The 144,179-nt window shown below is 40.8% G+C and overlaps 1 protein-coding gene across 2 annotated transcripts; it reads right to left on the reverse strand.

The window, feature by feature from the left end:
* Positions 1-35,507: 35,507 nt before the first annotated feature.
* Positions 35,508-96,721, reverse strand: GALR2 (galanin receptor 2). 2 transcript variants are annotated; one of them, XM_053696722.1, is made up of 2 exons: positions 96,378-96,721; positions 35,508-36,398 (listed from the first exon to the last, which is right to left on the reverse strand). In XM_053696722.1, exons 1-2 carry the CDS (start codon positions 96,719-96,721, stop codon positions 35,621-35,623), a joined length of 1,122 nt encoding a protein of 373 aa, XP_053552697.1. In that variant the 3' UTR covers positions 35,508-35,620. The 2 variants fall into 2 exon arrangements, 1 of the variants encoding a protein (XP_053552697.1); XR_008399900.1 differs by lacking the exon at positions 96,378-96,721 and adding an exon at positions 85,396-85,494 and having other exon boundaries at positions 36,348-36,398.
* Between the last annotated feature and the right edge of the window lie 47,458 nt (positions 96,722-144,179).

Consider the following 144,179-nt stretch of genomic DNA (forward strand, 5'->3'; position numbering starts at 1 on the left):
CATATCTGACACCACGCGGGACTCGTGGCAGACGGTCCCTAAGGTGGAGGGGGCTGTTTCTTCACTTGCTAAACGCACAACCATACCTATTGAGGATAGTTGTGCTTTTAAAGACCCTATGGATAAAAAATTAGAGGGTTTACTTAAGAAAATCTTTGTTCATCAAGGTTTTCTTCTCCAACCTATAGTGTGCATTGTTCCTGTAACTACTGCAGCTGCTTTCTGGTTCGAGGCGCTGGAAGATGCGCTCCAGACGGAGACCTCATATGAGGACATTATGGACAGAATTAAGGCTCTTAAGCTGGCTAATTCTTTTATCACAGATGGCGCTTTCCAACTAGCTAAGTTAGTGGCAAAGAATTCAGGTTTCACCATTCTGGCGCGCAGGGCGCTATGGCTTAAGTCCTGGTCGGCCGATGTGTCGTCAAAATCCAAACTACTGAACATTCCTTTCAAAGGAAAGACCCTTTTCGGGCCTGAATTGAAAGAGATTATCTCAGAAATCACTGGGGGAAAAGGCCATGCTCTCCCTCAGGACAAGTCCTTTAAGACTAAGAACAAACAAAATATTTTTCGTTCCTTTCGAAATTTCAGGAGCGGTCTCGCTTCATCCTCCCCTGCTGCAAAGCAAGAGGGTAACACTTCACAACCCAGGGCAGCCTGGAAACCTTACCAGGGCTGGAACAAGGGTAAACAGGCCAAGAAGCCTGAAGCTGCCTCCAAGACAGCATGAAGGGGTAGCCCCCGATCCGGGACCGGATCTCGTGGGGGGCAGACTCTCTCTCTTCGCTCAGGCCTGGGCAAGAGACGTACACGATCCTTGGGCCTTAGAGATTGTATCCCAGGGATATCTTCTAGAATTAAAGGACTCCCCTCCAAGGGGAAGGTTCCACATTTCTCGTCTGTCTACAGACCAGACAAAGAAAGAGGGGTTCTTACGCTGCCTAGAAGACCTACATACAATGGGAGTGATCCACCCAGTTCCAATTGTGGAACAAGGGCTGGGTTTTTACTCAAACCTGTTTGGGGTTCCCAAAAAAGAAGGAACTTTCAGACCAATCCTGGATCTCAAAATTCTAAACAAATTCCTCAGAGTCCCATCATTCAGGATGGAGACTATTCGGACAATATTACGAATGATCCAGGAGGGTCACTTTATGACTACCGTGGATCTAAAGGATGCGTATCTACATGTTCCTATCCACAAAGATCATCACCAGTTCCTCAGGTTCGCCTTGCTGGACAAGCATTATCAGTTCGTGGCTCTTCCTTTTGGGTTGGCCACTGCTCCCAGAATTTTCACAAAGGTGCTAGGGTCCCTTCTGGCGGTTCTAAGACCGCGGGGCATAGCAGTAGCGCCTTACCTAGATGACATCTTAATTCAGGTGTCGACTTTCCAAAGAGCCAAGTCTCACACAGAAATTGTATTGGCCTTTCTGAGGTCTCACGGGTGGAAGATGAACATCAAAAAGAGTTCTCTCTCCCCCCTCACTAGAGTTCCATTCCTAGGAACCCTAATAGACTTGGTAGAAATGAAAATATTTCTGACGGAGGTCATCAGAAAGTTAAAACTCTTAACTACTTGCCGAGCTCTTCATTCCATTCCTTGGCCGTCTGTATGGAGACAATTGAACTAATGGTAGCGGCAATGGACATAGTCCCTTTTGCACGGATACACCTCAGACCACTGCAACTATGCATGCTCAAACAGTGGAATGTGAATTATGCAGATTTGTCTCCTCAAATACAGTTGGACCAGGGGACCAGAGATTCTCTTCTCTGGTGGTTGTCTCAGGATCACCTGTCTCAGGGAATGTATTTCCGCAGACCAGAGTGGATCATCGTAATGACCAATACCAGTCTGTTAGGCTGGGGTGCAGTCTGGGACTCCCTGAAAGCTCAGGGCTTATGGTCGCGGAAAGAAGCTCTTCTCCCGATAAACATTCTGGAACTGAGGGCGATATTCAACGCTCTTCAGGCATGGCCTCAGCTAGCTGCGGCCAAATTCATCAGATTTCAGTCGGACAACATCACGACTGTAGCTTACATCAACCATCAAGGGGGAACAAGTCCCCTAGCAACGATGGAAGTAACCAAAATAATCAGGTGGGCGGAGGATCACTCTTGCCACCTCTCAGCAATTCACATCCCAGGAGTAGACAACTGGGAATCAGATTTTCTAAGTCGTCAGATTTTTCATCCGGGGGAGTGGGAACTCCACCCGGAGGTATTTGCCCATCTGACTCAGCTATGGGGCACTCCAGAATTGGATCTGATGGCGTCCCATCAGAATGCCAAACTTCCTCTTTATGGGTCCAGGTCCCGGGTCCCCAGGCGGTGTTGATAGATGCTCTAGCAGCGCCTTGGTCCTTCAATCTGGCCTATGTTTTTTTCCACCGTTTCCTCTCCTTCCTCGTCTGGTTGCCAGAATCAAGCAGGAGAGGGCGTCGGTGATTCTAATAGCACCTGCGTTGCCAAGCAGGACTTGGTATGCAGACCTAGTGGACATGTCATCCTATCCACCACGGACTCTGCCAATGAGGCAGGACCTTCTACTTCAAGGTCCTTTCAAGCATCCAAATTAAGATTTGGCGAAAATTTATTTGATGGTGCGAATCCAAGGGTTACTCATGGAGTAAGATTAGGATTCCCAGGATATTGTCCTTTCTCCAAGAAGGATTGGAGAAAGGATTATCAGCTAGTTCCTTAAAAGGACAGATATCTGCTTTGTCTATTCCTTTACACAAACGTCCGGCAGAGGTACCAGACGTTCAAGCATTTAGTCAGGCTTTAGTCAGAATCAAGCCTGTTTATAGACCTGTGGCTCCGCCATGGAGTCTGAATTTAGTTCTTTCAGTTCTGCAAGGGGTTCCGTTTGAACCTTTACATTCCATAGCTATTAAACTTTTATCTTGGAAAGTTTTGTTTTTGGTAGCTATCTCTTCTGCTCGAAGAGTTTCAGAGTTATCTGCCTTACAGTGTGACTCACCTTACTTGGTGTTCCACGCAGATAAGGTAGTTTTGCGTACCAAACCCGGTTTTCTTCCTAGGGTTGTGTCTAATAAGAATATTAATCAGGAAATTGTTGTTCCTTCTCTGTGTCCTAATCCTTGATGTGGTTCGTGCTTTAAAGTTCTATTTACAAGCAACTAAGGATTTCAGACAAACAGCTTCATTGTTTGTCATCTATTCTGGTAAGAGGAGAGGTCAGAAGGCGACTGCTACCTCTCTTTCCTTTTGGCTGAAAAGCATCATCCGTCTGGCCTATGAGACTGCTGGCCAGCAGCCTCCTGAAACAATTACTGCTCTTTCTACCAGAGCAGTGGCTTCCGCATGGGCTTTTAAAATGAGGCTTCTGTTGAACAGAGTTGTAAGGCAGCGACTTGGTCTTCTCTGCATACTTTTTCCAAATTTTCCAAATTCGATACTTTTGCTTCTTCGGAGGCTATTTTTGGGAGAAAGGTTTTACAAGCAGTGGTGCCTTCCGTTTAAGGTACCTGTCTTGTTCCCTCCCTTCATCCGTGTCCTAAAGCTTTGGTATTGGTATCCCACAAGTAAAGGATGAATCTGTGGACTGGATACACCTTACAAGAGAAAACAGAATTTATGCTTACCTGATAAATTACTTTCTCTTGTGGTGTATCCAGTCCATGGCCCGCCCTGGCTCTTAGTCAGGTAGATTTTTTTGGTCTAAACTACAGTCACCACTGCACCCTATGGTTTCTCCTTTTTCTTCTTAACCTCCGGTCGAATGACTGGGGGGTGGAGCTAGAGGGGGAGCTATATGGACAGCTCTGCTGTGTGCTCTCTTTGCCACTTCCTGTTAGGAAGGAGAATATCCAACAAGTAAAGGATGAATCCGTGGACTGGATACACCACAAGAGAAAGTAATTTATCAGGTAAGCATAAATTCTGTTTTACCTCACTAACACTACCACAAGCTCTTGGTATACCTGAGGAAAATCTTCTGTTAAAAATAGGGTGGGTAATATAAGATCTAAACCGGAGGATGCAGGGTATAACACAACACTCATATTTAGAGTCTTGAATTATCAAGACAAGATAACAGAATTTATGTTTACCTGATAAATTACTTTCTCAAACGGTGTGTCCGGTCCACGGCGTCATCCTTACTTGTGGGATATTCTCTTCCCCAACAGGAAATGGCAAAGAGCCCAGCAAAGCTGGTCACATGATCCCTCCTAGGCTCCGCCTACCCCAGTCATTCGACCGACGTTAAGGAGGAATATTTGCATAGGAGAAACCATATGATACCGTGGTGACTGTAGTTAAAGAAAATAAATTATCAGACCTGATTAAAAAACCAGGGCGGGCCGTGGACCGGACACACCGTTGGAGAAAGTAATTTATCAGGTAAACATAAATTCTGTTTTCTCCAACATAGGTGTGTCCGGTCCACGGCGTCATCCTTACTTGTGGGAACCAATACCAAAGCTTTAGGACACGGATGAAGGGAGGGAGCAAATCAGGTCACCTAAATGGAAGGCACCACGGCTTGCAAAACCTTTCTCCCAAAAAATAGCCTCAGAAGAAGCAAAAGTATCAAACTTGTAAAATTTGGTAAAAGTGTGCAGTGAAGACCAAGTCGCTGCCCTACATATCTGATCAACAGAAGCCTCGTTCTTGAAGGCCCATGTGGAAGCCACAGCCCTAGTGGAATGAGCTGTGATTCTTTCAGGAGGCTGCCGTCCGGCAGTCTCGTAAGCCAATCTGATGATGCTTTTAATCCAAAAAGAGAGAGAGGTAGAAGTTGCTTTTTGACCTCTCCTGTTACCAGAATAAACAACAAACAAGGAAGATGTTTGTCTAAAATCCTTTGTAGCATCTAAATAGAATTTTAGAGCGCGAACAACATCCAAATTGTGCAACAAACGTTCCTTCTTCGAAACTGGTTTCGGACACAAAGAAGGCACGACTATCTCCTGGTTAATGTTTTTGTTAGAAACAACTTTTGGAAGAAAACCAGGTTTAGTACGTAAAACCACCTTATCTGCATGGAACACCAGATAAGGAGGAGAACACTGCAGAGCAGATAATTCTGAAACTCTTCTAGCGGAAGAAATTGCAGCCAAAAACAAAACTTTCCAAGATAATAACTTAATATCAACGGAATGTAAGGGTTCAAACGGAACCCCCTGAAGAACTGAAAGAACTAAGTTGAGACTCCAAGGAGGAGTCAAAGGTTTGTAAACAGGCTTGATTCTAATCAGAGCCTGAACAAAGGCTTGAACATCTGGCACAGCTGCCAGCTCTTTGTGAAGTAACACAGACAAGGCAGAAATCTGTCCCTTCAAGGAACTTGCAGATAATCCTTACTCCAATCCTTCTTGAAGAAAGGATAGAATCCTAGGAATCTTTACCTTGTCCCAAGGGAATCCTTTAGATTCACACCAACAGATATATTTTTTCCATATTTTGTGGTAAATTTTTCTAGTTACAGGCTTTCTGGCCTGAACAAGAGTATCAATAACAGAATCTGAGAACCCTCGCTTTGATAAGATCAAGCGTTCAATCTCCAAGCAGTCAGCTGGAGTAGGACCAGATTCGGATGTTCGAACGGACCTTGAACAAGAAGGTCTCGTCTCAAAGGTAGCTTCCATGGTGGAGCCGATGACATATTCACCAGATCTGCCTACCAAGTCCTGCGTGGTTACGCAGGAGCTATCAAGATCACCTACGCCCTCTCCTGATTGATCCTGGCTACCAGCCTGGGGATGAGAGGAAACGGCGGGAATACATAAGCTAGGTTGAAGGTCCAAGGTGCTACTAGTGCATCTACTAGAGTCGCCTTGGGATCCCTGGATCTGGACCCGTAGCAAGGAACCTTGAAGTTCTGACGCGAGGCCATCAGATCCATGTCTGGAATGCCCCACAGTTGAGTGATTTGGGCAAAGATTTCCGGATGGAGTTTCCACACCCCCGGATGCAATGTCTGACGAATCAGAATATCCGCTTCCCAAGTTTCCACTCCTGGGATGTGGATTGCAGACAGGTGGCAGGAGCGAGTCTCCGCCCATTGAATGATTTTGGTCACTTCTTCCATCGCCAGGGAACTCCTTGTTCCCCCCTGATGGTTGATGTACGCAACAGTCGTCATGTTGTCTGATTGAAACCGTATGAACTTGGCCCTCGCTAGCTGAGGCCAAGCCTTGAGAGCATTGAATATCGCTCTCAGTTCCAGAATATTTATCGGTAGAAGAGATTCTTCCCGAGATCAAAGACCCTGAGCTTTCAGGGATCCCCAGACCGCGCCCCAGCCCATCAGACTGGCGTCGGTCGTGACAATGACCCACTCTGGTCTGCGGGAGGTCACCCCTTGCGACAGGTTGTCCAGGGACAGCCACCAACGGAGTGAGTCTCTGGTCCTCTGATTTACTTGTATCTTCGGAGACAAGTCTGTATAGTCCCCATTCCACTGACTGAGCATACACAATTGAAATGGTCTTAGATGAATGCGCGCAAAAGGAACTTATGTCCATTGCCGCTACCATCAAACCTATCACTTCCATGCACTGCGCTATGGAAGGAAGAGGAACGGAAGGAAGTATCCGACAAGAGTTTAGAAGTTTTGTTTTTCTGGTCTCTGTCAGAAAAATCCTCATTTCTAAGGAGTCTATTATTGTTCCCAAGAAGGGAACTCTTGTCGACGGAGATAGAGAACTCTTTTCCACGTTCACTTACCATCCGTGAGATCCGAGAAAGGCCAGGACTATGTCCGTGTGAGCCTTTGCTTGAGGAAGGGACGACGCTTGAATCAGAATGTCGTCCAAGTAAGGTACTACAGCAATGCCCCTTGGTCTTAGCACCGCCAGAAGGGACCCTAGTACCTTTGTGAAAATCCTTGGAACAGTGGCTAATCCGAAAGGAAGCGCCACGAACTGGTAATGCTTGTCCAGGAATGCGAACCTTAGGAACCGATGATGTTCCTTGTGGACAGGAATATGTAGATACGCATCCTTTAAATCCACTGTGGTCAAGAATTGACCTTCCTGGATGGAAGGATTGTTCGAATGGTTTCCATTTTGGACGATGGAACCTTGAGAAACTTGTTTAGGATCTTGAGATCTAAGATTGGTCTGAACGTTCCCTCTTTTTTTGGGAACTACAAACAGATTGGAGTAGAACCCCATCCCTCGTTCTTTTAATGGAACAGGATGAATCACTTCCAGAAGATAACCTTGGAAGACTATTTCTAGCGCCCAAGGATGCAGAACATCTCTTGCCCAAGCCTGAGTGAAGAGAGAGAGTCTGCCCCCCACCAAATCCGGTCCCGGATCGGGGGCCCGCATCTCATGCTGTCTTGGGAGCAGTGGCAGGTTTCTTGGCCTGCTTTCCTTTGTTCCAGCCTTGCCTTGGTCTCCAGGCTGGATTGGCTTGAGAAGTATTACCCTCCTGCTTAGAGGACGTAGCACTTGGGGCTGGTCCGTTTCTGCGAAAGGGACGAAAATTAGATTTATTTTTGGCCTTGAAAGACCTATTCTGAGGAAGGGCGTGGCCCTTGCCCCCAGTGATATCAGAGATAAACTCTTTCAAGTCAGGGCCAAACAGTGTTTTCCCCTTGAAAGGAATGTCAAACAATTTGTTCTTGGAAGACGCATCCGCTGACCAAGATTTTAACCAAAGCGCTCTGCGCGCCACAATAGCAAACCCAGAATTTTTCGCCGCTAACCTAGCCAATTGCAAGGTGGCGTCTAGGGTGAAAGAATTAGCCAATTTAAGAGCACGAATTCTGTCCATAATCTCCTCATAAGAAGAAGAATTACTAATAATCGCCTTTTCTAGCTCATCGCACCAGAAACACGCGGCTGTAGTGACAGGGACAATGCATGCAATTGGTTGTAGAAGGTAACCTTGCTGAACAAACATCTTTTTTAGCAAACCTTCTAATTTTTTATCCATAGGATCTTGGAAAGCACAACTATTTTCTATGGGTATAGTGGTGCGCTTGTTTAGAGTAGAAACCGCCCCCCGACCTTGGGGACTGTCTGCCATAAGTCCTTTCTGGGGTCGACTATAGGAAACAATTTTTTAAATATGGGGGGAGGTACGAAAGGTACACCGGGCCTGTCCCATTCTTTATTAACAATGTACGCCACCCGCTTGAGTATAGGAAAAGCTTCGGGGGGCCCCGGGGCCTCTAGGAACTTGTCCATTTTACATAGTGTTTCTGGAATGACCAGATAATCACAATCATCCAAATTGGATAACACCTCCTTAAGCAGAGCGCGGAGATGTTCCAACTTAAATTTAAAAGTAATCACATCAGGTTCAGCTTGTTGAGAAATTTTTCCTGAATCTGAAATTTCTCCCTCAGACAAAACCTCCCTGGCCCCCTCAGACTGGTGTAGGGGCCCTTCAGAAACAATATCATCAGCGTCCTCATGCTCCTCAGTATTTTCTAAACAGAGCAGTCGCGCTTTCGCTGATAAGTGGGCATATTGGCTAAAATGTTTTTGATAGAATTATCCATTACAGCCATTAATTGTTGCATAGTAAGGAGTATTGGCGCGCTAGATGTACTAGGGGCCTCCTGTATGGGCAAAACTGGTGTAGACGAAGGAGGGGATGATGCAGTACCATGCTTACTCCCCTCACTTGAGGAATCATCTTGGGCATCATTTTTACTAAATTTTTTATGACATAAATCACATCTATTTAAATGAGAAGGAACCTTGGCTTCCCCACAGTCAGAACACAATCTATCTGGTAGTTCAGACATGTTAAACAGGCATAAACTTGATAACAAAGCACAAAAAACGTTTTAAAATAAAACCGTTACTGTCACTTTAAATTTTAAACTGAACACACTTTATTACTGCAATTGCGAAAAAGTATGAAGGAATTGTTCAAAATTCACCAAAATTTCACCACAGTGTCTTAAAGCCTTAAAAGTATTGCACACCAAATTTGGAAGCTTTAACCCTTAAAATAACGGAACCGGAGCCGTTTTTATATTTAACCCCTTTACAGTCCCTGGAATCTGCTTTGCTGAGACCCAACCAAGCCCAAAGGGGAATACGATACCAAATAATGCCTTCAGAAAGACTTTTCTATGTATCAGAGCTCCACACACATGCAGCTGCATGCCATGCTGTTCTCAAAAACAAGTGCGCCATACCGGCGCGAAAATGAGGCTCTGACTATGATTAGGGAAAGCCCCAATAGAATAAAGTATCTAAAACAGTGCCTGCCGATATTATTTTACAAAAAATACCCAGATTAAATGATTCCTCAAGGCTAAATATGTGTAAATATGATCGATTTAGCCCAGAAAATGTCTACAGTCTTAATAAGCCCTTGTGAAGCCCTTATTTACTGTGTGAATAAAAATGGCTTACCGGATCCCATAGGGAAAATGACAGCTTCCAGCATTACATCGTCTTGTTAGAATGTGTCATACCTCAAGCAGCAAAAGACTGCTCACTGTTCCCCCAACTGAAGTTAATTCCTCTCAACAGTCCTGTGTGGGACAGCCATGGATTTTAGTAACGGTTGCTAAAATCATTTTCCTCATACAAACAGAAATCTTCATCTCTTTTCTGTTTCAGAGTAAATAGTACATACCAGCACTATTTTAAAATAACAAACTCTTGATTGAATAATAAAAACTACAGTTAAACACTAAAAAACTCTAAGCCATCTCCGTGGAGATGTTGCCTGTACAACGGCAAAGAGAATGACTGGGGTAGGCGGAGCCTAGGAGGGATCATGTGACCAGCTTTGCTGGGCTCTTTGCCATTTCCTGTTGGGGAAGAGAATATCCCACAAGTAAGGATGACGCCGTGGACCGGACACACCTATGTTGGAGAAAGAACTGTTTAAACACTATAGGGAACACTAACTGTAAATAATCATAAAATACTGATGTTCCAAGATTTCTCTAACGAAACTCGAATAAAAAGGAAAAATATGTTCCCCTATTTCTCTAAATTTACTGAAAAAGGCTGTAAAGTTAGAATGTTATATCCAGCCAAACTATGGGTAGATGTTAAGGGAAAAATTAACATATTAAATAATGTCCAAGAAGCGCAGGAATTGTTGGCCGTTATTTAATTTTTTTAAAGGAACCAAGGTTCGTCCTTATGGAATATAGGGTCAATAAAATTTGTACTTTTTTGTTACCTGAGTGACCAAAGGTCAGTTAACATAGGATATTTGCTCGATAGGGCAGAGTAACTTTAAATGGGTACACAGCTGAATATCCTGTCATGGAATGTCGGGGGAATTTCTTCCCCAATAAAACGCAAGCAAATAATAGCTCAGCTGGGTAGACATGCCCCCGACATCGCCATGATTGAGGAAACGCACCTTAAGGAGAGTGAATTAAGCAAGTTAAATACTCGATGGGTGGGGGAAGTATTGGCCACATCTTCAACTAAAAGGAGCTGTGGTGTTGTAATTTTAATACACAAAAAATTAGAATATCAAGTTTTAAAAGTGGAGCAGGATCCGAATAGTAGATACATATTTGTTCACTTAATAATTGGTGGTACACAATATATGATAGGTAATATATATGGGCCAAATGCGTTTTCCCCGCAGTTTTGGGACACAATTAAAAAGTAAGTTATACTCAGCTGCTAGTGAAAAACTAACACCTAGATTTAGATTTTTGCGTTAGCCGTCCAAACCAGCGTTAAGGGCTCCTAACGCTGGTTTTGGCCGCCCGCTGGTATTTAGAGTCAGTCAGGAAAGGGTCTAACGCTCACTTTCCAGCCGTGACTTTTCCATACCGCAGATCCCCTTACGCCAATTGCGTATCCTATCTTTTCAATGGGATCTTCCTAACACCTTTATTTAGAGTCTTGGCTGAAGTGAGACTCCAGCCGCAGAAAAAAGTCAGGAGTTAAGAGCTTTCTGGGCTAATGCCGGTTCATAAAGCTCTTAACTACTGTGCTCTAAAGTACACTAACACCCATAAACTACCTATGCACCCCTAAACCGAGGTGCCCCCACATCGCCGCCACTATAATTAAATTTTTTAATCCCTAATCTGCCGACCGCACACCGCCGCAACCTACATTATCCCTATGTACCCCTAATCTGCTGCCCCTAACCTCGCCGACACCTACATAATATTTATTAACCCCTAATCTGCCCCCCCAACGTCGCCGCTACCTACCTACACTTATTAACCCCTAATCTGCCGACCGGACCTCGCCGCTACTCTAATAAATGTATTAACCCCTAAAGCTAAGTCTAACCCTAACACCTCCCTAAGTTAAATATAATTTAAATCTAACAAAATAAAATAAATCTTATTAAATAAATTAATTCTATTTAAAGCTAAATACTTACCTGTAAAATAAACCCTAATATAGCTACAATATAACGAATAATTATATTGTAGCTATTTTAGGATTTATATTTATTTTACAGGCAACTTTGTATTTATTTTAACCAGGTACAATAGCTATTAAATAGTTAAGAACTATTTAATAGCTACCTAGTTAAAATAATTACAAAATTACCTGTAAAATAAATCCTAACCTAAGTTACAATTAAACCTAACACTAAACTATCAATAAATTACTTAAATAAACTGCCTACAATTATCTACAATTAAATCAACTAAACTAAATTACAAAAAAAAAAAAAACACTAAATTTTAAAAAATAAAAAAAGATTACAAGAATTTTAAACTAATTACACCTACTCTAAGCCACCTAAAAAAATAACAAAGCCCCCCAAAATAAAAAAATGCCCTACCCTATTCTAAAATAAAAAGTTAACAGCTCTTTTACCTTACCAGCCCTTAAAAGGGCCTTTTGCGGGGCATGCCCCAAAGTAAACAGCTCTTTTGCATTTTAAAAAAACATACAATACCCCCCCCTACATAACAACCCACCACCCACATACCCCTAATCTAACCCAAACCCCCCTTAAAAAACCTAACACTAAGCCCCTGAAGATCTCCCTACCTTATCTTCACCACGCCGGGTATCACCGATCCGTCCAGAAGAGGGTCCGAAGTCTTCATCCTATCCGGCAATAAGAGGTCCAGAAGAGGGTCCGAAGTCTTCATCCTATCCGGCAAGAAGAGGACATCCGGACCAGTAGACATGTTCATCCAGGCGGCGTCTTCTATCTTCATCCATCCGGCGTAGAGCGGGACCATCTTGAAGCAGCCAACGTGGATCCATCCTCTTCTTTCGGCGAATGAAGGTTCCTTTAAGTGGCGTCATACAAGATGGCGTCCCTCGAATTCCGATTGGCTGATAGAATTCTATCAGCCAATCGGAATTAAGGTAGGAAAAATCTGATTGGCTGATTGGATCAGCCAATCGGATTGAACTTGAATCTGATTGGCTAATTCAATCAGCCAATCAGATTTTTCCTACCTTAATTCCGATTGGCTGATATAATCCTATCAGCCAATCGGAATTCGAGGGATGCCATCTTGTATGACGTCACTTAAAGGAACCTTCATTCGTCGGGAGTCGCCGGAAGAAGAGGATGGATCCGCGTCGGCTGCTTCAAGATGGTCCCGCTCCGCGCCGGATGGATGAAGATAGAAGACGCCGCCTGGATGAACATGTCTACCGGTCCGGATGTCCTCTTCTTGCCGGATAGGATGAAGACTTCGGACCCTCTTCTGGACCTCTTATTGCCGGATAGGATGAAGACTTCGGACCCTCTTCTGGACGGATCGGTGATACCCGGCGTGGTGAAGATAAGGTAGGGAGATCTTCAGGGGCTTAGTGTTAGGTTTTTTAAGGGGGGTTTGGGTTAGATTAGGGGTATGTGGGTTGTTATGTAGGGGGGGGTATTGTATGTTTTTTTTAAATGCAAAAGAGCTGTTTACTTTGGGGCATGCCCTTTTAAGGGCTGGTAAGGTAAAAGAGCTGTTAACTTTTTATTTTAGAATAGGGTAGGGCATTTTTTTATTTTGGGGGGCTTTGTTATTTTTTTAGGGGGCTTACAGAAGGTGTAATTAGTTTAAAATTCTTGTAATCTTTTTATATTTTTTGTAATTTAGTGTTTGGTTTTTTTTGTAATTTAGTTTAGTTGATTTAATTGTAGATAATTGTAGGTAGTTTTATTTAATTAATGTATTGCTAGTGTAGTGTTAGGTTTAATTGTAACTTAGGTTAGGATTTATTTTACAGGTAATTTTGTAATTATTTTAACTAGGTAGCTATTAAATAGTTCTTAACTATTTAATAGCTATTGTACCTGGTTAAAATAAATACAAAGTTGCCTGTAAAATAAATATAAATCCTAAAATAGCTACAATATAATTATTCGTTATATTGTAGCTATATTAGGGTTTATTTTACAGGTAAGTATTTAGCTTTAAATAGGATTAATTTATTTAATAAGATTTATTTTATTTCGTTAGATTTAAATTATATTTAACTTAGGGGGGTGTTAGGGTTAGACTTAGCTTTAGGGGTTAATACATTTATTAGAGTAGCGGCGAGGTCCGGTCGGCAGATTAGGGGTTAATAAGTGTAGGTAGGTAGCGGCGACGTTGGGGGGGGGGGCAGATTAGGGGTTAATAAATATAATATAGGGGTCGGCAATGTTAGGGGCAGCAGATTAGGGGTACATAGCTATAATGTAGGTTGCGGCGGTGTACGGAGCGGCAGATTAGGGGTTAATAATAAAATGCAGGGGTCAGCGATAGCGGGGGCGGCAGATTAGGGGTTAATAAGTGTAAGGTTAGGGGTGTTTAGACTCGGGGTACATGTTAGGGTGTTAGGTGCAGACTTAGGAAGTGTTTCCCCATAGGAAACAATGGGTCTGTGTTAGGAGCTGAACGCTGCTTTTTTGCAGGTGTTAGGTTTTTTTCCAGCTCAAACTGCCCCATTGTTTCCTATGGGGGAATCGTGCACGAGCAAGTTTTTGAAGCTGGCCGCGTCCGTAAGCAACGCTGGTATTGAGAGTTGAAGTGGCGGTAAATTATGCTCTACGCTCCCATTTTGGAGCCTAACGCAGCCCTTCAGATAACTCTAAATACCAGCGTTGTTTAAAATGTGCGGGTGAAAAAAAACATGCGTAGCTAACGCACCCCTTTGGCCGCAAAACTCTAAATCTAGCCGTAATTCTTGCTGGAGATTTCACCATGACACTATGTCCTAAGTTAGACAGATCCTCAACTAAAGAGAAGGTTAAGAATGAAAAAATTGCCCGATGTTTTAAAAAATTCTGTACGGCCCTAAAACTTAATGTTATCTGGAGAATTAAAAACACAGATAGTTATGAATATTCATGTGTGTCAAAGACCCATCGTTCATTTTCCAGAATTGATTATATTCTTGTTTCAGAGCAGCTTATCTTATTAGATTCAGAACCCAAAATTCATGATATATTGGTCTCGGATCATTCAATAATTTCCATCAAATTTCAATTGATAAAAGCTGAAAAATTATTTTTTTTTACTTTTCTACGTTTTATGTTAGAGAACACTAAATTTAATGCTTGGTTGTCCGGTCAATGGAAAGATTTCCATCACAATAACAGAGGGTATTATGATAAAATTTAAGTATATTGGGAAACGGCAAAAGCGGTTCTGAGGGGAAAAATAAAAGCATATATGTGTAACTGGAAAATAAAACGGCAAGCTAGGGAACTACAGCTATCTAATCAGCTCAGGAATGCATTATCACGATATAGGTCGGAGAACTATAGAGAAGTTTAACTGGGATAAATACTGCTACGCTAGAACGAAAGGGAGTTATTTTTAAAGCAAAAGTGTTTAGAAGAAGATAAGAAAATTAATAATCGATATAAGGGGTATATTGGTTGCTCAGCTAAATATTTAGCAAAAATAACTAAGAATAGGAAGAGAAAAAACTATATAGCAGCAATTAAGGAAGGGGGCCATAGATATACTGATAACGAAAATATTAGGGAGGTATTCTTTAAATTTTATCAAAATTTGTATAAAAAAGTCAATAAAGATCTATCTAGCAGAATAAACTTCTGGTCCAAAATTTCACCTCCCAAGGTTACAGAAAATGATCTTGAATTGATCAATAAACCATTCTCAGTAGATGAGATATGTGAGGCTATCGGTGAATCCAAACTGAATAAGGCGGCGGGCCCAGATTGGCTCCCGGCAGAGTTTTATAAAATCTTAGTAGAAGATATTAAATATACACTCACTAAACTCTTTATTGCGTATTATATTACTAATATGCCAATATCAAGCTATTTTTCCGCAGCTAATTTACTCTTATTCATAAAATGGCAAGGATGCCGAAAAGCCAGCATCCTATAGGCCGATCTCTGTTTTAAACGCTGATTATAAAATCCTCACGTCTATCTTAGCGAACAGGTTAAACAAATTTCTGTATAAAATAATACATCCTGATCAAACTGGCTTTATACAGGGAGGAATATGTCTTTAAACTTGCATAAGGTGCAAGTCATTTTGGATTATTTTTGGAATACAATCCCCCAACAAATACCTAAAAAAATCCAATAAAAAGAAGTTGTTTCACACAGATCTGGCTCTGCTGTCATTAGATGCAGAGAAAGCTTTTGATTCCATTTCTTGGAATCATCTGCTAGATTCATTATTTCAGTTTGGATTCATTGTTAATTTTGTAGGTTTTATTCGGAAACTATATACAAATCCCTATTCCTATCTATTGATTAATGGTAACCCCTCAGCTAGAATTGTATTAGGTCGTGGGACTCATCAAGGATGCCCCTCTCCCCGTTATTGTTCAATATATCTATAGAATCCCTCACTATATGGCTTCAATCTGAATTGATAGGGCTGAAATTTTGTACTGAGAAGATTAAAATATTATTGTATACTGATGACTTGCTAGTTTTCTTGGAAAATTCAAAAAAATCTATACCTTTATTATTAGATATGCTCACTATCTTTAGTTCGATCTCAGGCTATAAGATCAACCTGGGAAAAAGCAAATGAATGTGGATCATGAAGAAGTCAGATAGCTATATACATCATCCTTTTAAAACAACAGATTATATAAAATATTTGGGGATGCAACTCCATAAAAATCCGAAATTAAGGTATGAGATGAATTTTCCGCAGGTTTTTAGTAAATCTATTTCATATCTTAAAAACTGGATGGATCTTCCAATTTCTCTGTCAGCCAGAATCACCTTGATCAAAACAATTATATTTCCATGAATTCTGTATTTGTTACATTTACCACTTCTTATTTTCAAACAGCAAATAAATAAATTCTGTTCAATATGCTCACAATTTTTATGGAAAAAGCAAAAAGCCTGTATATCAATAGCAAAACTTAAGGGCCACTAAACCCAAAATCTTTCTTTCATAATTCAGATAGAGAATACAAATTTAAACAAGATTACAATTTACTTCTATTATTTATTTTGCTTCATTTTTTAGATATCCTTAGTTGAAGAAAAAGCAATGCACATGGTGAGCCAATCACACGAGGCTTCTATGTGCAGCAACCAATCAGCAGCTACTGAGAATATCTAGATATGCTTTTCAGCAAAGAATATCAAGAAAATAAAACAAATTAGATAATAGAAGTAAATTGGAAATATGTTTAGAATTGCATTCTCTTTCTAAATCATGAAAGAAAAAATGTGGGTTTCATGTCCCTTTACTAAAAAAAAAAAAAGAGAATGCTGGGCTGGCGTTTCCAGATATTAAACTGTACAATTTTGTAACGTTAGCCAGGACCGCAATGGACTGGCTAGCGAATCTAAGTAAATTCACCTGTATTGAACTTGAAACAGAAATAACCTCACCATTCTCTCTTAAGGCGATTCTGCATTGTCCAATAGGGAATCTCCCTAGTATTCTAACAAATTTAATAACCTTTAAGAATGTTATCATTGCATGGCAAAATATTTGTTTCAATTTGGTAATAGATTTTAAATGTTCTTCGCTTTTTCCAATATGTGGGAATCCAGAATTTATACCAGTTATTCAACAAGCAGTTTTTAAATCATGGTCTCAAAACGGGTTGATATATCTGTATCAATTGTTCTCTCCTACCGGACATTTACTATCCTTTAATAACCTTATTCGCATGTTTCAAATACCCAGGAATGATCTGTTTGCATATTTTCAGATACGTAATTTTATTAATTCTAAAAGATGGAAAATTGAGCTACTGTGTCGATGGTCCGACATCAATCTATCAATCAGGAAATTTTCTGTAGGCAAATGTTCTATATCGTTACTATATGATATTTTGCTTTCCAAACAGGGTCAGCTATATTTAAATAAAATTCAAGCTGTTTGGGCATTGCACTTTCCAGCAGTAGACTCTATAAATATTAGACACAGTTTTATGTTAATACAAAAGCTTACAATTCCCATTGGTTGGAAAAAAGGATATTCTACATATATTTTGGAAATGTCCAAAAATATCACAATTATGGTCCAAATTAAATTTTTGGTACAACAAACTTTTTTCTGATCATTTTAAGATTGATGGTAGATATATTTTTTTCTTGTCGGACTCGGCAATCATTAGACCAAATTACTATCATAGCTACTGTACGCTGATAATGATAATGCGATACATGATATTGAAGAAGTGGAAGGATACATCTCCACCTAGGTTTTCTAGCTTTATAAGCACCCTGCTACAACATATTACGTTTGAGATACAGAACATTCATTTATTAAATAATAATAAAATCCAGGAATTCTTGGACAAATGGCTACCACTGATCAAAGCACAAACATTGGTGATTCAAAAACATTATCTCCATTATTCAACACCAAACCATTCATATCAGCTGCTAAATCGGGGCTGTTTCCTCTTTCATGAATACCAGCTTCATCAGTAGCACAGTAATTTGAAGACTGTGCTAAACAAGTAATGTTATAGAGGGATGGAGTGATTTATTTATGGTGATAATTTTTTTGTTTTGTTTGTTGTGTGTTTTTGGGGGGATAAAAGAAAAATGTGTACGGTTCATAGGCATTGATAGTTTGGGTAATGTCTGTGAATTTCATTATGGCCAAATTCTCGAAAGACATGGTCTACACTTATTTTTCTGTGGTTTATGTATTTATCTAAACATGTCATAATTTGTCACCTGATTTATGGGCATGAAGTGGATGTAATTTTCTCTCTTATATTCTGTGAACTGGCTCAATAAAAGAATTAAAAAAAAAACACTTAGAGGCCCATTTATCAAGCCCCGTATGGAGCTTGTGGGCCCGTGTTTCTGGCGAGTCTTCAGATTCGCCAGAAACAGCAGTTATGAAGCAGCGGTCAAAAGACCACTGCTCCATAACCCTGTCCGTCTGCTCGGAGCAGGCGGACAGGAATCGCCACAATTTAACCCGATCGAGTACAATCAGGTGGCTTGACACCTCCCTGCTGGCGGCCAATTGGCCCCGAGTCTGCAGGGGGCGGTGTTGCACCACCAGCTCTTGTGAGCTGCTGGTGCAATGCTGAATACGGAGAGCGTATTGCTCTCCGCATCCAGCGAGGTCTTGCGGACCTGATCCGCACTGTCGGATCAGGTCCGCAAGACTTTTATACATAGGCCTCTGTGTCTGAACTTAAAATAAATAGTAGATTTTTTTCTGAAAATTTTAAAAGTTATTTCTATTTCCACTTACCCTGTACCGTGTGACAGCCATCAGCCAATCACAAATGCATACACGTACCATGTGACAGCCATCAGCCAATCACAAATGCATATACGCTTATTCTGTGAATTCTTGCACATGCTCAGTAGGAGCTGGTGACTCAAAAAGTTTAAATATAACGGAAGTAAATTGGAAAAGTGTAAACTTAAAAGACTGCACTTTTTTTTTTAATGGAAGTAAATTGGAAAGTTGTTTAAAATTACATGCTGTATCTGAATAATGAATGTTTAATTTTGACTTGAGTGTCCCTTTAACCTGAATCTGTGCTTGTATGCTCTGTGGTCATCACTAAAGGTAACAAGTCTAAGGTTAAAGGGACATGAAAGCCAAACTTTTTCTTTCGTTATTTAGGTAGAACATACAATTTTAAACAACTTTCCAGTTTGCTTCTATTATCAAATGTATTTTATTCTCTTGGTATCATTTGTTGAAGTAGCAGCAATGCACTACTGGTTTCTAACTGAACACATGGGTGAGCCAATGACAATCGGTGTATATGCAGCCACCAATCAGCAGCTAGAACCTAGGTTCTTTGCTGCTCCTGAGCTTACCTAGATAAAATTTTCAGCAAAGGATAACAAGGGAAGGAAGCAAATTAAATAATAGAAGTAAATTGGAAAGTTGTTTAAAATTGTATGTTCTACATAAACCATGAAAGAAAAAGTTGGGGTTTCATGTCCCTTTAAGGAGACCGTAGCCCCTTCTGGGATTCCAGTCCTTTAGCCATTGACACCACCACATCGGAACTTCACCACCTGAAAACAGGGACACCATGCCTGACCCGACCCTTATACAGAGCAGGGTAGTTGATGTGGAGCCACAACTTCATAATAACTTGTATGGGGAGAAGCAGAAGTTAGGAAGGCCCTCTAGGAGTAGGCGGCAGTAGTCAGTGCTTGCATATGTAAGGTGAAGTAGAGGTCAGTGTGAAAATCTTTCAATACCTTAATGTCAGCATTTTAAAGGGACATTCCGGTGAAAATGTAAATGCACATAGATGAATTACATCTTTTAAAAGAAACATATTTCCAATATACATGTGTTAGCAAAAATGTTTCTAGTAAAAGTTATCACTATTTTAGTGCTAGCATTTTTCTCTGCACGTGCATGTGAAGCATAGCTAGATATTCTCAGTGCACCAGCATTTTAAGCACTGCAGCTGATCAGTGCACCAGTGGGGCTTGTGTCATGTCAGCAATTAACAAATTGAGTCATCACTAAATGGTGCAAGCACCTTAGGCTCTCTGAGCAAGTGCTGTGTTTAAATTGCTGGTGCACGGTGCATACTTAAATACACTTTTGAAACAGCTATAGCTTTTATTAGAAGCATTTTTGCTATTACATCTATATTACAAAAATTATTCTATTCAAAACAGAAATGCATCCATTTGGTTTCCAAATTTGGCTGGAATGTCCCTTTAAATGCTGCTGTTTTTGCAATGGCAATTTATTTGAAAAACAGGGAAATGTTATTTGCAGATATTTTTAAAAATAACTTATCATATAATAACCACACGAGGAGTCTGTGAAATTCCCGGTGATTAACTGGTACCACAACTCAAAGTTCTATTCACAATTAGAAAAATTGCAATTACTTTTCATTTGTCAAAAGAAGCTTAAAGACTTACACAGGCACAACATGGCACAGATATATAGACATCACACAAGCATTTTATTCACAAAAGTTATACAATAAAATGATATTACAGTCATGTGACCCATATTAAATTGTGCAAGCATATTCACTCTTACATTAACCCAGTGTCTTGTACTTTTTTCATGTAACGCTATTTGAAAACCGACTGTAACTTCTGCTTTATCTTACTGCCAATTCCGCTGCAGTTGTTGCAGCCATTAACTTTTTGCTGGTATGTCAGAAGTTAAGAGGTTAACATTTGGAGCTGGTATCATTTATATCTATTGATAACACTTTTCCTCTGTGCAATGTATTGCTCTCTCAATGAGGACACTGAGTTCTTCTTTTTTTCTTTTTTTCTCCAACATTGGTGTGTCCGGTCCACGGCGTCATCCTTACTTGTGGGAATATCTCTTCCCCAACAGGAAATGGCAAAGAGTCCCAGCAAAGCTGGCCATATAGTCCCTCCTAGGCTCCGCCCACCCCAGTCATTCTCTTTGCTGTTGCACAGGCAACATCTCCACGGAGATGGTTAAGAGTATGTGGTGTTTAGTTGTAGTTTTTTATTCTACTATCAAGAGTTTGTTATTTTAAAATAGTGCTGGTATGTACTATTTACTCTGAAACAGAAAAAGATGAAGAATTCTGTTTGTGAGAGGAAGATGATTTTAGCAGACAGTAACAAAAATCCTTTGCTGTTTCCACATAGGACTGTTGAGATGAAGTAACTTTAGTTGGGGGAAACAGTTAGTAGACTTTTCTGCTTAAGGTATGAGTAGCCATATTTCTAACAAGACTGTGTAATGCTGGAAGGCTGTCATTTCCCCTCATGGGGACCGGTAAGCCATTTTCTTAGTCTCAAGCAGAATAAAGGGCTTAATATGGGCTATAAAACTGGTAGACACTTTTATGGGCAAAATCGATTGCTTTATTTGGGCATTTTATACATGTTTATGCTGGTTTTTCACATTTATAAACTTGGGGAACGTTTTTTAACGTCAGGTACTATGTTAGACACCTTTTCTCCAACATTGGTGTGTCCGGTCCACGGCGTCATCCTTACTTGTGGGATATTCTCTTCCCCAACAGGAAATGGCAAAGAGTCCCAGCAAAGCTGGCCATATAGTCCCTCCTAGGCTCCGCCCACCCCAGTCATTCTCTTTGCCGTTGCACAGGCAACATCTCCACGGAGATGGTTAAGAGTTTTTTTTGGTGTTTTAATGTAGTTTTTATTCTTCTATCAAGTGTTTGTTATTTTAAAATAGTGCTGGTATGTACTATTTACTCTGAAACAGAAAAGGATGAAGATTTCTGTTTGTGAAAGGAAGATGATTTTAGCAGACAATAACTAAAATCGATTGCTGTTTCCACATAGGACTGTTGAGATGAAGTAACTTCAGTTGGGGGAAGCAGTTAGCATACTTTTCTGCTTAAGGTATGACTAGCCATATTTCTAACAAGACTGTGTAATGCTGGAAGGCTGTCATTTCCCCTCATGGGGACCGGTAAGCCATTTTCTTAGTCTCAAACAGAATAAAGGGCTTAATATGGGCTATAAAACTGGTAGACACTTTTATGGGCAAAATCGATTGCTTTATTTGGGCATTTTATACATGTTTATGCTGGTTTTTCACATTTATAAACTTGGGGAACGTTTTTTAACGTCAGGTACTATGTTAGACACCTTTTCCAGTCAGGAAGGGCCTTCCCAGTTGTAGGCTGAGCCTCATTTTCGTGCCATTACTGCGCAGTTGTTTTTGAGAGCAAGACATGCAGATGCATGTGTGAGGACCTGAAAATAGTTGGAAAAGTTCCTAGAAGGCGTCATTTGGTATCGTATTCCCCTCTGGGCTTGGTAGAGTCGCAGCAAAGGCTGTAGCTGGGACTGTAGAGGGGTTAAAACTGTAACCGGCTCCGGTTTCGTTATTTTAAGGGTTAAAGCTCTGAAAATTGGTGTGCAATACTTTTAATGCTTTAAGACACTGTGGTGAAATTTTGGTAAATTTTGAACAATTCCTTCATATTTTTTCACATATTCAGTAATAAAGTGTGCTCTGTTTAAAATTTAAAGAGACAGTAACGGTTTTGTTTTAAAACGGTTTTTGTGTTTTACTGACAAGTTTAAGCCTGTTTAACATGTCTGTGCCTTCAGATAAGCTATGTTCTATATGTATGAAAGTCAATGTGTCTACCCCTTCTAAATTATGTGATAATTGTGCCAAAGCGTCCAAACAAAGTAAGGACAGTACTGTCACAGATAATGAAGTTGCCCAAGATGATTCTTCAGATGAAGGGAGTAGACATGGTTCTACATCATCTCCTTCTGTGTCTACACCAGTTTTGCCCACGCAGGAGCCCCCTAGTACTTCTAGCGCACCAATGCTTATTACCATGCAACAATTGACGGCTGTAATGGATAACTCCATAGCAAATATTTTATCCAAAATGCCTGCATATCAGAGAAAGCGCGATTGCTCTGTTTTAAACACTGAAGAGCAGGAGGGCGCTGATGATAATTGTTCTGTCATACCCTCACACCAATCTGAAGGGGCCATGAGGGAGGTTTTGTCAGATGGGGAAATTTCAGATTCAGGAAAAATTTCCCAACAGGCTGAACCTGATGTTGTGACATTTAAATTTAAATTTGAACATCTCTGCGCACTGCTTAAGGAGGTGTTATCTACTCTGGATGATTGTGACAACCTGGTCATTCCAGAAAAATTATGCAAGATGGACAAGTTCCTAGAGGTTCCGGTGCACCCCGACGCTTTTCCTATACCCAAGCGGGTGGCGGACATAGTGAATAAGGAATGGGAGAAGCCCGGCATACCTTTTGTTCCCCCTCCTATATTTAAGAAATTATTTCCTATGGTCGACCCCAGAAAGGACTTATGGCAGACAGTCCCTAAGGTCGAGGGGGCAGTTTCTACTCTAAACAAGCGCACTACTATTCCTATCGAGGATAATTGTGCTTTCAAAGATCCTATGGATAAAAAATTGGAGGGTTTGCTTAAAAAGATTTTTATACAGCAAGGTTACCTTCTTCAACCCATTGCGTGCATTGTTCCTGTCACTACAGCAGCGTGGTTCTGGTTCGAGGAACTAGAAAAGTCGCTCAGTAGAGAGACTCCATATGAGGAGGTTATGGACAGAGTTCACGCACTTAAGATGGCTAACTCCTTTATTTTAGATGCCGCTTTGCAAATAGCTAGATTAGCGGCGAAAAATTCAGGGTTTGCAATTGTGGCGTGCAGAGCGCTTTGGCTAAAGTCTTGGTCAGCGGATGTATCATCCAAGACAAAATTGCTTAATATCCCCTTCAAGGGTAAAACTCTCTTTGGGCCAGAATTGAAAGAGATTATCTCAGACATCACTGGGGGAAAGGGCCACGCCCTTCCACAAGATAGGCCTTTCAAAGCCAAGAATAAGTCTAATTTTCGTTCCTTTCGTAATTTCAGGAACGGACCGGGCTCTAATTCTGCATCCTCTAAGCAAGAGGGTAATGCCTCACAGACCAAACCAGTCTGGAAACCGATGCAAGGCTGGAACAAGGGTAAGCAGACCAAGAAGCCTGCCGCTGCTAACAAAACAGCATGAAGGAGTAGCCCCCGATCCGGGACCGGATCTAGTGGGGGGCAGACTCTCTCTCTTTGCTCAGGCTTGGGCAAGAGATGTTCAGGATCCCTGGACGCTAGAAATAGTTTCTCAGGGTTATCTTCTGGAATTCAAGGAACTACCCCCAAGGGGAAGGTTCCACATGTCTCACTTATCCTCAAACCAAATAAAGAGACAGGCATTCTTACATTGTGTAGAAGACCTGTTAAAGATGGGGGTGATACACCCAGTTCCAACGGCGGAACAAGGAATGGGATTTTACTCAAATCTGTTTGTAGTTCCCAAAAAAGAGGGAACTTTCAGACCAATCCTGGATTTAAAGATCCTAAACAAATTTCTCAGAGTACCATCGTTCAAGATGGAAACCATTCGAACGATTCTACCCACAATTCAGGAAGGTCAATTTATGACTACCGTGGATCTAAAGGATGCGTATCTACATATCCCTATCCACAAAGAACATCATCAGTTCCTAAGGTTCGCCTTTATGGACAAACATTACCAGTTTGTGGCACTCCCATTCGGGTTAGCCACTGCTCCAAGGATTTTCACAAAGGTACTCGGATCCCTTCTAGCGGTTCTAAGACCAAGGGGCATTGCAGTAGTAACGTACTTGGACGACATTCTAGTACAAGCGTCGTCTCTTTCAAAGGCAAAGGCTCACTCAGACATCGTTCTGGCCTTTCTCAGATCTCACGGATGGAAGGTGAACATAGAAAAAAGTTCCCTGTCTCCGTCGACAAGAGTTCCCTTCTTGGGAACAATAATAGATTCCTTAGAAATGAGGACTTTCTTGACAGGTCAGAAAGTCAAAACTTCTAAACGCTTGTCAAGTTCTTCATTCTATTCCTCGTCCTTCCGTAGCTCAGTGCATGGAAGTAGTAGGTTTGATGGTTGCGGCAATGGACATAGTTCCTTTTGCGCGAATTCATCTAAGACCATTACAACTGTGCATGCTGAAACAGTGGAATGGGGACTATACAGACTTGTCTCCAGTGATTCAAGTAGATCAGAAGACCAGAGACTCACTCCGTTGGTGGCTAACCCAGGATCACCTATCCCAGGGAATGAGCTTCCGCAGTCCAGAGTGGGTCATCGTCACGACCGACGCCAGCCTAGTGGGCTGGGGCGTGGTCTGGGAATCCCTGAAAGCTCAGGAACTGTGGTCTCGGGAAGAGTCTCTTCTCCCGATAAACATTCTGGAACTAAGAGCGATATTCAATGCTCTCAGGGCTTGGCCTCAGCTAGCAAAGGCCAGATTCATAAGATTCCAGTCAGACAACATGATGACTGTTGCGTATCTCAATCATCAGGGGGGAACAAGGAGTTCCCTGGCGATGAAAGAAGTGACCAAAATAATACAATGGGCGGAGTATCACTCCTGCCACCTATCTGCGATCCACATTCCAGGTGTGGAAAACTGGGAAGCGGATTATTTGAGTCGTCAGACATTCCATCCGGGGGAGTGGGAACTCCACCCGGAGATCTTTGCCCAGTTGACGCAACTATGGGGCATTCCAGATATGGATCTGATGGCGTCTCGTCGGAACTTCAAGGTTCCTTGCTACGGGTCCAGATCCAGGGATCCCAAGGCGACTCTAGTGGATGCACTAGTAGCGCCTTGGACCTTCAACCTAGCTTATGTGTTTCCACCGTTTCCTCTCATTCCCAGGCTGGTAGCCAGGATCAAACAGGAGAGGGCCTCGGTGATCTTGATAGCTCCTGCGTGGCCACGCAGGACTTGGTATGCAGACCTGGTGAATATGTCATCGGTTCCACCATGGAAGCTACCTTTGAGACAGGACCTTCTTGTTCAGGGTCCATTCGAACATCCAAATCTGGTCTCCCTCCAGCTGACGGCTTGGAGATTGAACGCTTGATTCTATCAAAGCATGGGTTTTCAGATTCCGTGATAGATACTCTGGTTCAAGCCAGAAAACCGGTAACTAGAAAGATTTACCATAAAATATGGAAAAGATATATCTGCTGGTGTGAATCCAAGGGATTCCCATAGAATAAGATAAAGTTTCCTAGTATTCTTTCCTTTCTACAAGAAGGTTTGGATAAAGGATTATCTGCGAGTTCTCTAAAGGGACAGATTTCTGCTTTATCTGTCCTACTACACAAACGACTGGCAGTTGTGCCAGATGTTCAAGCATTTGTTCAGGCTCTGGTTAGGATCAAGCCTGTTTACAGACCTTTGACTCCTCCCTGGAGTTTAAATCTAGTTCTTTCAGTTCTTCAAGGGGTTCCGTTTGAACCTTTACATTCCATAGATATTAAGTTGTTATCTTGGAAAGTTTTGTTTTTGGTTGCTATTTCTTCTGCTAGAAGAGTTTCTGAGTTATCTGCTCTACAGTGTACTCCACCCTATCTGGTGTTCCATTCAGATAAGGTTGTTCTGCGTACTAAGCCTGGTTTTCTACCAAAGGTTGTTTCCAACAAAAATATTAATCAGGAGATAGTTGTACCTTCTTTGTGTCCGAATCCAGTTTCAAAGAAGGAACATTTGCTACACAATTTAGATGTAGTCCGTGCTCTAAAGTTCTACTTAGAAGCTACAAAAGAGTTCAGACAAACTTCTTCTCTGTTTGTCATCTATTCTGGTAAAAGGAGAGGTCAAAAAGCAACTTCTACCTCTCTTTCCTTTTGGCTTAAAAGCATCATCCGATTGGCTTATGAGACTGCCGGACGGCAGCCTCCTTAAAGAATCACAGCTCACTCCACTAGGGCTGTAGCTTCCACATGGGCCTTCAAGAACGAGGCTTCTGTTGATCAGATATGTAAGGCAGCGACTTGGTCTTCACTGCACACTTTTGCCAAATTTTACAAATTTGATACTTTTGCTTCTTCGGAGAGTATTTTTGGGAGAAAGGTTTTGCAAGCCGTGGTGCCTTCCGTTTAGGTGACCTGATTTGCTCCCTCCCTTCATCCGTGTCCTAAAGCTTTGGTATTGGTTCCCACAAGTAAGGATGATGCCGTGGACCGGACACACCAATGTTGGAGAAAACAGAATTTATGCTTACCTGATAAATTACTTTCTCCAACGGTGTGTCCGGTCCACGGCCCGCCCTGGTTTTTTAATCAGGTCCGATGAATTATTTTCTTTAACTACAGTCACCACGACACCCTATGGTTTCTCCTATTTTTTCCTCCTGTCCGTCGGTCGAATGACTGGGGTGGGCGGAGCCTAGGAGGGACTATATGGCCAGCTTTGCTGGGACTCTTTGCCATTTCCTGTTGGGGAAGAGATATTCCCACAAGTAAGGATGACGCTGTGGACCGGACACACCGTTGGAGAAAGTAATTTATCAGGTAAGCATAAATTCTGTTTTTTTCTTTTTGATTTCCTCCTGGAGTTTAGTATTTAGTATAATTTACGTCTCATAGAAAACGAACATCTCTGATTTAAATCTCATTAAAGAAGCATAAGATAACATGTGCCACCCAACCAAGATCTTACTGCTGGTGGTGTTGACATGACAAATAGATACAACACAATATTATCATTTAAAATTTTGACATTATGCAGCACGTAGTACTGACACTAAAGGTATTAAAGCAATATTTTATATACTATAATTTGTGTTTTTGTTTTGTTTTTTGGCAATACTGAAACTAGATAGCTATATGTTTAACCCCCATAAAGCGTTAACACAATCGGCTAGATTACGAGTTGTGCGTTAGGCTTAAAAAGCAGCGTTGACCGGTCCTAATGCTGCTTTTTAACGCCCGCTGGTATTACGAGTCTTGAAATGACAGGCTCACCGCTCACTTTTTTGGCCAGACTCGGAAATACCGCAAATCCACTTACGTCAATTGCGTATCCTATATTTTCAATGGGACTTGCATAGCGCCGGTATTACGAGTCTGAGCAAAAGTGAGCGGTAGACCCTCTCCTGTCAAGCCTGGTACCGCATTTTAAAGTCAGTAGTTAAGAGTTTTACACTACAACGCCGTAGCATAAAACTCTTAACTAAAGTACTAAAAAGTACACTAACACCCATAAACTGCCTATTAACCCCTAAACCGAGCCCCCCCCACATCGCAAACACCAAAATAAATATTTTAACCCCTAATCTGCCGAACCGGACATCGCCACCACTATAATAAATATATTAACCCCTAAACCACCACACTCCTGCATCGCAAACACTAGTTAAATATTATTAACCCCTAATCTGCCGTCCCTAACATCGCCGTCACCTACCTACATTTATTAACCCCTAATCTGCCACCAACAATGTCGCCGCCACTATATTAAATGTATTAACCCCTAAACCTAAGTCTAACCCTAACCCCCCCTAACTTAAATATAATTACAATAAATCTAAATAAAATTACTACAATTACCTAAATAATTCCTATTTAAAACTAAATACTTACCTATAAAATAAACCCTAAGATAGCTACAATATAACTAATAGTTACATTGTATCTATCTTAGGGTTTATTTTTATTTCTTCTACTAGATACGACGAGTCCACAGATTCATCCTTACTTGTGGGATATTATCCTCCTGCTAACAGGGAGTGGAAAAGAGCACCACAGCAGAGCTGTATATATAGCTCCTCTCTTCTCTCCACCCCCAGTCATTCTCTTTTACCTATATTAGTAATAGGAAGAGGTAAAGTGAAAGAGGTGTTAAAATGATAGTTTTTATTTTCTTCAAGCAAGACTTTTTTATTTTAAATGGTACCGGTGAGTACTCTTTTTCCTCAGGCAGCAGATGGAAGAAGATTTCTGCCTGGAGGTTGATGATCTTAGCAGTTGTCACTAAGATCCAGATGAGTTCCCAACAGAATGGCTGAGGAGTACTAGAGAAGCTTCAGTGTGGGGAACGTTTTTCATGCTACAAGCAATGAGGTATGTTCAGTCATTTATTTCTGAAGAGACTGTGATATTTCAGAACAGGCTGACATAGTTCCCATGAGGGAAGGGGTAAGTAGTAATCCTATAAATAAGAAGGGCATTACTGGAGACCTGTGTATGAATTATTATGGGCTAAATGTAGCAAATGATGGCAGCATGGTTAGACACTGGGGCATAACGTTTTTTTGCACAAACGTTTTTATGTTCGCGATTACTGAGCATTGTACTGGAGGGTTTTCACATGGCTTTATTTGATATTTGGGATGCAAAAACCCACATGGTAGTTCCTATACCACTTCATAGCAGTTTAGGCTGAGAGACGTTGCATATGATGGGCGAGGCCTAATTTTCGCCTCTGATGCGCAGTTGATCTCCATAAGAAGGCAGCAAACTTCAGCTTTGGTTGGGCCCAAACTGAGACATAGGCTAACGGAGTCATAGTGAGGCTTGTCAGACCCCTGAGGGCAGGTTGGCACCACAGCAGAGCTGTGGAGAGGTGCAGGGGGTTGTTAATCTATTTTTTATAACGTTTTGGGAATAACATATTTCTTATAGAGGGTTAATTTGTCCCTTACTTGTGGTGCAATCTTAGGCTACAATATAAGAAAGATATATGCTAAAATTGTGAGCGTTATAGCATTTTAAAGCAGATTTGGAAAAATTGTGTGCTTTTTTACTTCTTAAAGGCGCAGTACCATTTTTCAAAATTGGCGTTTTTTTCAATAAATAAAGTGTTTTCAAGTCTTTTTGTGGTTATTACTAGCCTGTTCAACATGTCTGACGTTGAGGAAAGTCAATGCTCTATGTGTTTAGAAGCCATTGTGGAACCCCCACTTACATTGTGTCCCTCATGTACTGAAAGGGCCTTACATTGCAAAGAACATATTTTAGGTGATAAAAGTATGTCTAAGGATGATTCTCAGTCTGAAGAAAATCAGGTTATGCCATCCAATTCTCCCCAAGTGTCACAACCTTTAACGCCCACTCAAGCGACGCCAAGTACTTCTAGTGCGTCTAATTCTTTTACTCTGCAAGATATGGCTGCAGTTATGTCTACTACCCTTACAGAGGTATTATCTAAACTGCCAGGTTTACAAGTTAAGCGCAGTAGGTCCAGTATTAAGGTAAATGCTGAGCCCTCTGATGCTTTATTGGCCATTTCCGATGTACCCTCACAGTGTTCTGATTTGGGGGTCGGGGAATTGCTCTCTGAGGGAGAGCTTTCAGATTCAGGAAATGTGTTACCTCAGACAGATTCGGACGTGATGTCCTTTAAATTTAAGCTTGAACACCTCCGCCTGTCTGGGATGTTTTAGTGACTCTGGATGATTGTGACCCTATTGTAATACCACCAGAGAAATTGTGTAAGATGGATAAATATCTAGAGGTACCTACTTACACTGATGTTTATCCAGTCCCTAAAAGAAAGAATCAAACAGGAGAGAGCTTCGGTAATCCTAATAGGGCCTGCATGACCACGCAGGACTTCGTATGCGGATCTAGTGGACATGTCCTCTCTGCCACTGTGGAAACTTCCGTTGAGACAGGACCTTCTCATTCAAGGTCCGTTCCAACATCCAAATCTAAATTCTCTGGAGCTGACTGCCTGGAGATTGAATGCTTGATCTTATCTAAGCGGGGATTCTCTGAGTCGGTCATTGATACTTTGATTCAGGCTCGCAAGCCTGTCACTAGGAAGATTTACCATAAGATATGGTGTAAATATCTTTATTGGTGTGAATCCAAGGGCTACTCATGGAGTAGGGTTAGGATTCCTGTGATTTTGTCCTTTCTCCAAGAAGGATTGGAGAAGGGATTATCAGCTAGTTCCTTGAAGGGACAAATTTCTGCTTTGTCAATTCTACTACACAAGCGTCTGGCGGATGTCCCAGACGTTCAATCTTTTTGTCAGGCTTTAGTCAGAATCAAGCCTGTATTTAAACCTATTGCTCCGCCATGGAGTTTGAATTTAGTTCTCAATGTTCTTCAAGGGGTTCTGTTTGAACCCATACATTCCATAGATATTAAGCTTTTATCTTGGAAAGTTTTGTTTTTAGTTGCTCTCTCTTCTGCTCGAAGAGTTTCTGAGGTTTCTGCGTTACAATGTGATTCGCCTTATCTTATATTCCATTCTGATAAGGTGGTTTTGCATACTAAACCTGGATTCCTTCCTAAGGTTGTTTCAAATAAGAATATTAATCAGGAAATTGTTGTTCCTTCTTTGTGTCCTAATCCTTCTTCTAAGAAGGAGCGTCTGTTACATAACTTGGACATGGTTCGGGCCTTGAAGTTTTACTTATAAGCGACCAAGGATTTCCGCCAAACATCTTCTTTATTTGTTGTTTATTCTGGAAGAAGTAGGGGTCAAAAAGCTACGGCTACCTCTCTTTCTTTTTGGCTGAAAAGCATTATTCGCTTGGCATACGAGACTGCTGGACAGCAGCCTCCTGAAAAGGTAATGGCTCATTCTACTAGAGCTGTGGCTTTCACATGGGCTTTTAAAAACAATGCTTCTGTTTAACAGATTTGTAAGGCTGCGACTTGGTCCTCCCTTCATACTTTTTCCAAATTTTCCAAATTTGATGCTTTTGCTTCTTCTGAAGCTATATTTGGGAGAAAAGTTCTTCAAGCAGTGGTGCCTTCTGTTTAGGTATCTGTCTTGTCCCTCCCGTTCATCCGTGTCCTGTTGCTTTGGTATTGTATCCCACAAGTAAGGATGAATCCGTGGACTCGTCGTATCTAGTAGAAGAAAAGGAAATTTTATGCTTACCTGATAAATTGATTTCTTCTACGATACGACGAGTCCACGGCCCTCCCTGTAATTTTAGACAGATTATATTTTTGATTTCAAAACTTCAGTCACCTCTGCACCTTTTAGCTTTTCTTTTCTCTTCCTATACCTTTGGTCGAATGACTGGGGGTGGAGAGAAGGGAGGAGCTATATATACAGCTCTGCTGTGGTGCTCTTTGTCACTTCCTGTTAGCAGGAGGATAATATCTCACAAGTAAGGATGAATCCGTGGACTCGTCGTATCGTAGAAGAAATCAATTTATCAGGTAAGCATAAATTTCCTTTTTACAGGCAACTTTGTATTTATTTTAACTAGGTAGAATAGTTATTAAATAGTTATTAAAATAAAACCTAACCAAGTTACACTAACACCTAACACTACACTATAATTAAATAAATTAACTAAATTAAATACAATTAATTACAATTAAATAAAATTATCTAAAGTACGAAAAAACCCCACTAAATTGCAGAAAATAATAAAATAATTACAAGATTTTTAAACTAATTACACCTACTCTAATCCCCCTAGCAAAATAAAAAATCCCCCCCCCCAAAAAAAGCCCTACCCTACACTAAATTACAAATAGCCCTTAAAAGGGCCTTTTGCGGGGCATTGCCCCAAAGTAATCAGCTCTTTTACCCGTAAAACAAAAGTACAAATACCCCCCCAACATTAAAACCCACCACCCACACAACCAACCCTACTCTAAAACCCACCCATTCCCCCCTTAAAAAAAACTAACACTAACCCCTTGAAGATCACCCTACCGTAAGACGTCTTCACCCAACCGGGCAGAAGAGGTCCTCCAGACGGGCAGAAGTCTTCATCCAGACGGCATCTTCTATCTTCATCCATCCGGCACGGAGCGGGTCCATCTTCAAGACATCCAACGTGGAGCATCCTCTTCATCCGGAGTCTTCTTACTAAATGACGGTACCTTTAAGTGACGTCATCCAAGATGGCGTCCCTTCAATTCCGATTGGCTGATAGAATTCTATCAGCCAATCGGAATTAAGGTAGAAAAAATCCTATTGGCTGATGCAATCAGCCAATAGGATTGAGCTTGCATTCTATTGACTGATTGGAACAGTCAATAGAATGCAAGCTCAATCCAAATAGGATTGAACTTCATCCGTCTGGATGAAGACTTCTGCCCGTCTGGAGGACCTCTTCTGCCCGGCTTGGATGAAGACTTCTGCCCGTCTGGAGGACCACTTCTGCCCGGATGGGTGAAGACGTCTCACAGTAGGGTGATCTTCAAGGGGTTAGTGTTAGTTTTTTTTAAGGGGGGATTGGGTGGTCTTTAGAGTAGTGTTGTGTGGGTGGTGGGTTTTAATGTTGGGGGGTATTTGAACTTTTGTTTTACAGGTAAAAGAGCTGATTACTTTGGGGCAATGCCCCGCAAAAGGCCCTTTTAAGGGCTAGTTGTAATTTAGTGTAGGGTAGGGCTTTTTTTTATTTTGGGGGGCTTTTTTATTTTGTTAGGGGGATTACAGTAGGTGTAATTAGTTTAAAAATCTTGTTATTATTTTATTTTTTTCTGTAATATAGTGTTTTGGTTTTTTTTGTACTTTAGATAATTTTATTTAATTGTAATTAATTGTATTTAATTTAGTTAATTTATTTAATTATAGTGTAGTGTTAGGTGTTAGTGTAATTTAGGTTAGGTTTTATTTTACAGGTAAATTTGTCTTTATTTTAACTAGGTAGTTATTAAATAGTTAATAACTATTTAATAACTATTCTACCTAGTTAAAATAAATACAAAGTTGCCTGTAAAATAAAAATAAACCCTAAGATATCTACAATGTAACTATTAGTTATATTGTAGCTATCTTAGGGTTTATTTTATAGGTAAGTATTTAGTTTTAAATAGGAATTATTTAGGTAATTGTAGTAATTTTATTTAGATTTATTGTAATTATATTTAAGTTAGGGGGGTTAGGGTTAGACTTAGGTTTAGGGGTTAATAACTTTATTATAGTGGTGGCGACATTGTGGGCGGCAGATTAGGGGTTAATAAATGTAGTTAGGTTGCGGCGACATTGGGGGCGGCAGATTAGGGGTTAATAACATTATGTAGGTGTCGGCGATGTCGTGGGCTGCAGATTAGGGGTTAATAAATATAATGTAGGTGTCGGCGATGTTTGGGGCAGCAGATTAGGGGTTAATAAGTGTAATATTAGGGGTGTTTAGACTCGGGGTTCATGTTAGGATATTAGGTGTAGACATAAAAAGTATTTCCCCATAGGAATCAATGGGGCTGCGTTAGGAGCTTTACGCTGCTTTTTTGGAGGTGTTAGATGTTTTTTCAGTCGGCTCTCCCCCATTGATTCCTATGGGGAAATCGTGCACGAGCACGTTTTACCAGCTCACCGCTAACGTAAGCAGCGCTGGTATTGAGGTGAGATGTGGAGCTAAATTTTGCTCTTCGCTCACTTTTTTGCGGTTAACGCCGGGTAAAAACCCAAAATACCAGCGCTGTCTGTAAGTGAGCGGTAAGCATAAACTGCTCGTTAGCACTGCACCCCTCCTAACGCAAAACTCGTAATCTAGGTGAATGGTAACGTCCCAAACGTCTTGCAGCTCCCATGCAAAGCATGGTTAGTTAGCCAGTTTCATGAACCTGCCGTTCTGCAGTCTTTTGAGACTTATGTGTTCAACCCCTTAAATGCCTGCTTTAAAACTATAGCAATATTTAAAATATTGCGCTGTGACTATTTGTAGTATACACATTTAAATTAAACTTCTTCCTAGTTTCTCAGAAACGACAGAACCGTCCCAATTTGAGACCTAAATCTTAACTGTTCCTTTTTATTATGTGTTACAAATTATCAGTGGCCTCCCCATACATTGTGCTACTTGTGCGGAAAAAGATAATGTATATAAAATGGGGGGAGGGGGGTTAAAATAGTTTATTAATGTTCTTTTAAAGTAGAATTGTTCATCCAAAGTCCCACGAGGCAAAATGTAGTCCTCCTGAGTTTTGCATTAAAACAGCAGAATAATACTAAATCAAAATGAATGAACTGGCATCTGTGAACCTCCTATAGATTACAGATTTGATTTAATAACACAGTATTAAATATTTTGTGCATATGGTGTGCAATTTACATTGGGGGATTTAGGGGTGGCGCTATGGAACATAAGTGGGTGTGACCAATATTCCATTTACTGCTTATTCCTGCTTACTCGATTGCCCTGCCGTAAAGTGTTCCTGGAATTTGTTTGTTTTTCAAATGTTGGCAACCATGAGGCACTATACCTATTATTAAGACAGCAAAACATAAGCATTAATTCTTGGCAGGTAAATAGTTTAGGGGCTCCATTTATTATGCAGCGGATGCTGCTTTCGAAAGCCCCATCGTTTCAGGCTCGTAAGACCGTTGCTCCTTAACTTGTCTGCCACCTATTAGGCGGTGGATTGAAATCATCCCGCTCTGATCTGGATTATTGACAGCCCCTGCTAGCGGCCGATTGGTTTAGCGAGGTCGAGCAGACATGATTGCTACAGGGAATCATGTCCGCTCGACTATTAATAAATTTACCCCTAGGGCTCTGGTGGTTAAGTGAACAATAAGGCACATCATTAATAATAATAATTATAGATTTATATAAGTTTATGTGTATATATATATATATTATAGGCCCTAGGCTAGTACCTCTTTTGCCTTATATGAAGCATTCTTCATCTTATATTTGTCAATGTAAAAATGTTGTATGTTTCAAATATAAAAAAATAAAGTTTCTTAACTTTGCCCCTCTTGAAATCTACATGTAAAATGCTTTGTGCCTTGAGTCCAGATGATCAAAATCTCACTCCAGAACCCTGTATCGTGAGAGAAACAACAGTAAAAAAAAATATAAAATTATTTGAGGGACCTCACAATACTGATGAGACGTCTTATATAATCTCACCTCCGCGGAGAGCTTTAGATCATCATGCCTTTAGTTTTTGTATTTGTACTCTCTTAATGTCTGTGTTACAAGTTGTGTCTATTTTAATATTAGCCCAGGCTCTGTTTCACAGTATATAACGGATTATAAAACTTTAAAGCTGATATCCATAAACACTACAGATTTTAAGAAGTCTATCCTCCACTTCTAAGTGACATTGAAGGTGATAAAAGACTGGGCTCTCTTTTCCTTCACTCTCTTATTGGTTTTCCAAGGACTCCCAGGATCCTGACAACAAGCAGAGCAATTGACATGACTCTCACTCAGCTGGGTCACCTCTGTGCATGGTCCCTCCAGTGTGCTGACTCCAGCGTGAGCAGCAGGGACCACATGTACTTTATTAGCAGACCTCTGACGGAACAGCAAGCAACGGAAGATTTTGCGGAATCCTTTTCGAAAGTGTTTGGAGACCAGAGCATAAACAACTGGGTTAACACAGGAGTTGGCATAAGACACAAGGTGGGAAAGTATGCGGAGGGCGTAGGTAAAATTATTAAGTGGAAAATATCCAAACCAGACGCAGAGTATTACCAGATGATGAGGCAGCCAACAAAGACAGAACAAGACTGCCACAATAATAATCATACGGGTTACCCTCCTCTTGGCTCGCTTTGACTCAGACATGTCCTCAATGGGATCTACAGATGTCCAGAGGTAGCGAATGGTACGGGCATAAGTGAGACTAAGAATGAGTACAGGTATGATGTAGCTGAACATGAAGGTGCAGAGATCCATAGTCTTACGGTAGGAGATTTGCCAGGCTGGGTGGCACACTGTGAGGTTTGCCATCTGGAACTCCTGGTAATAGCTAAGATATGGGCCAGAAAACACCAAGGACAAGCTCCAGATGAGGGTGATAGCCATTAGTGCATTTTTCGGCGTTCGTAACTCTCGGGAGCGCAGTGGATATCGTATTGCCAGGTACCTTTCAGAGAAAAAGAAAGAAAATGGTTAATACATGCGACCTAAATTACATTCCACTTTTAAGTTTAACCCTTTCACTACCGGGACATCCAGAGCATTTTTAACATATATATTTTAAGTAGACAGCCCAAGGTATTGATCTAGGCCCATTTTGGTATATTTCATGCCACCATTTCACCGCCAAATGCGATCAAATAAAAAAATGTGGTACTTTTTTCACAAACTTTGGGTTTGATTTACATACTGCTTGTGCAATCATGGCACAAATGTTTGTAAAAGTTACTCTGGGATGCTCTCTGTTCAGAAATAGCAGACATATAAGGTTGCTAACTGCAGCTGCGCACCAAACTTAAAAGGTTAATTAGGTAGCTTAAAAGGTTAATTTTTTTTTCTGCAGTGTAGGATTGCCCTAAACCCCCCCCCCCAAAAAAAACAGCTATCTAAACCTTCCCTAACTATTGCCGCCATCTTCGGTACTGGCAGCTGCCTGCCAGTACCTAGAAAATGTTTTTATTTATATAAAAAATATTTTTTATTTTTTTCTGTAGGTAGTGTAACCCCCACCCGCAATCTTTAGTTAGGGGGCCCCCCAGATCCCCTTTTTTGTAGCGTAGCTGCCCCATCCCTCCCTGTCCCTTTATTTTAACGTTTCCGTCGCGTATGGCCCCTCCCACTTCCTGCCGCCTCCCCTGATGGTCTGTCCACCCAACTCCCGCCCACACCTCCCACCGGCTTCAGCAGAAGATCGTTACAGATGGTGACACACACAATGTCACCATCTGTAACGATCAGGCATCTGATCACGCTCCGGCTCCATATGCAGCAGATGCCTAAAGCTTCAGGAACTCCAGATGTCAGCTGTAACTGAACAGCTAAGAGTGCTGGAGCATCCTGAAGCGACAACGTATATATACGCGGTGCGGTACGTTATATATACGTCTGATTGGGTGAGGGGGTTAATAGATAATTTGTTTACAAATATGCAAGGATAGTGAAAACAAACTTTACAATGCATTTTATTTATTTTTTAACTTTTTTTGTAATTCATATCTAAAAATTATAGTGTTCTATCCCCCTCCCCTGAAACGTCTCCATTATACACAAAGTCTGGTTTTATAAGAGCTCATTTAAATGTGTCCTTAAAGGGACAGTTCATTAAAAAAAAAAAAAAAACTATAGATAACTATAGATAATCGTATTGAGCTTGCATTCTATTGGCTGTTCCAATCAGCCAATAGAATGCGAGCTCAATACGATTGGCTGATGGCCAACCTTCATTCGTCGGGAAGTCGTCGGTTGAAGAGGATGGCTCCGCGAGGCTCCTTTGAAGATGGCTCCGCTCCGGATGGATGAAGATTGAAGACGCCGCCTGGATGAAGATTTCTACCGGATGAAGGACCTCCTCTGCGCACCTTGGATGAAGAATTCGGCTTGGCTGGTTGAAGAAGACTCAAGGTAGGATGATCTTCAGAGGGTTAGCGATTTTTAAGGGGGGTTTGGGTGGGTTAGAGTAGGGGTATGTGGGTGGTGGGTTTTAATGTTGGGGGGGTATTGTATTTTTATTTTCAGGTAAAAGAGCTGATTACTTTGGGGCAATGCCCCGCAAAAAGCCCTTTTAAGGGCTGGTAAAAGAGCTGATTACTTTTGTAGTTTAGAATAGGGTAGGACATTTTTTTATTTTGAGGGGATTTTTTTATTTTATTAGGGGGCTTAGATTAGGTGTAATTAGTTTAAACTTCTTGTAATTTTTTTTATTTTTTGTAATTTAGTGGGGGGTTTTTGGTATTATAGATTAGTTTATTTAATTGTATTTTAGTTTAGCTAATTGTAGTTTATTTATTTAATTAATTTAATGATAGTGTAGTGTTAGGTGTATTTGTAACTTAGGTTAGGATTTATTTTACAGGTAATTTTGTACTTATTTTAACTAGGTAGCTATTAAATAGTTATTAACTATTTAATAGCTATTGTACCTAGTTAAAATAAATACAAAGTTGCCTGTAAAATAAATATAAATCCTAAAAGAGCTACAATGTAACTATTAGTTATATTGTAGCTATATTAGGGTTTATTTGATAGGTAAGTATTTAGTTTTAAATAGGAATAATTTATTTAATTATAGGAATATTATTTCGTTTAATTAAAATTATATTTAAGTTAGGGGGTGTTAGGGTTAGACTTAGGTTTAGGGGTTAATAATTTTATTATAGTTGCGGCGACGTTGCAGGCGGGAGATTAGGGGTTAATAATTGTAGGTAGGTGGTGGCGATGTTAGGGAGGGCAGATTAGGGGTTAATAAAATAGGGAGTGTGGCGGTTTAGGGGTTAATACATTTATTATAGTGACGGCGAGGTCCGGTCGGCAGTTTAGGGGTTAATAAGTGTAGGTAGGTAGCGGCGACGTGGGGGGGGGGCAGATTAGGGGGTAATAAATATAATATAGGTGTCAGCGATGTTAGGGGCAGCAGATTAGGGGTTAATAAGTGTAAGGTTAGGGGTGTTTAGACTCGGGGTTCATGTTAGGGTGTTAGGTGCAGACTTAGAGAGTGTTTCCCCATAGGAAACAATGGGGCTGCGCTAGGAGCTGAACGCTGCTTTTTTGAAGGTGTTAGGTTTTTTTTCCAGCCAGCTCAGCCCTATTGTTTCCTATGGGGATATCGTGCACAAGCATGTTTTTTCAGCTTACCGCTACCGTAGGCAACGCTAGTATTGAGAGTTGAAGGGAAGGTAAATTATGCTCAACGCTCCCTTTTTTTAGCCTAACACAGCCACACAGACAACTCTAAATACCAGCGTTGTCTTAAGGGTGCACTGGGAAAAAAAAGCAGTGTTAGCTACGCGGGTCTTTACCGACAAATCTTTTGCCATACAGAGATTCATTTGTATTGCATCTATAAAAAAGGGCTTAAATGCATGTTATTCTCTTGCAGCCCAGGGATTATACTTGTTTTGTGTTGATGACACACTGCACAGTTAATCACATACAACTACAGAGTGAGCAGCACTTAGAGAAAAATGATTCAGATGTTTTCCCCTGATAGTTGATTTGAGCTCTTACATGCAACTATCTCATTAAGAAATGCACAAGTTCACCTACACATTCTACTGTCTTAATCAAACATTTTTGAGTACAAAAATCCATTAAGCAAAGCAATATGTTCTATAGATTGAACTGTTGCTGATATACAGTATATATATATATATATATATATATATATATATATATACATATATATATATACAGTGGATATAAAAAGTCTACACACCCCTGTTAAAATGTCAGGTTTCTGTGATGTAAATAAATGAGACAAATATAAATCATTTCAGAACCCTTTCCACTTTTAATGTGACCTATAAACTGTGCAACTCAATTGAAAAACAAACTAATATATTTTAGGAGGAGGTAAGTAAACAGAAAAAAAACTACAATAATGTGGTTGCATAAGTGTGCACACCCTCTTATAACTGAAGATGTAACTGTGTTCAGAATTAAGCAATCACATTCAAAATCCTGTTAAATAGGAGTCAGTACACACCTGTCATCATTTAAAGTGCCTCTGAGTAACCCCAAATAAAGTTCAGCTGTTCTAGTAGGTCTTTCCTGACATTTTCTTAGTCGCATCCTACAGCAAAAGCCATGGTCCGCAGAGATCCCCCAAAGTTTCAGAGGAATATCATTGTTAAAAGGTACCAGTCAGGAGAAGGGTACAAAAGAATTTCCAAGGCATTAGATATACCATGGAACACAGTGAAGACAGTCATCAAGTGGAGAACATATGGTGCAACAGTGACTTTACCAAGAACTGGATGTCCCTCCAAAATTGATGAGAAGGAAACTGGTCTGGGAGGCTGCTAAGAGGTCTACAGCAATATTAAAGGAGCTGTAGGAATATCTGGCAAGTACTGGCTGTGTGGCACATGTGACAAAAATCTCCTGTATTCTTCATATGTCTGGGCTATGGGGTAGAGTGGCAAGACGGAAGCCTTTTCTTACCAAGAAAAACATCCAAGCCTGGCTAAATTCTGCAAAAACACATCTGAAGTCTCCCAAAAGCATGTGGGAAAAGGTTGAACTTTTTGGCCATATTTCCAAAAGATATGTTTGGCGCAAAAACAGAATTTATGTTTACCTGATAAATTGCTTTCTCCAACGGTGTGTCCGGTCCACGGCGTCATCCTTACTTGTGGGATATTCTCTTCCCCAACAGGAAATGGCAAAGAGCCCAGCAAAGCTGGTCACATGATCCCTCCTAGGCTCCGCCTACCCCAGTCATTCGACCGACGTTAAGGAGGAATATTTGCATAGGAGAAACCATATGGTACCGTGGTGACTGTAGTTAAAGAAAATAAAATATCAGACCTGATTAAAAAAACCAGGGCGGGCCGTGGACCGGACACACCGTTGGAGAAAGCAATTTATCAGGTAAACATAAATTCTGTTTTCTCCAACATAGGTGTGTCCGGTCCACGGCGTCATCCTTACTTGTGGGAACCAATACCAAAGCTTTAGGACACGGATGAAGGGAGGGAGCAAATCAGGTCACCTAAATGGAAGGCACCACGGCTTGCAAAACCTTTCTCCCAAAAATAGCCTCAGAAGAAGCAAAAGTATCAAACTTGTAAAATTTGGTAAAAGTGTGCAGTGAAGACCAAGTCGCTGCCCTACATATCTGATCAACAGAAGCCTCGTTCTTGAAGGCCCATGTGGAAGCCACAGCCCTAGTGGAATGAGCTGTGATTCTTTCGGGAGGCTGCCGTCCGGCAGTCTCGTAAGCCAATCTGATGATGCTTTTAATCCAAAAAGAGAGAGAGGTAGAAGTTGCTTTTTGACCTCTCCTTTTACCGGAATAAACAACAAACAAGGAAGATGTTTGTCTAAAATCCTTTGTAGCATCTAAATAGAATTTTAGAGCGCGAACAACATCCAAATTGTGCAACAAACGTTCCTTCTTTGAAACTGGTTTCGGACACAGAGAAGGTACGATAATCTCCTGGTTAATGTTTTTGTTAGAAACAACTTTCGGAAGAAAACCAGGTTTAGTACGCAAAACCACCTTATCTGCATGGAACACCAGATAAGGAGGAGAACACTGCAGAGCAGATAATTCTGAAACTCTTCTAGCAGAAGAAATTGCAACCAAAAACAAAACTTTCCAAGATAATAATTTAATATCAACGGAATGCAAGGGTTCAAACGGAACCCCCTGAAGAACTGAAAGAACTAAATTGAGACTCCAAGGAGGAGTCAAAGGTTTGTAAACAGGCTTGATTCTAACCAGAGCCTGAACAAAGGCTTGAACATCTGGCACAGCTGCCAGCTTTTTGTGAAGTAACACCGACAAGGCGGAAATCTGTCCCTTCAGGGAACTTGCAGATAATCCTTTTTCCAATCCTTCTTGAAGGAAGGATAGAATCCTAGGAATCTTAACCTTGTCCCAAGGGAATCCTTTAGATTCACACCAACAGATATATTTTTTCCAAATCTTGTGGTAAATCTTTCGAGTTACAGGCTTTCTGGCCTGAACAAGAGTATCGATAACAGAATCTGAGAATCCTCGCTTCGATAAAATCAAGCGTTCAATCTCCAAGCAGTCAGCTGGAGTGAAACCAGATTCGGATGTTCGAACGGACCCTGAACAAGAAGGTCTCGTCTCAAAGGTAGCTTCCAAGGTGGAGCCGATGACATATTCACCAGATCTGCATACCAAGTCCTGCGTGGCCACGCAGGAGCTATCAAGATCACCGACGCCCTCTCCTGATTGATCCTGGCTACCAGCCTGGGGATGAGAGGAAACGGCGGGAACACATAAGCTAGTTTGAAGGTCCAAGGTGCTACTAGTGCATCCACTAGAGCCGCCTTGGGATCCCTGGATCTGGACCCGTAGCAGGGAACTTTGAAGTTCTGACGAGAGGCCATTAGATCCATGTCTGGAATGCCCCACAGCTGAGTGACTTGGGCAAAGATTTCCGGATGGAGTTCCCACTCCCCCGGATGCAATGTCTGACGACTCAGAAAATCCGCTTCCCAATTTTCCACTCCTGGGATGTGGATAGCAGACAGGTGGCAGGAGTGAGACTCCGCCCATAGAATGATTTTGGTCACTTCTTCCATCGCTAGGGAACTCCTTGTTCCCCCCTGATGGTTGATGTACGCAACAGTCGTCATGTTGTCTGATTGAAACCGTATGAACTTGGTCCTCGCTAGCTGAGGCCAAGCCTTGAGAGCATTGAATATCGCTCTCAGTTCCAGAATATTTATCGGTAGAAGAGATTCTTCCCGAGACCAAAGACCCTGAGCTTTCAGGGATCCCCAGACCGCGCCCCAGCCCATCAGACTGGCGTCGGTCGTGACAATGACCCACTCTGGTCTGCGGAATGTCATCCCTTGTGACAGGTTGTCCAGGGACAGCCACCAACGGAGTGAGTCTCTGGTCCTCTGATTTACTTGTATCTTTGGAGACAAGTCTGTATAGTCCCCATTCCACTGACTGAGCATGCACAGTTGTAATGGTCTTAGATGAATGCGCGCAAAAGGAACTATGTCCATTGCCGCTACCATCAACCCGATCACTTCCATGCACTGAGCTATGGAAGGAAGAGGAACGGAATGAAGTATCCGACAAGAGTCTAGAAGTTTTGTTTTTCTGGCCTCTGTTAGAAAAATCCTCATTTCTAAGGAGTCTATAATTGTTCCCAAGAAGGGAACCCTTGTTGACGGGGATAGAGAACTCTTTTCCACGTTCACTTTCCAGCCGTGAGATCTGAGAAAGGCCAGGACGATGTCCGTGTGAGCCTTTGCTTGAGGAAGGGACGACGCTTGAATCAGAATGTCGTCCAGGTAAGGTACTACTGCAATGCCCCTTGGTCTTAGCACCGCTAGAAGGGACCCTAGTACCTTTGTGAAAATCCTTGGAGCAGTGGCTAATCCGAAAGGAAGCGCCACGAACTGGTAATGTTTGTCCAGGAATGCAAACCTTAGGAACCGATGATGTTCCTTGTGGATAGGAATATGTAGATACGCATCCTTTAAATCCACCGTGGTCATGAATTGACCTTCCTGGATGGAAGGAAGAATAGTTCGAATGGTTTCCATCTTGAACGATGGAACCTTGAGAAATTTGTTTAAGATCTTGAGATCTAAGATTGGTCTGAACGTTCCCTCTTTTTTGGGAACTATGAACAGATTGGAGTAGAACCCCATCCCTTGTTCTCTTAATGGAACAGGATGAATCACTCCCATTTTTAACAGGTCTTCTACACAATGTAAGAACGCCTGTCTTTTTATGTGGTCTGAAGACAACTGAGACCTGTGGAACCTCCCCCTTGGGGGAAGTCCCTTGAATTCCAGAAGATAACCCTGGGAGACTATTTCTAGCGCCCAAGGATCCAGAACATCTCTTGCCCAAGCCTGAGCGAAGAGAGAGAGTCTGCCCCCCACCAGATCCGGTCCCGGATCGGGGGCCAATATTTCATGCTGTCTTGGTAGCAGTGGCAGGTTTCTTGGCCTGCTTTCCCTTGTTCCAGCCTTGCATTGGTCTCCAAGCTGGCTTGGCTTGAGAAGTATTACCCTCTTGCTTAGAGGACGTAGCATTTTGGGCTGGTCCGTTTTTACGAAAGGGACGAAAATTAGGTCTATTTTTTGCCTTGAAAGGCCGATCCTGAGGAAGGGCGTGGCCCTTACCCCCAGTGATATCAGAGATAATCTCTTTCAAGTCAGGGCCAAACAGCGTTTTCCCCTTGAAAGGAATGTTTAGTAGCTTGTTCTTGGAAGACGCATCAGCCGACCAAGATTTCAACCAAAGCGCTCTGCGCGCCACAATAGCAAACCCAGAATTCTTAGCCGCTAACCTAGCCAATTGCAAAGTGGCGTCTAGGGTGAAAGAATTAGCCAATTTGAGAGCATTGATTCTGTCCATAATCTCCTCATAAGGAGGAGAATCACTATCGAGCGCCTTTATCAGTTCATCAAACCAGAAACATGCGGCTGTAGTGACAGGGACAATGCATGAAATTGGTTGTAGAAGGTAACCCTGCTGAACAAACATCTTTTTAAGCAAACCTTCTAATTTTTTATCCATAGGATCTTTGAAAGCACAACTATCCTCTATGGGTATAGTGGTGCGTTTGTTTAAAGTAGAAACCGCTCCCTCGACCTTGGGGACTGTCTGCCATAAGTCCTTTCTGGGGTCGACCATAGGAAACAATTTTTTAAATATGGGGGGAGGGACGAAAGGAATACCGGGCCTTTCCCATTCTTTATTAACAATGTCCGCCACCCGCTTGGGTATAGGAAAAGCTTCTGGGAGCCCCGGCACCTCTAGGAACTTGTCCATTTTACATAGTTTCTCTGGGATGACCAACTTTTCACAATCATCCAGAGTGGATAATACCTCCTTAAGCAAAATGCGGAGATGTTCCAACTTAAATTTAAATGCAATCACATCAGGTTCAGCCTGTTGAGAAATGTTCCCTGAATCAGTAATTTCTCCCTCAGACAAAACCTCCCTGGCTCCCTCAGATTGGGTTAGGGGCCCTTCAGAGATATTAATATCAGCGTCGTCATGCTCTTCAGTAACTAAAACAGAGCAGCCACGCTTACGCTGACAAGGGTTCATTTTGGCTAAAATGTTTTTGACAGAATTATCCATTACAGCCGTTAATTGTTGCATAGTAAGGAGTATTGGCGCGCTAGATGTACTAGGGGCCTCCTGAGTGGGCAAGACTCGTGTAGACGAAGGAGGGAATGATGCAGTACCATGCTTACTCCCCTCACTTGAGGAATCATCTTGGGCATCATTGTCATTATCACATAAATCACATTTATTTAAATGAATAGGAATTCTGGCTTCCCCACATTCAGAACACAGTCTATCTGGTAGTTCAGACATGTTAAACAGGCATAAACTTGATAAGAAAGTACAAAAAACGTTTTAAAATAAAACCGTTACTGTCACTTTAAATTTTAAACTGAACACGCTTTATTACTGCAATTGCGAAAAAACATGAAGGAATTGTTCAAAATTCACCAAATTTTCACCACAGTGTCTTAAAGCCTTAAAAGTATTGCACACCAAATTTGGAAGCTTTAACCCTTAAAATAACGGAACCGGAGCCGTTTTAAAACTTTAACCCCTTTACAGTCCCTGGTATCTGCTTTGCTGAGACCCAACCAAACCCAAAGGGGAATACGATACCAAATGACGCCTTCAGAAAGTCTTTTCTAAGTATCAGAGCTCCTCTCACATGCGACTGCATGCCATGCCTCTCAAAAACAAGTGCGCCACACCGGCGCGAAAATGAGGCTCTGCTTATGCTTTGGGAAAGCCCCTAAGAAATAAGGTGTCTAATACAGTGCCTGCCGATATTATTATATCAAAATACCCAGATAAAATGATTCCTCAAGGCTAAATATGTGTTAATAATGAATCGATTTAGCCCAGAAAAGTCTACAGTCTTAATAAGCCCTTGTGAAGCCCTTATTTACGATCGTAATAAACATGGCTTACCGGATCCCATAGGGAAAATGACAGCTTCCAGCATTACATCGTCTTGTTAGAATGTGTCATACCTCAAGCAGCAAGAGACTGCACACTGTTCCCCCAACTGAAGTTAATTGCTCTCAACAGTCCTGTGTGGAACAGCCATGGATTTTAGTTACGGTTGCTAAAATCATTTTCCTCATACAAACAGAAATCTTCATCTCTTTTCTGTTTCTGAGTAAATAGTACATACCAGCACTATTTCAAAATAACAAACTCTTGATTGAATAATAAAAAACTACAGTTAAACACTAAAAAACTCTAAGCCATCTCCGTGGAGATGTTGCCTGTACAACGGCAAAGAGAATGACTGGGGTAGGCGGAGCCTAGGAGGGATCATGTGACCAGCTTTGCTGGGCTCTTTGCCATTTCCTGTTGGGGAAGAGAATATCCCACAAGTAAGGATGACGCCGTGGACCGGACACACCTATGTTGGAGAAAACAACACTGCACATCACCAAAAGAACACCATACCCACAGTGAAGCATGGTGGTGGCAGCATCATGCTTTGGGGCTGTTTTTCGTCAGCTGGAACTGGGGCCTTTCGTCAAGGTAGAGGGAATTATGAACAGTTCCAAATACCAGACAATATTGGCACAAAACTTCAGGCTTCTGCTAGAAAGCTGAACATGAGGAGGAACTTTATCTTTCATTATGACAATGACCCAAAGCACACATCCAAATCAACAAAGGAATGGCTTCACCAGAAGAAAATTAAAGTTTTGGAATGGCCCAGCCAGAGCCCAGACTTGAATCTGATCAAAAATCTGTGGGTTGATCTGAAGAGGGCTGTGCACAGAAGATACCCTCGCAATCTGACATATTTGGAGTGTTTTTGCAAAGAAGAGTGGTCAAATCTTGCTAAGTCAAGACGTGCCATGCTGATAGACTCATACCCAAAAAGACTGAGTGCGGTAATAAAAGCGCACACTTATGCAACCATATTATTTAATTTTTTTATTTTTACTTCCCTCCACCTAAACTATTTCAGTTTGTTTTTCAATTGAGTTGTACAGTTTATAGGTCACATCAAAGGTGGAAAAAGTTCTGAAATTATTTATCTTTGTCTCATTTTTTTACATCAAAGAAACCTGATATTTTAACAGGGTTGTGTAGACTTTTTATATCCACTGTATATATATATATATATATATATATATATATATATATATATATATATATATATATATATACAGGGAGTGCAGAATTATTAGGCAAGTTGTATTTTTGAGGATTCATTTTATTATTGAACAACAACCATGTTCTCAATGAACCCAAAAAACTCATTAATATCAAAGCTGAATAGTTTTGGAAGTAGTTTTTAGTTTGTTTTTAGTTATAGCTATTTTAGGGGGATATCTGTGTGTACAGGTGACTATTACTGTGCATAATTATTAGGCAACTTAACAAAAAACAAATATATACCCATTTCAATTATTTATTTTTACCAGTGAAACCAATATAACATCTCAACATTCACAAATATACATTTCTGACATTCAAAAACAAAACAAAAACAAATCAGTGACCAATATAGCCACCTTTCTTTGCAAGGACACTCAAAGGCCTGCCATCCATGGATTCTGTCAGTGTTTTGATCTGTTCACCATCAACATTGCGTGCAGCAGCAACCACAGCCTCCCAGACACTGTTCAGAGAGGTGTACTGTTTTCCCTCCTTGTAAATCTCACATTTGATGATGGACCACAGGTTCTCAATGGGGTTCAGATCAGGTGAACACGGAGGCCATGTCATTAGATTTTCTTCTTTTATACCCTTTCTTGCCAGCCACGCTGTGGAGTACTTGGACGCGTGTGATGGAGCATTGTCCTGCATGAAAATCATGTTTTTCTTGAAGGATGCAGACTTCTTCCTGTACCACTGCTTGAAGAAGGTGTCTTCCAGAAACTGGCAGTAGGACTGGGAGTTGAGCTTGACTCCATCCTCAACCCGAAAAGGCCCCACAAGCTCATCTTTGATGATACCAGCCCAAACCAGTACTCCACCTCCACCTTGCTGGCGTCTGAGTCGGACTGGAGCTCTCTGCCCTTTACCAATCCAGCCACGGGCCCATCCATCTGGCCCATCAAGACTCACTCTCATTTCATCAGTCCATAAAACCTTAGAAAAATCAGTCTTGAGATATTTCTTGGCCCAGTCTTGACGTTTCAGCTTGTGTGTCTTGTTCAGTGGTGGTCGTCTTTCAGCCTTTCTTACCTTGGCCATGTCTCTGAGTATTGCACACCTTGTGCTTTTGGGCACTCCAGTGATGTTGCAGCTCTGAAATATGGCCAAACTGGTGGCAAGTGGCATCTTGGCAGCTGCACGCTTGACTTTTCTCAGTTCATGGGCAGTTATTTTGCGCCTTGGTTTTTCCACACGCTTCTTGCGACCCTGTTGACTATTTTGAATGAAACGCTTGATTGTTCGATGATCACGCTTCAGAAGCTTTTCAATTTTAAGAGTGCTGCATCCCTCTGCAAGATATCTCACTATTTTTGACTTTTCTGAGCCTGTCAAGTCCTTCTTTTGACCCATTTTGCCAAAGGAAAGGAAGTTGCCTAATAATTATGCACACCTGATATAGGGTGTTGATGTCATTAGACCACACCCCTTCTCATTACAGAGATGCACATCACCTAATATGCTTAATTGGTAGTAGGCTTTTGAGCCTATACAGCTTGGAGTAAGACAACATGCATAAAGAGGATGATGTGGTCAAAATACTCATTTGCCTAATAATTCTGCACTCCCTGTATATATATATATATATATATATATATATATATATATATATATATATATATATACTTATTTAGTAATTAGCTATTTATATATACATACATATATATATATATATACATACATACATAATTACTAAACAAAATAACCCTCAGGGCTGTGGGAAATAACAAAGGGCCTTTGTCACCCTTGTTTGTACCTCAGTGTGTTGGGTTGAAGGCATGCATTGTGTGGCTGTAGGTTAAAGGGACAGTCAACTTCAAAAAATGTATTGTTTAAAAAGATAGATAATCCATTGCCCATTCCCCAGTTTTATACAACCAACACAGTTATATTAATATACTTTTAACCTCTGTAATTAACTTGTATCTAAGCCTCTTTTGACAGCTCCCTGATCATGTGACTTTTTATCTATTGACTTGCATTTTAGCTGTTTTGTGCACAACCCACGGACCCACATAAACTAGCAGTCTCCCGTAAATAAAAAAGCATGTGATAAGAGGCTGTCTGTAGTGACTTAGAAACAGGCAGAAATTTAGAGGTTTAGATGTTAAAAAGTATATTAATAAAACAATGTTGGTTGTGGAAAGCTGGGGGATGGGTAGTTAAGGCGTCAGTAGTCGACTGGACTACTGCAATGCACTCTACGCCGGGTCCACCATCAAGCTCCAGAAACAACTCCAATGCATCCAGAACACCTCGGCCAGACTCATCCTCGACATCCCTCGCCAAAACCACATCACCGAACACCTAAGGAACCTACACTGGCTCCCCGTCAACAAGAGAATCACCTTCAAGCTCCTAACTCATGCATTCAAGGCCCTCCACAACATTGGTCCTGAATACATCAACCACCGTGTCAATTTCTACACCCCCTCCAGACAACTCCGCTCTGCCGACCAAGCACTCGCAGTCATCCCCCGCATCAAGAAAAAAACAGCTGAAGGAAAATCCTTCTATATTTCAGCAAGGTCATGGAACTCCCTCCCGCTGCACCTCAGACAATCCACCTCCCTTACAAACTTCAGGAAGGACCTCAAGACCTGGCTCTTCGACTGAATTGTCTTCCCTTAGCCCCCCTCTCCCCCCCCCCCCGCCCACAGCGCCTTGAGACTCTCACGGGTGATTAGTTTGCGCTTTACAAGTACCCAATAGATGGATATCTAACTTTTTAAACAATAACAATTTTAGTGTTGACTGACCCTTTAAGGACTTAGGGAGGAAAAGACTTTGAAGTGGTCCTGGGCCTATCACCACTTGGCCAAATTATGTAACTAACTCTTCCATTTTGCTTTTAATCTAGCTGTGTTATGATAATAATTTTCTCTATGTGCTTTGCACCCAGGCTTGGCTGGGATTAACTGGCTGAGTTCCTAAGAGCTTTGCAGCTGTCTGTGAGTGCTGGTGATGTATACCCAGTCTGTTTTGAGAATGCAATCCATTTCCATGTTTTGTATATATATATATATATATATATATATATAGATATATATTAGGGGTGCTGAAAATAATTGCCTTCTTCTACATGAGTGGCTACACATCTGACACACCCTAAGAGGCGAAACTTTGATGCCTTGACCGGGCAAAACAAAATAACATAATAATTCTGTACCAGTATCATAGTTCGTTATCTATATCTTGTCTTGTGAGTTGGCTTTTTTATTTAAATAATGTGTTTGATTTAAATTGTTTATTACCTCATAAATAGCTGCAGACCATTTATATTCCTGGTATAACACCCTCACTGTTTATTAGAGCTGCAATAACTAATCAGCATAATCGATTATGAAAATAGTTGTCAACGAATCTCATAATCGATTAGTTGGTTTTCAATTAGTTAGTCTGTGCACAGCACCAGCTGTTTTACTCCAATGAGCTCCTGCACATGGTATTGTTTTTTATGGTTATGCCCTTAGCCTCTACAGACATTTTACTTTTCACTTTTTTAGGACACTATAAGTTTCTTTTTAAGTTTACTACTACTCCTGTCTTATGTGCAACCCAGAAATAAAATAGGAGTCATAAGTTGTATTGTTTATATTAAATCAGGTGATTTGGGACTGTGCTTTAAGTAAATATCTGTTATTTTGGGAGGGATATTTATCAAGCCGCCAACCGCAAATACGCTGGAATTCTGCAGCGTAATTGTGGCGAGTTTGATTCGACCCATTTATCAAAGCCTACAGATCGGCAAAAGTTGAAATTTGTGACGTAACATACGACACAGATCGATGCTTACGTCATTACAGATGTTCCGAATACAAATTCGGCACTATCTGACAACTTTTGCCATTTATCAAACTTCTAACAGGTACGCTCGCGGCTATTCCGGCCTAGCGTACCTGGTTTTCAATCCGCCACCCTGGAGGCTGCGGATGCGAAAGCTTATGTTCGATGCTGCCAGATATCCCATTGATTTCTATGGTAGAAAACAAATTACGTTTACACCTAACATACCCCTAATCTGCCCCCCCGACATCGCCGCAACCTACATAATGTTATTAACCCCTATCCCGCCGCTCCCGGACCCCGCCGCAACTGTAATAAAAGTATTAACCCCTATCCCACCGCTCCGGAAAAACGCTGCAACCTAAATAAATGTATTAAACCCTATTTTAATCTAGTAACACAAATCCAATGAAACCACACTAATGAGTGTCCATTTATGTCAATACACCATGACTATTATTAAAAAATCTTTAGCTTAACACAGAAAGATTTTTTCCAAGACAGGAATTTATTTATATAGATAGTCACAGGGTTTATAGGGTAAGCTTACTAAATATAAATATGAGTGTTTTTGTGTTCTGATCATGGTAATAGATCCACATTTAATTTCTATTGTTTGTTAACATATAACATAAATAGTTAATGTGCACTGAATGAGTTAAATAGTGCAATTTATTTTTGTCCAATGAGAGTCATGTGTTGTGTTTTTAAAGGTGGGAAGATTCCCTCAAAGGTTAGCAGCTTTGAGAACAGCATCCAGCCGAAACATGTCAGCTGTGTGAGCTGACTCTTTTGGGGACAATATATCCTGTTATCCTTTTAATCCTTTTTGTTTTAAGGATTATCAAATAAAGATTGACTTTTCAACTACCGGTGCTCCATCCAATTCTTTTCTCTCCTTAACCCCTATTCTGCCACTCCCGGAGCCCACTGCAACTAAATAAATATATTAACCCCTATCCTGCCGCACTTAAATAAATGTATTAACCCCTATCCCGCAGCAACTGTAATAAAATTATTAACCCCTAAACCGCCAGCCCCCACATCGCCATAAACTAAATTAAGCTATTAACCCCTAAACCTAACAAGCTAACTTTACATTATAATTAACTCATCCCTATTTTATAATAAATTTAAACTTACCTTTAGAATTAAAATAAACTATATTAAACTATTAATTAACCTACCCAAACTATTATCCTACAATTACATTAAACTATATTAAGCTATTAATTTACCTACCCTATTATACTAAAATTACATTAAACTACATTAAACTATTCATTAACCTATCCTAACTATTATACTAAAATTACATTAAACTAAAAATTAAATTTACTATATTACATATTTAAAAACCTAACCCTGCTCAAGTTATTTAAATCTACTATTAAAAGGGAGGAGCTAAGCATGTGCTGCTAAGCCCGCAGCTCCAGTCTCACAGACACTGGCGGTGAAATCCTTCGCGCCCTGCCCCAAGCCTGGGGCTGTTCTTCTGGATAGCTAAGGAAAACTTGCTCTGGAACCCAGCACCAGTGAACCCCCATCTCACTGGTCTATGCTAACTAGCTACCTGGCCTGTCTTGCCCGTATCAACTAACACACCTGGTTGGAATAGGTGTTCTTTACAGCACCTGTATTTCAGCCCCAAGATACTGCACTTATCCTCCCCTTGATAACTTTGTTCAAAGCTGCTTGTAACTTTATCTTTTCTTACTCCCCTTACTACGCCTGCCGCCCCGCCAGGCTAAACAACAAAGCACAGGTCCGGACTGTAACATCTTAACCCTACCTGTTGTCTCGCTGCGGACCTTCCCCCCGCTCTCTCCTTGCTCGGCGTCCGCCCCCCCTCCCCCACCGGTGCTGCGTGGGAGGGTGTCGGGTTGGTGCTGGAGCGGTGACCCGGAGTTGAGGCTGCTTCTTTGGTCTCTTCCTGCGCTGGCTGCAGTGCGTCTCTCTCCCCTCCCACCGGTGCTGCGCGAGGGGAGCTGAAATTGACCTGCCAGTGAGGCAGCGGAGCAGGTGGGGTCTCTCATCGGATAGAGCCTTGCGGATCGTAGACCTGACTCTGTGCTGGAATTCAGAACGCCGCGGATGGACACGGCGGGCGGCTAGGCTGCAGGAGTAAGGGTGAGTCATCTTTCTTTTTACCTATATGGAGCCCCCCACATACTTATTGGCAATACTTGCTTAAATAAGGGAAAAGCCCTGAAGAGGATCCTAAGCAAAGACTTTGGAAAGGGAGGATAAGAGAATAGTCAGCAAGGAGAAATAAATTCTGGACATAAAGAGCGGTAAAGTGTCCGGCTCAAAAGGTTACTGAGGGGTTCTCCCTCTTACTATGGAAGATTGTTATAATTGACTGTTACTTGTCTAGGACATTAAAGAAAGGTTCCTAACTTTTACTCTTTGCAGCACATGGTAAACGCAAGTGCACCTCAAGGGTTAATACGATTTGAAGAGGAAAAGAGAACAACAGGACTTTCTGCTACTATAATTTTTAATTTTCTTTTTCCCCCGAATCTTGTACCTTATGTATTTTACTGATATAGAAGCTATATAGAAACTCAGTATTAGGTGGTTACACTGTATCATGCAAGTTATACTGGTGTTTTTCCCTAGTGAGTCTGAATTTATAATTATGTTGAATAGGCAAAACAGAGCTCTTTGTCCCTGAGCTATTCTAATACTTCTGTGTAATATCTAAACTACAATTAATGATAAGCTCCTAAAAGCCTATACTCTAGAGATAAGGGATTAGTTTTAGCTTGTTTATGCATAAGAACTCTATGTGCTTCTCTGAGACCATAAAAGGTTAACTGCAGCTGTAATGTTTGAAACTGGGAAAAAGACTCTTTAAGGGTTATACTTAATTACAGTAATTCTGCTGGTGTCACTTTAATGTAAAGAAAGCTCTCTATAGCGTGAGTGTGTAAATGTATTTCTTGCTTAAAATTGTGCAGTTTAGGCGATTTTTCCCTCTTTTGTACTTTGATAATAGATATCTTGATTGTTAAATTCCAAGGGCTACTCTTGGTATAACAGAATTCCTAATAAGTAATTAGATACACTATGGCAGATGTGGTGTATTGCAGAATCAACTTTAGAATCACATTCCATAAGCTCCACTTAGGGATTAATACTGACTAGGGTTTAAAATTATAGCTCTGCTGGGTTATAAGAGAAAGGTGGAAGTTGAAAAATCACTATTATAATATATGAACTACTAGACCCTTGATTTCTCTCTGCTTCTAAGGCCTTGGGCCTAAATATAAAGAAAGAGAAAAATTAAGTACAAAACTTAAAAGCAAATGTCCATGGATACTTAGCCTGGACGTTATTTTCTTTTTTGTTGTATTTAAACCTTATCTGTTCACTCAGAAAAATACAAAATTAGCAATTAAAAGTCATATTGGGGGAGTATAAATGAGTGCTGTAGTCAATTGGACTAGGGATGTAAGTTAAAACTTAAAATTTCAGATACTCAACTAGTTCAAGGAAGTCATACTCTGCCTCCTCTTCACTTTTGACACATTGTTTTTTAAATAGTAAAGAAGAAGGGGGGAAAAAATTAGTTATAGCTATTGGAGAGGAGAGGGAGAGGGAGGGGGGAACAAACTATTCTCCTCCCTTCTTCTCCTCTCTTTCTCTCTTCCTCATACCACTGTACCCTGAATACAAACTCAGACTGAAAGCAAGATATACTTGGAATCCTATTTAAACTGCTAAGAAGTATAGTTCTTCTCTAAAACCCTGAGACTAGGAATTCCTAAATACTATAGTTCAAAGGATAGGTTCTTTAAAATTGGCTGGACACCTTCTCACTAGAAAGAATAATTGCCGACCCTGGTTAAACTAGGGCTGGTGGTTAATCCTATTAGAGAACTAATATCATTGTGACCTAAACACTGGGAAGGAAGGAAGGGGGAAAGGGAAGAAAAAGTGGATCCAGGGGATTTGGAGAGGAACACTCCTTGTTACCACTATATGCTTTTCTTCACTGTTCACTATTAAAACACAGAAGGAAGGGAAGAGGGAAGAATTTTTTTTGCCTTCTTTTTTTTTTTCCCCCACACATACTATAGCCTAACTCACTCTCTTACTCACTCCAACGGGCTTTCTGCTCCTTCCATTGCTGGGCTCTTGGAGCCCCTGGACACTTCCCCCCACTCCTTCACCTCCACCCCACTGCCACAACACTACCTCTCCTCTTTTTCTCACCACTAATTAATTCTAATTTATTTATTTTTTCTCGAGTGGCACTTAATTTTTATTCACACCCACGTGGTACATGGATAAGTTCCTCTCTAACTCCCCTAAAATTCCTTCCCCAAATATGACAGGAAGGCACAGAGATAGGAAACTTAAGAGTACGTTGGATCCAGTCACTGAACAAATAAATCCCATTAATATGACAGCAATACCTGAAAATCTTAATATGCAGTCACTGGTGACTAATATTACGGAGGCACTTGCCCCTAAATTTGAATTACTTAAAACTGAAATTAAGCTAGATATTTCTTCTTTAACTCAAGAAGTAAGGCAGTTCTCGACTAGATTGCAAGAAGTAGAACAGAGGGTCTCAGACCTAGAAGACCAAGCAATTATGCATAGCACTGAAACTGAGACCTCAGCTAAAACAATACGAAAATTGATGGACAGGATAGAGGAACTAGAAAACCGCTCTAGACGGAATAATATAAGAATAATTGGTCTCCCTGAAAATAACAAATTTGAAAATCTCGATACCTTTATATCTGACACACTTATTAAAGCTCTAAAAATCCCCTCTACACACCCATCGATTATAGTTGAAAGAGCCCACAGATTAGGCCCTCTACACTCTGACAGTAATAATAGCAGTAGACCTCGACCTATAATTGCAAGATTACTAAACTATAAAGATAAAGATCTTATACTGAGCATTTTCGGAAGAATCAACCACTTACAATAGAGGATAGTAGAATTCTGATTTTTCAGGATTTTGCGGCAGATACAGCTTTAAAGAGAAGAGAGTTGGCCCCGATTTGTTCTAAATTTATTCAACAAGGGTGTAGGGCGGCCCTTATCTATCCCTCAAAATTGAAAGTGGTAATAAAAGGGACAACACATATTACTGAGGATCTTCAAATTGCGGAAAATCTTTTTAAGACTCTAGATACATAAATATAGCTTTATATTTATTTATTTAACTTAGAAGTCTTGATAGGCAGGTCATGGCAAAGGCGGCTACAAACACATCCCCCCCCTCCCCTTTTGGGTTGTTGGGGTTTTTTTCTTGAATTTTTTTTTTTTGTGTGTTCTCTCTTTTCCCTCTCTCTCTTCTTCCCGCCCGGTTCTCTCATCTCTCCCATCTCACCAATGCTATTTACCCCCCCCCCACACATTTAGAGAAGCATGACGTATAAACCCAATAATTTTAAAATTGTGTCCTGGAATGTAGGAGGAATTTCCTCCCCCATTAAACGTAAAGCAATTTTATCACACTTGCGGAAAGCTCAGACAGATATTGGTTTAATACAGGAAACGCATCTAAGCCTAGAGGAATCATTAAAATTAAAATCATCCTGGGTAAAAGAAGTCTATGCAGCACCGAGTCTAGGGAAGAAGAGGGGAGTTGTAATACTTATAGGCAAAAAAATCCAAGCAGAGACTCTACACTCTGAGGCCGACCCCGGGGGGAGATATGTAATAGTTAAAGTGAAAATAGGTCAGGCAAAATATACAATTTGCAATGTTTATGGCCCGAATAAAACTGACCCTGAATTCTGGGACTCATTACAAACTAGACTCCTTTCTACTGTGGAAGGCCACTTAATTTTGGGGGGGACTTTAATATGGCCCCCCAATGTCCTATAGATAGACTCAGAAAAGACACTAAGCTCTTGAAACAGAAAAAGGACAATCTTGACTTTAAATTGATTAAAAAGATTAAACAGATTCTCTCCTTGCGAGATATTTGGAGATATCAGAACCCTGACACTCAAGATTTTACTTGCCTATCCAAGGCTCACAAAACTTTATCTAGAATCGATCTATTCTTGATTAGTGATCATTTGAGCTCCACAAAGATTAAATCTGAGATAATGCCAATTTTTCTATCAGACCATGGGCCCATCGCCCTTGAATTTAACTTAGTACAATCTAGACCAAAGACCTTGCGATTCTTCTTTCCTTACTATCTTTTTACTGATCTGAAGTTTAAACAGTGGCTCAGGAATAAATTCAAGGAATATGCGCGATTTAACATTAATTATGTAGATCGGACAGATATCTTCTGGGAAACTGCTAAGGCAGTTCTTAGAGGAGAAATTACAGCATATTCCATTAAAAAAAGCAAGAGAAAAGGAAGTTTATAATTCTCTGATTAATGCCTACAACACCTATTTATTGGAAAGAACTCCCTCAAGCTGGGCAAGGTATATACGCACTAAAGCTGCAAGAGATACCTTTTACTTAACGCAGGAAACATATAATGAGCTCAGATTGCAAGCTAAATTACATAAATTTGGTAATAAGTCTGGTAAAATGTTATCTAAATTAATTAAAAGCGAGAACACAAAATCCAATATTGATAAAATTCAACATAATGAGAAATATCTCTCTAACTCTGATGAAATCACAAATACGTTCCACCAATACTATCAACAACTTTATGCTAATACAGACTTCGACATAGATAAAGCGACCGAATTTTATAGTAAAATTATTTTTCCTAGGGTTACTGCTGAGGAGGCTCTTAGACTTAACGCCCCCATTACACGGGAAGAAGTTGAAAAAATAATCTCTAAAATTTCCTTGAGCAAGGCAGCCGGTCCGGATGGATTGCCCAATGAATTCTATAAAATCCTATCATCAGAGATAGTTCCTTATTTAGCCAACCTTTATAATGATATTTTTATTCATCACAAACAGCCCTCGTCCTCTTTCGCGTCCTCTCTAACTACTCTGATTTTAAAGGAGGGGAAGGACCCTACATGTAAGGAATCCTACAGACCAATCGCATTGTCAGATTATAAAATACTTTCTTCCATCTTAGCAATTAGACTTCAATCTATTCTATCTGCAGTAATCCATCCGGACCAAGCTGGTTTTCTTAATAATCGTAACTCGTCTGCAAAGATTAGGGAATTACTCGTGACTATGGAATATATTCAGGGAAAGTCCTCATATGGGGCGGGGGGAGAGGACTCCCCGGATCTGGCCATTTTGTCAATTGATGCGGAAAAAGCTTTCGACTTGGTAGTTCATAAACACTTAATTTTTTCATTAGCAAGGTTTGGGATTGAGGGGAATTTCCCTAAATTCGTGGAGAGTCTCTATAGTCACTCCTTCACAAGTCTGATCATTAATGATGATATCTCCCCACCAATTGCATTAAAGAGGGGCACTCGTCAGGGCTGTCCTCTCTCCCCGCTCCTCTTTGACTTAGCTATAGAACCCTTAGCAATTAGGATCAGGACCTCATTGGAGGGCATAAAAGTTAGGAGTCATGAAATGAAAGTCGGATTATATGCGGATGACCTACTTATATATATATCTAACACAGCACAAAATATCCCAAAACTCCTGCAGATTACTGACCATTTTGGGGTATTCTCAGGATACAAAGTAAATGCGATAAAATCGGAACTAATTTGGCTCAGGAAAAACAAGACCAGCAAGACAGACTTACCCTTTAGAGTAGTATCAGACTCATTGAAATATTTGGGAATTAAAATACCAATCAATTTAAAAGATCTATATAAAATGAACATAACTCCAATGTTAAGTTTTATCAAAGAAAGGCTTAAGGCCTGGCAAAACTTACCACTCTCAATATCTGGACGATCAGCCCTACTTAAAATGACCCTTCTCCCAAAATTACTTTATATCTTACAGAATGTCCCACTAATCTTATTTGAGAAAGACATACGTTCAATGAATACATCAATCGGGCAATTCATATGGAAGGGGAAAAGGGCCAAAATTGCCCTCTCTAAATTAATGATGCCAAGGGAACTGGGAGGAATAGCACTGCCGAATTTAAGACTCTATAATCTTTGTTTCTTGGCCCGCATAATAGCGGACTGGTTTTCTACCAAGAACTATGTCTTAAATAATGACCTTGAATATAATATATGTGACCCATACTCTCCAATAGCCCTGGCACATACGAATCCTAAAGATCTACCCAGAAGCATAAAAGAACTTAAATCTATTTTAAACCTGATTAAAGCTTGGTTCAAAATATCCAAGTCTCTTTCTATATGCCCCATGGTATCAAAATATCTTCCTTTAACTAGAAATCCGAACTTTCAACCAGGACTGGATTCAGTCATTTTTTATAGATGGTATAACAAGGGACTGGATAGGGTGATCTACTTTATCAACCAGGAGAGAAAATGTGTTAAATCTTTTGAGGAATTGCGGATTGAATTTAAATTGTTAAACAAAGATTTTTATGCATATTTACAGATAAGACACTATATTACAGAGCTCATACACAAGATTGGATGGAATTGGACCTTGGGAAGCTTAGAAACCTGGTTATCAATAACCAAAAACTCCTCCATGTCTATTGCCCCATGTTATTATTCATTGAACCTTAACAAGGCCACCCCGATATTGGAGAAGCTGGCCGGGTCCTGGGACATTTTAATTCCACACAGTAACATTAACTAGAAAATTATCCAATTTTCAGTTAACAAAGTAATAAAAACAACATCCTCATCCAATTGGCGAGATGCTCATTTGAAACTTTTGCATATGGCATATTTCACCCCGGAAAGAGGCCTCAGAGTCCGTAATCACCAATTTAATAAATGCCCCAAATGTTCTTATTTTGCTGCTGATATTACTCACATGTTCTGGCATTGTCCTAAAGTGAGTAATGTATGGAGTAAGCTAGAATACTGGCTCAAGAATAAGCTTAAAATTGAACAAATAGCTCTTTCATTGTTTCAGATTATATTCTGTCTAAAACCTGGAAAAGGGCGACAGCCTAATGAGAAATTAGTTAATCTATCTATTTTAGCAACCAGATATCTGCTTTGTCAGAAATGGAAGATGAGGTCGGTACCAACTATTGTTGAAATAAGGGATTATCTAAAGAAACAATGTGTTTTAGAACAGAAAAATACTAATATAGATAATGAACCTGATGTAAAGAAATTTTTTGATAAATGGGCACCATTTATTAAGATTTTTCCTGAGAGAGAAATCGATTACTTAATTTCTCCATTTAAGAATTCGGAGTTAATATTATTGGGTATTTGGTGATTTAGAGAAGGTTCGAGAGAACCGGGATTTTCCTCCCTTCCATCCCTCCCCCCCCTTTTTTTTTTTTTCTCTCTCCTCTCCTCTTTTTTTTCCCTTTTTTTTATATGTAAATAAAATAACCCAACAATGAGTAATATGCAGATAGGCAGATGATTTAGGTTTAACCGATTAAGTACATGATGGATAATATGCAATTTTGGTTGATAATCACTACTTTTTCTCCATGTTTTTGTTTCTTTATTGTGTTTATGAACTGTAAGACTGTGGCTTTTTATTTTCATGGAACTTGTACTCATTGTTGGACATAAATAAATGTTTAAAAAAAAAATCTACTATTAAAAATTACTAAGTTACAAAACAATAACAACTAAGATACAAAAAATAAAAAACACTAAGTTACAAAAAATAAAAAACACTAAGTTACACAAAATAAAAAAGAAATGATCAAATATTTAAACTAATTACACCTAATCTAATAGCCCTATCAAAATAAAAAATCCCCCCCCCCAAAAAACAAAACAAAACCTAGCCTACACTAAACTGCCAATAGCCCTTAAAAGGGCCTTTTGCGGGGCATTGCCCCAAAGAAATCAGCTCTTTTACCTGTAAAAATAAAATACAAACACCCCCCCAACAGTAAAACCCACCACCCACACAACTAACCCCCCATTTAGCTCTTTTACTGTCCAAAGTCCCTAAGCTAAAATTAAAACCCACCCAATAAACCCTTAAAAAAAACTAACACTAACCCCCGAAGATCCACTTACAGTTTTCGAAGACTGGACATCCATCGTCATCCAAGCAGCCGAAGTCTTCATCCAAGCGGGCAGAAACGTTCATCCAGACGGCATCTTCTATCTTCATCCATCCGGCGCAGAGCGGGTCCATCTTCAAGACATCCGGCGCGGAGCATCCTCTTCTTTCAACGTCTCTTGTAGAATGAAGTTTCCCTTTAAATGACGTCATCCAAGATGCCGTCCCTTACATTCCGATTGGGTGATAGAATTCTTTCAGCCAATAGGAATTAAGGGGGAAAAAATCCTATTGGCTGTTGCGAATTGGCTTGACTTCGGCCCGCTTGGATGAAGACTTCTGTCCGGTCTTCGAAAACTGTAAGTGAATCTTCGGGGGTTAGTGTTAGGTTTTATTGGGTGGGTTTTAATTTTAGCTTAGGGATTTTGGGCAGTAAAAGAGCTAAATGCCCTTTTAAGGGCAATGTCCATACAAATGCCCTTTTCAGGGCAATGGGGAGCTTAGGTTTTTTTAGATAGGTTTTTATTTGGGGGGGTTGGTTGTGTGGGTGGTGGGTTTTACTGTTGGGGAGGTGTTTGTATTTTATTTTTACAGGTTAAAGAGCTGATTTCTTTAGGTCAATGCCCCGCAAAAGGCCCATTTAAGGGTCATTGGTGGTTTATTGTAGGCTAGGTTTTTTTTTTATTTTAGGGGGGCTTTTTTATTTTGATAGGGCTATTAGATTAGGTGTAATTAGTTTAAATATTTCTTTTTTATTTTGTGTAACTTAGTGTTTTTTATTTTTTGTAACTTAGTGTTTTTTATTTTTTGTAACTTAGTAATTTTTAATTGTAGATTTAAATAATTTGAGTAGGGTTAGGTTTTTAAATATGTAATATAGTTAATTTAATTTTTAGTTTAATGTAATTTTAGTATAATAGTTAGGGTAGGTTAATTAATAGTTTAATATAGTTTAATTTAAATATAAAGGTAAGTTTAAATTTATTATAAGATAGGGATGAGGTAATTATAATGTAAAGTTAGCGGGTTGTTAGGTTTAGGGGTTAATAGATTAATTTAGTTTATGGCGATGTGGGGGGCTGGCGGTTTAGGGGTTAATAGGTTTAGTAAGTGGTAGTGATGTGGGAGGCCAGGGGTTTAGGGGTTAATACATTTATTTAGGTTGCGGCGGGGTCCGGGAGTAGCGGGATAGGGGTTAATAACTTTATTTAGGTTGCGGAGGGGTCCGGGAGCAGCGGGATAGGGGTTAATAACTGCATTTAGTTGCGGCTGGGTACGGGAGCGGCGGGATAGGGGTTAAACATATTAGTATAGTGGCGGCGTTTAGTGACAGGGTATAAATAAAGTTGGGAAAAAGCCGAATAGCAGCGATATCGATGACTGTTAGTTAACAACAGTCCGCTGCTCATCATCCTTTACTTGGTGCGCGTCTTTTTGACGGCTTTTTTTATAAATATAGATATCGTATTCAGGTCCGCGGCCGCGATGTTAGGCGAGCGTATTGGTGCCAGCGAATGCAGCATAGTTGACGGCTTGATAGATGGGCCTCTAAGAGTGGACTAGATATTTTCCCCCTAACCTTATAGCTGGTTATTTACCACTGCATATAGATATTCATGATATTTTTATGTTAAAATTAAGTCCAGGCTTACTTTGTTGAGAGGACCCTTTGGTGGAGAGCTAACAAAGATAAATAGCCCACCTTTGTGAAATTGGCAAAGCCCTACTTATGCACCTCAACACCATCTGAGCGCCTCTTCTCTGCTGCAGGCAAAATAGCTTGCAAAAAAGAGAGTTTCTGAAAGAGTGAATAACAGAATGTTATAAACAGTTGTAGTCTACCTCTTACTAGTTCTACCGGTTTTCAAACAGTTTGTGGTTTTGTTTTGCTTAATTATAAAAATTTGTTCTGCTGCTTAAAAAATTGGATGAACAGTTATTTTAATGTAAAGTTTTAGTCGTAAGTTTATATTTATAACACTCAGTATGTGGATTTTATTTTAAATATAGGAAAAAATGTATTAATCGGCCGATTAATCGATTATGAAAATAATAGTTAGTTGCAGCCCTACTTTTTATTATGAACAATAGTATATTGTTGCCTCAGGTTCTTGGTTAAAACATTCTCCTTCCAACTGATTATTCCACTGTCTAATTGTTTTAACAATATTGTATGATTTACACTATTATTTACAGTGTATGATTTACACTATAATTGATTCTGATTATTGATTTGCTGAAATATATATGGCTGGGATTACCATGGCAATACTGTGTACACTATAAGTTACTATGACATTGACAACGTGGTTTAGGGTGCAAACAGGGGCAGGGATCAATGGGCCTTTTTAAATTTGTGTTTTCCTGCACTGACAAAGTCACACAATTTATAATTTATTTTTTATTTTCAACATTTGTGGGGCTATTGTGTGACTTTTGTAAAACTTTTGACATACTATATCTAATAGCAACCCTCAAATGCTTGTTTGGGCTAGGGGTATGACAGAAAGAGCAAACATGCAGCAGAGACCCCGACAGTAAACAGTGTATCGATAATGCAAGAAAAGATTCACTGTTTACATGAGGCTGCTGTCGGTTCGTCTGACAACTGCACTTACACAGTGTGCATTGCTAATTTAGAGCCCTTAAAGCACCAGCGGCGCGGGAGCGTGCTGAAGTTTAAATACAAAGGGCATACGGTACATCTGCTATTGGATGCACCATATGTCAATCAAATTTCTGAATCAATGTCTTTTACACGGAGGCAACAAGAGACAGGAAACACTGGGGAAAAAAAAGTTATTTAGCAGCCAGAAATTAGATCCATGAAGCAATGCTCTGACATGCTGTAATCTCCCTCCGTAACTGGGAATGACGACCCGGTGATCTGAAATGTCAATATTGGACATATGGTTAAACTATGGGGTCTATTTATCAAAGCGTCAACTGAAAATACGCTTGAATTCCGCATCATATTTGTCGCGAGATTGATCCGCCATAGTTATCAAAGCATCATTACAGATGTTTCGAATTCAGATTCGACTCTATTTGAACCTTTTCCAAATTTATCAAACATTTAACAGGTATGCTCGCGTGTATTCCGACGCAGCGTACCTAGTTTTCAATACACCACCCTTGAGGTCGCGGATGCCGTAAAAGTCAAAGGGAGTCTGCAAACACAGAAAGCTTATGTTCGATGCTGCAAGAGAATGAAGTATATTACATAATAAAAGTAAATTAGAAACTCTATTAAAATTGTATGCACTTTCTAAATCAAACAATATTATTGCTCCACATTTGGTGCACTAGTAGATATAGGGATAAAAATGAAAAATACATTACTACTTATGGATTATGCTACAAATTTGTCTCTCATTACAAAGCAAGGGGACAATATTATTTCTAAAAATTTGTTGAGAAGTTTTGCACCAAACTTGTCGCACTAATAGATATAGAGATACAATTGAAATAAATACACAACATAATATAGCTAAGTTCCTTTTTTATTTTTTGGGAAAAATCTATGTGCACCATGTTTAAGCCATGTAATACAAGTCACACTCTCCACTTTTTCGCACCAATTATGACGCAAACTCCTAAACAACACACACACTAGTGAATTTTTCAACCACCTTTGATTGGAATATGCATGATTTATGACATCTGCCAATCTGATTCAAATATACATTTTAAACTATCACTAACGAATCAAAATGCTCTATACTTGTGTCATTGATCACTCATCAGAACTTGTAAGTGCCATTTGTTACATTGTGTATTATACTTTGAAAGTATATATATGTGAATTTAGAATTAAAGATAAACATTGATGCTGACATTAGGACACACAGTGTAATATTTTAGACAAGGATTTTAAAATTTGAATTGATGTTTGATTCAATACAATCTTAAGCTGATAGCTCAAAGGGATATCCCATCTAACATTAAATTGTCATGATTCAGATACAGCAGAAATTAAAATCACCTTTTTACTGTCATGCTATTTTCAGTGTATTTCTTTCTTCTTTTGAATTTCTTTTTCAGTAAGAAATGTCATATGTCAGCCCATTTTATAACACCTCTGAAGGGGTGGTTTTTAAAAACTAGATTGCAATCAGGAGGGGTTACACAGATACAGAGAGAAAACTGGCCCAGCTCTTAAAATATCCATTGATTGCAAATAAATATATATGATTGGAAATAAATACATATGATACCTGATTACATGTTATATTTGCAATTATTCCTGCTCATAATTTTTTTTTAATTATTATTCTTTATTTGTAAAGCGCAGACAGATTCCGCAGCGCTGTCCATGGGTACAAGGATAACAGCACAATGGAGAAACAATACGATAAAAACCCCAAAATTTTACAGACAAATACAGGGGGAATTGAGGGCCCTATTCCCGTGGGAACTTACAATCTAAATGGGTAGGAGGATGGGAAACAGGAGGTGGGGACTGCAGAGGTGAGAATGATATTAGTGAGGAGATAGAGGACAACTGTTAGTTAAGTGAAGTTAGTTTGTTAATAAGTCCGGTGATAAGCTTCCCTGAACAGAAAGGTCTTTAAAGAACGTTTAAAGTAGGAAAGGTTAGGGGCAAGTCTGACAGCTCGAGGAAGTGCGTTCCAGAGGGTTGGTGCCGCACGAGAGAAGTCCCGTAATTCAGCATGAGAGGAGGTGATGGTAGCGGACGCAAAAAGCAGGTCATTGTTGGATCTTAGGGGACGGGCAGGAGTATATTTGTTGATGAGTGAGGACAGATAGGGTGGGGCAGCATTGGTGAGGGCTTTGTAGGTCAGGGTGAGAATTTTGAATTTAACTCTGTTGTGAATGGGGAGCCAGTGAAGGGACTCACAGAGAGGCGCCTGGATTAGCCTGGCAGATGCATTTAGGATGGATTGGAGGGGAGAGAAGCGGGAAAGAGGGAGGCCAGTTAGAAAGTTGTTACAGTAGTCAAGTCGGGAAATTACCAGGGAGTGGATTAGCTGTTTAGTAGTTTCAGCACTCAGAAATGGACGAATTTTGGAGATATTGCATAGGTGGTTGCGGCAGGATGAAGAGAGCAGTTGGATGTGGGAATGAAGGACAGATTTGAGTCAAGCGTGACTCCGAGGCAGTGGACTTGGGGTGATGGGGAGATAGTGGTGCCGCCAACAGTGATAGAAAAATTAGAAACTGGAGTAGAGTTAGAGGGGGAAATCAGAAGTAGTTCGGTCTTGGACATATTTATTTTTAGGTGGAGAGAGGGCATCCAGGAGGAAATGCCAGATAAGCAGTCGCTCATGTGAGAGTTGACAGAAAGGGAGAGTGCAGGGGTGGAAAGGTAGATCTGGGTATCATCAGCATAGAGGTGATAGCTGAGGCCATAGCTGTTAATAAGTTTACCCAGTGAAGAAGTGTAAATAGAGAAGAGTAGAGGACCCAGGATGGAGCCTTGAGGTACTCCGACAGGGGCAATAGAGAGGAGGAGTCACCAGAAAAAAAGACAGAGAAGGATCTGTTAGAGAGATAAGAGTGAATCCAGGAGAGGGCATTGTCACAGAGACCAAGAGAGCTGAGAGTCCGTAGGAGAAGGGGATGGTCAACAGTGTCAAAGGCTGCTGAGAGGTCAAGTAAGATGAGTATAGAGTAGTAACCTTTGTTTTTAGCAGAAAGGAGATCGTAAGTAACCTTGGTGAGGGCAGTCTCAGTTGAGTGTTGGGGACGGAAGCCAGATTGCAGGGGGTCGAGCAATAAGTTGGAGGACAGGAAGTGGGTTAGGCGATTGAAAACTAGTTTTTCAAGGAACTTTAAAGCTAGCGGGAACAGTGATATGGGGCGGTAGTTTGCAGGGGAGTTAGGGTCAAGGGAGGGTTTTTTGAGGATGGGGGTGACCTTCGCATGTTTGAAGGAGGCAGGGAATGAGCCGGTAGAAAGGGATAGGTTAAATATGTGAGTAAGAGCCGGAGTGAGGGTGGGAGACAGAGAAGGAATAAGATGTGAAGGAATAGGGTCAAGTGGGCAGGTAATGAGGTGTGAGGAAGACAAAAGGGAAGCCACTTCACTCTCAGTGGTTGGGAGGAGGGTGCAGAGAGTGGCAGAGGGGGTGACTGGGAGCGGAGTTGGGAGATTGCAGGTTTGTGTTGGGATGTTTCCTCGGATTGCAAGTGTTTTATTGAAAAACTAGTCAGCAAGGTCTTGAGCACTTAATAATAATAAATTTACACTATATACATATAGTGGTTTAAATAAACACAGAGATATGAAAGACAACATTGTTTACAACAAAAAAAGGAATTTAGGGACATGTAAATATGTTTGAAAAAGATTTCTGACATAACACACACACAGACAGGAGTCTGAAGACGGGGGTTACTCCCCGAAAATGTTTAATCACAAATTAAATACTTTGAAACATGGCGAGTGCATCCTCTAGATTTCTTTTCATATATATATATATACATACAAGTATGTGCAAAGATGTATGTACAAATTCTAACATTAATAATCATTTAAAAAAAAAATATGAGATAAAAGCATATCATGACTTGAAATACAAATACTCATTAATTTATGTGAAAGTATCATATAACAATTTTTTTTTGTATAGCAAATAAATATAAAAATAACTTTCTATAAGATATTGTTTGTTGAGGTATAAATGTAGCTATTTCTTGGACATTAACAGTTGAAAAATAAAAGATTAGCTTTAGAGAAATGTGCGTGTTCATGGACAGTAATGAAATGGTATAAATAAAGTTTGGAAAAACCGAATAACCACGGCATCGATGACTGTTAGTTAACAACAGTCCGATGCTCTTCGTACCGTACTTGATGCGTGTTTTTGACAGCTTTTTTTTAGAAATAAGGGTATCCTTATCCTGATCCACGTCAGCGATGTCTGGCGAGCGTATTGACGCCGACGAATGCACTGAGATTGACACTTTGATAAATTGACCCCATAGTATGACTCATAACTCCTTGGTGAAAAAGGATTTATAATGTTATTTCTTTCCTATGGCATGGAGAGTCCACGACTTAATTCCAATTACTAGTGGGATATTCCACTCCTGGCCAGCAGGAGGAGGTAAAGAGCACCCCAGCAGAGCTGTTAAGTGTCACTTCCCTACCCATAATCCACAGTTATTCTCTTTGCCTCTGTCAATGGAGGATGTGCGAAGATGGTTTCTGAAGATATTTAATCCTTTCATGGGTACCTTTTCCTGCAACAAGGATTGGTGATATGCTGTGTCCATGTCAATCTCTTTAGTATGAGTAATGGTTGCTATTAGCAGTTAGAAAGTGGTGAGGTTGTCTTTGCTTTATTTCTAACATTATTGCTACCCTTTATAGAAAGCCAGGGTTAGTTACTCTGTTCTTTCTTTTTCTATAAGTCCCTAATAGAGAGTGGAGTATCTATCACACCTAAGAAACTGTCCCTGCCCTACAGCTGGATCCACAGGTAAGTGCCTTTGCCTTCTAGGTACTGAAGGACAGCTCTTTGGAGGCTAAATCCTCAACTGGATCACTATTGGGACATAATCTATCCTTTTTATCTGGGCTATATTAAAATTAAACTTAAAGGGATAGTAAACCCCAAAATGTTATTTTATGATTTAGAACATACAATTTTAAACAACTTTCCAATTTAATTCTATTATCAAATTTTCTTCATTCTCTTGTTATCCATTGCTAAAGGGACAGCATTGCACTTCTGACAGGAAGCTGAAAATATCTAGTTATCCAATCACAATAGACAAATGTGTGCAGGCACCAATTAGCAGCAGCTCCCACTAGTGTATGATATGTGCGTATTCATTTTTTTAACAAGGGATACTAAGAGAACAAAGCACATTTGAAAATAGAAGTGAATTTAAAAGTGTCTTAAAATGACATGCTCTATCTGAATCATGCAAGTTTAATTTTGACTTTCCTATCCCTTTAAGGGGTTAATGAGTTTTCCCCCTAAATTGAGACATGTCTTTGGCTGAAGGGTTAAAATGGTTTTTATTCTTTCTCCTTTTATTATCAAAGCTGAGGGATAAATTATTTTCTGGTTCTTTTTTATTTTGGTTAATACTGCTAAGAAATGCGTGCTTTTTAGTGGCGCAGTTTCTTTTTAGCCAGTCCGATCACGTGACTCTCCGCTCTTTCGTTTTAGCACATTTGAAGAGCGGAGCTTCGTTAGTTTGCGTGCAGTGTAGGTTGCTGCGGCTGGTTTACTTGACGATCGGATCATCTGAGAAGGGGAAAGCATCTCTGATCACTATAGTAGAGTCTACTTTTCGATTGCTAGTTCTGACTCTTGGTCCCGGTTACGGTAGGACACCTCAGTCAGGCTGGGGTTTTAGAGGTGTGAACTGAATTGTTCTTTTCTAAGCCTCTGATAAACTTTTTAATAAATATAAGTTTTCTGTGATTGAAGATATATCGTGCTGGGGTAACTTAGAAGTCATATATATTTAAATTTAATTTTATATCTTTTATTGTTGGGAACTGGTTCTGTAGTTATGGACACAGAACAAGATTCTTCTGTTTCTTTGAATAAATGTTTGCTTTGCTTGGAGGCTCAAACTGTACCTCATATGCAATTTTGTTCCTCATGCTTATCTAAGACTTTAAAGTTTAAAGATAAATTACTCCCTTCTGAGCCATATGTCTCTCAGGATAATGCTGTTCATGATATGCCCCAGCTTTCTCCTCAAACGTCCCAAGCCTTAGTAGTTTCACATGCAGTGCCTTGCGGTTCCTTTCAACCTCCTGGGGGTGTTTATTTGCCAGGAGATTTTGCTGCACAGATTACTTCTGCGGTGTCTGCAGCTTTATCTGCTTTCCCTATTTCTGGTAAGCGTAAGAGGAAATCTAAACATTTTTCTGCTAGTAAGGTTTCTGACCCTGCTAAATCTGCTCTGGTCAACCTTTCCCAAATGTCTGATGAGGAGGATACTTCAGTAGCTTCGGACGGTGAAATCTCATACTCTGACATCATGGGGGAAAATTCTTCAGAATCTGAAGAAGTCAATTTCAGATTTAAACTTGAACACCTCCGGTTGCTTCTGAAGGGGGTTCTAGCTACTTTGGATGACTCCGAACCTTCGGTTGCTGTCACCTCTAAAAAGTCTACTAAGCTTAAAGGGACACTGAACCCAATTTTTTTCTTTTGTGCTTCAAATAGAGCATGCAATTTTAAGCAATTTTCTAATTTACTCCTATTATCAAATGTTCTTCATTCTCTTGGTATCTTTATTTGAAAAGCAAGAATGTAAGTTTAGATGCCGGACCATTTTTTAGGAACAACCTGAGTTGTTCTTGCTGATTGGTGGATAAATTCACCCACCAATAAAAAAGTACTGTCCAGGGTCTGAACCAAAAATTGGCTGGCTCCTTAGCTTAGATGCCTTCTTTTTCAAATAAAGATAGCAATGAAGAAAAATTGATAATAGGAGTAAATTAGAAAGTTGCTTAAAATTGCATGATCTATCTGAATCACAAAAGAAAACATTTGGGTTCAGTGTCCCTTTAACCCCTTAATGACCAATGACGTATGGGGTACGTCCTGCAAAAAAATGCTGTCAGGGATCAGGGGGTGAGATGTGTCAGGTGGGAGGCTGATCTCTACACTAAAGCTAAAATTAACCCTGCAAGCTCCCTACAAGCTACCTAATTAACCCCTTCACTCCTGGTCATAATACATGTGTGGTGCGCAACGGCATTTAGCGGCCCTCTAATTACCAAAAAGCAACGCCAAAGCCATATATGTCTGCTATTTTTGAACAAAGGGGATCCCAGAGAAGCATTTACAACCTTTTGTGCCATAATTGCACAAGCTGTTTGTAAATAATTTCAGTGAGAAACCTAAAGTTTGTGAAAAAAATTGTGAAAAAGTGAATAGTTTCTTTTTAGTTGATCGCATTTGGCGGTGAAATGGTGGCATGAAATATACCAAAATGGGGCTGTCTTCTAAAAAAAAAAATATGAATGTCAAGGGATATTCAGGGATTCCTGAAAGATATTAGTGTTCCAATGTAACTAGCGCTAATTTTGAAAAAAATTGGTTTGGAAATAGCAAAGTGCTACTTGTATTTATTGCCCTATAACTTGCAAAAAAAGCAAAGAACATGTAAAGAACTTTTAAACATTGGGTATTTCTAAACTCAGGACAAAATTTAGAAACTATTTAGCATGGGTGTTTTTTGGTGGTTGTAGATGTGTAACAGATTTTGGGGGTCAAAGTTTAAAAAAAAGTGTGTTTTTTTTCCATTTTTTCCTCATATTTTATCATTTTTTATAGTAAATTATAGGATATGATGAAAATAATGGTATCTTTAGAAAGTCCATTTAATGGCGAGAAAAACGATTTATAATATGTGTGGGTACAGTAAATGAGTAAGAGGAAAATTACAGCTAAACACAAAACACCGCAGAAATTTAAAAATAGCCTTGGTCCCAAACGGACAGAAAAATTGCTGTGGTCACTAAGGGGTTAATAGAGTTTAGGATTCTCCCTCATCTGTGGATGTTTTTCCTGTTCCAGACAAGATGTCTGAAATTATTGCTCAGGAATTGGATAAGCCAGGGGTTCCTTTTTCCTCTTCCCATGTTTTTAAAAAGATGTTTCCTGTTGCTGACTACATTCTTGACTCACTGCGCACGGTGCCTAAAGTAGAAGGAACTACCATTCCTATAGAGGATAGTTGTTCCTTTAAGGATCCGATGGATAAGAAGCTAGAGGCTTACTTAAAAAAGATGTACATCCATCAAGGATTACAGTGGCAACCTGCGGCTAGTATTGCTACGGTTGCAGGTGCAGCATCTTATTGGTGCGATCCCTTGTCTGATCTGATATCAGAAGAGACTACGATAGAGTAGATCCAAGATCAGATCAAACCTCTTATACTGGCCAATACATTTATCTGCAATGCTAACATGCAGGTAATTAGACTGGGAGCTAAGATCTCTAGCTTCACTGTTCTAGCTCGCAGGTTAAAATCCTGGTCGGCTGATGTAACTTCAAAAGCCAAGCTTTTGTCTTTACCTTATAAAGGTAAAACTTTATTTGGTCCTGGTCTGGCAGAAATCATTTCTGAAATTACGGGTGGAAAGGGATCTTTCCTACCTCAGGACAAGAAGAATAGACCTAAGGGTCATCAGAGTTCTAATTTTAGCTCCTTTAACTTTAAAGGACCGAAGTGTTCCCCCTCTTCTTCCAAACCAGAGCAATCCAAGACCTCTTGGAGGTCCAGTCAGCCTTGGAATAAGGGGAAGTAAAACAAGAAGCCTTCCACTGAATTTAAATCAGCATGAAGGGTCCGGCCCCGATCCAATTTTGGATCAAGTGAGGGGCAGGCTTTCTTTTTTTCAGCAAGCTTGGGTATGCGATATCCCATATCCCAGACATTGCATCCCAGGGTTACAGAATAGGATTTAAGTCTTGCCGTCCAAGGGGCAGGTTTTTTCTGTCAAGAATTTCCACAAACCCAGTAAAGAGGGAGGCTTTCTTAAACTTCGTAGAGGACCTATCCTCCCTGGGAGTTATTGGTCGAGTTCCTGTAGAGGAACAGGGAAAAGGATTCTATTTAAATCTCTTTGTGGTTCCCAAAAAGGAGGGAACTTTCCGTCACATTCTGCACCTAAAGTGCCTCAACAAATTCCTCAGGGTTGCCTTACTGGACAAGCATTTCCATTTTGTTGCACTTCCGTTTGGTCTTGCTACGGCTCCCAGAATATTTAAAATAGTTCTGGGGGCTCTTCTGGCAGTGGTCAGATCCCAGGGAATTGCAGTGGCGCCTTACCTGGACGACATCTTGGTTAAGGCGTCATCTTTTCAACTATCAAAATCTCATACAGAGATATTGTTATCTTTTCTACGTTCCCACGGATGGAAAGTGAACCTGTAAAATAGTTCCCTTGTTCCAGCTACAAGGGTGTGTTTCTTAGGGACAATCATAGATTCCCTGTCCATGAAGATTTTCCTGACGGATGTCAGAAAATCCAAACTTCTTGCTTCGTGCCTTTCTCTCCAGTCTATTCATCCATCTGTGACTCAATTCATGGAGGTGATTGGTCTGATGGTTGCTTCCATGGACATCATTCCTTTTGCTCGGTTCCATCTGAGACCTCTGCAACTATGCATGCTCAATCAATGGAACGGAGACCATTCAGTTCTCTCACAGAGGATAGATCTGGATCCCCTAACAAGAGACTTGTGGTGGATTTCACAGGAACATCTGTCTCGGGGCACTTGCTTCCTGAGACCTTCCTGGGTGATTGTGACTACGGACGCCAGCCTGTTAGGCTGGGGAGCAGTTTGGGGCTCTCTAAAAGCTCAGGGCCTATGGACTCGGGAGGAGTCTTCTCTTCCCATAAACAATTTGGAGTTTAGAGTAATCTTCAATGCCTTGACAGCTTGGCCTCAATTATCTTTAGTCCGGTTTATCAGACAACATCACCTCAGTGACTTACATCAACAACCAGGGAGGAAAACGAAATTCTTTGGCCATGATGGAGGTGACTTGCATTCTGCAGTGAGTGGAAGCTCACGATTGTCTCCTATCTGCCATCGACATTCCAGGAGTGGACAACTGGGAGGCAGATTTTCTGAGCAAACAGACTTTTCACCCCAGAGAGTGGGCTCTACATCCGGAAGTATTCTCAAGGATAACACTCTTGTGGGGCGTTCCGACGTTCGATCTGATGGCGTCTCGTCAAGATGCTAAGCTTTCAAAGTACGGTTCAAGGTCAAGAGATCCTCAGGCCGCTCTGATAGATGCTCTAGTGGTTCCTTGGATCTTCTCTTTGGCATACCTGTTTCTTCCGTTTGCTCTTATTCCATGAGTCATTGCTCGTATCAAACAAGAGAGAGCATTTGTAATTCTAATAGCTCCGGCATGGCCTCGCAGGATCTGGTGAGGATGTCATCTCTTCTACCTGGGAGGTTACCTCTGAGGAAAGACCTTCTAATTCAGGGTCCATTCCTCCATCCAAACCTGGATTCTCTGAAGCTGACTGCTTGGAGATTGAACGCCTAGTTTTGATTAGACGTGGTTTTTCTGAGGCGGTCAATAATATCATTCTTCAGGCTTGTAAACCTGTCAATCGCAAGATTTACCATAAGGTATGGCGTAAATACATTTATTGGTACGAATCTAAGGGTTTTTCATGGAGCCGGGTAAGAATTCCCTGCATTTTATCTTTTCTTCAGGATGGCCTGGAGAAAGGTTTGTCAGTCAGTACTCTAAAGGGTCAGATTTGCCAGATGTTCAAGCGTTTGTTCAGGCCCTGGTTAGAATCAGTTGCTCCTTCTTGGAGCCTTAACCTTGTTCTTAAAGTTTTGCAATAGGCTCCATTTGAGCCAATGCATTCTGTTGATATTACATTGTTATCTTGGAAGGTTTTGTTTCTTCTCACTATTTCTTCCACTCGCAGAGTTTTTGAACTTTCGGTTCTGCAGTGTGAGTCCCCTTACCTTATTTTTCATGCGGAAAAGGCGGTCCTTCATACTAAGTTGGGGTTGGGTTTTCTCCCTAAGGTTGTGTCAGATCGAAATATCAATCAGGAAATTGTTGTCCTTCCTTTTGTCCCAAATCTTCTTCCCATAAGGATTGTCTTTTGCATAATTTGAATGTCTTGCGTGCGCTAAAATTTTACCTTCAAGCAACTAAGGATTTTAGGCAATCTTCTGCCCTTTTTGTTGTTTTTTTCTGGCAAACGTAAGGGTCAGAAGGCCACTTCTGCAACTCTGTCTCTCTGGTTGAGAAGTATTATCCGTTTAGCTAATGAGACTGCTGGACAGCAGCCTCCTGAGAGAATAATGGCTTATTCCACTAGGGCTGTCATTTCTTCTTGGGCTTTCAAAAAGGAAGCTTCTGTGGAGCAAATTTGCAAGGCGGCTACATGTTCCTCTTTGCATACTTTTTCCAAATTCTACAAATTTGATACTTTTTCCTCGGCTGAGGCTTCTTTTGGGAGAAAAGTTCTTCAAGTGGTGGTGCCTTCTGTTTAGGTCCGCTTCCCTTTTTCTGCCTCCCTTTTTATTGTGTGTCCTCTAGCTTGGGTATTGGTTCCCACTAGTAATTGGAATGAAGTCGTGGACTCTCCATGCCATGGAAAGTAAACAAAATGTATGCTTACCTGAAAAAAAAAAAAAAAATTCTGGGCATGGAGTGTCCACTACCCCGCCTTTATTAATTTGGCAGTTTTTTTGAGTGAACCTCAGGCACCTCTATATCCTTGTGTTTTTTCCTTTTCCATTTTCCTTTGGCTAAATGACTGGGGATTATTGGTAGGGAAGTGACACTTAACAGCTCTTCTGGGGTGCTCTTTGCCTCCTCCTGCTGGCCAGGAGTTGAATATCCCACTAGTAATTGGAATGAAGTCGTGGACTCCATGCCCGGAAAGAAAGAAATTTATCAGGTAAGCATAAATTTTGTTTTTAATTACTGGGGTTGACACTGATTCTGACTTATACCATATTAACCATAGCAATTATATATATATATATATATATATATATGTATGTGTATATATATTAAATAACTCTCTCTCTCTCTCTCTTTATATATATATATATATATATATATATATATATATATATATATATATATATATATATATATATATATATATATATATATATATATATATATATATATAACAAAGCAGGAAACAGCACTCTCTGGACTTAAGTTTTAAACAAATAGTTTAATTGGTAACGTTTCGGGGAATGCTCCCCTTCATCAGACCAACAGCATACAAGTGAATCAAACATTTAAATACACATAAACCCCTCCCCTTAGTGCAAAAACCGCCAAAATCAGGTTGCCATGGCAACCAAACATACAGTGCAGAGTAAATAATGTACATCAAGCAACAATCACATCAAAGAGTCCCATAAGGCATCCATTTATGAATATTAAGTATCAATGATGAGTATCAGATGGTCATCTAACCACAGCAATAGTTCAATATGTTGCATATCATAAACACTGTATCATATATACGGTAATATCACAACCTACTAAATAAAAACTGCAACAGCAGAACAAGATATCCCTCAGGTGTAAGCTACTCTGAAGCGCACCTATTGTCCTTTTGTCAAGCGTATATACATAATATTACACCAAATTCTATCGTCAACAACACTCATGTACAGATAGTTATCACCAATCATATAGGTTCATGTCAAAATATTATTATTAGGTAAATGGGGACCCCATCCCATAAAGTACGTGTCATCAATGGCCCTATACAAACCCCACGGGTTAAGTTTAACAAGGTCTATGTGGCGTGTATGAGCTAAAGTAGTATTAAATGCCGTTGCTGATTCCCAGCGTGTCTTACCGATTGTGTGTGTCTGATCCCGGTCTGGCATTAGCACTTACAACTAGCAGTCTTACTAGCGAGATATCAGAGTCAGTGCGCACGCGTATCGGCCTAGGGAGGCCCGCCCCTACTGTGCCCAGCTCAATTTCTAATTGGTAGTGGGGTCAAGCCCATATCCCAGTGTAGGAAAAGTTGGTATTAGGCAATATGTGGCATCTAGGGGAAGGTAGGAACCCTGTCACCATATGAATGTATCAGGGCAATCAAACTCACAGGTACGGTGCTAGATGTCTCTATGTAACCCTCAACAGACGTAAAGGACCTGTGCATAAATGTATAAAGGTTGTGACTCTGTACGTCAGTCGACTCTCTAACACATAGACAAGCTGGAGACAGGATCGATGCTGTTATAGTAGTGTAAGCGCTTAGCCACAGACAGTAGTGTTTGATTGTCCCTATAGGGCACGCCTTTCACAAGATCTAGGGGGCGTATAGGGATAAAAGAAAAACATAAAAAACTAATAAAACTAAAAATACACCATAGTCATAATGGGGTAGACCAAATTTCGATTGCACCATGTACCTAATATATAACTCCACGGACTGTTTGTGTCCACAACTCAGGAGAGAACACTAGATGCGCGAAAAAATAGTAAAAGTTATTGTTGGAGTGGTATAAGCGCTCAGCCACATATGGGCATGTTGATTGGCCCAGTAGGACAAGCCTTACTCAAAATCAGTGTTGCGTCTAGGGATAAGTAAAATAAACATACAGATAAAAATTACTGTTAGTGTGGTATAAGCGCTCAGCCACATATAAGCATGTTGCTTGGCCCAGTGGGACAAGCTTTACTCAGAAACAGTGCTGTGTCTAGACATAGGGAAAATAAACATGCCGATCAAGCCCAATGTGTCACAGACCTATGCCTACTGCAGTTTAGTCAAACAAGTGGACCAAATTATGTTTGCACTATGTACATAAAGTATCAGACAGGCCCACAGTCTAGATGATTCCCCCTATTCATCCCACACAGGGAATACAGCACGGGATGGGTACACATATTAGGATATTATATGGTGTTTAACTTGCATAATAACCTCAAGTATATAAATAGAAGTCCATAATGCATCCTAGGAGGTAAACAATAAAGATTTAGAGAGTTCTATACAGCCAGATTAAATCATAGAAAACAATGCCAGTCTATTCCCATATTCAAACCTCTGGGGTGTATAGTGTCCAGTTTGAAGATCCACTCAGCCTCCTTCTGTAGTAGACGAGTGTCCCTATCCCCTCCCCGAGGCAGAGGGGGTACGTGATCAATGAGTTTGAATCTTAGATCAGCCACAGTGTGACCCTTCTCCATGAAATGTCTGGCCACCGGCTGATCACTCTTTCCTTTATCAATTGCCGTCCGAATGGCACTCCTATGGTTAGCCATCCTTTTCTTGATGTCGTCTGAGGTTTTACCTATGTAAAATAGGCCACAGCTGCAATTCAGCATGTAGATCACAAATTTTGTGGTACATGTAAGGTAATGCTTAATCTTGTAGCTTGTATTATTGTGTGGATGTTGTAGCATGGAGTTGCATGTAACACAGCTTGGACATTTGTAGGAACCTCTTTTGGTAATCGGTGTAACCTTGTTGTAGCTGTCAGTTGGATCAGTCTTCATTAAAATGTCTTTTAGGTTTCTTCCCCTTTTGTACCCAATCCTGGGTGGTCCATAGCTCTGGTAAGGTAGTGATGGGTCTGTCTGAACAATATCCCATTTCTCTTTTAGAGTTACTCCCAGTGTTCTGGTACTGGGTGTATATGCCGTGATGAAATTCATCCTCTTCTGGTGGTCTCCTTTAGTCGTCTCCATGTGTACCTGCGACCTTGCATCCCTGATGCTGCTGCAATTGTATCCTCTGTTGTAGAATCTTGATTCCATCTCATTTAGTTGTAGCTCATGGTTCTTGTCAGATGTATTATTGCGGTAGACTCTCAGCATCTGCGCCTTGGGGATTGCCTTTATGAGTGATCTGGGGTGGTAGCTAGAAGCGTGCAATAGTGTATTTCTATCAGTAGTCTTCTTGAATAAAGTTGTTCCAAGTCTGTTGTCAACTTTGTAAATTCTTAAATCAAGAAAATCCACTTCCTTGTAACTGGACACCTCTTTAAGTTGTACCTGTCCCCCTATTGAGTTCAGGGATTCGACCCACTCAGCAAAAGACTCAATTGTTCCTCGCCAGACTACAATAATATCATCTATGTAGCGTTTGTAAAAGCGTACTTGTTGGTTGTCATACACCTTGAATATGTTTTCCTCAATATGCTCCATAAACAGGTTCGCAAATGCGGGTGCCATATTCGAGCCCATGGCCGTTCCCATTAACTGAGTTCAGTTTGAGGCATAGGGACAGGAGTTCAACAATAAAGCTGGTGGGGGGACCCACATAAGGGCATCTCTCAAGGCAGTTGGTAATTATCTCCATCCCCATATCATGGGGTATAATGGTATACAAGCTTGTGACGTCAAGGCTAGCAAGCACATCACCTGGTTGTATGTCAGTCAGTTTTGTGAGGTATGTAATAAGTGCAGACGAGTCACGTAGATAAGACCGCATATTCATAACCAGTGGTTGTAGCATAGAGTCAACGAACCTAGCCAGGGGTTGCAAAAGGGACCCCCGTGCTGAAACTATGGGGCGTCCCGGTGGGTGTACCAGTTGCTTGTGAATCTTAGGTAATGTATAAAGAATTGGCCTGACTGGATAGTCAGTAGTCAGCCAATCCTTTGTTGTTGAGTCTATCCAATTCATTTGTGCTGCATGCTCAATGACAGAGTCAATCTGTGCCTTAAAGGTAATGGTGGGATCACAAGGAAGGGGTTTGTACGTAGAGCTGTCCGCCAGTTGTCTGTCTATTTCAGTTTTGTAATCCTGGTAATCCTGAAGGACAACCGCACCACCCTTGTCCGCTGGACGTATGACTATTGTAGAGTCATTTCTAAGGGATTGTACAGCTTCCCAATCAGTTGCTGTATCCCAGTTGCTGTCATGTTGTTTCTAGTGGGGCCATGTTCCCTCTGTCTTTGTCTTTGTTGGATAATACGAGTGTACGTTTTAATACTCGGATTGGTCGTAGGAGGTTCAAATGTGCTTGGTTTCTTAAAAGGATGTCTATTATCTTCCATCTATCTTCAGTTAATGGGAACGGCCATGGGCTCGAATATGGCACCCGCATTTGCGAACCTGTTTATGGAGCATGTTGAGGAAAATATATTCAAGGTGTATGACAACCAACAAGTACGCTTTTACAAACGCTGCATAGATGATATCATTGTAGTCTGGCGAGGAACAATTGAGTCTTTTGCTGAGTGGGTCGAATCCCTGAACTCAATAGGGGGACAGGTACAACTTAAAGAGGTGTCCAGTTACAAGGAAGTGGATTTTCTTGATTTAAGAATTTACAAAGTTGACAACAGACTTGGAACAACTTTATTCAAGAAGACTACTCATAGAAATACACTATTGCACGCTTCTAGCTACCACCCCAGATCACTCATAAAGGCAATCCCCAAGGCGCAGATGCTGAGAGTCTACCGCAATAATACATCTGACAAGAACCGTGAGCTACAACTAAATGAGATGGAATCAAGATTCTACAACAGAGGATACAATTGCAGCATCATCAGGGACGCAAGGTCGCAGGTACACATGGAGACAACTAAAGGAGACCACCAGAAGAGGATGAATTTCATCACGGCATATACACCCAGTACCAGAACACTGGGAGTAACTCTAAAAGAGAAATGGGATATTGTTCAGACAGACCCATCACTACCTTACCAGAGCTATGGACCACCCAGGATTGGGTACAAAAGGGGAAGAAACCTAAAAGACATTTTAATGAAGACTGATCCAACTGACAGCTACAACAAGGTTACACCGATTACCAAAAGAGGTTCCTACAAATGTCCAAGCTGTGTTACATGCAACTCCATGCTACAATGCAAGCAGTTTAGACATCCACACAATAATACAAGCTACAAGATTAAGCATTACCTTACATGTACCACAAAATTTGTGATCTACATGCTGAATTGCAGCTGTGGCCTATTTTACATAGGTAAAACCTCAGACGACATCAAGAAAAGGATGGCTAACCATAGGAGTGCCATTCGGACGGCAATTGATAAAGGAAAGAGTGACCAGCCGGTGGCCAGACATTTCATGGAGAAGGGTCACACTGTGGCTGATCTAAGATTCAAACTCATTGATCACGTACCCCCTCTGCCTCGGGGAGGGGATAGGGACACTCGTCTACTACAGAAGGAGGCTGAGTGGATCTTCAAACTGGACACTATACACCCCAGAGGTTTGAATATGGGAATAGACTGGCATTGTTTTCTATGATTTAATCTGGCTGCATAGAACTCTCTAAATCTTTATTGTTTACCTCCTAGGATGCATTATGGACTTCTATTTATATACTTGAGGTTATTATGCAAGTTAAACACCATATAATATCCTAATATGTGTACCCATCCCGTGCTGTATTCCCTGTGTGGGATGAATAGGGGGAATCATCTAGACTGTGGGCCTGTCTAATACTTTATGTACATAGTGCAAACATAATTTGGTCCACTTGTTTGACTAAACTGCAGTAGGCATAGGTCTGTGACACATTGGGCTTGATCGGTATGTTTATTTTCCCTATTTCTAGACACAGCACTGTTTCTGAGTAAAGCTTGTCCCACTGGGCCAAGCAACATGCTTATATGTGGCTGAGCGCTTATACCACACTAACAGTAATTTTTATCTGTATGTTTATTTTACTTATCCCTAGACGCAACACTGATTTTGAGTAAGGCTTGTCCTACTGGGCCAATCAACATGCCCATATGTGGCTGAGCGCTTATACCACTCCAACAATAACTTTTACTATTTTTTCGCGCATCTAGTGTTCTCTCCTGAGTTGTGGACACAAACAGTCCGTGGAGTTATATATTAGGTACATGGTGCAATCGAAATTTGGTCTACCCCATTATGACTATGGTGTATTTTTAGTTTTATTATTTTTTTATGTTTTTCTTTTATCCCTATACGCCCCCTAGATCTTGTGAAAGGCGTGCCCCATAGGGACAATCAAACACTACTGTCTGTGGCTAAGCGCTTACACTACTATAACAGCATCGATCCTGTCTCCAGCTTGTCTATGTGTTAGAGAGTCGACTGACGTACAGAGTCACAACCTTTATACATTTATGCACAGGTCCTTTACGTCTGTTGAGGGTTACATAGAGACATCTAGCACCGTACCTGTGAGTTTGATTGCCCTGATACATTCATATGGTGACAGGTTTCCTACCTTCCCCTAGATGCCACATATTGCCTAATACCAACTTTTCCTACACTGGGATATGGGCTTGTCCCCCACTACCAATTAGAAATTGAGCTGGGCACAGTAGGGGCGGGCCGCCCTAGGCCGATACGCGTGCGCACTGACTCTGATATCTCACTAGTAAGACTGCTAGTTGTAAGTGCTAATGCCAGACCGGGATCAGACACACACAATCGGTAAGACACGCTGGGAATCAGCAACGGCATTTAATACTACTTTAGCTCATACACGCCACATAGACCTTGTTAAACTTAATCCGTGGGGTTTGTATAGGGCCATTGATGACACGTACTTTATGGGATGGGGTCCCCATTTACCTAATAATAATATTTTGACATGAACCTATATGATTGGTGATAACTATCTGTACATGAGTGTTGTTGACGATAGAATTTGGTGTAATATTATGTATATACGCTTGACAAAAGGACAATAGGTGCGCTTCAGAGTAGCTTACACCTGAGGGATATCTTGTTCTGCTGTTGCAGTTTTTATTTAGTAGGTTGTGATATTACCGTATATATGATACAGTGTTTATGATATGCAACATATTGAACTATTGCTGTGGTTAGATGACCATCTGATACTCATCATTGATACTTAATATTCATAAATTGATGCCTTATGGTACTCTTTGATGTGATTGTTGCTTGATGTACATTATTTACTCTGCACTGTATGTTTGGTTGCCATGGCAACCTGTTTTTGGCAGTTTTTGCACTAAGGGGAGGGGTTTATGTGTATTTAAATGTTTGATTCACTTGTATGCTGTTGGTCTGATGAAGGGGAGCATTCCCCGAAACGTTACCAATTAAACTATTTGTTTAAAACTTAAGTCCAGAGAGTGCTGTTTCCTGCTTTGTTACATTTCATATACTCTAGCACCCTGGCCCTTGGAGAACTGTTTGTGAGAGTGCAACTGACTCTGTTTGCTTATATATATATATATATATATATATATATATATATAAAAATTATGGAATAGAAAATAGGTAGCGCAGTTTCACAAAATCATTGCAAGTCAGCTGTTCTGCAGATACTTTACAGTTAAAGGGACACTGAACCCAAAAATTTTTCTTTCGTGATTTAGATAGAGCATGCAATGTTAAGCAACTTTCTAATTTACTCATATTATCAATTTTTCTTCCTTCTCTTGCTATCTTTATTTGAAAATCTAAGCTTTTTTTTGGTTCAGATATGGACAGCACTTTTTTTATTGGTGGATGAATTTATCCACCAATCAGCAAGGACAACCCAGGTAACCAGGTTGTTCACCAAAAATGGGCCGGCATCTAAACTTACATTCTTGCATTTCAAATAACGATACCAAGAGAATGAAGACAATTTGATAATAGGAGTAAATTCGAAAGTTGCATAAAATTTCATGCTCTATCTGAATCACGAAAGAAAAAATTTGGGTTCAGTGTCCCTTTAAGCCATCTGGAAAATCAAGTGAACTGTTCTAAATAAATACTGTTGTTGTCTGCTGTGTTCAGACTTTGCTACATGCAGTAAGGGTCCTTTTTCAGAGCAGATAAAATAAAAAAAGGGAGTTCTGACTGCTTGAATTTATTGATTAAAATCATGGGCAGTAATCGTGATGCATCACAGAATCGAATCATTGACAGGATAATCGAATTGTGAGACCAGTGAAGATGCGCACCCCTAACGTATATATATATATATATATGTATGTACACATATGTTTGTGTGCTTGGTCGCATTTCCATACCTAAATTGGGAAAGATTATGAGTGGATCAATAACGTTTGCTCATGAGCGATAAGGGGTTTGTCATGGGTGTTTGCACTCGTTGGGTTTACTACTGGTATTACGAGTAAACACAAAAAAAGTCCAAAGTAGTAGCCGCATCACTTCGTCTGGTTCACAATATGTTTATTGGGACATCATCATATAAACTTGGGACATCATCATATAAACATATCAACACAACGTTTCGGTCTAAAACCTTAATCATGTTGTATGCACAAAATCTCAAAACCACACATCTTAAACCTAAAATGGGAGGAGCTTATCACATATACAGGTATGTATTAACCTTTTCACAACCATCTTTTTTATAATGGGCCTCCTGCTCCCTCTAGTGGTCAAACAAGAATATATATATATATATATATATATATATATATATATATATATATACACAGTATATATTGTTACCTTAGCCATCAAAGCATTACCATTTCCTTATATATACAAAGAATATATACACAGCAATCCAAAATAATAATAAAAAAACTATACTGGAAGATTAAATCACATATAAACATTTTGGGGGAGGGGGAGTATATTACTTTAAATCTTGTAATTTATATGGCCAAAAAGTTTCTCTACCTTTAAGAAGTTTAACCCTCTCACCCCCTCTCCTTGGTCTTTTAATGTGTTCAATCATCTGGATTGTGATACAAATACCAAACGTTCCAAATAATGGAAATAAGTAAAATTCCTAGAGAATCTATTTTGAAGGGGGATGTAAAAGACAAAACTAAAATAGAATGTTTGGTATTTGTATTACAATACAATCCCCTAAGTAATAAGATAATGAGGATTGTCAATAGATATTGGCACATTCTGAGAGATTTAAATCCACATATGAAAGAATTTGGTTTGGTAGCTATGCCTGCATGCAGGAGAAGTAAAAATATAAGATATGAAATTGTTAGAGCAGACATTGGCACTAACAAAACCTTACAACAGACATTTTTATCAACACCTAAGTTAGGCTGTTTTCCATGCCTTGGCTGCTGTAATTGCAATAATATGATTAAAGGGGATTCTGTTTTTCATCCCCAGACAGGATTTTTTTTTACGATTCCTGGTTTCTATACATGCAATACAGATTTTGCCATATATCTAATTAAATTTCCTTGTTCCAAAATTTATATTGGCGAATCTACTCGTAGAATAAGGGACAGAGATTTTTTCTAAGCTCCAGGAGAAAAGTATACAATCCGCCGGTTGTTACTACAATTTTACAGCTTTTATCACTAGTACGAGTGACATTGTACTTCCTCGGACCTGCAATCAACATTATTCCCCAAATAGCTATATTGTTAACCCCAGAGGCGAAAACGGACAACTGAGGCCTGAAGCGGTGGCTACTATACAGGCAGCATCCAATTTGCCAGATCTGGTTATCTTAATACCCATAGCAATACCTTAGATTCTCAAAAGCTACTAATACCTTTCTGAACCGATATAACACCTCAAGCGATGCAGTTGAACTGTGCTGTTATAAACGTCTATCAACCACAATGAGGACTGAACACTTCTACAACACTTCAGATCTCCATCTGGCCAAATTTGAAGCTTTACTTCAAGCCATGATAGATAAGGCGCCATCAGAACGGGACCTACAACTATTAATGAATAAAGCAACAGCTATAAAAACCACGCAATATACACCACGACTTCACGGTAAAGGGTCCGGAATCAACTTTAACATCAGAAGAGGATGGCCTAAACACTAAATTGAACGACGATCTACCTAATCAATTGAGCGGCTGCTCTCTAACACCATCCCTGCTGACAAACCTGGGAGACAGGCACAGTAAAATAGATGATATGCCATGGCATAATCCTCAAGTCAAATTTTTCACTTCAAAACCGAACTTGACGAGATGGATTCAACCGTCACTACAACTATGATGGCGCCCATTATCATGCCGAGTAAACCGAGTAACCCCTACAAATAACACTATTAGAGATAAGGAATTACCTCTCACCATGCTATTAAGCCATACTGGAACAACAAACTCACAGTTTGAGACAGGGTGGAACTCGGAGCCGGTAACGCTGCTGTGGGGGTTTGGGGGGGACCCCTGGGTGGCCGAGGACTTTGAAGCATCAAGCTTTTCTCCTACCATAGCTTGGCCAGAGGACTATGTAGCTCTTACACAGGATGACAACGTTTTTGACATGATACGCAACATCAAGGGGAATAGGAACGTCCTTAACACATTTCCTACTGTTATAACTATAACATTTACCAATTTAATGAAAGAAGCCGTTCAGCCTTTTCCACCCACCACTAATGACAGCGACATAAATATGTTTGTCCGGCAGGCAAATTCAGGTGGATGATAGTATATCCGTATAATTTGCCAATAGACTTTAATTAACCGTATAAATTGCTACCTTGGAATTGTTCAGTTTTGTTCTGTATCTTGGGCTATGTTAAATGTAACTTGACCGCACGGGCTACATGGTAATATACACACTAACTAGGAAGTATAGACACGCACTGTAGAAAAGGTTTAAGACGCAGAAGTATTCAGACAAATAGTAGACGTTAGCAATATGTTTTCTTAACTATAGTTCTCATACTGATTATGAAACACTATTTAAAGTGGCGCGCACTTAACTGACCCAACTTGTTGCCTCTCTCGCGGCTGGCAGCTGCAGCGGCGATTGTGAGAAAATATAAATATTAAACCGCGCAAACACCATACTCTACTAGATGTTATACGTCAGATCACTAACCACAAATACCATAGAGTATAATTGTTTACTATTACCACTTACTGTGCACAATCCACCATCTATAAGACATGCACATATTTCAATTACCATTGACTTAAATGGTATCTATATGTGGCCTAGATAAAGTTGTTACAAGCTATGTTTATCTTATTTGTATTTGGATCACCTGATTTGTCTGAATCCATTACTTTGGGTATTGCTAGAAATAATTACGTTATAAATATTTCTGGAATAATATATCTTTATATTACTATAGACCAGATCTTATGCTGTTGATTTTTTCTTATTGAGATGTAACTTTTGTTTTCTTGGTGTGTTCCTTTCTTATCCCCTAGCTTTGAACTGCTTTGATTCTATAGGTCCAAGAGTGACCTCAACTGTTTAAGGGGTTAAAAAAAAAAAATGGGGACTGGACTTTCTATTATATATTCTATGATATTGGATATGCTGTAAATATCTGACATGTTTGTTTCATATTATGTAAAAGCATATAATACATTGTCCTCAATAATAATAAAAAAAAGAATAAGGGACAGAATAAATTAACATAAATCTGGGGTGTGTCTCTGGGCAGCACCTTGAATGGTAGCAATATTGGTAGCCTATTACCAGTGAATTAAAAGACCATCCAGTTATATTATCCTAATCTACAGATTCTACCGATCAAGACAATCTGAAAGTTGTACTTTTATTGAGAATACCACCGTTGCACACCAATCCGGAACATTAAGGCCTAAGGCAAGCTCTTCAGAGTCTTTCTCACCACGCACGTACCTATTAAAGATGGTGCCTGGCGTTAATATACTACTTGAGGCTGTGACAGACTTGCTGAATGAGCACCGTGAGGCGATACTACAAACTTGGTCTGCTGAATGGGGTAACCTCCGTGCGCTAACTAAGCAAATTAGATATCTACATCTGATATCAAAAGACTCACCAGAGATACCTGACAAAGTTACAAGTATCCAGGAGCTAATCCCAAGCATATTGAAGCCCAGGCTCCGGCTAAGGCAGCACTGAACTTGAGCTTACCTGTAACTAACATTCCAGCTGTTGACAACTATCCGGATGGCGCTCCGGACATGAAAGTGTTAAAAATACACTCCCGGACATGAAAGTGTTAAAAATACACTCCCGGACATGAAAGTGTTAAAAATACACTCCTCCATGAGGCAGCTGACTGCAAGAGAAACGGAGAGTGATGCCAGAGCTGATGCAGGTGTTGCATCCCCCAGCCTAGAGACGACTCACTGCTCACAGAACTTCAGAGAAACAAGTGAGGGTTCCAGGAGCATCGCGGCTTGAAGGTGATAATAGAGGAGCTGAAACAGTCTTGGGTGTAGTCCGTTCACCGTGCGGCAAACACTGCTGAGGAGGCATGGGACACGGTGGTGAATCCCCCCTTTTACACACCATAGTCTCTCTCTGAAGAGATCAAGATTGAATGGCGGAGCTTCAGAGTGGGACACTTCTCAAGGAACTTTGTGCCAGCTTTCTGATCCTGGGGACACATGTTATTTTTGCCAGCCTTTTGATCCTGGGGGCTCACGGGCACACCTCCATACCCTAGCAAACCTGTCATCAAGCTGGGTACGCATGGAAAAAAAATCTTTTTTTCACTTACCAGGCTATGAGCCGGCTTCACTTTAACTCTTGTGCTCTCCGGTCTGGAATGGGTATGAACTGCTTTGGAGCACAAACAGAGGGTAGGGTGCTAAGCCACATTTACAGAGACTGCATCATTAGAATATCCCTCTGAATCTCCAAAATACTTCAGAAGAGTGGTTTAGTCTAAAGTCAGTTACCACAGTCTCTTTCATTATTTCCCCTGATTTTGGCTCCGGTTTATATTGTGGTACACACCTGTTTGTCAGTATATAAGTGTACACTTTGAGGCCAGTGCTAACTCCTCCATATTAAGCCAGGCAGAAGCCAATATGTAATTTGCTTAAAGGGACACCGAACCCAATTTTTTTTCTTTCTTGATTCAGATAGAGCATGCAATTTTAAGCAACTTTCTCATTTACTCCTATTATCAATTTTTCTTTGTTCACTTGCTATCTTTATCTTTTTTTTTGGTTTAGAACTCTGGACAGGACTTTTTTTTATTGGTGGATGAATTTATCCACTAATCAGCAAGAACAACCCAGGTTGTTCACCATAAATGGGCCAGCATCTAAACGTACATTCTTGCATGTCAAATAAAGATATCAAGAGAATAAAGAAAATTTGATAATAGGAGTAAACTATAAAGTTGCTTAAAATGTCATGCTCTATCTGAATCACGAAATAAATTTTTTTGGTTTAGTGTCCCTTTAATGTTAAAAGTATTTTTATTGCCTCCTATATGTATATATTTATTTGATCTCTTGCTTATCCCTCCATTTGAGCTCAATTCTATCTTTTAACTGTTGTATTGGGTTGACTATTAGACAAGACTCCTATACGCATTTATTAATTAACATTACATTCTTGATCCCTGGGCAGAGGGTGATATAAGCATGCTATATTACATAGTTACCAAGTCTTTCCACTAGACGGCAGTAACGTTTCAAGATTTGCCAATGATACAATACTGACTTAGCATTTCTGTGACATAGCTTCTATTGAGCTCTAATAGACCTGCACCTATCTCCCCGTATGGTCTCATTTGCTACATTTGAAGTGTACATTGTAAACTATATTATAACCAGTGGCATACTATTCTACAAGCTAGTTATTTACATTAGGGCTCCAAAAGTGCCCCATTTTGTTATTTTATTATCTATTCCCCTAGAATCCCCTACCCCGACTTCAGTTCTGTTTCAGTGGGTCCAAGAGAGGCCTCTATTTTTTTACTGAGGGAAATCATTGCATCTGACTTTATATTCTGTTGTAAGGGGACACTCCTTAAAGGGACATAATACTCATATGCTAAATCACTTGAAACTGATGCAGTATAACTGTAAAAAGCTAAAATTATCACCTGAGCATCTCTATGTAAAAAAGGAAGCTATTTTACCTCACAATCTAATCAGCTCAGCAGAGTAAGTTCTGTGTAAAACGTTATACTCAGCTGCTGCTCAGCTGCAGGTAAAAAAAAAATGAAGAAATGAACAGCAGCCAATCAGCATCAACAGTGCTGAGGTCATGAGGACCTCATGAGATTTGACTTAACTCTCATGAGATTTCATTGTAAACTTCCTTAAGCTGAATAGGGAAATAATATGAGTGTGCACGAAAGCTCGCTCCTTCCTCTGTCCCGGGACAGACATACTGATATGCTGCTTAGAAGTCCTTTACAATGGGATCTGGCTACTGAGAAACTTTTGAGGTAAAATATATTTCTTTTTTACATAGAGATGTTCAGGTGATATTTTCTAATCAGCTTTTTACAACTCTGCTGCATCACTTTCAAGTGTTTAAACATTTGGGTATTATAGCCCTTTAATTTAAAACGTGAGGTTAATTTTTCTTTACATACCTGGGCATTTACTTGTATGTTTATTGTGACGTTCAATATGTGAATTGTTATGTGATCCTCCCTATGTCTTTGAAACTAAGATGTTATTTACCTGTATAATTTTTTACAACCTCAAATATATATATATTTTTTAACATAAATCTAATATACGGAACAAAGATAATGTAACTCCTGTCTCTAATCATTTCCTGGAAGCAGGCCATACAGTATCACAACTGAGATTCCACATCATTGAACACATTAAAAGACTAAGGAGAGGGGGGGAAAGGGTTAAACTTCTTAAAGGTAGAGAAACTATTTGGATATATAAATTACAAGCTTTAAATCACTGTGGTATGAATAGGGAAATAGATTGGAATAATTTAATTTAGAAAAGTAATATACTCCCCCTCCCCCAAAATGTTTATATGTGATTTTATCTCCCAGTATAGGTTTTTGGATTATTTTAGATTGCTGTGTATATATTCTTTGTATATATAAGCAAATGGTGAAACTTTGAGGCTAAGGTAACACTATCTATATATTCTTGTTTGACCACTAGAGGGAGCTCGAGGCCCATTATAAAATAGTTGGTAGTGAAAAGGTTAATACACACCTGTATAGGTGACTAGCTCCTCCCATTTTGGATTTGTGTGGTTTTGAGATTTTGTGTTTACAACATGATTAAGGTCATTACGAGTAAACACAATCACTTGAGCACAATTGCGATTTACGCTAGAATGATTACAGCTTCCTCAGAGCTCTGGTTGAAGGAGCAGCAGCAGCTAGCTAAAAACATCTGGTGAGCCAATGACAATAAACTTATGTGTGCGGCACCCAATCAACAGCTAGCACTCAGTAGTACATTGCGGCTCCTAAGCCTACCTAGATATACTTTTAAACAAAGGATACAAAGCGAACAAAGCAAATTAGATGCGAGAAGTCAGTAAGATAGTTGGCATGCTCTATCTGAATCATTTAACTTTAATTGTGACTTTACTTCCCAATCAAATAAAGAGCAAAAATCCCAAATTGCAAAATCCAAACATATTCTGAAAGTCAAACTTTTTAATTAATACTTTCCAATCTGTAAATCGCAATCTTCTCTGCTTTTGTCTTTGGTTTATTTATTTATTTTGTGCTCTAAAATGCAAATAATAGTTTATGTTTATTTAAAACAGCAAATATTAGCTTTCTGATTACAGCAGTGCACTATCTTTCTGAGGGTACTATGTACACAAAAGTTTTAAATGATATAAAACTACCTTTAGGTTACATGTATAAGCTGTATTATGACAAGTAAATATTGCCTATATGACACTTAGTTCCATCCCATCTCCAAACTGTCCTATTTTAAAGATGCAAATATTACAAAATCCAAACTATTCCGAAATCCAAACCTTTTTCCGGTCTCAAGCAGTTTAGATAAAGGGTTTTCCACCTGTATGCATAAGCACTTATTATAGAACTGTATGCCTGTCATGTTCAGTTCTTTCATTATTTACTTTGTATAAGGTTTCATCTAAATAAAGCTCTTTAAAAAACTAAAATATTGTTAAAGGGATAGGAAAATCTAAATTAAACTTGCATGATTCAGATACAAGATATATGTATAGAGAAGGGCACCTGTTAGGCTAAAGATATCAACACTATCATATATCATTTATTAAAAATGTTATATTGAGATAAAATGTGGGACGTCTCCCTAAACAACAAAGTAGCCTAATTAATCAGACTTAATGTCAAACCTGTAACATTCACAATGTCTATTAGGATTAAAGTTAGTTGAAATTCAATAAAAAGTTACAATGTCCATTAGCTTGATACCGGATAATTCTTTTCTGTTGCAAAATCCACACTTCGTTGCACAGTCTTATTAATGTATACCACCAGTGTTACGTGTTAAAAAGCTTTCTAACAGTTATCACTGCAATCAGTGATAAAGTTGCTCTATGAACAAAACACGATACCTCCCAAGTCAATTACGACTCTGTTCACAATCCAGGAAACTTTTCAAAAAGCACAGTTATTACAGTGTGTATTAGATGGATAGTACCTGATATCGCTGTGGGGAATCCGGATCAGTAAGCAGGTGTGTCACCCATTCATGTGGCGGGTTTATTGCCTGTTTTGTGTAGCAAGGTTTCTCTGTTCCTTCTTGGAGTTGTTCTCCCAGAGAGTTGTACCACGTGACTATTGGCGTCTGACGTCACGGATTCTCTCCCGTCTCATCAAGGTGATCAGAGGAGGGTTCTAAAGACCGCTATTTGCTTTTTGCCAGTACATATAATTGGAAATATAAAACTTACGAACTGCACTTAGTACTTTGCACGCAGGAAAAGAGCTGTACCAAATGTATTTTTTCTTTCAGATTCCAGCTTAGATTTTCTGAGGTAGTTAGACAATTATTGATAACCCGGGTTATATAAAAGAAAGTCCATAGACCATATAGAGATAAAAATTGTGTATACTGCACAACAGCAATATCAGTGCCACATAAACAACGACGCGTTTCGCCCCTTCTCAGGGCTTTATCAAGATGTTTGTGGCATGTAGTAGGCTCCCTTATAAATGATGTCTTCAGCTACAATTGGTGGAAACATAATTGGCACTTGTCAAATTCAATTTCCTTTAGGAAAAGGGTGACACACCTGCTTACTGATCCGGATTCCCCACAGCAATATCAGGTACTATCCATCTAATACACACTGTAATAACTGTGCTTTTTGAAAAGTTTCCTGGATTGTGAACGGAGTCGTAATTGACTTGAGAGGTATCGTGTTTTGTTCATAGAGCAACTTTATCACTGATTGCAGTGATAACTGTTAGAAAGCTTTTTAACACCTAACACTGGTGGTATACATTAATAAGACTGTGCAACGAAGTGTGGATTTTGCAACAGAAAAGAATTATCCGGTATCAAGCTAACGGACATTGTAAATTTTTATTGAATTTCAACTAACTTTAATCCTAATAGACATTGTGAATGTTACAGGTTTGACATTAAAGGGACATTAAACACAATTTTTTTTTCTTTCATGATTCAGATAGAGAATACAATTTTAAACAACTTTCTAATTTACTTCTATTATCTAATTTGCTTAATTCTCTTGATATTCTTTCCTGAAAAGCATATCTAGATAGGCTCAGTAGCTTCTGATTGGTGGCTGCACATATTTGCCTCATGTGATTGGCTCACCCATGTGCATTGATATTTCTTTAACAAAGGATATCTAAAGACTGAAGCAAATTAGATAATAGAAGTTAATTGATATGTTGTTTAAACATATTCTCTGTCTGAATCATGAAAGAAAAAAAATGGGTTTAATGTCTCTTTAAGTCTGATTAATTAGGCTACTTTGTTGTTTAGGGAGACGTCCCACATTTTATCTTATTATAAAAATTTTAATAAATATTTGTGAAATATATGATAGTGTTGATATCTTTAGCCTAACAGGCGCCCTCTCTATACATATATCTTGTATCATAAATGTTTTCTAGACCAGTGTTTTTCAACCAGTGTGTCGTGAGAGATCCTCAGGTGTGCCGCGGCAGACTGACAACAGTGTGACATATTTTTTAAATTTTGCTTGTTTTTTACTCCCAGGGCAGGGGTATCCCTCTTTTAAATTTTGAAATATTGGGAGGTATGTGACAGGCATCATTTACAACCATGACATATTGACATTCATTCACAGACAATCATTATGATTGTTTGTGAATGAATGTCAATATGTCACGTATAGTTTGTAGGCGGCATGGCATCACAGCACAATACAGTGTGTGTGTGTGTATGTGTATATATATATATATATACATATATATATATATATATATATATGCTGTATTAGGCTACAATGTGTGATTTTTTAAAATTTTGGAATGGTGGTGTGCCACAGGATTTTTTAATGTAAAAAAAATGTGCCACGGCAAAAAAAGGTTAAAAATCACTGTTCTAGACAGCATTTGGGGAGTTGTCTTTTAGAGAGGCGTATGATATCTATTCTCATAGCGCAAAACTTTCTTTTATAATTTTTATGATTCAGATACAGCTTGTCATTTTTAGACACTTTTAAATTCATTTCTATTTTCAAATGTGTTTCGTTCTCTTAGTATCTCTTGTTGTAAATGAATACGCACATATCCTACACTAGTGGGAGCTGTTGCTGCTAATTGGTGCCTGCACACATTTGTCTCTTGTGATTGGCTAACTAGATGTGTTCAGCTAGCTGCCAGTAGTGCAATGTTGTTCCTTCAGCAATGGATAACAAGAGAATTAAGCAAATTTAATAATAGAAGTAAATTGGAAAGTTGTTTAAAGTTGTATGCTCTATCTGAATCATAAAATAATTTTTTGGGGTTTACTATCCCGTTAATACTATAAAAACATAACATAAAATCACAATTTATTAAAGAGTGCTCATGATTTTTATTAAACAAAAATCTGCCTTATTAAGCGCAAAGTATTAAGAACTTACATTTCCTCTTTATTATAACTCTTAACATTTCACAGATTGCAAATGGTACTCTAAATCAGGTAGCCCTGTGTAAGGAGTCATCCTGGGCAGGGGAGGAATCAGGTGTGATGTGCACATAGTCAGGCGTGGCATGGATGAAGTCACGCAGACGATGGGCAGGGGAGGAATCAGGTGTGATGTGCACATAGTCAGGCGTGGCATGGATGAAGTCACGCAGATGATGGGCAGGGGAGGATTCAGGTTTGATGTTCACAGTCAGGCGTGGCATGGATGAAGTCACGCAGATGATGGCAGGGGAGGAATCAGGTGTGATGTGCACATAGTCAGGCGTGGCATGGATGAAGTCACACAGATGATGGGCATGGGAGGAATCAGGTTTGATGTGCACATAGTCAGGCGTGGCATGGATGAAGTCACGCAGATGATGGCAGGGGAGGAATCAGGTGTGATGTGCACATAGTCAGGCGTGGCATGGATGAAGTCACGCAGATGATGGGCAGGGAAGGAATCAGGTGTGATGTGCACATAGTTAGGCGTGGCATGGATGAAGTCACGCAGATCATGGGCAGGGGAGGAATCAGATGTGATGTGCACATAGTCAGGCGTGGCATGGATGAAGTCACGCAGATGATGGGCAGGGGAGGAATCAGGTTTGATGTGCATAGTCAGGCGTGGCATGGATGAAGTCAAGCAGATGATGGGCAGGGGAGGAATCAGGTTGGATGTGCACAGTCAGGCGTGGCATGGATGAAGTCACGCAGATGATGGGCAGGGGAGGAATCAGGTTTGATGTGCACATAGGCGTGGCATGGATGAAGTCACGCAGATGATGGGCAGGGAAGGAATCAGGTTTGATGTGCACATAGTCAGGCGTGGCATGGATGAAGTCACGCAGATGATGGGCAGGGGAGGAATCAGGTGTGATGTGCACATAGTCAGGCGTGGCATGGATGAAGTCACGCAGATGATGGGCAGGGGAGGAATCAGGTTGGATGTGCACATAGTCAGGCGTGGCATGGATGAAGTCACGCAGATGATGGGCAGGGAAGGAATCAGGTTTGATGTGCACATAGTCAGGCGTGGCATGGATGAAGTCACGCAGATGATGGGCAGGGGAGGAATCAGGTGTGATGTGCACATAGTCAGGCGTGGCATGGATGAAGTCACGCAGATGATGGGCAGGGGAGGAATCAGGTGTGATGTGCACATAGTCAGGCGTGGCATGGATGAAGTCACGCATATGATGGGCAGGGTTGAGGTGTTATGGGGTTGTGGGAAAGGATTGCCGTGGGAAATAGTGGCAAATATTGAATTATTCTGTTGAATGTGAGACAGGAGCTCTGCATCATGATTTTAAAGGAACTCTAAAGTAAAAATGTAACTTTCCTGATGTAGAGCATGCAATTTTAAACAACTTTCTTATTCACTTCCGTTATCATAATGTGCACAACTTTTTTTTATATATGCACACTTTCTAAGGCACCAGCTCCTGCTGAGCACGTGCAAGAACTAACAGAATTACATCTATGCCTTTAGTGATTAGCTGATGCAGAGGGAAGGAAATTGGAACTAACTTTGAAATTTGACAGAAAAAAAATCTACTACTTATTTGAAATTCAATCTTAAAGTGACATTCCAGCCAAAATTGGATTCCACTTGGATGCATTTTAGTTTTGAATGGAAGCATTTTTGCTAATACCTGTACATTGCAAATATGTTCCTATTCAAATATGTAATTCATCTATGTGCATTTAAATTTTGTCTGGAATGTCCCTTTAATGCTTTTGCATTGGCTTTTAATTATGCATTTCTTGAAATGACTTTCTCTGCCAGTAAAATATACGCTTTCCGCATCTAGCATTGCACCAGCAATGTTTATACAATGCTGCTCCCTGCTCTCAAGCGGCCAATAGGTCTCAAGCAGTAGCTGTCAATCATCCCGACCGAAAGGTGTGGGACAGGTTAAGGAGCAGCGGTTTTAAGACTGCTGCTACTTAACTATCGTTTCTGGTGAGCATCAAAAAACGGGCCTCTGAAGTAGCAACCACTGCTTGGTAAATGCAGCCCATAGTCCCTTGCAACAGGAACAGATCAACAAGCCAAACCAAATAAAACTGTAAAATAGAAAGAGACTGCTCAAGAAAATAAAACTAGTTTATACATGATCTAAGGCGTTTTTTGATAGATGGATAGATAAATTAGATATAGATAGATAGATATGCCAGCTCCACTTTTTTATAAAAGAATGTGAGCTTATGGAATTTTCAGTGATCTAGTTAAATATATACTTTTTTTTCAAGGAAATTGAAGTTCATTTGAGCACTAGACAACCAGACTTACCTGTCTAGGGACACTGTAGTCAGAGTGAAGCTGGAGGCATACATGGTAAGGTATATGAAGAAATGCACAGCCTTGCACATGAATGGACCAAAGACCCAGCTGTCCAGGGTGTATATAGTTGCCTGGAAGGGCACACAGAAGATAATGAAGCACAGGTCCGCTACACCCAGGTTAAGAATGAAGAGGTTGGTGGTATTGTTCATCTTGCCGTTCCTTAGTAATACAGCCAGCACCAGGCTGTTACCCACCGTGCCAACTAGGAAAATTAGAGAATACAGCACTGGGATGAGCACTGACTCTGGGTGGAAGCTTTCTGATACCGCTGTCTGAATTGAAATATTCATCTTCACTCTTTGTACTGTGCACCCACCACCTCACCTTAAAACAAAGAAAAGAGGTGTCAGGAGCTCTGACTAAAACACCCAGCACGATTCCATCACATCACACTGATTTAGTTGTCACATCTACAACATCTTTAATTGTATTAAAGGGGCAGTGGACTCATTTTTTATAATACCATCGGTGAGAGGATATTTATGTATCATAGTGGGGGGGGGGGGGGGTTTGATACACTGACATTCCTGTGATGAATACTCTGCTTGTCTACTACTAGAGCGGCAAGCTTTTTATGTCAGACAGTAATCAGTAAATACCTAACAGCTACAAACACATTTCTCACAAGTTTTAATTGAGTAGCCTTTGCTTAAACCTTTTTTTTTATTAAAAATATTTACAACATGTTTAATAACAGTTTTTTATATGCATATATTTTCATGGTTAAAATGTTAAAATGTCCATTTAATTGTGCAACAATTTCTTTATGCTTAAGATATAATTAGCTTTATATTATGGCTAATTCATGTGGTAAACATTTGATTATAGATTATATTCAGTCTGTCTAATAACATTAAATGCCTTTCGCATGAGTCTTGTCATATTACTTCTACCTGAAGAGTTCAATGCAATGAGCAACAGATGCACATGATCTGTTTTATTTTTCTTATAAACAAACTAGATTATTTTTTCCTGATCTTATTATGAGGGCTTGACACATGTCTTTAATATTTAGAAATATGAGACAAAGGTGTTTGAATATATATTATGAAGAATAACCCTGAAAGTTAGAAGTAAACGTCTAGGAACCCAGTTCAGTACTATAATCAGATCTTTTCTAACATGTTAAAGATCTATAACATTACCTTTACCTATGCTAGTTTTTAGATCTGGTGATTGCATGCAGTTACTATAAGAGAAATATCTAAAAACTTTTAAATGTTTTTGTTTTTTTCATAAATAAAAGATAATTACTTGTACCTTATAGAAAATAGTTTTGGAGAAAATGCAGTGTCCAGACTTCTTATCTGCTGAAAATGTTCATAGATATCCACTCTTCAAGAATTTCTAATGTCTTTTCCCTGGTCTTATCCATATTCTTGTATTCTGTAGACTTGTGCTTAAATTTATCAGCCTTTTTGGTAAGTTTTCCTCAAACATGTAAGCAAAAAAAATCAAGATAAACTGCAAAAAAATCTTTTTTTTCCTCAACATCAACTACTCATTTTCTGTGATACCAGGTTACTGAACTAAGGCATCTGTATTACTTTGCTTCAGAGAGTTTTCACTTGTTAATAATATATTTTCCCTTTTGTCAACACAATTAAAAGTCCATGCTCAGAACACTTGCTCGATGTCAGGATCATCTGGGCTGGCAATAAAGATAAACACAGATAGGATAAGAAACAAGCCTTACATTAATCCCCCTCCCTTATATGGAGCCTACTGTTCTGTGATGTGAATATTTTCTGGGAATAAATAGATCAGAAGCATCCCGTTTCCAGGGAGATAAAAAGGTACAAAAAAATAGTTATGTGACCATAGAAACCAAGCCCCTATCTATTCATTGGAAATACGTCACCCACTTGCTCAGGGAGAGTGACATGACGAGGAACTGCTAAATTAACAAACTTTGTCCCACAAGTTGCCCATTTTCCTAAAAAATACAAAATGATCTATTGCTAACCTTTTTTTGTAATCATAATTCTTTTATGTCTTAATTACTAGTTTACAGGTAGTACAGTCATAGCTGAATTCCTTGAGCTTGCTATCTAGGCATTGATAGAGGTTCTGTATTTCAGAGCAGAGCTTTACTAATATCACATCGTTATGACTTTTACATAGCTTCCCAAACGTCATAAGTTTCTTCTTCACATGCACAGAGCTTTTCAAACCTCACAGGTCTCTAAATAAGTACAGATATGTGTGAACCACTAGTCTCATATCTGCTGCTTACAAAGCTTTCAAGAGCTCCTTGGTTTCTGATTCACAGATACACAACTTTCTTAGCTTCACAAGTTAATATGCTATTAAAGAGACACTGTAAAAACTGTACCATATAACTTGTAAACCTTATAAATGTTCCAGTTTTAACCAGCTATCTATACCCCTTTCCTGACTCTTCCAGGTCTCATGATTATCCTATCTTGCTTTTGAATAATACTTATCCTGCCTCTCCTTTACCTGCAACACCCATTGACCGAATCATGCTTTATTTATAGAATGTTGCCAAACTTTGTCCATTTCCTACTCAAGACACACTTAAAATTCTGTTCCACTCACTTATATTGTATTTCAACTGCCACAGCAGTATCCCCACTCCAGTGTGTAATAAGGCTGGCTTTATATACTCCCCTAGCCTCCTCCTTCTCTCTGCTTTTGAACTTTGCTTCTTGTCCACACCACCTCACTCTTCAGTCTTCAAGACTTGCACCTTCATCTGTTAAAGGGACATGGTACCCAAATGTTGAAGCAATTGAAAGTGCTGCAGCATAACTAAAAAAAATGTCTAGAAGGTAAAACTAAACCTAAACAGCTCTTTAAAAACTGAAAATATTTTACCTCAAAATTTTCTCAGTAGCCACATCCCATTGTAAAGGGGCATTAAAGGTATATGAAACCCCAATTTACTTCTATTATAAGATTTGCTTTGTTCCCATGATATTTTTTGTTGAAGAGATACCTAGGTAGATGTCTGGAGCACTAAATGGCAGGACATATTACTGACATCTAGTGCTCTTGCAAAGGGATAACAATCTTGCAAAACTGCTGCCATATAGTGCTCCAGAAATAGGCCGATTCCTAAGCTTATGTCCCGGCTTTTCAACTAAAGATACCAAGAAAACAAAGAAACATTGATAATGGGGGGAAAAAAATTATATTTTTTAGGGGTATAATACCATTTGCACAGGAGGTGCATAGCTTTGGTAGTGTGCAATATCACCATAGCATATGTTCACATTTCTTAAAGGGATAGTAAACCCAATTTTTTTCTTTTATGATTCAGATAGAGCAGCAATTTTAAGCAACTTTCTAATTTACTCCTATTATCAATTTTTCTTTGTTCTCTTGCTATCTTTATTTGAAAAGCAAGAATGTAACGCTTAGGAGCCAGGAATCTAAGTTAAGGAGCCGGACCATTTTAGGTTCAGCACCTGGGTTGCACTTGCTGATGGTAGCTAAATGTAGCCACGAATCAGCAAGCACTATCCAGGGTGCTGAACCAAAAATGGGCCTTAGCTTAGATTCCAGCTTTTATTTAAAAAAAATAGCAAGAGAACGGGGGGGGGGGGGAAGGGGGGCAGAGCCGGTAGTGGTTAAGATTGCCACATAAGTCCTCAGCTCCGTGTAGGCAGCTATCGAATAGGGGCACAAAAATACTAAAAACCAGCTTATGTGGAGAAATTTCGGCACCACCGGTAATCGGATTGTGAGCTGCACATAATGGTACCGATTGTTTGGTCAGATGTTAAGAGAAAGACCGGAATGTGAACCGACATCACAAACAGCAGGAGTTGGGCCTATCTCATCAGCAAGAGCGAGTGCAACGGAGTGGTCTGCTTTGATTAGATGCATCGATTGGGGCTAACAAAACTAACACCTATACAGCATGGATATGGGACTAAGAAGAGCAGGCACCATCTAATACTTACCAGGCCCAGATAAGGTAAACCGCATGATTGCACTTTGCACATGAAGGCCATAACACTCACCTGGGACTATATAAGCACTATGCTGTAAGAGGGGATATTTAAAAAAAAAAAAAATTACACATAGACTGGGACACATGTTTACATCAACACCTCCAACAAAAGGAATTAAAATATATGCCCTGCTCATTTAAACTGCATTCAACCAATATCTGACACACAGATTATATAAACGAAAAAGCAGCAGGCATTAAGGGGCCTGATCACGCAGATAAAAGATGTGGGTTGTATTCTGTATAAAAGAAAAGCAATATAAACAAGGACTTTCCCTGCAGTTGCTGGAAGGCTAGCCATACAATATAAAGGCTACACGATTGGGAGATACTTCTATAAAGCACTATCATTCAAAACGCTATAGCCCCAGGCTGCATCCAACACAAAGAACATTAAAGAAGTCCCCTCTCATATACAAAAATCCCACCGAATTGACCATCTGAGTATCCAAGGTTGCTTTGAAAAGCATACAATATGGCCTCATAAAGAGTAGGCAAACAGGATAAGTTACCAAAGACAACACCAAACAAAGGCCAGTCAGTGGCGTAATTTTTTACTTCTACAGAGGGACCCCTATATCCTCCTCTCAGACTTCTTTATCGTTGAAACTGCCATCCCCAATACACCACATGCCGAGGAAAACATCTAAACATGAGCTAGTAAAAATTCCATCCACAGTCTTATCAGACTTACCTTCTAAACAAGATGTTGCAGATATAGTCCAAGCATGTATTCGGGAACAGCTAGTTGATTTAAAGCAAGATATCAACACGCTTGGCTTCTGAGTAGAAGCACTGGAAGATGGAAATGACAATATGAGAGAGGAAGTTGACAAGTTACAGTCCCAAGTGGATTAATTTCATTCAACTATGGAATCCCTACACATGAAAATAGAAGATCTGGAAAACAGAAGTAGGAGGAAAAACCTCCATATCAGGGGAGTTCCTGAATCAGTCCTCCCTAAAGATTTGCCTGCGTATCTACCTGCCTTTTTTCAGCACCTTAAAGGTAATAATTCGAAAGATGAAATACCCTTGGACAGAGCTCATAGAGCGTTGAGAGCTGAGCCACCTGATGCTGCACCACCTAGGGATATCATAAAATTTTAAAATTACAGAGGCGTAATAGATGTCTACTATTATGACTCAGACAACTTTTCTGATCCACCTCTTCTGGCATTACTGGCCAGGCTCTGCTATTTTGTTATTTTTGTTAGTTTTATCTGTTAAAGTTATTGTTACAATATAACCTTAAATATGCACCTCAATGTTTAAACTATGCCTATCGTCTTACACTGGAATACACAGCGGTAATACATCTGGTCCATTCAATGGTAGTACTCTAAGATGAATCCTAGAACTCACCCTATTCATATCATAACTCAGAATGTTAAAGGGTTTAATCCCCCATGCAAAAGGTCCAAAGCCCTCTCTGATTTACTTAAGAAGGGGGCTGACATTTACTTCCTCCAAGAGACACTTTATAAAAACCTACAGGTACCTAGATATTTCAGTAGACATTACACTCAGCACTTCCACAGCACAGCATCCACTAAACATTTTGGAGTTAGCATTTTGCTCTGTAAACATATTCCTTTCATACTTTCACAAATGTTGAAAGATAGTGATGGTAGATTCCTGGAAATAACAGGACTAATATATGGACAACCAATCACTCTGATTAATGCCTACGCTCCCAATACCAACCACATCCCCTTTTTAAGGTCACTCTTTCGCAGAATATTAGATATATCTAAAGGACCAGTCTTTGTAGGAGGACACTTTAATTTCCCATTTAAACCACTGATTGATAACTCTAATCCATTATCCAGAACCTCGAAACGCACAACATCTTATCTGTGGAAAAGTCTGAAAGATAATAATTTATATGACATATGGAGATTTGTTCACCCAGCAACTAGAGACTACACGTTTTACTCCCACCCCTCACTCTTATAGCAGGATAGATTATGTCCTGATTAATCAACTAGGCCTCTCACTCATAACAAATTCTACCATTTTGCCCACGTCATGGTCGGTTCACTCAGTCGTATCTGTATAGATCAACTGGCTAAATACTCGCATGGGTCCATTCCAATGGCGTCTGGATGAATCTCTGTTGGCACATCAACCCTTCATTGATAAACTCTCTAACACTATGTCAGAATACTTCAATATTAACACACAATCAGTGGACGATCCATACATAGTATAGGAGGCACATAAATGTACATTTAGGGGTGAATTTATCAAATATAAAGCACATCTTTAAAAAATCTCTAAACAAACATATTCTACATTAACAACAAAATTATCTCACTTAGATTTGACACAAACAGGACCCTACCAATACTAATATTCTAGAAGAAATTTGTTTAATGAGAGAACAATTGAATAACCACCTTAATATAGAATATCAAAAATCCTCCTTAAAACTAAAACAAAAATTCTACCATGAGGAGAATAAAGCAGGAAAAATGTTAGCTAGATCTTTAAAACGCACTAAATTAAGATCCTTCATCCATGAAATTAAGACTCAACAAAACACCATAGTTCAAACTACTCCTGATATACAAGATCAATTTCACCAATATTATTAAAAATTATATCACAACCCGACCCTACAACCCCTGAAACGGATAAAGATGCCCACATACAAGCTTATTTAGATACTTGTATCATCACAACAGAGTGAGCTATTAGACGCTCCTATTTCGATACCTGAAATCACAGCAGCCATAAAAGACCTCAAAACCGGATACATCCCAGGTCCTGATGTATTTTCAGCTAAATATTACCAACTCTTTGCCCCCATCCTCATTCCCCAGCTACATGCCCTATTTGATAGCGTTGATCCCTCAAGCCCTTTCCCACCTTCCATGCTGGAAGCACAGATTGTAGTTCTATCAAAACCCGGTAAATCTTTGGACACTCCCACAAATTTCCGCCCCATTTCCCTTCTGAACAGATACTAAAATGTATGCAAAAATTCTAGCAACATGCTAGAACAACGTTCTCCACCTCATTGTCACGCCGCGCCGCTCTAGCCGTTGCTAGGGGCGCGGCGTCTCCTTCCCTGCTCGTTGCCAGGGGTTGTGTCTTGTCCGGATGCGTGCTGCACTTACGTCATTGCCGCACGCTCCTGATGCCGGTCGGACTTCTGTGGCGCGAATCCTGTGCCTATGTAAGTTCTCACAATGATCTGTCACTGCCCAAGTATAGGTGTTACTTTGTGTGCTCCTGGGTGTGACAGATCGTTGTATTTTACTGCCTATTTTTGTGTATGATCCCTGCCTGTCTGACTACTCTGCCTGCTATACCCCATAACTGCTGGATTGATATACTGATTTATGAAAGTGCGAGCGGACATGATACGATGTAGTGTTTCATGTCCGCCGCACATCGATAAATGCCGACAGCATACGCTGTCAGAATTTATCATTGCACAAGCAGTTCTTGTGAACTGCTGGTGCAATGCCGCTAGCAGGGGGTGTCAATCAGCCTGATCGTATAGGATCGAGCGGATTGATGTCCGCAGCCTCAGAGCAGGCGGACAAGTTATGGAGCAGCGGTCTTTGGCCATTCGGAGCATATGATTAGAGGCTATTAAATAAGTCCTGTATTTATTGTAATGTTATTTCCAATGTCTTGTCAATTGCCATGTGATGTTCAATCCTTATCAATACTTGCTATTATCCTTAAATGTATAGCTGTCATATAGCACAGCTTTAAATGGACAGTCTAGTCCAAAATAAACTTTCATGATTCAGATAGAGAATGTCATTTTAAACAATTTTCCAATTTACTTTTCTTCTGTTAAGTGTGATCAGTCCACGGGTCATCATTACTTCTGGGATATTACTCCTCCCCAACAGGAAGTGCAAGAGGATTCACCCAGCAGAGCTGCATATAGCTCCTCCCCTCTACGTCACTCCCAGTCATTCTCTTGCACCCAACGACTAGATAGGATGTGTGAGAGGACTATGGTGATTTTATTTAGTTTTATTCCTTCAATCAAAAGTTTGTTATTTTTTAATAGCACCGGAGTGTGTTATTCCTTCTCTGGTAGAATTTGAAGAAGAATCTACCAGAGTTTTTACTATGATTTTAGCCGGAGTAGTTAAGATCATATTGCTGTTTCTCGGCCATCTGAGATGAGGTAAACTTCAGATCAGGGGACAGCGGGCAGATTAATCTGCAAAGAGGTATGTAGCAGCTTTTATTTTCTGACAATGGAATTGATGAGAAAATCCTGCCATACCGATATAATATCATGTATGTATATTTTACATTTGAGTATTCTGGGGAATGGTACTTCACTGGAATTACACTGTATATATAAGACTTTAGCCTATTTGCAAGCAACAGGCTTTTTAATAACTCTTAATTTATGTTAAATGTTTTTGCTAGAATGTAAAATCGTTTTCATTTTCTGAGGTACTGGGTGAATAAAATGTTTGGGCACTATTTTTCCACTTGGCAGTTGCTTGATCTAATTCTGACAGTTTACTGATCTCTCTCACTGTTGTGTGTGAGGGGCCCTTTTTGGCGCTTTTGCTACGCATCAAAAATTTCAGTCAGAAGCTCATTGTTTTTCCTGCATGTTCCGGTTCATCTCTACAGAACTCAGGGGTCTTCAAAACTTGTTTTTGAGGGAAGTAATCTTCACAACAGAGCTGTGAGATTGTAGTTGACTGTGATAAAAAACGTTTATTCTTTAACTTTTTTTTCTGCCATCAGGGTTAGTTATTCTTGCTAATGGGAACAAACCTTTGCTAAAATTGTGTTTTGTTTTACAAAGATTGATGCTGTAACCTGTTCAGTTTATTAATTTCAACTGTCATAAATCTTTCTGTGCTTCTTAGGCACAGTACGTTTTTCATTGTATTTTACTTGAATAATATTTCCAAGTTGCAAGTTTAGTTGCTAGTGTGTTAAACATGTCTGATTCAGAGGAAGAGACCTGTACTATTTGTGCTAATACCAAAGTGGAGCCCAATAGAAATTTATGTACTAACTGTATTGATGCTACTTTAAATAAAAGTCAATCTGTACAAATTGAACAAATTTCACCTAACAACGAGGGGAGAGTTATGCCGACTAACTCGCCTCACGTGACAGTACCTGCATCTCCCGCTCGGGAGGTGCGCGATATTGTGGCGCCCAGTACATCTGGGCGGCCATTACAAATAACATTACAAGATATGGCTACTGTTATGACTGAGGTTTTGGCTAAATTACCAGAGCTAAGAGGCAAGCGTGATCACTCTGGGGTGAGAACAGAGTGCGCTGATAATGCTAGGGCCATGTCAGATACTGCGTCACAACTTGCAGAACATGAGGACGGAGAGCTTCATTCTGCGGCTGACGGTTCTGATCCAAACAGATTGGATTCAGATATTTCAAATTTTAAATTTAAGCTGGAAAACCTCCGTGTATTACTAGGGGAGGTGTTAGCGGCTCTGAATGATTGTAACACAGTTGCAATACCAGAGAAAATGTGTAGGTTGGATAAATATTTTGCTGTACCAACGAGTACTGACGTTTTTCCTATACCTAAGAGACTAACTGAAATTATTTCTAAGGAGTGGGATAGACCCGGTGTGCCGTTCTCACCCCCTCCGATATTTAGAAAGATGTTTCCAATAGACACCACCACACGGGACTTATGGCAAACGGTCCCTAAGGTGGAGGGAGCAGTTTCTACTTTAGCTAAGCGTACCACTATCCCGGTGGAGGATAGCTGTGCCTTTTCAGATCCAATGGATAAAAAGTTAGAGGGTTACCTTAAGAAAATGTTTGTTCAACAAGGTTTTATATTGCAACCCCTTGCATGCATTGCGCCGGTCACGGCTGCAGCGGCGTTCTGGATTGAGTCTCTGGAAGAGAACATTAGTTCAGCTACTCTGGACGACATTACGGACAGGCTTAGAATGCTTAAGCTAGCTAATTCATTCATTTCGGAAGCCGTAGTACATTTAACTAAACTTACGGCTAAGAATTCCGGATTCGCCATTCAGGCGCGCAGAGCACTGTGGCTAAAATCCTGGTCAGCTGATGTTACTTCTAAGTCCAAATTACTTAATATACCTTTCAAAGGGCAGACCTTATTTGGGCCCGGTTTGAAAGAAATTATCGCTGACATTACAGGAGGTAAGGGCCACGCCCTGCCTCAAGACAGAGCCAAACCTAAGGCTAGACAGTCTAATTTTCGTTCCTTTCGGAATTTCAAAGCAGGAGCAGCATCAACTTCCTCTGCTCCAAAACAAGAGGGATCTGTTGCTCGCTTCAGACAAGGCTGGAGACCTAACCAGTCTTGGAACAAGGGCAAGCAGGCCAGGAAACCTGCGGCTGCCCCTAAGACAGCATGAATTGAGGGCCCCCGATCCGGGATCGGATCTAGTGGGGGGCAGACTTTCTCTCTTCGCCCAGGCTTGGGCAAGAGATGTCCAGGATCCCTGGGCGCTAGAGATAATATCTCAGGGATACCTTCTGGACTTCAAATACTCTCCTCCAAAAGAGAGATTTCATCTATCAAGGTTGTCAACAAACCAAACAAAGAAAGAGGCGTTTCTACGCTGCGTTCAAGAGCTCTTGTTAATGGGAGTAATCCATCCAGTTCCACGGTCGGAACAGGGACAAGGGTTTTACTCAAATCTGTTTGTGGTTCCCAAAAAGGAGGGAACTTTCAGACCAATCCTGGATTTAAAGATCCTAAACAAATTCCTAAGAGTTCCATCGTTCAAAATGGAGACTATTCGGACAATTTTACCTATGATCCAAAAGGGTCAGTACATGACCACAGTGGATTTAAAGGATGCTTACCTTCACATACCGATTCACAAAGTTCATTACCGGTACCTAAGGTTTGCCTTCCTAGACAGGCATTACCAGTTTGTAGCTCTTCCATTCGGATTGGCTACAGCTCCAAGAATCTTCACAAAGGTTCTGGGTGCTCTTCTGGCGGTACTAAGACCGCGGGGAATCTCGGTAGCTCCGTACCTAGACGACATTCTGATACAAGCTTCAAGCTTTCAAACTGCCAAGTCTCATACAGAGTTAGTACTGGCTTTTCTAAGGTCACATGGATGGAAGGTGAACGAAAAGAAAAGTTCACTCGTTCCACTCACAAGAGTTCCCTTCCTGGGGACTCTTATAGATTCTGTAGAAATGAAGATTTACCTGACAGAGGACAGGTTAACAAGACTTCTAAGTGCTTGCCGCACCCTTCATTCCATTCAACACCCGTCAGTGGCTCAATGCATGGAGGTAATCGGCTTAATGGTAGCGGCAATGGACATAGTACCCTTTGCACGCTTACACCTCAGACCACTGCAACTGTGCATGCTAAGTCAGTGGAATGGGGATTACTCAGACTTGTCCCCTTCTCTGAATCTGGATCAAGAGACCAGAAATTCTCTTCTATGGTGGCTTTCTCGGCCACATCTGTCCAGGGGGATGCCATTCAGCAGACCAGACTGGACAATTGTAACAACAGACGCCAGCCTTCTAGGTTGGGGTGCCGTCTGGAATTCTCTGAAGGCTCAGGGACAATGGAGTTTAAACCTTGTTCTTAATGTTTTACAGGGCGTTCCGTTTGAACCCCTTCATTCCATTGATATAAAGTTGTTATCTTGGAATGTTCTATTTTTAATGGTTATTTCCTCGGCTCGAAGAGTCTCTGAGTTATCAGCCTTACATTGTGATTCTCCTTATTTGATTTTTCATTCGGATAAGGTAGTTCTGCGTACTAAACCTGGGTTCTTACCTAAGGTAGTCTCTAACAGGAATATCAATCAAGAGATTGTTGTTCCTTCTTTGTGCCCAAATCCTTCTTCGAAGAAGGAACGTCTACTGCACAATCTGGACGTAGTTCGTGCCCTAAAATTTTACTTACAGGCAACTAAGGAATTTCGACAAACGTCTTCTCTGTTTGTCGTTTACTCTGGTCAGAGGAGAGGTCAAAAGGCTTCTGCTACCTCTCTTTCTTTTTGGCTTCGCAGCATAATTCGTTTAGCTTATGAGACTGCTGGACAGCAGCCTCCTGAAAGAATTACAGCTCATTCTACTAGAGCTGTGGCTTCCACTTGGGCCTTCAAGAATGAGGCCTCTGTTGAACAGATTTGCAAGGCTGCAACTTGGTCTTCGCTTCATACTTTTTCCAAATTTTACAAATTTGACACTTTTGCTTCCTCGGAGGCTATTTTTGGGAGAAAGGTTCTTCAGGCAGTGGTTCCTTCTGTATAAAGAGCCTGCCTATCCCTCCCGTCATCCGTGTACTTTTGCTTTGGTATTGGTATCCCAGAAGTAATGATGACCCGTGGACTGATCACACTTAACAGAAGAAAACATAATTTATGCTTACCTGATAAATTCCTTTCTTCTGTAGTGTGATCAGTCCACGGCCCGCCCTGTTTTTTAAGGCAGGTAAATATTTTTTAAGTTATACTCCAGTCACCACTACACCCTTGGCTTCTCCTTTCTCGTTGGTCCTTGGTCGAATGACTGGGAGTGACGTAGAGGGGAGGAGCTATATGCAGCTCTGCTGGGTGAATCCTCTTGCACTTCCTGTTGGGGAGGAGTAATATCCCAGAAGTAATGATGACCCGTGGACTGATCACACTACAGAAGAAAGGAATTTATCAGGTAAGCATAAATTATGTTTTTTCTACAAGATACGACGAGTCCACGGATTTCATTCTTACTTGTGGGATATTATCCTCCTGCTAACAGGAAGTGGCAAAGAGCACCACAGCAGAGCTGTATATATAGCTCCTCCCTTCCCTCCACCCCCAGTCATTCTCTTTGCCTGTGTTAGTACAAAGAAGAGGTAAAGTGAGGTGTTAGTTTTAGTTTCTTCAATCAAGAAGTTTTTTATTTTCAATGGTACCGGTGAGTACTATTTTCCTCAGGGAAGATATGGAAGAAGATTTCTGCCCTGAGGTTGATGATCTTAGCAGATGTAACTAAGATCCATGCTGGTTCCCACAGAGCTTCTGAAGGTAGTACAAGAGAAATCTTCAGTGTGGAGAACGGTTTCATGCTACAAGCAGCATTGAGGTATGTTCAGTCCTTTATTTCTTAGGAGACTTGGTATATCAGAACTGGCTGACATTTTTTTCCCTGCAAGGGAAGGGGTAAGCAGTAGACCTGTAAACAAAGGGTTGTACTGAAAATCCTGTGTGCATTTATTTTTATGACATAGTACTGGGCTTAATGCAGCAAAGGGCTTATTGCAGCATATATCAGAGACACTGGGAGAGGCAGTTTAACGGTTGTGTTTATTTGAGAGATAACAAATAATCAATATGGCTGTTTAAGGAGTGTGTGTTTAGGGGACCACATGGCTAATTGCTAAAACCGCTTCCCATGCGGTTGTACAGGCTAATGCGAACATTGTCCATGATGGGCGGGGCCTATTTGCGTGCGCTCAGACGCGCAGTTTACTCTGACTGAGAAAGCAGCAGGCATTAGCTCCAGTTGGGCCTAAACGTATCGTTGTTGAGTCATTTTGCAGTACCCTGGGGGCAGGTAGGCGCCACAGCAGAGCTGTGGCGAGGTGCAGGGGTCGTTTTTCCAAATTAAATAAATTTTTTGCTATAAATATCTTTGAGAGGTTAGGGTGCAATCATTTTTGGCACTATGGTATATGTGTAGTTAATTATATAGCGTTTTGTAACGTTTTTAGGCAGTTTGGGAAAAATTGAGCGCTTTTTTATTTCTTAAAGGCGCAGTACACGTTTTTCAAAAAAATTTTAAATCAATAAATAAAGTGTTTAATGACTATTGTGGTTATTACTAGTCTGTTCAACATGTCTGACATTGAGGAATCTCATTGCTCTATGTGTTTAGAAGCCATTGTGGAACCCCCTCTTACATTGTGTACCTCTTGTACTGAAAGGGCCTTACATTGTAAAAAACATATTTTAGGTAAAGAAAGTGTGCCTAAGGATGATTCTCAATCTGAAGAGAATCAGGATATGCCATCCAATTCTCCCCAAGTGTCAGAACCTTTAACGCCCACACAAGCGATGCCAAGTACCTCTAGTGCGTCTAATTATTTTTCTCTGCAGGAGATGGCTGCAGTTATGTCATCTACCCTTACAGAGGTATTATATAAATTACCAGTGTTACAGGGTAAACGCAGTAGGTCAGGTATTAATGTGAATACTGAATCCTCTGATGCTTTATTGGCTATTTCCGATGTACCCTCACAGTGCTCTGAGCTGGGGGTCAGGGAATTGCTGTCTGAGGGAGAACTTTCAGACTCAGGAAATGTGTTACCTCAGACAGATTCGGACGTGATGTCCTTTAAATTTAAGCTTGAACACCTCCGCCTGTTACTCCGGAAGGTTTTAGCGACTCTGGATGATTGTGACCCTATTGTGATACCACCAGAGAAATTGTGTAAGATGGACAAATATCTAGAGGTACCTACTTACACTGATGTTTTTCCGGTTCCTAATAGAATTTCGGAAATTGTAAAAAAGGAATGGGATAGACCAGGTATACCGTTCTCTCCCCCTCCTAATTTTAAGAAAATGTTTCCCATATCAGACACCATTCGGGACTCTTGGGTAACGATCCCTAAGGTGGAGGGAGCTATATCTACCCTGGCTAAGCGTACAACTATACCTATTGAGGACAGTTGTGCTTTCAAAGAGCCTATGGATAAAAAGTTAGAGGGTCTTCTAAATAAATTATTTATTCATCAGGGTTTCCTTTTACAACCTACGGCTTGCATTGTTCCAGTTACTACTGCAGCAGCTTTTTGGTTTGATGCTCTAGAAGAGTCTCTGAAGGTTGAGACTCCATTAGAGGACATTTTAGATAGAATTAAGGCTCTCAAGCTTGCTAATTCTTTTATTACTGATGCCGCTTTTCAAATTGCTAAATTAGCGGCAAAAAATGCAGGATTTGCCATTCTAGCGCGTAGAGCGTTATGGCTCAAATCTTGGTCTGCTGATGTGTCATGAAAATCTAAGCTTTTAGCTATTCCTTTTAAAGGTAAGACCCTATTCAGGCCTGAATTGAAGGAAATCATTTCTGACATTACTGGAGGTAAAGGCCATGCCCTACCTCAGGATAAGTCTGTTAAGATGAGGGGTAAACAAAATAATTTTCGTTCCTTTCAAAATTTTAAAGGAGGACCCTCTGCTTCCTCTTCCTCCACAAAGCAGGAAGGGAATTTTGCTCAATCCAAGTCAGTCTGGAGACCCAACCAGGCTTGGAATAAAGGTAAACAATCCAAGAAGCCTGCTGCTGCTACAAAGACAGCATGAAGGGGTGGCCCCCGATCCGGGACCGGATCTAGTAGGGGTAGACTTTATGTCTTTGCTCAGGCTTGGGCAAGAGACATTCAGGACCCCTGGGCACTGGAAATCGTGACCCACGGGTATCAACTGGAATTCAAGGATTTTCTCCCAAGAGGGAGATTTCATCTTTCACGATTATCTGTAGACCAGATAAAAAGAGAGGCGTTCTTACGCTGTGTAAAAGACCTCTCTACCATGGGAGTAATTTGTCCCGTTCCAAAACGGGAACAGGGGCAGGGGTTTTACTCAAATCTTTTTACTCAAATCTTTCAGACCCATTTTAGATCTCAAGTGTCATTCAAGATGGAGACTATACAAACAATCTTACCAATGATCCAGGAGGGTCAATATATGACTACCGTGGACTTGAAGGATGCATACCTTCTTATCCCTATTCACAAGGATCATCATCAGTTCCTAAGGTTTGCCTTCCTGGACAAACATTATCAGTTCGTGGCTCTTCCCTTCGGGTTGGCCACAGCACCCAGGATCTTTACAAAGGTTCTAGGGTCCCTTCTGGCGGTTCTCAGACCGTGGGGCATAGCAGTGGCACCTTATCTAGACGATATTCTGATCCAGGAGTCAACTTATCATCTGACAAAGTCTCACACGGACACAGTGTTGTCTTTCCTGAGAACTCACAGGTGGAAGGTGAACATAGAAAAGAGTTCACTAGTTCCACAGACAAGGGTTCCCTTCTTGGGAACTCTGATATACTCGGTAGACATGAAAATATTTCTGACGGAGGTTACTTGCCGAGCACTTCAGTCCATTCCTAGGCCATCAGTGGCTCAGTGTATGGAGGTCATTGGATTAATGGTAGCGGCAATGGACATCATTCCGTTTGCTCACTTTCATCTCAGACCACTGCAGCTGTGCATGCTCGGACAGTGGAATGGGGACTATGTGAATTTATCTCCTCAGATAAATCTGGATCAAGAGACCAGAGACTCTCTTCTTTGGTGGTTGTCGCTGGATCATCTGTCCCAGGGGACTTGTTTCCGCAGACCCTCGTGGGTGATAGTGACAACGGACGCCAGTCTGCTGGGCTGGGGTGCAGTCTGGAATTCCCTGAAGGCTCAGGGTGTTTGGACTCAGGTGGAGTCTCTACTTCCAATCAATATTCTGGAACTGGGAGCAATATTCAATGCGCTCCAGACGTGGCCTCAGTTGGCTTCGGCCAAATTCATCAGATTCCAGTCGGACAATATCACGACTGTGGCGTATATCAATCATCAGGGGGGAACAAGGAGTTCCTTAGCAATGATAGAAGTATCAAAGATAATCCGATGGGTGGAGGCCCACTCTTGCTATCTATTGGCAATCTACATCCCAGGAGTAGAGAACTGGGAAGCGGATCAGACTTTTCATCCGGGGGAGTGGTAGCTCCACCCGGAGGTGTTTGCCTCTCTGATTCTCCGATGGGGCAGACCGGAATTGGATCTAATGGCATCTCGACAGAATGCCAAGCTAGCAAGATACGGATCCAGGTCGAGGGATCCTCAGGCCGAACTGATAGATGCCTTGGTAGTTCCTTGGTCGTTCAGCCTAACTTATGTGTTTCCACCGTTTCCTCTCCTTCCACGTGTGATTGCTCGGATCAAACAGGAGAGAGCTTCAGTAATCCTGATAGCGCCTGCGTGGCCACGCAGGACTTGGTATGCAGATCTAGTAGAGATGTCCTCTCTGCCACTGTGGAAACTTCCTTTGAGACAGGACCTTCTCATTGAAGGTCCTTTCCAACATCCAAATCTAAGTTGTCTGCAGCTGACTGCTTGGAGATTGAACGCTTGATTTTATCTAAGCGGGGTTTCTCTGATTCGGTCATCAATACTTTAAAACAGACTCGTAAGCCTGTCACTAGAAAGATCTATCATAAGATATGGCGTAAATATCTTTATTGGTGTGAATCCAAGGGTTACTCATGAAGTAAAGTTAGGATTCCTAGGATTCTGTCTTTTCTCCAAGAAGGATTGGAGAAAGGGTTGTCAGCAAGTTCCTTAAAGGGACAGATTTCTGCTTTGTCAATTTTGCTTCACAAATGTTTGGCAGATGTGCCAGATGTTCAGTCTTTTTGTCAGGCTCTATCCAGAATTAAGCCTGTTTTTAGACCAATTACTCCTCCCTGGAGTTTGAATTTAGTTCTTCGAGTTCTTCAAGGGGTTCCGTTTGAACCCATGCATTCCATAGATATTAAATTGTTATCTTGGAAAGTTTTATTTTTGGTTGTTATTTCTTCAGCGTTACAATGTGATTCGCCTTACCTTATATTTCATTCTGATAAGGTGGTTTTGCGTACCAAACCTGGATTTCTTCCTAAGGTTGTTTCAAATAAGAATATTAATCAGGAAATTGTTGTTCCTTCCTTGTGTCCTAATCCTTCTAAGAAGGAGCGTCTGTTACATAATTTGGACGTGGTCCGTGCCTTGAAGTTTTACTTGCAGGCAACCAAGGATTTCCGTCAATCATCTTCATTATTCATTTTTTATTCTGGAAAGCGTAGGGGTCAGAAAGCTACGGCTACCTCTCTTTCTTTTTGGCTGAGGAGTATCATCCGCCTGGCATATGAGACTGCTGGACAGCAGCTTCCTGAAAGAATTGCGGCTCATTCTACTAGGGCTTTGGCTTCCACATGGGCCTTTATAAACGATGCTTCTGTTGAACAGATTTGTAAGGCTGCGACTTGGTCTTCTCTTCATACTTTTTCCAAATTTTAAAAATGTTATACTTTTGCTTCTTCTGAGGCTTTTTTTGGGAGAAAAGTTCGTCAAGCAGTGGTGCCTTCCGTTTAGGTCTCTGTCTTGTCCCTCCCTTTAATCCGTGTCCTGTAACTTTGGTATTGTATCCCACAAGTAAGGATGAAATCCGTGGACTCGTCGTATCTTGTAGAAGAAAAGGAAATTTATGCTTACCTGATAAATTGATTTCTTCTACGATACGACAAGTCCACGTCCCTCTCTGTCATTTTAAGACAGATTATATTTTATTTTTACAACTTCAGTCACCTCTGCACCTTTAGCTTTTCCTTTCTCTTCCTAAACCTTCGGTCGAATGTCTGGGGGTGGAGGGAAGGGAGGAGCTATATATACAGCTCTGCTGTGGTGCTCTTTGCCACTTCCTGTTAGCAGGAGGATAATATCCCACAAGTAAGGAGGAAATCCGTGGACTCGTCGTATCGTAGAAGAAATCAATTTATCGGGTAAGCATAAATTTCCTTTTTATCATCAATTTTGCTTTGTTCTCTTGGTATTCTTAGTTGAAAGCTAAACCTAGGAGGTTCATATGCTAATTTCTAAGCCCTTGAAGGCCGCCTCTTCTCTCAGGGCATTTTGACAGTTTTTCACCACTAGAGGGTGTTAGTTCATGTGTATCATATAGATAACACTGTGCTCACGCACGTGGAGTTCCAGTGAGCCAGCTCTGATGGGCTAAAATAGATGTCTGTCAAAAGAACTGAAATAAGGGGGCAGTTTGCAGAGGCTTAGATACAAGGTAATCACAGAGGTAAAAGGTGAATTTATATAACTGTGTTGGTTATGCAAAACTAGGGAATGGGTAATAAAGGGATTATCTATCTTTTTAAACAATGAAAATTCTGGTGTAGACTGTCCCTTTAAGCTCCTCCAAATTTTACTGTCTGTTTATTTGCACTTATCTTACCCTGACCAGAATCTAACTTTCCAATTGGCCTTTTAAACTGTCTTTGATTTAGTAATGAACTAATTTAGTGGACCCAGCTGACTGCCCTGCCTATATTTTTAACACTAGCTTGGGCTGTGCAATTTCACAATAGCATATATGAGCATTTTGTAAGTGAGGCAATTAAGCTAAGAATTATTGGAACAGCCATTAGAATGCAAGCTCAATCCTATTGGCTGATTGGATCAGCCAATATGATTGAAGCTCAATCCTATTGGCTGATTGCATCAGCCAATAGGATTTTTTCACCTTTAATTCCAATTGGCTGATAGAATTCTATCAGCCAGTCGGAATTCAAGGGACGCCATCTTGGATGACATCATTTAAAGGAACCTTCATTCTTTGTTAGACGTCAAGAGAAGAGGATGCTCCGCGCCGGATGTCTTGAAGATGGACCTGCTCCGCGCCGGATGGATGAAGACAGAAGATGCCGTCTGGATGAAGACTTCTGCCCGGTTGGATGAAGACTTCTGCCCTGTTGGATAAAGACTTCTGCCGCTTCGTTGAGGACTTCTGCCGGCTTTGTTGAGGATGGATGTCGGGTCTTCAAAAACTGTAAGTGGATCTTCGGGGGTTAGTGTTAGGTTTTTTTAAGGGTTTATTGGGTGGGTTTTATTTTTAGATTAGGGCTTTTGGGAGGAAAAAGAGCTAAATGCCCTTTTAAGGGCAATGCCCATCCAAATGCCCTTTTCAGAGCAATGGGGAGCCTAGTTTTTTTTAGTTAGGATTTTATTTGGGGGTTGGTTGTGTGGGTGGTGGGTTTTACTGTTGGGGGGTTGGTTGTATTTTTTTTTACAGGTAAAAGTTGATTTCTTTGGGGCAATGCCCCGCAAAAGGCCCTTTTAAGGGCTATTGGTAGTTTAGTTTAGGCTGGGGGGGGGTTATTTTGAGGGGGCTTTTTTTATTTTGATAGGGCTATTAGATTAGGTGTAATTAGTTTAAATATCCGATAATTTCTTTTCTCTTGTTAAGTGTATCCAGTCCACGGATCATCCATTACTTGTGGGATATTCTCCTTCCCAACAGGAAGTTGCAAGAGGATCACCCACAGCAGAGCTGCTATATAGCTCCTCCCCTCACTGCCTTACCCAGTCATTCTCTTGCAACTCTCAACTAAGATGGAGGTCGTGAGAGGACTGTGGTGTTTTATACTTAGTTTATTTCTTCAATCAAAAGTTTGTTATTTTTAAATGGTACCGGAGTGTACTGTTTATCTCAGGCAGTATTTAGAAGAAGAATCTGCCTGCATTTTCTATGATCTTAGCAGAAGTAACTAAGATCCTTTGCTGTTCTCACATATTCTGAGGAGTGAGGTAACTTCAGAGGGGGAATAGCGGGCAGGTTTTCCTGCAATAAGGTATGTGCAGTTAAAATATTTTTCTAGGGATGGAATTTGCTAGAAAATGCTGCTGATACCGAAGTAATGTAAGTAAAGCCTTAAATGCAGTGATAGCGACTGGTATCAGGCTTATTAATAGAGATACATACTCTTATAAAAGTGTATTTTAAAACGTTTGCTGGCATGTTTAATCGTTTTTTACATATGTTTGGTGATAAAACTTATTGGGGCCTAGTTTTTTCCACATGGCTGGCTTGAATTTTGTCTAGAAACAGTTCCCTGAGGCTTCCCACTGTTGTAATATAAGTGGGAGGGGCCTATTTTAGCGCTTTTTTGCGCAGCAAAAATTACAGACACAGACATCCAGCTTCTTCCTGCATGATCCAGGACTTCTCTGGAGGGCTCAAAAGGCTTCAAAAGTCGTATTGAGGGAGGTAAAAAGCCACAGTAGAGCTGTGGCAGTTGTTGTGACTGTTTAAAAAACGTTTTTGTCATTTGTTATTCCGTTTTTGGTATTAAGGGGTTAATCATCCATTTGCAAGTGGGTGCAATGCTCTGCTAACTTATTACATACACTGTAAACATTTCGTTAGTGTAACTGCATTTTTTCACTGTTATTTCAAAATTTGTGTTTCTTAAAGGCGCAGTAACGTTTTTTATATTGCTTGTAAACTTGTTTAAAGTGTTTTCCAAGCTTGCTAGTCTCATTGCTAGTCTGTTTAAACATGTCTGACACAGAGGAACCTACTTGTTCATTATGTTTGAAAGCCATGGTGGAGCCCCATAGGAGAATGTGTACTAAATGTATTGATTTCACCTTAAACAGTAAAGATCAGTCTTTATCTATAACAGAATTATCACCAGAGGATTCTGTCGAGGGGGAAGTTATGCCGACTAACTCTCCCCACGTGTCAGACCCTTCGCCTCCCGCTCAGGGGACGCACGCTAATATGGCGCCAATTACATCAGGGACGCCCATAGCGATTACCTTGCAGGACATGGCTGCAATCATGAATAGTACCCTGTCAGAGGTATTATCTAGATTGCCTGAATTAAGAGGCAAGAGCGATAGCTCTGGGGTTAGGAGAGATACAGAGCGCGCAAATGCTGTTAGGGCCATGTCTGATACTGCGTCACAGTATGCAGAACATGAGGACGGAGAGCTTCAGTCTGTGGGTGACATCTCTGACTCGGGGAAACCTGATTCAGAGATTTCTAATTTTAAATTTAAGCTTGAGAACCTCTGTGTATTGCTTGGGGAGGTATTAGCTGCTCTGAATGACTGTAACACAGTTGCGATTCCAGAGAAATTGTGTAGGCTGGATAGATACTATGCGGTGCCGGTGTGTACTGACGTTTTCCCTATACCTAAAAGGCTTACAGAAATTATTAGCAAGGAGTGGGATAGACCCGGTGTGCCCTTTTCCCCACCTCCTATATTTAGAAAAATGTTTCCAATAGACGCCACTACACGGGACTTATGGCAGACGGTCCCTAAGGTGGAGGGAGCAGTTTCTACTTTAGCAAAGCGTACCACTATCCCGGTTGAGGACAGTTGTGCTTTTTCAGATCCTATGGATAAAAAATTGGAGGGTTACCTTAAGAAAATGTTTATTCAACAAGGTTTTATTTTACAGCCCCTTGCATGCATTGCGCCTGTCACTGCTGCAGCGGCATTCTGGTTTGAGGCCCTGGAAGAGGCCATCCATACAGCTCCATTGAATGAAATTATTGACAAGCTTAGAATGCTTAAGCTAGCTAACTCATTTGTTTCTGATGCCATTGTTCATTTGACTAAACTAACGGCTAAGAATTCCGGATTCGCCATCCAGGCGCGTAGGGCGCTATGGCTTAAATCCTGGTCAGCTGACGTGACTTCAAAGTCTAAATTACTCAACATTCCTTTCAAGGGGCAGACCTTATTCGGGCCTGGCTTGAAGGAAATTATTGCTGACATTACTGGAGGCAAGGGTCATACCCTTCCTCAGGACAGGGCCAAATCAAAGGCCAAACAGTCTAATTTTCGTGCCTTTCGAAATTTCAAGGCAGGAGCAGCATCAACTTCCTCCGCTTCAAAACAAGAGGGAACTGTTGCTCATTCCAGACAGGCCTGGAAACCTAACCAGTCCTGGAACAAGGGCAAGCAGGCCAGAAAGCCTGCTGCTGCCCCCAAGACAGCATGAAGGAACGGCCCCCTATCCGGAAACGGATCTAGTGGGGGGCAGACTTTCTCTCTTCGCCCAGGCGTGGGCAAGAGATGTTCAGGATCCCTGGGCGTTGGAGATCATATCTCAGGGATATCTTCTGGACTTCAAAGCTTCTCCTCCACAAGGGAGATTTCATCTTTCAAGGTTATCAGCAAACCAGATAAAGGAAGAGGCATTCCTAAGCTGTGTGCAAGACCTCCTAGTAATGGGAGTGATCCATCCAGTTCCGCGGACGGAACAAGGACAGGGATTTTATTCAAATCTGTTTGTGGTTCCCAAGAAAGAGGGAACCTTCAGACCAATCTTGGATCTAAAGATCTTAAACAAATTCCTCAGAGTTCCATCATTCAAAATGGAAACTATTCGGACCATCCTACCCATGATCCAAGAGGGTCAGTACATGACCACAGTGGACTTAAAGGATGCCTACCTTCACATACCGATTCACAAAGATCATCATCGGTTCCTAAGGTTTGCCTTTCTAGACAGGCATTACCAATTTGTAGCTCTTCCCTTCGGGTTGGCTACTGCCCCGAGAATCTTTACAAAGGTTCTGGGCTCACTTCTGGCGGTTCTAAGACCGCGAGGCATAGCGGTGGCTCCGTATCTAGACGACATCCTGATACAGGCGTCAAGCTTTCAAATTGCCAAGTCTCATACAGAGATAGTTCTGGCATTTCTGAGGTCGCATGGGTGGAAAGTGAACGTGGAAAAGAGTTCTCTATCACCACTCACAAGAGTCTCCTTCCTAGGGACTCTGATAGATTCTGTAGAGATGAAAATTTACCTGACGGAGTCCAGGTTATCAAAACTTCTAAATGCTTGCCGTGTCCTTCATTCCATTCCACGCCCGTCAGTGGCTCAGTGCATGGAAGTAATCGGCTTAATGGTAGCGGCAATGGACATAGTGCATTCTCAGACCGCTGCAATTATGCATGCTAGGTCAGTGGAATGGGGATTACTCAGATTTGTCCCCTCTACTAAATCTGGATTAAGAGACCAGAGATTCTCTTCTCTGGTGGCTATCTCGGGTCCATCTGTCCAAGGGTATGACCTTTCGCAGGCCAGATTGGACGATTGTAACAACAGATGCCAGCCTTCTAGTTGGGGCGCAGTCTGGAACTCCCTGAAGGCTCAGGGATCGTGGACTCAGGAGGAGAAACTCCTCCCAATAAATATTCTGGAGTTAAGAGCAATATTCAATGCTCTTCTAGCTTGGCCTCAGTTAGCAACACTGAGGTTCATCAGATTTCAGTCGGACAACATCACGACTGTGGCTTACATCAACCATCAAGGGGGAACCAGGAGTTCCCTAGCGATGTTAGAAGTCTCAAAGATAATTCGCTGGGCAGAGTCTCACTCACATCCCAGGCGTGGAGAACTGGGAGGCGGATTTTCTAAGTCGTCAGACTTTTCATCCGGGGGAGTGGGAACTCTATCCGGAGGTGTTTGCTCAACTGGTCCATCGTTGGGGCAAACCAGAACTGGATCTCATGGCGTCTCGCCAGAACGCCAAGCTTCCTTGTTACGGATCCAGGTCCAGGGACCCGGGAGCGACGCTGATAGATGCTCTAGCAGCTCCTTGGTTCTTCAACCTGGCTTATGTGTTTCCACCGTTTCCTCTGCTCCCTCGACTGATTGCCAAGATCAAGCAGGAGAGAGCATCGGTGATTCTGATAGCGCCTGCGTGGCCGCGCAGGACCTGGTATGCAGACCTAGTGGACATGTCATCTTTTCCACCATGGTCTCTGCCTCTGAGGCAGGACCTTCTAATACAAGGTCCTTTCAATCATCCAAATCTAATTTCTCTGAGACTGACTGCATGGAGATTGAACGCTTGACTCTATCAAGACGTGGCTTCTCCGAGTCAGTCATTGATACCTTAATACAGGCACGAAAGCCTGTCACCAGGAAAATCTACCATAAGATATGGCGTAAATATCTTTATTGGTGTGAATCCAAGAATTACTCATGGAGCAAGGTTAGGATTCCTAGGATATTGTCCTTTCTCCAAGAGGGTTTGGACAAAGGATTATCAGCTAGTTCTTTAAAAGGACAGATTTCTGCTCTGTTTATTCTTTTGCACAAGCGTCTGGCAGAGGTTCCAGACGTCCAGGCATTTTGTCAGGCTTTGGTTAGAATTAAGCCTGTGTTTAAAACTGTTGCTCCCCCGTGGAGCTTAAACTTGGTTCTTAAAGTTCTTCAAGGAGTTCCGTTTGAACCCCTTCATTCCATTGATATTAAACTTTTATCTTGGAAAGTTCTGTTTTTGATGGCTATTTCCTCGGCTCGAAGAGTCTCTGAGTTATCTGCCTTACATTGTGATTCTCCTTATCTGATTTTTCATTCAGACAAGGTAGTTCTGCGTACCAAACCTGGGTTTTTACCTAAGGTGGTTTCTAACAGGAATATCAATCAAGAGATTGTTGTTCCATCATTGTGTCCTAATCCTTCTTCAAAGAAGGAACGTCTGTTGCATAATCTGGACGTAGTCCGTGCCTTAAAGTTTTACTTACAGGCTACTAAAGATTTTCGTCAAACATCTGCCCTGTTTGTCGTTTACTCTGGACAGAGGAGAGGTCAAAAAGCTTTGGCAACCTCTCTCTCCTTTTGGCTTCGGAGCATAATACGCTTAGCCTATGAGACTGCTGGACAGCAGCCCCCTGAAAGGATTACAGCTCATTCTACTAGAGCTGTGGCTTCCACCTGGGCCTTTAAAAATGAGGCCTCTGTTGAACAGATTTGCAAGGCTGCGACTTGGTCTTCGCTTCACACCTTTTCAACATTTTACAAATTTGACACTTTTGCTTCTTCGGAGGCTGTTTTTGGGAGAAAGGTTCTACAGGCAGTGGTTCCTTCCGTTTAAGTTCCTGCCTTGTCCCTCCCATCATCCGTGTACTTTAGCTTTGGTATTGGTATCCCACAAGTAATGGATGATCCGTGGACTGGATACACTTAACAAGAGAAAACATAATTTATGCTTACCTGATAAATTTATTTCTCTTGTAGTGTATCCAGGCCCGCCCTGTCCTTTTAAGGCAGGTCTAAATTTTAATTAAACTACAGTCACCACTGCACCCTATAGTTTCTCCTTTCTCATCTTGTTTCGGTCGAATGACTGGATATGGCAGTGAGGGGAGGAGCTATATAGCAGCTCTGCTGTGGGTGATCCTCTTGCAACTTCCTGTTGGGAAGGAGAATATCCCACAAGTAATGGATGATCCGTGGACTGGATACACTACAAGAGAAATAAATTTATCAGGTAAGCATAAATTATGTTTTTTTATTTTGTGTAATTTAGTGTTTATTTTTTTTGTAATTTAGTTAATTGTATTTAATTTATGTAATTGATTTAATTGTAGTGTAAGGTTAGGTGTTAGTGTAAGACAGGTTAGGTTTTATTTTACAGGTAAATTTGTATTTATTTTAGCTAGGTAGTTAGTAAATAGTTAATAACTATTTAGTAACTATTCTACCTAGTTAAAATAAATACAAACTTGCCTGTGAAATAAAAATAAAACCTAAGCTAGCTACAATGTAACTATTAGTTATATTGTAGCTAGCTTAGGGTTTATTTTATAGGTAAGTATTTAGTTTTAAATAGGAATTATTTAGTTATTAATAGTAGCTTTTATTTAGATTTATTTAAATTACATTAAAGTTAGTGGGTGTTAGGGTTAGACTTAGGGTTAGGTTTAGGGGCTAATAAATTTAGTATAGTGGCGGCGACGTTGGGGGCGGCAGATTAGGGGTCAATAAGTGTAGGTAGGTAGTGGCGACATTGGGGGCGGGAGATTAGGGGTTAATAACATTATGTAGGTGTTGGGGGCAGCAGATTAGGAGTTAATAAGTATAATGTAGGTGTTGGCGATGTCGGGGGTGGCAGATTAGGGGTTAATAAGTATAATGTAGGTGTCGGCGATGTCGGGGGCGGCAGATTAGGGGTTAATAAGTGTAAGATTAGGGGTGTTTAGACTCGGGGTTCATGTTAGGGTGTTTGGTGTAAGCATAAATTTTGTTTCCACATAGGAATCAATGGGGCTGCGTTACGGAGCTTTACGCTGCTTTTTTGCAGGTGTTTGGCTTTTTTTCAGCCGGATTTCGACATTGATATCTATGGGGAAATCGTGCACGAGCACGTAAAACCAGCTAACCGCAGCTTTCAGCAGCGCTGGCATTGGAGTGCGGTATGGAGCTCAATTTTGCTCTACGCTCACTTTTTGCCTGCTAACGCCGGGTTTTCATAAACCTGTAATACCAGAGCTATAGGGAAGTGAGCGGTGACAATAACTTGCAAGTTAGTACCGCACTGCTCATAACGCAAAACTCGTAATCTAGCCAATTGTGTTTTATGTATTTCACTGTTTCCCTTTTTGCAAAATGTTCCATATCCTCATGTTCCTTTTTGCTACCTCTTGTCTCTTCAACAAACTATCGGCTAGATTACGAGTCTTGTGTTAGGGTTAAAAAGCAGTGTTGGCCGGTCCCAACGCTGCTTTTTAACGCCCGCTGGTATTACGAGTCTTGAAATGACAGGCTCACTGCTCACTTTTTTGGCCAGACTCGGAAATACCGCAAATCCACTTACGTCAATTGCGTATCCTATATTTTCAATGGGACTTGCATAGCGCCGGTATTACGAGTCTGACCAAAAGTGAGCGGTAGACCCTCTCCTGTCAAGCCTGGTACCGCATTTTAAAGTCAGTAGTTAAGAGTTTTATGGTACAATGCCATGGCATAAAACTTTTAACTAAAGTGCTAAAAAGTACACTAACACCCATAAACTACTATTAACCCCTAAACCGAGGCCCCCCCACATCGCAAACACTATAATAAATATATTAACCCCTAAACCGCCGCACTCCCGCATCGCAAACACTAGTAAAATATTATTAACCCCTAATCTGCCGTCCCTAAAATTGCCGCCACCTACCTACATTTATTAACCCCTAATCTGCCACCCCCAACGCCGCCGCCACTATATTAAAGTTATTAACCCCTAAATATAAGTCTAACCCTAACCCCCCCTAACTTAAATATAATTACAATAAATCTAAATATAGTTACTAAATAGTTACATTGTAGCTAGCTTAGGGTTTATTTTTATTTTACAGGCAACTTTATATTTATTTTAACTAGGTACAAAAGTTATTAAATAGTTATTAACTATTTAATAACTACCTAGTTAAAATAAAGACAAATTTACCTGTAAAATAAAACCTAACCTAAGTTTCAATTACACCTAACACTACACTATAATTAAATTAATTAACTAAATTAAATACAATTAATTACAATTAAATAAAATTATCTAAAGTACGGAAAACCCCCCCACTAAATTACAGAAAATAATAAAATTATTACAAGATTTTTAAACTAATTACACCTACTCTAATCCCCCTATCAGCCAATCGGAATTAAGGTAGAAAAAATCCTATTGGCTGATGCAATCAGCCAATAGGATTGAGCTGGCATTCTATTGGCTGTTCCAATCAGGAATAATTTACTTACTTGTAGTAATTTTATTTAGATTTATTTTAATTATATTTAAGTTAGGGGGTGTTAGGGTTAGGGTTAGACTTAGGTTTAGGGGTTAATAAATTTAATATAGTGGTGGCGACGTTGTGGGCAGCAGATTAGGGGTTAAAAAATGTAGTTAGGTTGCGGCGACATTGGGGGCGGCAGATTAGGGGTTAATAAATATAATGGAGGGTTCGGCGATGTTGGGGGCAGCAGATTAGGGGTTCATAAGTATAATGTAGGTGGCGGCGGTGTCCGGAGCGGCAGATTAGGGGTTAATAATATAATGCAGGTGTCGGCGATTTTGGGGGCGGCAGATTAGGGGTTCATAAGTGTAAGATTAGGGGTGTTTAGACTTGGGGTTCATGTTAGGGTGTTAGGTGTAGACATAAATGTATTTTCGCCATAGGAATCAATGGGGCTGCGTTAGGAGCTTTACGCTGCTTTTTTGCAGGTGTTAAGTTTTTTTTCAGCCGGCTCTCCCCCATTGATCCCTATGGGGAAATCGTGCACGAGCACGTTTAGCCAGCTCACCGCTAACGTAAGCAGCGCTGGTATTGAGGTGAGATGTGGAAGAAAATTTTGCTCTTCGCTCACTTTTTTGTCTGTAAGTGAGCGGTGAGCATAAACTGCTCGTTAGCACCGCACCCCTCCTAACGCAAAACTCGTAATCTAGCTGTATATTTTTCATTTACTCCTTCCCCCTCACCATCTATTACATTCATTGGCCCATCCCTTTTATTTTCACCAAACTTCTGCTCTCATGAACTTCACACATTCCTAAACTCTCTACCCCCTGCTCCACATTCCAAAGACACTCTCAATACTGCATCTATATCTCATCCTATGTCACTCTCCCTCTTACTCATACTAACTGCTGGTGATATATTCACCAATCCCGGTCCCCCACAATTTCCTAAACTCACCCACCCATGTATGCCTAACTTTCGACCTTAACGCCAGAACTTTGGAAACCTTATCCAAGTTCCTTTTGTAACTAAAACCAACATCGACTTCACTTGTGCACTCTAAAACTCTCGTCCTGTGTGCAACAAGCTCACTTCTATCCACAACCTCTTTATCTCCAACTCCCTCAACCTTCTGGCTGTCAGAGAAACCTGACTCCCTCAGACACAGCTTTCCCTGCTGCACTGTCACATGGGGGTCCCCACTTCAGTCACACCCCGATGCCTAGAAACAGGCAAGGAGGTGGTGTAGGTATTTTACTTTCCTCTCATTACACCTTTCAACAAATACAACCCATCTCTTCCCTCACATTTTCTGCCTTCAAAACCCACATGATTAGCTTATTCTCTCCTCTTTCTACGTGTTGTGATTATATATCGCCCCCTGGCTCCTCAATTCAATTTCTCGATAATTTTGCATCCTGGCTACCTTATTTCCTCTCCTCAGACATCCCTGCCTTCATTTTTGGGGATTTCAAGCTCCCTGTCAACAATCCCGCTGCCCCTGCTGCAAAAAAAACTTCTCCAGCATCACTTCCTACTGCCCTCCCTCCTTCTAACCCTTACACCAAACTCTACAGGAGCATTAAGTCACTTGATCGGCAACATCTTTCAAACTTCTCCTCTCTTATATGTCCTTCTTTTCCTGCCCTAACCAATCTATCTGTCACTATAATTCCACTTTTACAGCAGTCTTTGACAAGCTGGCACCTCCTACCTTAGCTCAAAAATCACACACTTATCCTAATCACTGGCATATTCCTCTGACACGCTACCCACGTAGCTGTTCCCGCACTGCTGAGGGACACTGAAGAAAATCCCGTTGTTCAGCTGACTTCCTTCATTACAAGTTCATCTTAAACACTTACTATTCTGCCCTTAACCTCTCCAAGCAGGATTACTTTTCTACTCTTATCTTTACTCTTTCTTCAAACCCAAAAATGTCTGTTCTCTTAACACCCTCAGGGCCGGATTTCCCATTAGGCACAGTAGGCATGTGCCTACAGGCGCCTTGCAGTGAGGGGCGCCTGCCTGTCAATAATAAAAAAAAAAAAAAAAAAAAAAAATTTTTTTTTTTTTTTTTTTTTTTTTTTTATGAGGGCATTTATTTTAGTAAGAATTGTGCTGCCAGGTGCCTACAAAGTCGAGTGTTTCATTGGGAATATGTTACAGCAGTTGAGGGAGCCATGAAGGAGAGAGGGGCAAAGATTAAAACTAAACCCCTCCCATTGAATTTCTAAATTCTAATTTTAAACACATTTGTTGACCCCTGGATTACATATAATCTACAACATTCCATGTTTTCCTTTGAGAGCAACATCATATGATATTTATATTTCAGAACAAAATAAATGTAACATCTGTGTGTGTTTGTACCAAAAATATCAGAGTTTACAAGATTTTTTTCCCTACATTTTATATTTTCTTCCACTGGCTGCACAGGTTGTTGATGGTGATGAGCTTGCATGCTGCTAGTTTTAATATTGCTATTGTTTACACAAAACTGTGTTTGACTCCAACAAAATGTTAAGCACATAGTCAAAGTCATCTCCAGAAAAGCAATACACTAATGGCTTGTCAATAAACATGTCCTATGAGCCCATCTGGGTCTGCACAGATGTGTATTGCTGTCTCAGAACTGACATTGACTATGTGTTTAACTCTTTTGCAAGAGGCTAACACACTTCTCTGCAAGCACTAGTGCAATAATAAAATGCCCAGCAAACTGTCACATTTGATGTCCCTTTAAATAGGGTTTTCTTTAGAATATTTTGCATTAAAAGTTTAACATGATTTGTTTTTGTTATACATAATAGAAATTGTATGGCCATTTGAGTCAAGTGAATATTGATTTTTGGTGTAGCTTCCATTACAACAAATATTGCAATTGGTGTGTGTATTTGTGTATCTCCATAAAAGGGAAAATGTAATTTTACATCTAATATTTATTTTTAGTTGTCCTAAATAATAATAAAAAAAAGTCCTCATTTTTTCCACTTTTTTCTAGGGGGGGTGGGGGGGTGGGGGGGGGCGCTTCAGGTTTTTGTGCCTACAGGCACCTGAGATGTAAATCCGGCCCTGAACACCCTTCTCCGCCCAACCCCACCACCTATTTCCACTTCTCTCTCAGCTCAAGATTTTGCCAACCACTTCACCAACAAATTAGATTCCATCTTAAATGAAATCATCTCTCAACAGACTGCCAGTCTCCAACCACCTCATCCGATCACCAATGTCCAAAATCCACAAAGCCACAGATTCAGCCGTTTTGCTCCTGCTACTGAGGAAGAAAGTTCTGCCCTTATATCCTTCTCACCTCACAACCTACGTACTGTACATTACACATTGTGTACATGTAATCAAATATACAGCAAAGTTAGAGCTTCAATTTGTACAATTAATAATGTTTAAAACTCATGGGTGCTGGTCACTCACTTGTACATAATTACAGGCTGTACAATTTTGCATGTAATATACACTAACATTTTCTTATCTTAGTTCCTCTCCTCCTTTAGTTATGCCCTTGAACCCCCTTAGCATACGAGCCTAGCAGCTTTGTAGATCACCTTCATGAGACCTGATTTACAACAGTGAAACTCTTGGCAGGGCCTTGTATCCCTTTATCTCCTATAATTGTTACCTTGCATATTAGATAATAATAATTTGTATGTTATTTCAATTATAGATACTGATACTGAAAATGGCATCACAGTTTGAAATATAGACATACTTTGTTGAGGCAAAATAATTATTCTCAGGTCTCTTTCTCAGCTTTCTATGCACTGGGACAAGTCCCCAGGAGGACTTTGGGTAATTATTTTATAAACTATAGATACAGTGTGTCAGATTGGTTTGTCTGAGGAACAAAGTTAGTCAATAACCTGAAGAAATTATCAGATTGTTTATGAGTATTTTAATACCTATGCATACCTATGTATGTAAACCAGTTCTGGTAACTCTAATTGTGGGAGGAGTGAATTTCCATCTGTTAGGGAGTATACAGGAATATTTATTTTAACCTCTCCTAAATTTTGAGTATGCACCCTTGTGCCTAACATAAATGAGTTATTTACAAGTACTGAAGTAAGTAAAGACGGTTGTAATGATATGTAAGTTTTTGTTTTTTTTACCTGTTCCAATATCAATTTTTTTTATTTGATAATGGGATTGGTAATCATAGAATAGAATGGTTTAGGTGACGGATGTCAGTGATCGTCATTACTAAAAATATATTCCAAGGAGACCCATAATTTGTGATCATACTGGGTATATCAGTCTAAAATTCTACTAAGGAAAATTGAATCTCTATATAATTCCAAATTTGGTACACCCAGTCCTCCCAGTCCTCCCTGTGTTCTAGGTAACTACATAACCTTTCAGTTAATTCCAGGATGTCCTACTAAATGCCTTTCTGAGGGCAATGCCCTACTAAATGCCTTTTCAGTTTCGTTTTTTTTAAGATAGGCTTTTTATTTGGGGTGGGGGGTTACTTTTGTTTCAGAATAGGGATATTGCCAAGTAAAAGAGCTTAATCACTTTAGGTCAATGCCCTACAAAATGCCATTTTCAGGGCAATTGTTAGAGTAGATTTTAGTGTTTGTATAGGTTTTTTTTTATTTTGGGGTGGCCTTTTTTTAAAGGGGACTTAAGTTATAGGATAGGAATAACGGGGGGGGTTTTATTTTTGGTAATGTGTTTGTTTTATTTTTTGTAATTTTTGTGTAACTTTTGTTGTGGGGGTGTTAGGTTAGAGGTATGGGGGGTTAGCTGTTATGTATTTAAGTAGTGTAGGGCTACTTTGCATTGGGGTTGTGTTTTTATGTTTTTTTCTGTGTTAAAAAAACATGTTTAAAATCTATACAATACATAATATAATATGCATTATACAGGAAAATGCATATAATTTAAACATTGTATATAAATGTATCAACATAGCTCCTATAGTTATAATAGGGAGGTTTTGTTTTTTGTTGTTGTTTTTATTAGTCGGGTATATCGAAGACATGACGTAGATGTAGGCGTTCTGTGGGAGTTAGCTGGGCGTTTCAGGGGAGTAACCTGCATTTTACTTTGGACACATCACCACTCGGTGGCACTTTGCATGTCAGCCCCCTTTTTTAGAATATATCTGGGCCTTTGTGAGTAGTGCAGATGGTAACACTTCTCACCAGAACCCTTTATAATATTCACATTTTCAGATGGCAGAATATATTAACCATATTCAGAACCCCATTCCTCTCCCCATCAAAATATATATTTGGAAATTATTTGGAAATTATTATACATTATACTGTAGACAGTAACGTTTTTAAACTAAAAACATGTTTAAAAACATGTTTATCGCCACAAACCAAGTACCAGAATCTACAAAAGATCCCACAATTTATTTAAGTAATATAAGTAATCTAGTACCTTACCCTATTCTAAAAGATGATCTCAATCTTACAAAGTATCATTCATTGTACTCATCCCTATAGGCTCTAAGGGGTTAAACAAATTTCTAACAAATTGTGCTAAGCAAAATTTTAAATTTTGAGCTATGTTCAAATATAAGAAAAAATGGAAGTCTTATTGCTCAAATTGTAAGTAACCAACAGATTTTAACAATCTGACCTTCCTCGTTGTTCCCCACAAATAGTATGTTAAACAGTTTTGGAATTTATTAAACTAGCGTTAAGGAATCCACCCAGATCTTAAAGGGACATTAAACACTTTGAGATGGTAATATAAAATGATAAATTGTATATATAAAACAGCTCTGCAATATACTTTCATTATTTATTTTGTTCTCTTTGCCTGTAATTCCATTCTGAAATTGTGAGCTTTTCAGTTCCTGTTAGAAATGGAAGTGCAGAACTCTGTTAAATCCAGCACAACCATTGGCTGCACACTCTAGTGACCTATTTACAACTGTTTCTAATTGGCCACAGGAGAGAAGGTAACACAAGTTACAACATGGCAGCTCCCAGTGTTTTATAGACATTAAAACTTTACACTTATTTTGTCACTTTTTAAACAACTAATGAAACTTTAAAAAATACATCTACATGTTACTCATGGACTAATCTTTTCTTTGAATGTATCATTCTATCTAGCATGTATTTAGTGTTTAATGTCCCTTTAAGATATCATGTAAAGCTACCAGTAAGTAATCTCATGGGTGTAATTGAAAAAGGTATAGTTTAACAACTTGCTTCTTACTCAGATTTGCTGGGTCCTCCATTTCCAAGTTCATCAGTTAATTGCCGCATTCGCTGTATTTGTCTTCCCCTCTTTTGGGTCGATGGCCACTGAGGTGTTTGTCTTTAGGTATAGTAGAGGGTCTCTGAATCTTCAGAAATAGAACAAAGAGTAATCTTGAGATTTAATTCAGTAGAAAAGGAGGCAGAGTCCTTAGGTTCTTTATAAATCACTTGCTTCCCCTTGTGTAGCACTATTAAACTAAATAGGAATCCCTATCTTTAACGTATATTGTTGTCTTGAAGAGCTTGGGTAAGAAATCTCACATCCCTCCTCCTTTGAATAGTATAGCACATTATGTTCCTGAAAAATAATCTTTGATTGAGCTCTAGCCCCTTGCCAAATTTCCTCTCTACAGGGAGTGCAGAATTATTAGGCAAATGAGTATTTTGACCACATCATCCTCTTTATGCATGTTGTCTTACTCCAAGCTGTATAGGCTTGAAAGCCTACTACCAATTAAGCATATTAGGTGATGTGCATCTCTGTAATGAGAAGGGGTGTGGTCTAATGACATCAACACCCTATATCAGGTGTGCATAATTATTAGGCAACTTCCTTTCCTTTGGCAAAATGGGTCAAAAGAAGGACTTGACAGGCTCAGAAAAGTAAAAAATAGTGAGATATCTTGCAGAGGGATGCAGCACTCTTAAAATTGCAAAGCTTCTGAAGCGTGATCATCGAACAATCAAGCGTTTCATTCAAAATAGTCAACAGGGTCGCAAGAAGCGTGTGGAAAAACCAAGGCGCAAAATAACTGCCCATGAACTGAGAAAAGTCAAGCGTGCAGCTGCCAAGATGCCACTTGCCACCAGTTTGGCCATATTTCAGAGCTGCAACATCACTGGAGTGCCCAAAAGCACAAGGTGTGCAATACTCAGATACATGGCCAAGGTAAGAAAGGCTGAAAGACGACCACCACTGAACAAGACACACAAGCTGAAACGTCAAGACTGGGCCAAGAAATATCTCAAGACTGATTTTTCTAAGGTTTTATGGACTGATGAAATGAGAGTGAGTCTTGATGGGCCAGATGGATGGGCCCGTGGCTGGATTGGTAAAGGGCAGAGAGCTCCAGTCCGACTCAGACGCCAGCAAGGTGGAGGTGGAGTACTGGTTTGGGCTGGTATCATCAAAGATGAGCTTGTGGGGCCTTTTCGGGTTGAGGATGGAGTCAAGCTCAACTCCCAGTCCTACTGCCAGTTTCTGGAAGACACCTTCTTCAAGCAGTGGTACAGGAAGAAGTCTGCATCCTTCAAGAAAAACATGATTTTCATGCAGGACAATGCTCCATCACACGCGTCCAAGTACTCCACAGCGTGGCTGGCAAGAAAGGGTATAAAAGAAGAAAATCTAATGACATGGCCTCCTTGTTCACCTGATCTGAAGCCCATTGAGAACCTGTGGTCCATCATCAAATGTGAGATTTACAAGGAGGGAAAACAGTACACCTCTCTGAACAGTGTCTGGGAGGCTGTGGTTGCTGCTGCACGCAATGTAGATGGTGAACAGATCAAAACACTGACAGAATCCATGGATGGCAGGCTTTTGAGTGTCCTTGCAAAGAAAGGTGGCTATATTGGTCACTGATTTGTTTTTGTTTTGTCTTTGAATGTCAGAAATGTATATTTGTGAATGTTGAGATGTTATATTGGTTTCACTGGTAAAAATAAATAATTGAAATGGGTATTTTCTAAAAACTAAAAACAAACTAAAAACTACTTCCAAAAATATTCAGCTTTGATATTAATGAGTTTTTTGGGTTCATTGAGAACATGGTTGTTGTTCAATAATAAAATTAATCCTCAAAAATACAACTTGCCTAATAATTCTGCACTCCCTGTATACCTGAAGTTCAGGAATCTCACAATAATGGGCTCCATTCATCAAGCCGCAAGCCTGAAATGCTGCTAATTAAACTCTCCTCCACATAAAAAGTAATATTTAAGAAAGTAAGGCGGACAGAGGCGTAAATCTTCGCCCCTGTTCGCCTGGCTTTGCATTTAGCGGGCAGCAATACGCTGCCCACATTTACCATTGCACGGCAAGTGTGCAATGTCGCCCCCTGATTGTGTGCAGCCAATCGCTCATGAGCAAGGGCCTCTATCTCCCCAGTAAGAAAAGTCTGCGGGGATTGACATATGCCACTTGTAGATAAGTGGTTTAAGACCGCTGCTTTTTAAATCTCGGGTACAGGTTCGCTAATGCAAAACTGCAGCCGAAGGCGCTCCAACACCTTGATAAATGTGTCTCAAAGTGTCTAATATTTTAAATACTTATGCTTTGCAATATACTACAATATATATCATCCCGGTCAGATGATCCCGATCACGGGGCGGCATTGCTTACTACGAAGCTAGGCAGACGAGTTTCATGACAGCGAACCTCGTCCACCTGGCAGTTGATAAATGGTGCTGATGGTTTTGGCTTAGGATGCAAATCCCTGTGTGCTTTCTCTAGAATCATTTTCTCTGAGAAGAATTGTGGACAAAGTTGTTGGAAAAGCTCTTGTAGGTATAAAAGAAGGTGTTCTGAGGTAATATCTTCTGGTATCCACTGAATTTCTAAGCTTATTAATCCTTCCTCTAATATCAAGATCTTCTAATTTATCTTGTAAGGAGGTTAACATTGAATCATGTTGGGAGAGTTGCTGGAACTTACAATCAGCCAGATTACGAGTTTTGCGTAATGGCTGCTCGCTAATTACTTGCACGTTATTTTCACCGCTCACCTTTCATACCGCTGCTATTACAGGTTTGCAAAAAGCAGGCTTGTGCGGGCAATATGGTTGCGTTGAGCTCCATACCTCACCCAAATACAAGCGCTTCTTTGACATGCTCGTGCACGATTTCACCATAGACATCGATGGGGAGAGCCGGCAAAAAAGAAGCCTAACACCTGCGATCCTGGAAACAAAAGCTTCGTAACGCAGCCCCATTGATGTCTATGGAGAAAGAGAAAGTAACGTTAAAACCTAACACCCTAACATAAACCCCACGTCTAAACACCCCTAATCTGTCGCCCCCGACATTGCTGCCACCTACATAATGTTATTAACATCTAATCTGCCGCCCCGACCTAAATAAAACTATTAACTCCTAATCTGCCGTCAGCCCAGACCGCCGCTATAATAAACTTATTAACCCCTAAACCTAACCCTAACATAACACTAACACCCCTAACTTAAATATAATTTAAATAAATCTAAATAAAACTTACAATTATTACCTAAATAATTCCTATTTAAAACTAAATACATACTTACCTGTAAAATAAAACCTAAGCTAGCTACAATATAAGTAATAGTTATATTGTATCTATCTTAGGTTTTATTTTTATTTCAAAGGTAAGTTTGTATTTTAACTAGGTAGACTAGTTAGTAAATAGTTATTAACTATTTACTAACTACCTAGCTAAAATAAATACAAAGTTACCTGTGAAATAAAACCTAACCTGCCTTACACTAAAACCTAACATTAATACAATACATTTATCTAAATTACAAAAAAAAATAAACACTAAATTACACAAAATAAAAAACAAAATTATCAAAAATAAAAAAGAATTACTCCTAATCTAATAGCCCTATCAAAATAACCCCCCCCCCAAAAATAAAAAAAACCCTAGCCTACACTAAACTGCCAATGGGCCCTTAAAAGGCCTTTTGCGGGGCATTGCCCCAAAGAAATCAGCTCTTTTACCTGTAAAAAAAATACAAACCACCCGCCAACAGTAAAACCCACCACCCAAACAACCAAACCCCCCAAATAAAAACCTATTGTCAGGCTGCCAGGAATCAGACTGAGACAAGAAGTGCACAAATAATCACACCTTTATTAATAGCAAGAAATAATAAAAAGTCCACAAGTCAAATAACAAGCTAGGAATCAAAACCAGAGCTGGTAGTCAGACGAGCCGAGTCAGGAGCCAAAGCGAATAGTCAGACGAGCCGGAATCAGGAACAAGGAGAACAGCAGAGTCAGGAACAAGCCAGGGATCAGGAACCAGGAGGGACATCAGACAGCCAGTTAATACACTGGAACTCACAAACAGGTCTGAGACAACGCAAGGGCAAAGCATACTGAACAGAGGCCCTTTAAATAATAAGTGACATCACAATTCTGAGACTGCAACCTGTCTCACACGGATGATGTACACCAGTCTGGCCATAAAAGGGCGTGCAGGAAATGAGCAGCATCACACACTATGCACCAGAGTCAGCAAGAGAGGTGTGTAAAATGGCTGCCAGCAGCACATGGCAAACAAAGCAGGGAAAAAACCCTGACAGTACCCTCCCTTCAACGACCCCTCCCCCGCGGGAGGACAAAAGACTGATTGGGGAAACGGGCATGGAAGGCACGGAGGAGGGCGGGAGCATGAACATCAGAGGAGGGAACCCATGAACGCTCCTCCGGACCGTAGCCTCTCCAGTGAACCAAATACTGTATGCAGCCCCTGGACATACAAGAGTCAATAATGCTGCTGACCTCATATTTTTCATGGTTGTCAACAAAGATAGGATGGGGACGAGGCAACACAGTGGTAAACCGATTACAAACCAATGGTTTCAAGAGGGCGACATGAAAAACATTGGAGATGTGAAAAGGACCAACATAACGGGGAGCCAGTTTATTGGAAGGCACACGAAGGTTCAAGTTGCAAGAGGACAGCCAAACCCTCTCACTAACCTGGTAGGAAGGCGCGGACAGATGGCTACGATCAGCATGGAACTTTTGGCGCTGCATTGAACGATGAAGGCAATCCTGAATCTGCACCCACGTGGAACGGAGTTGCCGGAGATGCTCCTCCAAAGCCGGAATACCCTGAGACATGAATGAATCGGGCAACAAGGATGGTTGAAACCCATAATTCGTCATGAACGGGGATAACTTGGAGGAAGCATTAATAGCACTATTACGAGCGAACTCTGCCCAAGGTAACAGTTCAGACCAATTATTGTGGTGATCTGAGACATAGCAACGGAGGAACTGTTCCAGAGCTTGATTAGACCGTTCCGCAGCCCCATTGGATTGAGGGTGATATGCAGAGGAGAAGGAAAGCTGGATCCCCATTTGAGCACAAAAGGAACGCCAAAATCTGGAGACAAACTGGCTACCCCGGTCCGACACTATCTCCTTGGGTAACCCATGTAAACGGAAGACCTCCTGGGCAAAAATTGAAGCAAGCTCCTGAGCGGTAGGCAACTTCTTCAAGGGCATGCAATGTGACATTTTAGAAAAACGGTCAACCACCATAAGGATAAACGTATTGCCATTGGAAACAGGGAGCTCGACAATGAAGTCCATGGAAAGATGTGTCCAAGGACGCTCACCATTAGCAATAGGTTGAAGAAGACCCACAGGAAGATGTCGAGGAGCCTTATTCTGTGCACAAACTGAGCAGGAGGCAACATACGCAGCAACATCAGAACGAAGACCTGGCCACCAGAATTGTCGAGTGACAGACCAAATCATTTGGTTCTTGCCTGGGTGACCTGCGGCTTTAGGATAGTGGTAAGTGTGCAAAAGTTTAGTTTGAAGATTCTCAGGAACAAAACACCACTAGGTTTCTCAGGAGGTGCATTGGTTTGTGCAGCCAGGATCTCCTCCCCCAAGGGAGAAGTCAAATTAGTACGTATGGTAGCCAAAATAGGGTCAGGAGGTATAACTGGAGTAGGTACAAACTCCTCCTTGGACAGAGGCGAAAATTGTCGAGAGAGGGCATCAGCCCTAACATTCTTACTACTAGGCAGGTAGGAGACCACATAATTAAACCAAGACAAAAATAGTGCCCATCTGGCCTGTCAGGTGACAAACGTTTTGCTTCAGATAGATGTGTCAAATTCTTGTGGTCAGTAAGAATGAGCACTGGTACGCTAGTACCCTCGATAAGATGCCTCCATTCCTTGACTGCCAAAATTATGGCCAGTAATTCCCTGTCGCCAATTTCATAATTGCACTCCGCTGGAGACAATTTCTTGGAGAAGAAACCGCACGGATGCAAGGAACCGTCAGGCGTAGGACGTTGACACAAGAGGGCACCTACTCCAGTCTCAGACGCATCGACCTCAAGAACGAAAGCCAGGACAGGGTTAGGATGAACCAGAAATGGAGCGGCAGCAAAGGCAGTCTTAAGACTATCAAAGGCCTTAATGGTAGTAGGTGATCAATGGAGTGGATCATTCTCTTTACGGGTCATGTCTGTGATAGGTTTGACAAAGGAAGAAAAGTTTTTTATAAACTTTCTATAGTAATTGGCGAACTGTCAGGATGCCAGGAATCAGACTGAGACGAGAAGTGCAAAAATAATCACGCCTTTATTAATAGCAAAAAATAATAAAAAGTCCACAAGTCAAATAACAAGCTAGGAATCAAAACCAGAGCTGGTAGTCAGATGAGCCGAGTCAGGAGCCCATGCGAATAGTCAGACGAGCCGAGTCAGGAGCCAAAGCGAGTAGTCAGATGAGCCGGAATCAGGAACAAGGAGAACAGCAGAGTCAGGAACAAGCCAGAGATCAGGAACCAGGAGGGACATCAGACAGCCAGGTAATACACATGAGCTCTCACAAACAGGTCTGAGACAACGCAAGGGCAAAGCATACTGAACAGAGGCCCTTAAAATAATAAGTGATGACATCACAATTATGAGACTGCATCCTGTCTCACACGGATGATGTACACCAGTCTGGCCATAAAAGGAAGTGCAGGAAATGGGCAGCATCACACAGTATGCACCAGAGTCAGCAAGAGAGGTGAGTAAAATGGCTGCCAGCAGCACATGGCAAACAAAACAGGGAAAAAACCCTGACAGTACCCTCCCCTCAACGACCCCTCCCCCGCGGGAGGACAAAAGGCTTATTGGGGAAACGGGCATGGAAGGCATGGAGGAGGGCGGGAGCATGAACATCAGAGGAGGGAACCCATGAATGCTCCTCCGGACCGTAGCCCCTCCAGTGAACCAAATACTGTAAGCGGCCCCTGGACATACGAGAGTCAATAATGCTGCTGACCTCATACTCCTCATGGTTGTCAACAAAGATAGGACGGGGGCGAGGCAACACAGTGGTAAACCGATTACAAACCAATGGTTTCAAGAGGGAGACATGAAAAACATTGGAGATGCGCATTGCAGAAGGAAGGTCAAGAGCGTAGGCCACAGGATTGACCCTTCGGAGTATTCGAAAAGGACCAACGTAACGGGGAGCCAGTTTATTGGAAGGCACATGAAGGTTCAAGTTGCAGGAGGACAGCCAAACTCTCTCACCAACCTGGTAGGAAGGTGCGGGCAGACGCCTACGATCAGCCTGGAACTTTTGGCGCTGCATAGAACGATGAAGGCAATCCTGAAAATGCACCCACGTGGAAAGGAGTTGCCGGACATGCTCCTTCAAAGCCGGAATACCCTGAGACATAAATGAATGGGGCAACAAGGATGGTTGAAACCCATAATTTGCCATGAATAGGTTGAAGAAGACCCACAGGAAGATGTCGAGGAGCATTATTCTGTGCACAAACTGAGCAGGAGGCAACATACGCAGCAACATCAGAACGAAGACCTGGCCACCAGAATTGTCAAGTGACAGACCAAATCATTTGGTTCTTGCCTGGGTGACCTGCGGCTTTAGGATAGTGGTAAGTGTGCAAAAGTTTAGTTTGAAGATTCTCAGGAACAAAACACCACTAGGTTTCTCAGGAGGTGCATTGGTTTGTGCAGCCAGGATCTCCTCCCCCAAGGGAGAAGTCAAATTAGTACGTATGGTAGCCAAAATAGGGTCAGGAGGTATAACTGGAGTAGGTACAAACTCCTCCTTGGACAGAGGCGAAAATTGTCGAGAGAGGGCATCAGCCCTAACATTCTTACTACTAGGCAGGTAGGAGACCACATAATTAAACCAAGACAAAAATAGTGCCCATCTGGCCTGTCAGGTGACAAACGTTTTGCTTCAGATAGATGTGTCAAATTCTTGTGGTCAGTAAGAATGAGCACTGGTACGCTAGTACCCTCGATAAGATGCCTCCATTCTTTGACTGCCAAAATTATGGCCAGTAATTCCCTGTCGCCAATTTCATAATTGCACTCCGCTGGAGACAATTTCTTAGAGAAGAAACCGCACGGATGCAAGGAACCGTCAGGCTTAGGACGTTGACACAAGAGGGCACCTACTCCAGTCTCAGACGCATCGACCTCAAGAACGAAAGGCAGGACAGGGTTAGGATGAACCAGAAATGGAGCGGCAGCAAAGGCAGTCTTTAGAATATCAAAGGCCTTAATGGTAGTAGGTGATCAATGGAGTGGATCATTCTCTTTACGGGTCATGTCTGTGAAAGGTTTGACAAAGGAAGACATTTTTTTATAAACTTTCTATAGTAATTGGTGAACTGTCAGGATGCCAGGAATCAGACTGAGACGAGAAGTGCAAAAATAATCACGCCTTTATTAATAGCAAAAAATAATAAAAAGTCCACAAGTCAAATAACAAGCTAGGAATCAAAACCAGAGCTGGTAGTCAGATGAGCCGAGTCAGGAGCCAATGCGAATAGTCAGACAAGCCGAGTCAGGAGCCAAAGCGAGTAGTCAGATGAGCCGGAATCAGGAACAAGGAGAACAGCAGAGTCAGGAACAAGCCAGAGATCAGGAACCAGGAGGGACATCAGACAGCCAGGTAATACACAGGAGCTCTCACAAACAGGTCTGAGACAACGCAAGGGCAAAGCATACTGAACAGAGGCCCTTAAAATAATAAGTGATGACATCACAATTCTGAGACTGCATCCTGTCTCACACGGATGATGTACACCAGTCTGGCCATAAAAGGAAGTGCAGGAAATGGGCAGCATCACACAGTATGCACCAGAGTCAGCAAGAGAGGTGAGTAAAATGGCTGCCAGCAGCACATGGCAAACAAAACAGGGAAAAAAAACCCTGACAGTACCCTCCCCTCAATGACCCCTCTCCCGCGGGAGGACAAAAGGCTTATTGGGGAAACGGGCATGGAAGGCATGGAGGAGGGCGGGAGCATGAACATCAGAGGAGGGAACCCATGAATGCTCCTCCGGACCATAGCCCCTCCAGTGAACCAAATACTGTAAGCGGCCCCTGGACATACGAGAGTCAATAATGCTGCTGACCTCATACTCCTCATGGTTGTCAACAAAGATAGGACGGGGGCGAGGCAACACAGTGGTAAACCGATTACAAACCAATGGTTTCAAGAGGGAGACATGAAAAACATTGGAGATGCGCATTGCAGAAGGAAGGTCAAGAGCGTAGGCCACAGGATTGACCCTTCGGAGTATTCGAAAAGGACCAACGTAACGGGGAGCCAGTTTATTGGAAGGCACATGAAGGTTCAAGTTGCAGGAGGACAGCCAAACTCTCTCACCAACCTGGTAGGAAGGTGCGGGCAGACGCCTACGATCAGCCTGGAACTTTTGGCGCTGCATAGAACGATGAAGGCAATCCTGAAAATGCACCCACGTGGAAAGGAGTTGCCGGAGATGCTCCTTCAAAGCCGGAATACCCTGAGACATAAATGAATGGGGCAACAAGGAAGGTTGAAACCCATAATTTGCCATGAATAGGTTGAAGATGACCCACAGGAAGATGTCGAGGAGCTTTATTCTGTGCACAAACTGAGCAGGAGGCAACATACGCAGCAACATCAGAACGAAGACCTGGCCACCAGAATTGTCAAGTGACAGACCAAATCATTTGGTTCTTGCCTGGGTGACCTGCGGCTTTAGGATAGTGGTAAGTGTGCAAAAGTTTAGTTTGAAGATTCTCAGGAACAAAACACCACTAGGTTTCTCAGGAGGTGCATTGGTTTGTGCAGCCAGGATCTCCTCCCCCAAGGGAGAAGTCAAATTAGTACGTATGGTAGCCAAAATAGGGTCAGGAGGTATAACTGGAGTAGGTACAAACTCCTCCTTGGACAGAGGCGAAAATTGTCGAGAGAGGGCATCAGCCCTAACATTCTTACTACTAGGCAGGTAGGAGACCACATAATTAAACCAAGAAAAAAATAGTGCCCATCTGGCCTGTCAGGTGACAAACGTTTTGCTTCAGATAGATGTGTCAAATTCTTGTGGTCAGTAAGAATGAGCACTGGTACGCTAGTACCCTCGATAAGATGCCTCCATTCTTTGACTGCCAAAATTATGGCCAGTAATTCCCTGTCGCCAATTTCATAATTGCACTCCGCTGGAGACAATTTCTTAGAGAAGAAACCGCACGGATGCAAGGAACCGTCAGGCTTAGGACGTTGACACAAGAGGGCACCTACTCCAGTCTCAGACGCATTGACCTCAAGAACGAAAGGCAGGACAGGGTTAGGATGAACCAGAAATGGAGCGGCAGCAAAGGCAGTCTTAAGAATATCAAAGGCCTTAATGGTAGTAGGTGATCAATGGAGTGGATCATTCTCTTTACGGGTCATGTCTGTGAAAGGTTTGACAAAGGAAGACATTTTTTTATAAACTTTCTATAGTAATTGGTGAACTGTCAGGATGCCAGGAATCAGACTGAGATGAGAAGTGCAAAAATAATCACGCCTTTATTAATAGCAAAAAATAATAAAAAGTCCACAAGTCAAATAACAAGCTAGGAATCAAAACCAGAGCTGGTAGTCAGATGAGCCGAGTCAGGAGCCAATGCGAATAGTCAGACAAGCCGAGTCAGGAGCCAAAGCGAGTAGTCAGATGAGCCGGAATCAGGAACAAGGAGAACAGCAGAGTCAGGAACAAGCCAGAGATCAGGAACCAGGAGGGACATCAGACAGCCAGGTAATACACAGGAGCTCTCACAAACAGGTCTGAGACAACGCAAGGGCAAAGCATACTGAACAGAGGCCCTTAAAATAATAAGTGATGACATCACAATTCTGAGACTGCATCCTTTCTCACACGGATGATGTACACCAGTCTGGCCATAAAAGGAAATGCAGGAAATGGGCAGCATCACACAGTATGCACCAGAGTCAGCAAGAGAGGTGAGTAAAATGGCTGCCAGCAGCACATGGCAAACAAAACAGGGAAAAAAAAACCTGACAGTACCCTCCCCTCAATGACCCCTCTCCCGCGGGAGGACAAAAGGCTTATTGGGGAAACGGGCATGGAGGGCGGGAGCATGAACATCAGAGGAGGGAACCCATGAATGCTCCTCCGGACCGTAGCCCCTCCAGTGAACCAAATACTGTAAGCGGCCCCTGGACATACGAGAGTCAATAATGCTGCTGACCTCATACTCCTCATGGTTGTCAACAAAGATAGGATGGGGGCGAGGCAACACAGTGGTAAACCAATTACAAACCAATGGTTTCAAGAGGGAGACATGAAAAACATTGGAGATGCACATTGCAGAAGGAAGGTCAATAGCGTAGGCCACAGGATTGACCCTTCGGAGTATTTCGAAAAGGACCAACGTAACGGGGAGCCAGTTTGTTGGAAGGCACATGAAGGTTCAAGTTGCAGGAGGACAGCCAAACTCTCTCACCAACCTGGTAGGAAGGTGCGGGCAGACACCTACGATCAGCCTGGAACTTTTGGCGCTGCATAGAACGATGAAGGCAATCCTGAAAATGCACCCACGTGGAAAGGAGTTGCCGGAGATGCTCCTCCAAAGCCGGAAAACCCTGAGACATAAATGAATGGGGCAACAAGGATGGTTGAAACCCATAATTTGCCATGAACGGGGATAACTTGGAGGAAGCATTAATAGCACTATTACGAGCAAACTCTGCCCAAGGTAACAGTTCAGACCAATTATTGTGGTGATCTGAGACATAGCAACGGAGGAACTGTTCCAGAGCTTGATTAGACCGTTCCGCAGCCCCATTGGATTGAGGGTGATATGCCGAGGAGAAGGAAAGCTGGATCCCCATTTGAGCACAAAAGGAACGCCAAAATCTGGAGACAAACTGGCTACCCCGGTCCGACACTATCTCCTTGGGTAACCCATGTAAACGGAAGACCTCTCGGGCAAAAATTGAAGCAAGCTCCTGAGTGGTAGGCAACTTCTTCAAGGGAATGCAATGTGACATTTTAGAAAAACGGTCAACCACCATAAGGATAACAGTATTGCCATTGGAAACAGGGAGCTCGACAATGAAGTCCATGGAAAGGACGCTCACCATTAGCAATAGGTTGAAGAAGACCCACAGGAAGACGTCGAGGAGTCTTATTCTGTGCACAAACTGAGCAGGAGGCAACATACGTTGCAACATCAGAACGAAGAGCTGGCCACCAGAATTGTCGAGTGACAGACCAAATCATTTGGTTCTTGCCTGGGTGACCTGCGGCTTTAGGATAGTGGTAAGTGTGCAAAAGTTTAGTTCGAAGATTCTCAGGAACAAAACACTTACCACTAGGTTTCTCAGGAGGTGCATTGGTTTGTGCAGCCAGGATCTCCTCCCCCAAGGGAGAAGTCAAATTAGCACGTATGGTAGCCAAAATATGGTCAGGAGGTATAACTGGAGTAGGTGCAGACTCCTCCTTGGACAGAGGCAAAAATTGTCGAGAGAGGGCATCAGCCCTAACATTCTTACTACCAGGCAGGTAGGAGACCACATAATTAAACCGAGACAAAAATAGCGCCCATCTGGCCTGTCGGGGCGACAAACGTTTTGCTTCAGATAGATAAGTTAAATTCTTGTGGTCAGTAAGAATGTGCACTGGCACGCTAGTACCCTCGAGAAGATGCCTCCATTCCTTGAGTGCTAAATATATGGCCAGTAATTCCCTGTCGCCAATTTCATAATTGCACTCCACTGGAGACAATTTCTTAGAGAAGAAACCACACAGATGCAAGGAACCGTCAGGCGTAGGACGTTGAGACAAGAGGGCACCTACTCCAGTCTCAGACGCATCAACCTCAAGAACGAAAGACAGGACAGGGTTAGAATGAACCAGAACTGGAGCGGCAGCAAAGGCAGTCTTAAGACTATCAAAGGCCTTAATGGCAGTAGGTGACCAATGGAGTGGATCATTCTCTTTACGGGTCATGTCTGGGATAGGTTTGACCAAGGAAGAAAAGTTTGTTTTTTGTTTTTTTAAATTAATCTTTTATTGAGGATTATAAAAGTATAAGACAAAAAAAAGAAACATTTAACATCTTGTAAACATATGAAATCACATTATAATTTTATAGCACTGTTGTTGTTAACAAGTAATCATATATAACATGAAGATTCAGTCAAGTTTAAGTAAATAAATATCCTCATTTTACACATTTATGCAACCTAATACAAGTAGGCCACTACCAGGCCATTAGATTCCGAAGGAAATCATATCAACTGCACCTAAAGTCTATATTATTCTACACTTTGTGGGGGCAAATTTTTTTTTTTTAATTCCTTCCTTAGTTTAAACAAAAATTATACTTTCTCTTGTTAAGTGTATTCAGTCCACGTGTCATCCATTACTTATGGGATATATTCCCTTCTCAACAGGAAGTTGCAAGAGGATCACCCAAAGCAGAGCTGCTA

This window comes from Bombina bombina, chromosome 1 (genome assembly GCF_027579735.1).
Source record: "Bombina bombina isolate aBomBom1 chromosome 1, aBomBom1.pri, whole genome shotgun sequence".
Lineage (NCBI taxonomy): Eukaryota > Metazoa > Chordata > Amphibia > Anura > Bombinatoridae > Bombina > Bombina bombina.

Excerpts from the sequence above, each read along its gene's own strand:
- GALR2 (XM_053696722.1), bottom strand. The coding sequence starts at position 96,721 with ATGAATATTTCAATTCAGACAGCGGTATCAGAAAGCTTCCACCCAGAG. Across the intron at positions 36,399-96,377 it reads ACTACAGTGTCCCTAGACAG|GTACCTGGCAATACGATATC; the intron begins GTAAGTCTGGTT and ends TTTCTCTGAAAG.